Source organism: Rhinoraja longicauda, chromosome 12 (assembly GCF_053455715.1).
Source record: "Rhinoraja longicauda isolate Sanriku21f chromosome 12, sRhiLon1.1, whole genome shotgun sequence".
NCBI classification, from domain to species: Eukaryota; Metazoa; Chordata; class Chondrichthyes; order Rajiformes; family Arhynchobatidae; genus Rhinoraja; species Rhinoraja longicauda.
Genome location: NC_135964.1, coordinates 30,091,776 through 30,235,954, shown reverse-complemented (window position 1 = coordinate 30,235,954; position 144,179 = coordinate 30,091,776). Strand labels below are relative to the sequence as shown.

The window sequence follows — 144,179 nt, the reverse complement described above, 5'->3', positions numbered from 1 at the left end:
TCGCTGGGAAGTTAAGCGTCAAGCAAAACATCACCTGTAAAAAAGCCACGCCATCACATTGAGAATTTATAAAATTCACTCAAACTTATGAAGGATCCCTCTCACCATTTCTTTGACTTAATGGCTAATTTTGATAATCAGTAATGATCTTTATTCACATTATTTATTCACAAAATGCTGGAGTAACTCAGCAGGTCAGGCAGCATCTCAGGAGAGAAGAAATGGGTGAAGTTTCGGGTCGAGACCCTTCTTCAGACTGATGTCAGGGGGGCGGGACAAAGGAAGGATATAGGTAGAGACAGGAAGATAGAGGGAGAACTGGGAAGTGGGAGGGGAAGAGAGGGACAGAGGAACTATCTAAAGTTGGAGAAGTCAATGTTCATACCGCTGGGCTGCAAGCTGCCCAAGCGAAATATGAGGTGCTGTTCCTCCAATTTCCAGTGGGCCTCACTATGGCACTGGAGGAGGCCCATGACAGAAAGGTCAGACTGGGAGTGGGAGGGGGAGTTGAAGTGCTCAGCCACCGGGAGATCAGGTTGGTTAAGGCAGACTGAGCGAAGGTGGTGAGCGAAACGATCGCTGAGCCTGTGTTTGGTTTCGCCGATGTAAAGAAGTTGACATCTAGAGCAGCGGATACAATAGATGAGGTTGGAGGAGGTGCAGGTGAACCTCTGTCTCACCTGGAAAGACTGTTTGGGTCCTTGGATGGAGTTGAGGGGGGAGGTAAAGGGACAGGTGTTGCATCTCGTGCGGTTGCAGGGGAAAGTGCCCGGGGATGGGATGGTTTGGGTAGGAAGGGACGAGTGGACCAGGGAGTTACGGAGGGAACGGTCTCTGTGGAATGCAGAAAGGGGAGGGGATGGGAAGATGTGGCCAGTAGTCGGGTCCTGTTGGATGTTTAGATTTTTTAGATTTAGAGACACAGCGCAGAAACAGGCCCTTTGGCCCACCGGGTCCACGCCGCCCAGCGATCCTCGCACAGTAACACTATCCTACACCCACTAGGGACAATTTTTACATTTGCCCAGTCAATTAACCTACAAACCTGTACATCTTTGGAGTGTGGGAGGAAACCAAAGATCTCGGAGAAAAGCCACGCAGGTCAAAGGGAAAACGTACAAACTCTGTACAGTACAGCACCCGTAGTCAGGATCGAACCTGAGTCTCCGGCAGTGCATTCGCTGTAAGGCAGCAACTCTACCGCTGCGCCACCGTGCCGGTAAGTGACGGAAATGTTGGAGGATGATTTGTTGGATACGCTGGCTGATGGCGTGGAAGATAAGAATGGTGGGATTCTGTCCTTTTTACGAATGGGGGGAGGGGGAGCAAGAGCGGAGCTGCGGGATGCAGAAGAGACCCTAGTGCGAGCCTCATCTATAGTGGAAGAGGGGAAGCCCCGTTTCCTGAAGAATGAGGACATCTCCGATGCCCTAGTGTGAAACACCTCATCCCGGGGTATCCCCTACTCCCAATAAGAATAAAACCTTTGATTTGTACCAGCATCTGTCTTTATTCACATTATAATACTCTCATTATTTGGACAAAACACCTTACTTTTTGTACATCTTCTAACAATGAACGACAGTAAAAAAACATTTATTTTAAATATTAATTATTTTTTCATGTCAGTAGCAAGGCCAGCATTTAGTACCTAACCCTAAATACCCCAGAGAAGGTAAGGGTGAGCCGCCTTTTTGAACTGCTGCAGTCATCCTAGTGGTGCCCCATGTACTGTTGGGGAGGGAGCTCCAGGATTTAGACCCAGTGACGATGAAGGAACCGTGATATGTCCAAGTGAAGATTGGTTATGACTCAGAGAGGAGCCTGCAGGAGTTATATCCATGCACCTGCTGCACCTGTGGCACAGGTGTTAGGTTTGGTGAGGTGCTGTCAGAACAGCCTCAGTGAGTAACTGTAGTACATCTTGTAGATGGCACACTCTGCAACCACATGCACTGGTGGTGGTGGGAATTAATAGTTAGGGTGGTGAATGGGTGCCGATCAATAGAGTGCCTATTTTCTAGATGGCGTTGAGCTTCTTGAGAGTTGTTGAAGTTATTCATACTCATTCAGATAAGTGGAAATTGTTTTACCACACTCTTGACTTGTAACCTGTGTCTGGTGGAAAGTCCTTAATTTAATGATTCAATGACACTTCAAGATAATAATGATGGTTCAATGATTCAATGATTCAAGGGGATCAGGAGGTGAGGCACTCACCGGAGGATACCCTGCCACTGACTTGCTGGTCTAGCAACGTATTTATATGTCTTGTCCAGTTCAGTTCCTGGTCAATGATGACGATGGGTACTCAGCAATGGTCATGCCATTGAATGTCAAGGGTAGGTGGTTAGATTCTCATAGGAGATGCTCATGACCATGTACATATGAGGCGTGAATGATGCTTAGCACTTGTCATTCCATGTGTAGGAAGGAACTGCAGATGCTGGTTTAAATCGAAGATAGAAACAAAATGCTGGAGTAATTCAGCGGTACAGGCAGCATCTCTGGAGAGAAGGAATGGATGAGGTTCGGGTGGAGACCCATCTTCAGACTCTGGGTGATGTTTCGGGTCAAGACCATTCCATGCCTGTGTGTTGTCCATGCCTTTCTGCTTGCCTGTGCGGCTTCGTTTCTCTATGGTTGTGAATGGAATTGGAATTGCACATTTCCCACTCTGATTTTATAATGGATGGAAAACACTAATTGAACAGCTCTGCAGAGCTCTGATTTATACGCCAGGTTTAATAAAGGTCATATGAATAGTAAGGCCATTACATTCGTGGTCATTACATGCACAACTGCCATTCTAAGACACGAGTATCCAAATTATCTTTCGTTATGCACAGTACTACAGTGTACCTTATAGGGATGGACCACATGGATGTGCAACTTGTAGGTGCATAATGTTCACCACAATTGGTATATGGACCACTATAAAATTACTCCATAAACATGTGCAGCCTAGAACTGTACACTGTGCAGATATATAATATTCTGATGTGTAATAGATAGATGTTTATGAGTTCAAGAGTTTATGAGTTTAGTTTATTCTCACGTGTACTGAGGTACAGTGAAAAGCTTTTATTGCGTGCTAACCAGTCAGCGGAAAGAAAATACATGATTGCAATCAGGCCATCTACAGTGTACGGATACATTATAAAGGGAATAATGTGAATAGCGTTTAGTGCAAGATAAAGCCAATAAAATCTGATCAAAAATTGTGCGAGAATCTCCAACAAGGCAGATTGAAGTACAGGACTGCTCTCTAGTTGTGATAGGATGGTTCAGTTTTCTTTGTAGGGTGAGTTTTCTTTGTTTAATCATTTAAATACGTTCCATATTGCAAACACAGATGCACAGGTTGTTTGCATGTACGTGCGTACCTACAGCAGTCTGCCACATGGACTCTGAATCTCTGAGTCTGCTTTGTATTAATTAGCTTTCGACTGGTTACTGCTGCCTGTAAATCTTGACATCACAATTTGGGTAATATGACAGCTCAACAACAAACTTCTAACCAAACATCCACAGAACTGACACTGGGATGAGAGCAAGCACAGTGTGTAAGGGCTGAGCTGCCAGGGAGTGAATCTCTCCTGTACTCACGGCTTCCTGCGGAAACCTGTCAGCCGATGGATTCTCATTTGATCATCTATAAAATACCGAGATTTACAGAATTTTATTTCTACCCGTATTTTCATGTTCTCCTGTGTTCCTGATCCTCGCCTGAATGTGATTCTGTCACAATGACAGATACCAGCTAAAGAAAAGTTGACATTTATCAGAGAGCAATCCCAAACCTAATGGCAGTGCTGTCCAGTAACACTGACTCTGTTAAACAGAGAAGCACAGAGACATGGCAGTAAAACACATCCCAAATCCACATTGGGCTGTGTACGTCATCCTCCTGGAACATTTGGCTCCCCTACCCATCCACCCACCCCTTCCAGAACCCTTCCCTCTTCCCATATCACCCCCTTCCACTCCTCACCCCTCCCCTTGCCTCTATGTCTCCTCTCTCATCTCTCAATCCCTCCTCAACTCCCCTATAACTCCCTATCATATTCTTCAATCTCTTACCCACTCACCCCTTCCCTGCCCCCTATCTTCATGTCTGCCCAATACCATATCCACTAAACCTCTCCCCTTCCATCCCCTCTCCATCTCCCTCTCCTTCCTCCCTTTGCCAAGCCGCTACTCTTCTCAAGTCCCATCTACCCTCCCAAACTGTTATTCCTCTCTTCTACCCACCTCTTCCCCGTTCTGTTCCCTCTTCCTTTCCCCATCTTCCACTCCCATACTCACTGTCCCCCCCCCCCCCCCCCCCCCCCCGATTTTGTGAAACAAGCACTTTTGAATTTGAGTTTCTGGAAACTAAATGGAGTTTAAGTTGTTGTCAATCTACAGAAAAATAAGTCATGGTGCATCACCCTTGTACTCCACAGCCAATGGTTCTGATAAAAAATGGTTGCCCCAGTCCATATATAAATGTTCCTTGCCTCTCACTCCACTTCCTGAGAACATGTTCTGATAAGCACCCCGTATGCAAACACAGTTGAGCAGTTTTGCAGAACTATGGGTAAAACTGATTAAGTGGTTCCTTCACCAGTTTGAAGTTACTATTAAATCTAGTTGCAGATGTTGACAATATGCAGCACTCACTCTCCATTGAGCAGGGGTGTCCTTTTGTAGAGGCTCATTGTATTTTTATCTGATCTATTCCCAGTGGCGGATAATATCAAAACATCATGGTGTCTACTGCCTACTAATTGACAATAAATTAGATTAGCCGCTTTATTTCTGCAGCTCTGGACTCAAAAGAGATTAATTTCGTAAAAAGACACTTGGATTCGTGAGCAGGAAAGTGTATCTGGTCTAATCTTGATCTATTGAAATGTGGTTTACTGCAATTATGTTTAACAGGTTCAATACATTACAGTGAAAGGCACTGAGATGGTTGTTGCAAGATCGAACACACGACCATAAGAATAAATAGTTACTTTGTGGAAGAGATCAGGAGCATTCACTCAACCGTAAATTATAAGCAGATGCAAGCTGTATACACACAGATGTGTGTAAAACGCTGTACAACACCTAAAGAATGGCTACTTTGAAATTTTGGCACAATTATTTATACAAAAAGCATATAAATTATTTACAATAAAGAAACTCTGAGATTTAAAATTGACATGTTCTCTCATGCTTGTTATGCTGTATTTGCTAAACTCCAGTAAAGTCATTTGTAATACTGTAGCACTGTCAGATAACAGAGCAGTGAGAGCATTTATTACATGGTTGCAGAAACTGTAATTACAATTTTAAGCTTTTTATTTAATAAACGTTTGTTATTGTGCCAGGCCACCAAAATTAACTGTTGGAATAAAGGAATGCCTGTCACTTATGTTAGTAATCACAATGCAGCTCTAAAGATCTGCTCATGACAATTGTGTAGATAAATATCAATAATGGACGTGCGTGTGTCTGTGTGTGTCTATCAGTTGGTCTGCCTCTCGTTCACACATGTGTGTGTTTCTTTGTGTGTGTGTGTGTCTATCAGTTTGCCTTTCGTTCGCATGTGTGTGTGTCTGTCCATCTGTGTATGTCTGTCTATCTGTTTGCATGTGTTTTGTGTTTGTGTATGTGCCTGTCTATATGTGTTGCTACATGTGTGTGTGTGAATGTGTGTGTGTATGTTTGTGTGTGTGTTTGTGTGTTTACATGCATGTGTTTTTATTGGCGTCTATACGTATGTCTATGTGTGTGTGTGTGCATGTATGTGTGCATGTTTTTGTGTGTATGTGTGCAAGTGTGTCTGTCAGTGCGTATATTTGTGTGTGTGTGTGTGTGTGTGCGTGCGTGCGTGCGTGCGTGTGTGTGTGTGTGTGTGTGTGTGTGTGTGTGTGTGTGTATTGGCATGCATGTGTGTGCATGCATGTATGTGCATGTTCTTATTTCTAGCCTTGTGAAACTGAGATTGAGCTTGCTTGAGATAGAACAGATCCAAAGATGATAAAATAATATCACGACACTTAGCATGAAGCACAGATGTTGGATCCAGCAGAGAGTTAGCAGTGCTGGGCGGCTGACAATGCTCTGCGTCTGAGAAGTGCCCAGTCATCCTCTTTTAGCAACATTCACCATTCCCTCGTCCCTGACATGTCCACCATTTATTTGTTGGAGAAAATGTTGGCTTTGAAGAAGATGCTGTATTTGTGGTGAAATATTAGGCAAACCTTAATCCCTTGACAATGACAAATGCTGGGAACAGGTGCAAGTTATTTTGTAAAAGTGGCTTCCACGATAAATTGTATGAATTTCCCACTGCATGTCGATGTCAGAAGTGGTGGATACTCTAATGTTCTGTCCATTCATGCTAATACATTTGGAATATGAATTCCCTGAAAAAGCCATTGCCCACAATCTCTGTATGAAACATTTTGCGAGTTTCTAATGCACTCCCAGCTGGTAAGTTTCAGATTGCAAATACACATCTGCAAATTTGTCCCTAAATGCTATATGACGACAAGTTTAACTTATTTTATATCAAGAATTTTGTGGTTTTATAAAACGGAGCATTGCAATGAGTGTAATAAGACTACTGTATATCAGCATATGCAAAGCATTTGTTCGGCCAGAAGAATGCAGAGTCTGGGACCCACATGGCAGAAAGGCTTTCATTCACCAAGAAAGGGTATTTTTTAAGAAGGTGGAAAAATATACTTCAGATGAGAAACTTGAGCTGCTGAGACGATTTTTGTTGAGGTAGAGAGCCCAGAGAGAACTAGGTCTCCACACATCCCTCTGCAACTGGATCCTCAACTTCCTCATCAGCAGAACACAATCAGTACGAATTGGCAGCAACACTTCCTCCTCAATAACCATCAGCGCAGATGTTGTATATATGGATTAGACATTGTATATATGGATTTTCAGCAAGACATTTGACAAGGTTCCACATGATAGGTTGCACTGGAAATTTAGATTGCGTGGAGTCCAAGGAGAGATAGCTTAATTGATATAAAATTGGATTCACGAAAGTAAGAAGAGGGTGATGGTGGAAGGTTGTTTTTCAGACTTGAGGCCTGTGACTAGTGGTGTGCCTCAGGCTTTGAAGCAGGGCACATCACTGTTTGTCATCTATATCAATGATTTGGATGAGAATGTACGTGGCATAATTAGCAAATTTGCAGATGACACCAAAGTGTAGATAGTGAAGATGGCTGTGAAAAATTGCAGCAAGATCTTGATCGGTTGGGTAAGTGGGCTTTGGAATGGTTGATGGGATTTAACACAGAGAAATGTGAGGGGCTGCATTTTGGAATGTCTAACATGGGCAGGACCTACACAGTGAAGGATAGGGCTCTGCGAAGTATTGGAGTGTTGTAGAGCAGAGGAATCTAAGAGTGCAAGTACATAGTTCCTTGAAAGTGGCATCATGCGTAGATAGGTGGTCAAAGGGCTTTCGACACATTGGCCTTCATCAGTCAGAGTATTGAATATAGAAGTTTTGAGGTTGCCGTTATAAAAGATGTTGAGGCATAAATACTAGATCAATAACTATAGGAGTTCAATTTCGGGTGCTGCTTTTAACAAGCATCTGGCCTTGGAGAGAGTGAGAAAACATTCATTGGAGAGGTTCCAAAGTTAATGTTTGAACAGATTGGAGAAGCTGGGGTTGGCTTTCTCAAGAGTAAGAGAAGTGGTTGAGAGGTGAATCATTAAAAGTGAATAAAAATTGGCAGTAGGGTTTAGAGGGAACACATAGTCATGAGCAAAAAGCGAAGGTGAGTAGAGGAAGCGTGAATAATTGTGCCCTAGAACTCAATGCTGAGGGTGTGGTGGGAGCAGATCCAATCTTGGCTTTCAGAGAGGAATTAGTCAAAGGCTTGTAAAAAATAAAAGACAATGGGAAACGAGTCAAAATTATTGAACCAAAATAAAATTTAATAGGCTAAGTAATCTCCTCTTGTATTGTGACTATTCTACAATTTCAGCGTTGGTTCCGCAAGGGACATGGGAAGTGAACACAATGGCAGTGGTGAGAGTAGCTACACTTGGCATCAGCACGATATTAGAGGAGGAGAATGGCAGTGAGTGTCTTGAAAACTCTTGAAATACAGAACAAAAGGAAACTCAGAGGCAATGCCTGACAACAAGGATTATGGTCTTGCAGTCTGATCCCACCTTACAATTCTGCTATGGAAATAATGTCATCAGATCTACTACCTGCAGACACTTCACCAAACACTTCCCCTCTGTCCTAAAAGTAGTGGAGGTATTCACCAAATAACTTTGCTCTTTAATTCCACCCACAACATTTTTGAATGTGTACAAGCAATGCTGCTCTATGCATGGCCTGGTGTTGACACAAGGGCCTGCAGTCTTTGGAATCTGGAGCAAAAAGCAGACTGCTGGAGGAACTCATCTGGTCAGTGGCATCTGTGGAGGGTATGGACAGACAATGTTTTGGGTTGGGACCCTTCTTCTATCTGACATTACTATACTCGGCAGCACACTAATTACCTAGTACTTCTCTCTGATGCTAAGTGAGCAATGAAACAACAGCTCTCATCAGAGATGATTGGGTTCATTAAATATTATCATACAACACATTAATAGGGCCTTCAGCCCAAACAATCCATGCCAACCAAGTGCCCCTGTCCCCTTCACAAACATTGGCACAAACACTTGGATAAATCACTTGTTCTCTAAACAATTCCCAGCAATCCAGTTTATTTGGCTTTGTGGTAAATATGACAATTGATTATCAGTGTCCCCCTTCTGGCTCAGCTCTGATGCAACATGTTTTACTCCTCTGTAATCTCAGGAGTATGCACAGTTAACAAACCAGTCATTAACACGGTGCCTTTTGGGTTTACCTCCAACAATCCTACCAAATACTGGAGAGCTATCCTACCAACAACGAAAAAGCAGTCCTGAACTACTATCTACTCATTGAAGACTCTCGGACTATCTTTGATCGGACTTTACTGGTTTTGACTTGCACTAAATGTTATTCACGATATTGCCTTTATCATGTATCTGTACACTGTGGATGGCTCCATTGTAATCATGTATTGTCTTTCCGCTGACTGGTTAGCAAGCAACAAAAACTTTTCACTGTACCTTGATGCATGTGACAATAAACTAATGACTTACTGGATCCTTACATGGTGTTTCCAACCTTTTGGATTTAGTCCAGCCTCTGCCCTGTTTCTCCCAGTTTGTGGTTACACAACATTGCCTTCACATCAGTTGCAGTGCAGGCCTGGTGATGAACTATGGGCTTCAGGGTTTTCTGACCAGACGGTGCTTTAATTCCAACCAAACTAGTTCAACTTGGGAAGAGTAAAGTCTTGTTCCATCCTGTTGCACACTCGACCAGCACCAGCCTGCCTGCCCCAGTTCAGGTACATCCAAGCTAGTTGAAAGCAGGTTTTACACTGTTGCTCTGAGCTGCCTTCAAAACCCATCACACAGTACCAGCTGCAGACTGAGGGAGAACCCTGAAATCACAAAAGCTAAATAAATGCACGAGAAGAGAAGGTTGTTTTTCATTCAGAGATATTATAAATAGTGGAATACATTGCATCACAGGCTCCAGCTTCACTGATTTATAAACTCATAGAAATCTCAGCAGAAATGGACATCAATTGGCCCATAAAGCTGGTGCTAACATGTGAAAGAGAGGCTCCATTGCCAGCCCGTTTGCCTGTAACTCTACATGCTTACAACTCCAGCCAGCGATGTGAGATCCCCAAAATAGAATAAGTAACAAATAAAAACAAAGGCACCAACTGTAAGCCCAGAGCCCCTGCAAGCAATCCGCGCTGTCCCTATATGACTGAGATAGACAATAGACAATAGACAATAGGTGCAGGAGTAGGCCATTCAGCCCTTCGAGCCAGCACCGCCATTCAATGCGATCATGGCTGATCACTCTCAATCAGTACCCCGTTCCTGCCTTCTCCCCATACCCCCTCACTCCGCTATCCTTAAGAGCTCTATCCAGCTCTCTCTTGAAAGCATCCAACGAACTGGCCTCCACTGCCTTCTGAGGCAGAGAATTCCACACCTTCACCACCCTCTGACTGAAAAAGTTCTTCCTCATCTCCGTTCTAAATGGCCTACCCCTTATTCTCAAACTGTGGCCCATAGTTCTGGACTCCCCCAACATTGGGAACATGTTATCTGCCTCTAATGTGTCCAATCCCCTAATTATCTTATATGTTTCAATATGACGGTCCAATGCGCAATGCCATGCCACACAACACCATTGGCGGCCTCCCGCCTGCTAGTTAGTGAGACATTGGCTAATTGCACCTTCAGCTCCTCCATCACTTGTTGGGCTGAAGCTGACATCCACACAGGGCACCAAAGAAATACGATCCTGAACCATCAGAATCACAGATGAAAGTCCAAGAGGAAAGGGACAGACTTTCTACCACCACCCTGTCTCTGTGGCCTCGGTACACAGGCCAATTCATCAGCACAGACATTCCCATTGAGAGGTCCGGTGTCTATCTGTGCTACAGATATGGGCTGTGGGGTGTATTGGAGTTGCAGTGAGGGGTGTGATGTATATCAGAGTGTTATAGTGAGGAGTATAGGTGGTATCAGAATTTTACAGTGAGGGTTGTGGGGTGTATCAGAATTTTACAGTGAGGGTCGTGGGGTATATCAGAGTTACAGTGAGGTGTATGGAGTGTGTCAGTGTGCTACAGTGAGGATGCATCAGTGTTACAGTAAAGGGTGTGATGGGATATTCAGTGTTATGTGAATGGAGAGGGATGTTCAGTATCAGAGTCCAACAGTGAGGGTTGTGGGTGTATCACTGTAATGGTGAGGAAAGTGAAGTGTACCAGGATGTTACAGTGAGGGGTGGGATATGAATCAGTGTTACAGTGAAAGAATTGGTGGGTTTCTGAGTGCTATTGTTTTGGGTGAATATAAGAGTGTTCTAGGGAGCAGTGAGGGTGATATCAGTGTCACAATGAAGGTTGTTAGTGTTTCAGAGTGTTATGGTGAGGGGTGTGAGGTGCATCAGAGTGTCACAGTGAGGGGTGTGCTCTGAATAAGAGCGTTTACAGTGTGGTGTGAGATGTACCAGCGTTATAGTGAGAGGTGTGGGGTGTCTCGAGGTGTTAAGTGAACAGCTGGGGTGTATCGGAGTGTTACAATGAGGGTGTGTGTGTGTGTGTGTGTACCAGAGTGTTATGATAAGGTGTATGAGGTGTATGAGACTGTGAAAATGAGAGGTGTGGGATATATCTGGGTGCTAACATGAGAAATGTGGAGAGTATCAGAGTGTTACAGTAAGGACTGAAAGGGTTACAGTGAAGGGTGAAGGATGAATCAGTGTTACAGTGAGATTTGTGAGGTGTTTCTTGGTTACAGTGAGGGGCATGGGACGTATCTGTGTTACAGTGACAAGTGTGAGGTGTATCAGTGATACAGTGAAGCGTGTGAGATGTATCAGTGTTACAGTGAGAGGGTTGATTGTATCAAGTGTTGCAGTGAGGGTTCTGAAGTGTATCAATGTTACAGTGAGGTTTCTGAAGTGTATCAATGTTACAATGAGGGTGGTGAATTGCATTTGAGTGCCACAATTGTGGCATGGTGTATGTTAGTGTGTCGTAGTAAGGGTTAGGTGTGTTTCAGTGCCACAGTGAGATGAGTTGTGTTCTTCCAGTGTTACAGCAAGTCGCGTGTTCTGTGCAGTGTTACAGAGAGAGATGTGGGTGTCCCAGACTGTTACAATGATGGCTGTAGGTGTATGGATTATCTAGGTGCTATAAAATTTTGTGGAGGTAGCAGCCATTTATTCAAAACAAGAACCAGTGTTCAGAATATCCCTCCTAATGTTCATTGATAGCAGTAATCAGTTTGAAAAATTAAAAGGACAGCATTGCAAACAGACAAGCTATCTACCAAGATGATTGAATATGTGAAGTGGTCTACATCAAACCAGAAATCTTTTCACCATAAATTATTAAGATGAAGGAAGCGTCCAGACCAGATTTATTTTGTCACTTGGCACATAAAGAAGCATGGCTTCAGGCATATTTTGTCTGGCTAGTGATAATTGTGGCGTTTGTGTATTCAAGAGAGTCAACCCTCACATTAATAATGTTGGGTGATAGGCACAAAGTGCTGGAGTAACCCTGTGGGACTGGCAGGCAGTCTGAAGAAGGGTTTCACTCTTCAGCAGCTTTTAGACCATCAACATAAACGGCCTTGTCCCAGCATATGTGTTTATGTGTTCAAAGGTGCCTTGGCAGCTCCAATATGCTCCCATTGTAAATATGTAATTCTGCCAAGATGCTTGTCTATGCTCAAAATGTTAAAGCTTAGTAGATAATTATGCCCATCAAAACTGTAGTTAAGCATTTATTGTTGTCTTTGTGCTTAAAACATATATAACCCTGATGTACTTTGAGTTTTGAGATTCTACAGAGAGGGTCTCCAAGAGAATGCTTGTTTCTGTTGACAAAGACGTACAGGTATGTAGGTTAATTGACTGGGTAAATGTACAAATTGTCCCTAGTGGGTGTAGGATAGTGTTAATGTGCGGGGATCGCTGGGCGGTGCGGACTTGGTGGGCCGAAAAGGCCTGTTTCGACGCTGTATCTGAAATATGAAAATAAATAAATATGAAATACTTTTATATCAACCAGCTTCAGCCTCCAAGTGACTTAGTTCAAAACCTCACAAGAGTGCGTGTACCGTTGTGTTATTGTGAGGCGTGTAAGTGCATCCGTGTTACAGTGAGAGTTGCAGGGTTCATCTAAGTGTTACAATGAGGGTTGTGAGTGTGTCAGTCACAGGTGCAGTGTTGCCGGAGATCACCGGAGCACCGCTACGGCACCTCTGTAAAACAAGAAGCCAAAATAAACACCGGGGAATTTTAACTAGCGGGGAATTTAACAGCGGCCGCTCCGGCAACAGTGACAGCTCCGGCACCTAAAGAATTACCACTGCAACACTGGTGTCAGTGTGTTATGCTAAGGGGTGTGGGGTGTTCCAGAGTGTAACATTGAGGGGTGAGAGTCACATCAGTGTTACAATGAAGAGTAGGCACACAGAACTGCAGATTGAATCTCAGTGTGAGATTTTGATTGGTACAGGTGTCAGAGGTTATGGGGAGAAGGCAGGAGAATAGGGTTAGGAGGGAGAGATAGATCAGCCATGATAGAATAGCAAAGAAGACGTCATGCGTTGAATGGCCTAATTCTACTATCACTTATGACCTTATGACCTATGCTGGTTTACAAAAAGATGCAATGTGCAGGAGTAACTCAGCAGGTCAGGCAGCCTCTCTGGAGGACATGGATAAGTGGCCGTTTAGGTCAGGCCATTAGTCTTCCTACTAATGGTGGTGTCGGGGCAGGGGGGGAGAAAGCTGAAAGAGAATGGGATAGGACAAAGCTTGGTGAGTGATAGGTGGATGCAGATGGGGATCCAGAGAAGAAAAGACAAAAGGTGTGAGATGAGGGTAGAAGAGGTGAGAATTGTGAAGTCAGAGGAAGGGGAGGATGAAGGAGAGAAATGGGCGTGAGTCCAGTTTCACTGAACACTTGCACTCAGTCTGCTAAGGCCAGTCTCCCAGTTGCTAACAAATTTAGCTCCCTTTCCCTATGTCATGGTGAGTGGTGTATTTGAGTGTTACAGGTTTGGGGATTGGGGTGTATCAGAGTGTTACAGTCTGGTGTATGAATTGATGGAGCGTTACAGTGAGAGGTGTGAGATGTACCTGAGTGTTACAGTGAGGGTTGTGGGGTGTAAAAGAGTGTAACAGTGAAAGGTGTGGGTACATCTCAGTGTTACCATGAGAGGCTTGAGGTGCATCCCAGTGTTATATCTGGGGTTTGGAGTGTATCTGAGTATTAAAGTGAGGGGTGTGGTGTGTATCAGTGTTACAATGATGGGCCTGGATTGTATCAGTGTTACAGTGAGGAATGTGGGGTGTAACAGTGTTACAGTGAGAGATGTACGGTATACTGTATCTGAGTGTTACAGTCAGAGGTGTGGAATGTATTAGAGCATTGCAGTGAGGGGGATGGAAAATATCAGAGTGTTGGATGTGGTGAGAATAAGAATGTACAGTGAGGAATGTGGGGTGGAATCAGTGTTACTATGGCCAGTGTGGGTTTCATCAGAGTGCTATAGTGAGGGGCGTGGGGTATATTAGAGTGTTACAATGAGGGCTGTGGAGAATTTCAGCGGTGATATGAGGGTTGTGGAGTACATCAGAGTGTTACAGTGAGCAGTGCGGTGCGAACCAGAGTGTTTCAATGAGGTGTGTAGAAGTGTGTACCAGTGTGTAATGGTGAGGGTTGTGAGGTTTATCCATGTTACAATGAGAGGTTTGGTGTATTCAAGTGTTATCGTGAGGCGTATGATATGTATCACGTTGCGGCGAGAGGTGTGGGCGTATCAGCGTGTTGCAGCACAATACTATGGGATTTCTCAGCTGTCTTTACATCTCCTGATAACATTCTCACTTCACAATATCTGCATTGAGCACAAGCTAAATTATTCTGTGTATCTCACCATTATACACACAATGTTCCCCTCATCGCCTACCTGACCATTACAGCACCACTCATTTCATGATAGCCTGGAAACATAGTGGACTAGATCCCCCTGCAAAGTACCACTGCCCGAGGTCCTCTCACACACACAAATCCCATGCCCAACAGCATGGGTTCAGCAGAAACAATGCCTGCAGGGAGCTCTGCATCCCTCCAATTCCATGAAACATTTGACAGCTGGCAAAGCTGGGGGTTGGTTTTGCTGGGTTATGGAAACGTTATCATTGATTTCTAACAGTTGACAATGAGAAATTTAAAAATCATGAATATTAACCAATCATTAAAATGTTTAGTTCGAAACCTTATCACACCTAAAAAAAAATGTAAGTGATTTTAAGAAAGGAAATCGTATTTACATTCCGACCCATTCCCCTACAGTCCCGATTGGTATCAATGGGTTCAAATTTACAGAGGCATTTCTCCAGTGCAATGCTGGAGAATCATGGACCGTTTGGGCTCTGCGTGAAGTCCACATTTGAGAAGGTTTGGCCTTTCATATGCGTCAGTAAATCCCAGATGTCTGCTTTTGGCAAATGGCTGCCCGGGAATCAAGGACTCAATGCTGATACGGAGTCGAATTCTAACAGCTCCGATCAAAGCCTGTCAGCAGGATTCAGCACAACCAACTGGCAATGCACATCAAAGAGCCCTGCTTTCCCAAATCGGTCCATAATACGGTCGTTAAGTTTATATAATGTTGCTGCTCTATTTTATGTTACAAGCGTTGGAATTTGGCCACAAATTTGCTCTATTCACAAATGATAATTGACATCAATTTTCAGGGGGGTTGTGCATACAGGCAGGCAGTGGGGGTATTCACAGGTTGACCCAGAGGACAAGGGAGTGGGCACAAGGTTGGAGCACATCCCCGAGGGAGTCTGTTGATCTAATAATATACGGCATTTTCTGCAAAGACACTTTTGATTGAGTGAAGCTTTCTTTGCCCACAATGTCATGGAGATGAAAATTCATTTTGTTTGCAAGCATTTTTCCACATCTTTTCCACGCATTTACTCCTCTTATTTTTTAACCTATCGCACATAGTAAATCTCTTTCTTTTATATAACACCCCTCATTTTAGAACGGCTGTTTATGAAATGCTATTTTGATGTGATGGGAAATTTCTGACAGGGAGTAGAAGGCACACTACAATATCCCAAAGCTACATCGGAAAATCAAAGCAATGTCAACAGAGTGTCTGGCGTGCATCACTGTTGCTGCAAGGGTATTAATTGTGCTTTGCCTTTCAGTCATGAACAAACTACTAAGCAGCATTCCATTAGAGTGCCAGCTTTCACCGTGCATTTGAATATTGTCAGTCTGGCTTCTGTAAACAATATAAAGAATAAATATAATTAATATGTTAATTTGAGATATGAGAAATAGCTTCATTACACATCTGAAGCATTCACTTTATTCCAGGCATCAAACTAAAACATACCACATGATATGCTTGTTAGTGAGTCCAACCTGCATATGACGCACAGACTCCTGTGTTCTGATATAAACAGATAAAGAAATACTGTATGTACCACAGGGGATTTTTTTTTAAATGAAGACAAATCCTTTTGATTCTTCACTAACTATAGTTGGTGCATTTTATCACTAGGACTGTAATGCTTGTCCAAACCTGAAAAATATATCACTATCTTTGCTGATACTGTGACTTTCCACGAGTCAAAACCACTCCATTCAACTGAGATTTGGGACAGAATGAAGCAGTACAAAAATAGCTGCTTATTTAATGCTCCAGCTGGAAAACTCCTGACATCAGTCAAATTTAGCTTAACCTTTATCTGTAATGAAGGAAAGTGAGCAGAAACTTAGTTCTTCCCATTTTTCCGAAGGATTTTTGGAGGCTGTGTTTCACAAAACGTAGATGCCAGAAATGTATCCAATCCCAAATGGAGTCAGGCATTTTTCTGACGCCTGTGTGCCAGGTTCATGTAGGCCAAGGGTCTTCTCCTGGAACTAGTGTTATCCTGAATAAAGTCCACTTGAGCTTGTTCTCCTGATGGGCCCCTGCCATTGAGGTGACTAAACGAAAGATTCCCTGAAGAGCCATGGTTGTTCCCATCTGTTCATCATTGCAGGTTTACCACTGGTGGGAAAAGGAGCCACAACTGAATACTATGCCGGCTTAAGGTCTCTCCTGGATATTGACTCCAATAACCTTGATCAGTCGGAGGCCAAGTTCCAATAACTCCCCAGCCCACCAAAGACCGGCACAAGAGAAATCTCACCTCCACCCCACAACTATGGTTGTGAAGGAAAATAACAGCAGATGCTGGTAAAATCGAAGGTATCGCAAAATGCTGGAGGAACTCAACGGTTCAGGCAGCATCTCAGGAGAGAAGGAATGGGTGACATTTCGGGTCGAGACCCTTCTTCAGACTGATGTGAGGGGGGGGGGGGGGGACAAAGATATTCTAAGACTATGGCTGGTGAGTTCATCCCCGATGTACAGGAATAAAAGCAGCAGCAACCCAGCTCAAATATAGATTCCACTTTCTGTTTCTGACTTAAATGGCTGGCCTTTTATCTGTCTCACAGGGAGGACAATGGATCAAATTAAATGGTTTATTCTAAGAAGGGTGAGATTTAGGTTGGAATTTTCCAGTCAGTGGGCATTGTTAAACTGTGAGTGCAAACTAGGATTGGTCCCAGCCAAGGATTTTCCATTGGAATTGTCAGGATTGATCACAGTATCATAGCTCCACACACAACTGTGGCCCGATCCATGAGTATTTCTGGTATCTTTGTTTTTTTATTTTATACTATTCAGCTTCCACTTAAATACCAGCTGGAATTTTCTACTGGAATGTTAGAATATTTGTTCTGGATAACACAACACATAATACTAAGATTTATGTTTCAAACTATAAATATATCTGATTGCTTATGTTAGCCTACGCCATTTAGTTACCCACTAGACAGTGTCATTGGGAATCTGATGTTAAACTTCAGGAAGCTAGTTATCACAATCAAGGTCATGTCACGAGTAAATGTGTAGGTTTCAGATTTCTCAGGCATGTAAATGATTGAAAGAAATTGTTCCTGATAAAGGAGCTTTGGTTCAGCCTAACCTGACATATTGTGTTTTGGAACACAGGCCCAGCAGCACAAAAATAGATTAATATTTCTTTTTGCGGCATCTGAAATGCTGATGATGGTAAATTTAGCCAGGCCTCTGATTCAGAGATTGAACACTTAGAATATCTTTCCAATGAAATGAATTGTCCAAACTGCATTTGAATAAATTCCACTCAAGTGGAATACTCTTACTTTTAAACAAGTGCCAATTGGGGTAATTTCCTCTCCAACTGATGTTTCTTTTCTATTTGATTCTGTATTGTGCACTTCCTAATTTAAGCAGTGGGCGCAGGATCTGAAGTGTGGCAGAGAATATCTGAAAAGGCATAAAATTACGCTGGTATTAGGTCTGTGAAGCTGAATATTCATGAGGCAATGGTCGCAAGCATGTATTTATTCACTGCAAAGCCAACTTGCCGGAAGAGAGCATGGAAACCTGACCTGAGTCAAGCATGGTAACGTGACAAATATTGTTAGGAAGAGCTCGAATGTGAGGTGACCCTTTCCAGGGCATTTGGAGAAACTGTGGTTCTGTGCCAAACAATTGAATTCCAGGATGTCTCAAGGATCACAACTGGAATATTTTGGGAACACAGGGACAATGAGAGTCGCACACCCACATAATAATGGTTTCCAGATCCTTAGCTATGGTCAAGAGCAGGGGTGTCAAACTCATTTTAGATCAAGGGCCGGAATGGGCAAAATGCCACCGTGAGGGCCGGATGAGTTGTGCACGCACGAACGCACCCGCACGTGCACGTGCTCCACAGCTTTCGTTGCTTTCGTTTTTTCAACCTGCTCTCATGTGTCTCTGTCTCTATTTTGGCTAAGATTGTTTCGGGAGCAACACCCTTTCCATTAATAAACCATTTGAAATCGAACATTAGCAGACACAAATGTAGACCTAACGAAACAAATTGTAAATGTAGGCTACACAACTGCACCTAATTTTTATTAGCCTGCTTCCAGCAATCAAACTCTGACAATGAACACAGTTAGCCTCTAATTTTTATTGAAGTGATCACATTTACAATAATAGAATAGACAGAAAATGAATGAATCACTCATTTTTCACTTGCTGCTTTCAGACACCTGACATCTCTTGGCTTTAACCAGCCTGTCAACATCAGGGACCAGTTTCTGGGCAGTTGTGATTTTCATAATGTCATTTAGATGTCTGTATGTCAGCTGTGAGCGCAGTTTGGATTTGTTAATGTTCATTATGGAGAACACCTGCTCACAGAGATATGTTGTCCTGAACATGCAAAGGATCTTGAGGCAAACTCTGTCATCTTGGGGTACATCGGTCCCAGGTATTGATAGAATGAGTTCAGGCCCACAGTCTCAAATTCATATTTCAAAGCCGAGTTACACTGAACTTCAATTAGTTCCATTTGGAGTTCCTCGGCACATCTGATGCTGTGTTGACGGCAAACGGCGATCCAGAGCAAGCAAGATCATGAGGGACCCCTGCCACCCCAGTAACGGACAGTAACGGACTGTTCCAGATGCTACGATCAGGCAAACGCCTCCGCTGTCACGCTGTGAAAATGGAGAGGATGAGACGGAGTTTCTTCCCACAGGCCATCAGGACTGTCAACTTTTATAACTCCAGAGATTTTTGTCGACACTCTAGTAACTTATTAACTTTATTTATATGCTGTAACTGTAATTCTTTTTTGTGCACAATCCGCTGGCATTGCCACTTTCATTTCACTGCACATCGTGTATGTGTATGTGACAAATAAACTTGACTTGACTTGACTTGAAATGGTGAGAATTCCTTTTCGAGCTGAGTGAAGACTTGGAAACGATTCTGAAACTAACTTTTCAGCCGTGATATTTTGTCCTTGTACCTGTCCATGTTGTCATTATTCCCATGAGCGACGCGCACAGACTGCAAAGAGGGGACATGAGCTGGGTTGCTCCGGGATAGTTGCATCTCCCACAGGCAAAATTTCATTTCAAAGGCACGAATGCTGTCGCAGTATTCGGTAACAAGTTTGTTGCGGCCTTGCATGTTAACATTAAGCACATTTAAGTGCTCTGTTATATCCACCAAAAATGCAAGATCATGAAGCCAGTCTGGGTCATCCAACTCTGCCACTTTATCATTCATGAATAGTCCAATTTCCGCACGTAATTGAAAAAAATCGTTTGAGCACAACCCCTCTTCTCAACCAGCGGACTTCAGTGTGGTAGGGTAGGCCGTGTCCAATATTACTTTCGGACAAAAGAGTGTCAAATTGCCGATGGTTGAGTCCCTTGGCTCGAATAAAATTAACTGTTTTGATTACCACATCCATGACATTTTCCATTTTCAGGCTCCTGCTACAGAATGCCTCTTGGTGTATAATACAATGAAAATTCCAGAATTCCTGCTCTGGATTCTCCGGCTGAACTGTCTGTCTGAGTTTTGCAACAAAATGTTCCTTTTTCCCGACCATGGACCGTGCTCCACCTGTTGCCACGCTGACAGCGTGACTCCAGTCAACCCCCAGTCTGTCCAAGGCCTCAACAAGGCTGGAGAAAACGTTGTTCTCCGTTATGGTGTTTATCATGGGTACCATCTCCACAGACACCTCGGTTACGGTCAAAGACGCATCAACACCACAAATAAATATTCCCAATTGAGCTACATCAGTCACGTCGGCACTCTCATCAAGTGCAATAGAGAAGACAATAAATGTCTTCACTTTGTCTTTTAGTTGACTGTTCAAATCTCCTGCAAGGTCCCCAATTCTCTCTGCCACAGTATTTCTTGACAAGCTGATATTACCAAAAGCCTGTCTCTTCTCAGGGCACACCAGCTGAGCCGCCGACAGCAGGCATGCTTTGATGAATTCCCCCTCTGAGTGTGGCTTCCACGCAGCAGCTATTTTGTTGGCAATAATATAGCTGGCCTTGACAGCTCCATCATGAGTCTCTCGAATTATGGTGAAAACTGATTGCTGTTTTTTCAGTGTTGCTTCAAGCTCGTTTACCTTTTGCATTCTGAGTCGCCCTGTGTACTTGTCATATTTTTCTCCATGTGACGACTCATAGTGTCGTTTGATATTGTACTCTTTTGCCACTTGTTGCCAGCATATCAGACGCACAGGTTAGCCGTTGACCTCACAGAAGAAATAAATATCTTTCCAATTTTCGGTGAATATCCGACCTTCCATGTCAACTTTTCTTTTCTTCGAAAGCATTCTGAACCACAGCAGCAAACAGGATGTGGCAGCTGGCTGGGTCAGGTCACGTGGGGCACGGGGCGCGAGGCACAGGGCGGTGACATCACCTTGTCCTGTATTTGGGAGTGAAATAGTTGGCACCCCTAGCGGGTGGTCATGTGGAGTAGTATTGGTAGCGGTTGACAGTAGAGATCTGATGGAGTGTAATGCATCTGGTAGAACACATTCCCACTGCTGATCTGGTATGTCATTGACTTTAAAGCCAGTTTCACTGCTTTCCAAATGATCCCGTTATACCTCTCAACCTGACCATTTCCAATAGAATGATATGGTGTTGTTTTACTTGTTGCAATTCCTCTATTAGAAAGGTAGTCCTTTAAATCTTTTGACATGAATGACGTGCCCCTATCAGAATGTACGGGGGGGCTGTGCGTGTCGTTTGCCTCGGTAGGGGTCGAGCTGCCTGTCCGTGGGTGCGGGGGGAAGAGAGGGGAAGTTTTGTTGCCTCCATCACAGTGAGGGGGTGTTTGGAGTCACTGTGATGGATGTTTGTGTTGGGGTCGGGTGTCCTGTGTTCTTTTCTTTTTTGCTGTGTTTTGTGTGACTGCTGAAATTTCGTTCGGTGTAAAAAGCCGAGTGACAATAAAGTGTTGTTATGTTATGTTGGAAATCCACAGAATGAAAACAGTTGATCTAAACATTTGATAACCGTAGCAGCTGACATATTTGAACAAGGAAAGGCAAATGGAAACCTTGAATATTCATCAACTATGGTAAGTATATAAACATTTTGAGAGGAGGATGGTAAAGGCCCTTTGAATTCAATACTCAAACGTTCCATAGGTTGAGTTGCTTTGATCAATCTTCCTTCTTCAGGATGGAAAAACCTTGATTTTAATTCAGCACAGATTCTACATGAAGCACACGTCATCTTCACATCTTCTGTAGAGAAAGGTAAGTTTTTGGAACGAACATAGTGTAACATACAAGTGACTCCAGGATGACACAGCCCATTGTGAAGATCAGTGAGTGCAGAAGAATGAACAGAGGCACAAAATGCTCGAGTTAATGCATCCGGAGCAACATTATCCTTACCAGGGCGGTACTCAATTGAATAACTATATGCAGATAATTCAATCCTCCATTCATGAATTTTACTGTTTTTAATCTTCGTTCACTTCCGATTATCTAGCATAAAAGCTACTGAACGCTGATCTGTTATCAAAGTGAAGTGCTGGCGAGCAAGGAAATTACTCAATTTTCTCACTGCTTCAATAATTGTTGTAGCTTCCTTTTCGATGGGTGGGTAATGCAATTCACTACCTTGGAGAGTACGAGACATGAAAGCCACTGGTCGTCCTCCTTGATTTAATGTTGCTGATACTGCTAAATCAGAGGCATCACATTCAACAACAAAGGGGAGATCCTCATCGATGGCGTGTAATGTCGCAGATTCTAATTGTTTCTTTAAAGAACTAAAGGCACAAATTGCTGTAGAGTCAAGGGGGAAAGATTTTGCTCTAATCAAAGGTTGAATTTTGTCAGAGAAATTTGGTATCAGTTTAGCATAATATGCAAACATGCCAAGAACCCTTCGTAGAGAGTTTAATGTAGCTGGAACAGGTATCTCTTGGAGTGGGCGGAGCTTTCTGGATCAGGCTTGATCATATCATTTCCAACCCAATAACCAAGAATATTAATTGATGACACTGATATTATTGACTTAGCCTCATTTAATGTTAGATTTTTAGAATGTACAACTTCTAAAAACCATTTAACATTTTTGTCATGTTCAGCTTGGTCTTTTCCTGCAATAGTTATATTATCAAGATAAGGGAAAGTATCTTTAAGGTTTTCCTGTTCAACAAGTTTGTCCATCTCTCTCTGAAAAACTGCCACACCATTAATTACACCAAAAGGAACTCTGCAGTAGTGGTATAATTTTCCATTTGCTTCAAACACAGTGTATTTCTTTTCTGATTCTTTCAAAGGAATTTGGTAGTAAGCACCTTTTAGGTCAAAAGTAGAGAATACCTTATACTTAGCTAATGTATTGATAATATCTTCTATACGAGGTAATGGATATGCATCAAGCTCTGTGAACTGGTTTATAGTTTGAGAGTAATCAATGCAGAGTCTCGTTCTATGTCTCTCCAAGGGGTCCTTAACCACGACAACTTGTGCCCTCCAAGGGGAAGAGCTGGGCTCTATGATACCTTCTTGTAAAAGATTAGTTACTTCGGTGCTGATAAAGTTTTTGTCATCCTCACAAAAATGTCTTGATTTTGTAGCGTTTGGCTTGCACAGAGGTTAAATTAGTGAATAATGAAGGACATTCAACAGATGCAGCAGAATAAACACACAATACTGGTGGCTTTGACAATACAAGATCAGGCATAGTTCCTTCATACATTATTTGAAGTGATCTGTGCTGTTTCTGAAAATCCTGACCTAGAATTATATCGCTGCACAAATTTTCCAAAATACCAAGACATACAGATTTATAACTAGTTTTGTCCAGAATAAAGTCTACAATACAAGATCCAATAATTTGAGTATTGAGAGATGTCAGAGCCATTGAGATTTCTCTATTTGAAGGAATTATAGTTAGATTTAGTCGAGACACAACTTGTTCACTTATAAAACTTTCTGAACTGCCAGAATCAAATAGTACATTAAGTGTATGGCCATTGATGGATACCGTTGTAGCTGCGTGAGATAAGCTCAGAGGAAATGCAGGTGTAATTGCACATAAAGAAGGCATATACATGGCAGCAATCACACTTTTAGTAGTTGCTTTGGACTTGCATACTCTAGAATAATGTCCCTTCTTGCCACAACTATTACAGGTTGCCTCTTGCGCAGGACATATCTCTCTATTATGAATATTACCCCCGCAAAAGTAACACTTTCTTTTTGGATAAGTATATGCTGCAGCAAGGGCACATTTATCAGTAGAAATTGTTTCAACTTGCTCCATATTAGTACTTAGGTGAGATTCTTTTATAGTAGTTGCAGCACAATACACATTAGATGAGCCATAAGCATCTGAATTTCTCTGAGCCAAGTCTAATGAGTAAGCTTGATTGTAAGCTGTGTAAATCCAAGGTTTTGTTTTCTAATAGTCCCTGTCGTATTAAAGGCAATGCCAAACCATTGATAAATGAGTCTCGAATAAGTTTCTGTCGATATTGATCAGCTGTAACTGCTTTGAAGGCAGTCTTTACTAAGTCTTTGAAGTTCTTATAAAAACTCATCAAATGACTCACCAGGTTTTTGTTTACGAGTAGCAAGGAGGTGTCGAGCAAATATTACATTGGGTGTCTTAACGAAGAGTCCGCTTAGTACATCAATAGCAGAATCATAGGTTGTACATTCCTCTATGTAATCATATACATCATAAGAGACAGAGCATATTAATGTCCTGAATTTGTCTGGTGCATTGTCGCCACACTCATCAAAGAAGTTATTTAGTGTACGAAGCCAGTGCTTCCATTCCTTTGCTGCAGTAGGTGAATTGGGATCCAGATCCAAGCGTTGTGGTTTCAATAGTTTCTCCATCTCAATGTCACACTGCTTAACTTCTGAGATTGAGTTGCTTAAATTGTTGTGAGGCAAATGAGAATTCTAATTTAGTTAAACTTTATTTAAGCTTTAAGCAACTCATTTCTGTAATACACATCTTCAAAACATCTGGAAATTATCGCTGATTCTGCAGGCCTCGCACGCCCGAGAGTCCCGCACATGCACACACTTCAATCATCATAGAGGATGACCCCCGATACCCACTGATTGTGGTCTGTTGGTCAAGAAGTCGAGGATCCAGTTGCAGAGGTGAGTGCTGACTCCAAGTTCCATTAGGTTGGAGGTTAGTTTGGATGGGATTACAGTATTAATAGAGCTGTAGTCAATGAATAGAAGTGTGACTTAGGTGTCTCTCTTATCCAGGTGCTCTAGGGATGAGTGTTGGGCCAAGGAGATGGCATCAGCCGTGGACCCGTTGTAGTGGTACAGTGGATCAAGGTTGCTTGGGAGGCTGGATTTAATGAGTTCCACAACCAGCCTTTCAAAGCACTTCATGATGGTGGATGTCAATGCCACTGGATGGTAGTCATTAAGGTACGAGATCTTGCTTTTCTCCAGCACTGGGATGTTAGTAGTCTTCTTGAAGCAGGCGGGTACCTCAGAATGTAGAAAGAGGTTAAAGTTGTCCGTGAACACCTCCGCTAGTTGGTTTGCAAAGTTCCTAAGGACGCGGCCAGGGTCTCCGTCCGGATCAGTTACTTTCCGTGTGTTCACCCTCAGGAAGGCTGATCTAACCTCTGCAATCCTGGGGAAAGGCACACTCATGTCTGATGGGACGGATGCCCCATTGGCCTTCTGCTGAAAGAGAGCAAAGCACTTAGAATACATAGAAAGAAGCTTGAAAAGGGGACCTGCCCTATTTCCAGTGTAAATAGACTCAATTGAACTCTGCTGCTGACAATTAACCGCACAGCTTCCACAGAAGGGCTTTGCTCTTAAAGGCACATTCCCCATAGCAGACAGACTGCAGCAATCACATGACCTCCATCGAGGGGCGAGAGGGTCTGGGGAGATGAAGAGACTTACAGTGCTTACATTGTGTACAAGACCTGATACCATTGAACAAAACATTGGTGAGACCACACTTGGAGTACTGCTTGCATACCTGGAGTACTGGATGTAGGAAAGATCCTTAAGAATATTGCCAGCACTGGAGGGCTTGTGTTACAAGGAGAGAGAGGATAAATTGGGACTAGTTTCCCTGGGGCGAAGGAAGCTGAGGAGTGACCTTAGAGTTTTATAAAATGATGAGGGGCATAGTTTGGGTAGAGAGTCAGTGTCTTTGTACCATGGTAGGAGAGTGTAAAATAAAACAACCAACGCCTGTCTTTTCCATTTTGGTTTCATTCACATCCTAACAATTCAGCAGATTTTGCCCCCTTGTCTATCTAAGCGGCAACATCCTCATCCTGATGCCCCTACTTCGTGTCCTTATTCAGGATTTGATCAGAACGTGGATGCAAAGATCTGGGTGTGGACATCTCGACCTATTTCCTGAGCCACTTCAGATTACCCGGTCCTGAAGGAATCCCGCAGTCAGTTTCAGTTTCAGTGCAAAGGTTTCAGGGCATTATTGTTGCCTATGTTGTGATATTGCTGGGACTACTTTGTGTATCCAAGAACTACTTTGTATGGCTGTGTATATAAGTGATGGGTGTGATTAGGCAGTCACTCTGGATGCAGGTGGCCACGGAATAAACAGCCTGGAGTTGAGCTCCAGCAATGTAACCTTTTTATACACGTGTACTTGTGGTCCTTCCAGAGTCACTAAAGGTACAACAGGTACCGGACCACGAAGTACAACAGCCTACAGATGAACGTGGTGTAAAGTAACGCAGGATAAGCACCAATATTCTCGCCCCTTTAAGCACCAGGCCCATGCAGAACAAACGACACCCACCCATAGAAATCCCAGAAAAGCAATTGTGTGTGATTGGAATCCAAAACCTTATGAGCCAAAGATAGTTTAGAAGGCAAAGTGACAATCAAAACTGGTCTTCTAATTTTGTTTTTATACAAACCTTCTAAAATATAAGACACCGAATTCTAAAAAGATGGCGTTCAGGGTGAAGTCACCATGTGTTTATCTGTATAAGGTTCAGATAGGCCATTGTTAAGATTTGAAAACCTATCTGGTAGAACTGCCATAATTATACTCACAGCTTTAAACCAAAAACACAGCTTTAAAGCTGTGAGCAATCTCTCAAGGTTTAAAGCTGTGTTTTTAGACAATAGACAATAGACAATAGGTGCAGGAGTAGGCCATTCAGCCCTTCGAGCCAGCACCGCCATTCAATGCGATCATGGCTGATCACTCAATCAGTACCCCGTTCCTGCCTTCTCCCCATACCCCCTCACTCCGCTATCCTCAAGAGCTCTATCCAGCTCTCTCTTGAAAGCATCCAACGAACTGGCCTCCACTGCCTTCTGAGGCAGAGAATTCCACACCTTCACCACCCTCTGACTGAAAAAGTTCTTCCTCATCTCCGTTCTAAATGGCCTACCCCTTATTCTCAAACTGTGGCCCCTTGTTCTGGACTCCCCTAACATTGGGAACATGTTATCTGCCTCTAATGTGTCCAATCCCCTAATTATCTTATATGTTTCAATAAGATCCCCCCTCATCCTTCTAAATTCCAGTGTATACAAGCCCAATCGCTCCAGCCTTTCAACATACGACAGTCCCGCCATTCCGGGAATTAACCTAGTGAACCTACGCTGCACGCCCTCCATAGCAAGAATATCCTTCCTCAAATTTGGAGACCAAAACTGCACACAGTACTCCAGGTGCGGTCTCACCAGGGCCCGGTACAACTGTAGAAGGACCTCTTTGCTCCTATACTCAACTCCTCTTGTTACGAAGGCCAACATTCCATTGGCTTTCTTCACTGCCTGCTGTACCTGCATGCTTCCTTTCATTGACTGATGCACTAGGACACCCAGATCTCGTTGAACTCCCCCTCCTCCTAACTTGACACCATTCAGATAATAATCTGCCTTTCTATTCTTACTTCCAAAGTGAATAACCTCACACTTATCTACATTAAACTGCATCTGCCATGTATCCGCCCACTCACACAACCTGTCCAAGTCACCCTGCAGCCTTATTGCATCTTCCTCACAATTCACACTACCCCCCAACTTAGTATCATCTGCAAATTTGCTAATGGTACTTTTAATCCCTTCGTCTAAATCATTAATGTATATCGTAAATAGCTGGGGTCCCAGCACCGAACCTTGCGGTACCCCACTGGTCACTGCCTGCCATTCCGAAAGGGACCCATTTATCCCCACTCTTTGCTTTCTGTCTGTCAACCAATTTTCTATCCATGTCAGTACCCTACCCCCAATACCATGTGCCCTAATTTTGCCCACTAATCTCCTATGTGGGACCTTGTCGAAGGCTTTCTGAAAGTCGAGGTACACCACATCCACTGACTCTCCCTTGTCAATTTTCCTAGTTACATCCTCAAAAAATTCCAGTAGATTTGTCAAGCATGATTTCCCCTTCGTAAATCCATGCTGACTCGGAATGATCCCGTTACTGCTATCCAAATGCTCAGCAATTTCGTCTTTTATAATTGACTCCAGCATCTTCCCCACCACTGATGTCAGACTAACTGGTCTATAATTCCCCGTTTTCTCTCTCCCTCCTTTCTTAAAAAGTGGGATAACATTTGCTATCCTCCAATCCACAGGAACTGATCCTGAATCTATAGAACATTGAAAAATGATCTCCAATGCTTCCACTATTTCTAGAGCCACCTCCTTAAGTACTCTGGGATGCAGACCATCAGGCCCTGGGGATTTATCAGCCTTCAGTCCCATCAGTCTACCCAAAACCATTTCCTGCCTAATGTGGATTTCCTTCAGTTCCTCCATCACCCTAGGTTCTCCGGCCCCTAGAACATTTGGGAGATTGTGTGTATCTTCCTCAGTGAAGACAGATCCAAAGTAACGGTTTAACTCGTCTGCCATTTCTTTGTTCCCCATAATAAATTCCCCTGCTTCTGTCTTCAAGGGACCCACATTTGCCTTGACTATTTTTTTCCTCTTCACGTACCTAAAAAAACTTTTGCTATCTTCCTTTATATTATTGGCTAGTTTACCCTCGTACCTCATCTTTTCTCCCCGTATTGCCTTTTTAGTTAACTTTTGTTGCTCTTTAAAAGAGTCCCAATCCTCTGTCTTCCCACTCTTCTTTGCTATGTTATACTTCCTCTCCTTAATTTTTATGCTGTCCCTGACTTCCCTCGTCAGCCACAGGTGTCTCTTACTCCCCTTAGAGTCTTTCCACCTCTTTGGAATAAATTGATCCTGCAACCTCTGCATTATTCCCAGGAATACCTGCCATTGCTGTTCTACCGTCTTCCCTGCTAGGGCCTCCTTCCAATCAATTTTGGCCAGCTCCCGCCTCATGCCTCTGTAATCCCCTTTGCTATACTGTAATACCGACACTTCCGATTTTCCCTTCTGCCTTTCCATTTGCAGAGTAAAACTTATCATGTTGTGATCACTGCCTCCTAATGGCTCTTTTACCTCTAGTCCCCTTATCAGATCAGGATCATTACACAACACTAAATCCAGAATTGCCTTCTCCCTGGTAGGCTCCAGTACAAGCTGTTCTAAGAATCCATCTCGAAGGCACTCTACAAACTCTCTTTCCTGGGGTCCATTTCCAACCTGATTTTCCCAGTCTACCTGCATGTTGAAATCTCCCATAACCACAGTAGCATTACATTTTTGACACGCCAATTTTATCTCCTGATTCAACTTGCACCCTATGTCGAGGCTACTGTTTGGGGGCCTATAGATAACTCCCATTAGGGTCTTTTTACCCTTACAATTTCTCATTTCTATCCATACTGATTCAACATCTCCTGATTCTATGTCACCCCTTGCAAGGGAATGAATATCATTCCTTACCATCAGAGCAACCCCACCCCCTCTGCCCACCTGTCTGTCTTTTCTATACGTTGTGTACCCCTGGATATTCAGTTCCCAGCCCTGGTCCTCTTGTAACCATGTCTCAGTGATCCCTACAACATCATACTTGCCCATGACTAACTGAGCCTCAAGCTCATCCACTTTATTTTTTATACTACGCGCATTTAAGTACAACACTTTAACTTCTGTATTTACCTCCTCTCTCACATCGTTCACAATTGGCCCTGCCCTTAATTTCTTTTCCGCTCTAGAACTTCTGTTCCCATTCTTCCGAGAGTCTTTTGCAATATCTCCTGTATTCCCTTTTACCTCATCTTCATATTCACAATTTGTTAACCCCTCCCCCCCACTACTTAGTTTAAAGCCACAGGTGTCACACTAGCAAACCTGCCTGCCAGAATGTTTGTCCCCCTGCTGTTAAGATGCAACCCGTCCCTTTTGTACAAGTCACCCCTAGCCCAGAAGAGATCCCAGTGGTCCAGAAATCTAAATCCCTGCTCTCTGCACCAGCCCCTCAGCCATAAATTCATACCCTCTATCTCTCTGTTCCTGGCCTCACCAGCACGAGGTACCGGTAGCAGTCCAGAGATAACCACCTTCGACGTCCTACTTCTCAGTGCTTTTCCCAACTCTCTAAACTCCCGCTGTAGCACCTCCTTCCTCTTCCGCCCGACGTCATTCGTGCCCACGTGCACAACGACTTCAGGTTGATCGCCTTCCCTCACTAGGATTTTCTGAAGTCGGTCTGTGATGTGTTGAACCCTGGCACCAGGGAGGCAACAGACCATCCTCAAGTCCCTCCTGCTGCCACAGAATCTTCTGTCCGTCCCTCGGACTATGGAGTCACCGACCACTACGGCTCTTCCAGACTTCGGTCTCCCCTGTCGAGTATCCTTGCCAACAGGTCCGCCACTCGGACTGGAAACGTCTTCTGCCCCGACAGTTCCCAAGAGGGTATACCTATTTGCAATAGGCACAGCCACTGGGGTCTCCTGTAGTCCACGTCCACGTCCACTCCCCCCTGAAACAGTCTCCCACCTTCGCTCGACCTGGACCCTTGGCGTGACAGCCTCACAATAGGTCCTGTCGAGGAAACTCTCGCATTCTCGGATGGCCCTGAGGTCATCCAACTGCCTCTGCAACTCCACCACACGTCCCTTCAGGAGCTGCACCTGGACACAGTTCTTGCAGGTGTAGCTCCCAGAAGCTCCAGCGACGTCCCTGTCTTCCCACATCCTGCAGGAAACACACCGCACCAACTTTTCCGCCATCACCTTGTGCCTATAACCAGCTCTGGCTTAAAACAATCGTATCCTCCTCACCTCAGCCTCCTCGCCGAAGACTCGCAGCCAAAGACTCGCACTTTTCTCACTGGGCTGCACCTGAACAGGGCTGCACCCTTTTGCAAGTATTGCTTATATTACCAATTAAATTGCCTGATTGTCCAATTTACCTGACTTCTCACTTAAACTAGCACTTACTTTAGTGCTCAGCCAACGGGCGTCCTTGCTCTGCTCCCGGACTTTTGAAATTGACTACTAGCTTCCTTTTGGCGCTCTTTTTAAACTGCCTGCTCAACTGTGATTGGCACTTACTTTAGTGCTCAGCCAACGGGCGTCCTTGCTCTGCTCCCGGACTTTTGAAATTGACTACTAGCTTCCTTTTGGCGCTCTTTTTAAACTGCCTGCTCAACTGTGATTGGCACTTACTTTAGTGCTCAGCCAACGGGCGTCCTTGCTCTGCTCCCGGACTTTTGAAATTGACTACTAGCTTCCTTTTGGCGCTCTTTTTAAACTGCCTGCTCAACTGTGATTGGCACTTACTTTAGTGCTCAGCCAACGGGCGTCCTTGCTCTGCTCCCGGACTTTTGAAATTGACTACTAGCTTCCTTTTGGCGCTCTTTTTAAACTGCCTGCTCAACTGTGATTGGCACTTACTTTAGTGCTCAGCCAACGGGCGTCCTTGCTCTGCTCCCCGACTTTTGAAATTTTGGTTTAAAGCTGTGTTTTTCTTTTAAAGCATATCTGCATTGCAATCTTGAAAGAAGTATCTTACTAGGGACATCTGAAATGATATTATCTACCACCACAGTCGTGACTTCCATGGCACATTGTGAGATGGACCTGGGCAGATAATTGCTGAGATAATGTTCCTAATATCAGGTCTTGCCTCACCAAGATAAAGGATTCTGCAGCAAGTTGGTCCAACTGCTGAACTATCAGGGTCAGGTGATTTGGCAAGGACTGGGAAGTATGGAGCCTGGAATGGGTGTTTACAATAAAAAGGACACAATTTACATGCCAATCTATGGTCAGGAATGTACATTTAGAGGCATAGAGTCATTCAGCACAGAATTAAGCCCTTCGGCCCATTATATTATAGCAGAAATAATCAGAAGTACTCAGTATGCTAATTCCATTTCTCCATCCTTTTATGCCTTGGTGAATCGTGTTCATCTGGATACTTAAGTGCTGAATCTGTGTCCACAACTGATTCAGGCCTTGTTTTTCCGATTCCAACCACCGTCCTGGTGAAAAGATTCTTCCTCAGAACCCCTCGAATCCTCTTACTCCTCATCTGAAGTATACCCTCGTTTAAATGTCTCCATTACAAGGAAGGTTTCTCGGGTTTATGGCTTTCATAATTTTGTCTGTCCCCTCCCCCCCCCCCCCCCTCACTTATCCTAAACTTTTACTGAACGCAGTTAACCTACTCTGCATTGTACCCTAACAATTAATTATTCTGTACTGGTATGGATGTCATGACAGAGGGGGTAATTTCTCAGTGCTAACTGGCATAAGCCAAGTCACCCACTGCAGAAATTGGTATTGGCATTGATCCATGAGATAAAAAGTTGTTGCAAGTGACTGATTATACAGAGCTTGAAGCAATGCAATAAAGGTTACAATCTGTATATGAAATTAGATTTTAAAAATGATATGGTAGAAAAGAAAATGACACTGAAGATTCATGTTGACACAATTAAGCTCTTTATTACAAAGGCAAGATAAACATTATGCATAAAACCAATGTTCTCTTTCCCTTTCAAATCAATATTTTTATTGGTGCAATAACTACAAATATATACATAGATGTTTTCCATAGATTGCAATGTCTCAAGAATACTGATCAGCACAGCAACAACAGGTAAAATAATGATTAAAAAAACAGGCAATGGTTGTAATAGTGAATAATGTGTAATCTTTATTCTTCTGTTCAAAGACCTGCAGTTTGTAGCCTAGCGATGTTTGCATGGACCCAGTGCTGGCCAGACAGAGAGAGATCCTTACATTGGCTAACAATCCTAGGCACAGGAGAATCAGTGCTTATTGCAGAAACCCTAAAGATAAACGTGTGAGAACTTGGAACATAACACCATGAGAAAATGTTGCTATTATTGTACAAGTGCAATGATTTCAGCAATGAGTCAATTTGTTCAACCGTCGCAGCCTGTGAAAGGTTCAGCAACATGACAGTGTCGGTGCCACCAGACTGGGTACTGTGGCAGATGTTAGTTCAGTAGTACATTGAAGAAGGTGAATTTGGGGCTATTGTAATGTCACCAGCCCAGTACATGTAGAGCCACAAACTCTCAGTTTAGCAGCTTTCCTCCATTTGTCATCATCTGACCATGACCGGGAATTGAATAGAAACACAATCACTCTTAAGGTCACCTCCTGGATATAACATCCCTTCCCCCTAATTAGATAAAGTAGTCAATAGAACCATGCTACGGTAAAAGTGTATGGCCAACAGAGGTCACGGTGAGGTCGGGCTGGAGAAGTTGCTGTGGAATAGAGTCCAGGGTGCTCACATCAAGGACATAGACAAGTAACACTGACTATCTGGGCTCCATATATCCAACTTCACTCTTTCATTTCAGTAGGGTGGGACTTTGGGTACTTGGCTTGTTGAAGGTCTTGAGATCGCTGAAGAATTGGCCGAGACATGGCCGACTGCAAGCTGCTGAACATCTTGCCCTCTTTCCATCTATCTTCACTGTTGGATCTCAGTGTTGGATCTCAGTATTCAGGTGCATGCAGATGTATTTCTTATTTCTTGAAGCACGATGGAGCTTCCAATTCAAGAGTGCCTTCGGTTTGTGCTTCGTTTAGTTCCTTTATCTCTTGGTCATTCTGATCAAATCAGCTCTGATGTTTCCTGTGGTGACGCTAAGAGCCCATTCCCCAGTGCTAACTTTGGTGGGCATTAGGTCAGTCTAGAACCTGTGGACAATCTGCAGCGTTGTTTTTGCTGGGATTGTCAGTCTGTGAAGAACTATCTTAGTGGGATCCTTGAGAATCTGCTCAATGATTTTCCTATGGCCAGAATCTGTGAGTCATGGATTGAACACATAATTGGAACGCTTGAGTGGGTGACTAATGGTCAGTGCAGACTCAATGGGCTGTAGGGCAGGTGACGATTCAGTGCTGTATGAGTATGACTCTTCAACATAAAGGATGGAGCATCGTTAGAGAAGGGAAAATTTGTTTGTGTCTGAAGATTCTCAGAGATGCAAGTTGGAGCAAACGTTGCTGGCTCCAGGAAGCGTGAGTAATGTGGGTGAACAGCAGACTGTCCCACCCCAAGTCGCTTAGTGCAATGGTGCAAACGTAACAGCTGGAATCATCAACCAGATGTGGTGTCTGAGCACAGCATGTATAATCTGGCTCTGAAGGAGACGTTCAGGGGTTTATGGGGTGGCTCCATGTTGTGGCTGCTGAAAGAAGGCTGCTGAGCTCGGAGGAGCTGAATCCTGAGCAAGCATTCAATAACAGACGGGCAATGGGGGCAACTTCTCCAGAACGGGACCTACTTGTCTCCTTGCAGGAGTGGAGTTAGGTATGTCTGCGCTAAAGGGATAACATACTGGCAAAGATGGTGGAATTCTAACATCACTGTTGGAATACTCCAGGACTAAAAGCCACCATGTTGCTGATGGGCAGAAGTGCAAGAAAGCACTTGGATCAGACATTGTTGCTGAGTGTACAGACAGGCAGAGTGGAAGGAGCAGCACAGTGACTGGGCTGGTAATGTTTCCTAACCAGAGTTAATGGATGTATAGCACTGCATTGCAGTGTGCTGGAAGCGGGTCACTGTATTATAAGGACTTTAAGCGCGATTTTAAATGCACAGTTGTATTGACTTGCTGCTGCAACATGCATTTTCTGTTTTAACTTCGCTATCAGGGTCATGGAATGATTCTTGAGCAAAAACCAAACAGCTGGAGGAATTCAGCAGATCAGGCGGCATCTGTGGAAGAAATTGAATGATGTTTTGGTTCAGAACCCTTCTTCAGATTGATAGAGGGGAGAAAGATGTTCGAGAGAGGTGAGGGGAAGGGGTAGGGGCAAGATCTGGCAAGTGATAGGTAGATCCAGGTAAGTAGGGGTTAGATGAGTCAGGTGGGAGAGAAGGGTGGAGATAGTAGCCAAGGCTGGAGGTGATAAGTGGAGAAGACAAAAGGGTGCGAATGGTGGAATCTGATAAGAACGGGAGGTTGGAGTAAAATGTAAAACTGGAGGGAAGGATAGCGGGTAACTGGATGATGGGAGCGGGGCGAGTTTTAAAGTTGGGTAGATGAATATAAAGAATATACAAGAAAATGACAGGGAATATAAGATGCTGTTCTTCCAGCATCCAGCACCCCATGTTCATTTCCCTCTACAGATGCTGTTTTACCCACTGGGTTCCTCCAGCATTTATTTTTGCTCCTGTGTAAGAGCAATTTGCCAACCTTCCACATAGAGTAAAAAAAGTTCACTGTGGTTTGGAGATAGCTTACAGTAACTTAGCACTGGATACGCAACACATCCCCTTCGCGTTCAGCATCCTGCAAGGAGTGCAGGCTTTAAGAAACTTAATCTACACTTTAGTGAATAGTAACACTGAATTTAATCTCACAGCAATCTCTGAAATCAAAGTCTGGATTGTCGCCTGGCAACTGAATGTCGCAAATGAAAACCACAGGCTATCAATTTACCACAGCAATCTGCATTATCCAAATGTTACTGGGTGGTATTTCACTTCTGACATTCCAACGGCCCTAAAACTAAAACCGTTGCAAACCGAAGAGGAATACATCACCTCCCTGGAAATAAAAGGTGCTGTTTCACCAAAAACAATATCGCAAGTTATAATTGTCATTATTTTTTTAAATGTTCACTGTGTGGCAATTTAGCATTTTGACATTGTTGTGATACCTGCAAATGGTTATTTATTGTGTAGCTTAATTACTGTCAACTTTACATTAATATACAAAATTGCAAATATAATTAAAATGTACTTTATAACCGCCATCCCTTGCAGCGATTGCTCATGTTGACTTCTCGGAGCTAGTAGATATATAGAACAGCACTGTATTATGTTGGAAGGGTTTGCTGTATTCTAAACACTTATGATATGCGCTGTCACATGCACAGTTATATTGCACTGTTAACTGCAAACTGCATTCTGCTGTGTAATATTTCTGTGTGTGATTTCATCAGCTGAAGTACACCATTTTTCATTTTTTAATATTAACTGCGCACTTTGCCGATGTGATTTATTATTTGATTTTAATGAATGGAATTAAAATAACGACAACCTTCACAACAAGCTCATGGATGCAAGAGTCTGGAATTGAATCATTTTGCCTCTGACGGGTTCATGCAAAAAATACAGATGAAGGCGAGTATTCAGCTTTCCTAAAATTGAAGCTCCTTACTCACATCCACTCCACATGTGATTCAATGTGGATCGCAAAGTCAGTATGAGGCACTGCAGCAGGATCAGCAGCCCTTTCACAATGAACGAGTGGCACTGTGCTACATCTAGTCGCCACTGCCTCACTCTGTCAGAGACTTAGGTTTGACCTCCAATCATGTCTGCATGGAGTTTGCACTTTCTCCCTTACGTTTCTTCCAGGTGCTTCAGGTTTCCTTCCACATCTTAAGATATGCAGATTGGGATGTTAACAGGCCACAGTAAATAATCCCTCCTCTAGGTGCATAGTTAAATCTGAGGCAAAATTGGTGGGAATGTAGGTAGAATTTTAAAAAATGATTTATTGAGGAGTAGTGCAAATGGGTGGTTGATGGTCTATGTGGAGAGAGGGCCAAATGGTTCATTCCATGCTGTATCTCTCTATGGTTCTGAAAGGAACTTGCATGCAGTTACCAGAATTCTTTGTCGTACGGCTGAAATCTGAGGGCCATCACTATGATTTCCTTCCTTTTGCCTGCATTGGGATCATTTCCAGGAATAAAAACAGAGAATGGTGAAAATACCCAGTAGCTGAAGTGGCCTCTGTGGAGAGCGAAACAAGAGATCATAGGACTCAATAACATTCTGTCACGTATCAGGGGTTCATAATTGGATTTGAACATCTTCGCCACAGAGAAATCTGAAAAGGAAGCAGAACCTTGAAACATGAGGTCGACATGACAGATGACTTGGATAGATTAGGCGAGTGGGCAAATGCATGGCAGATGCAATATAATGTGGATAAATGTGAGGTTATCCACTTTGGCGGCAAGAACAGGAAAGCAGAGTATTACCTGAATGGTGACCGATTGGGAGAAGGGGAGATGCAACGTGACCTGGGTGTCATGGTGCACCAGTCATTGAAAGCAAGCATGCAGGTGCAGCAGGCAGTGAAGAAAGCGAATGGTATGTTGGCATTCATAGCAAGAGGATTTGAGTTTAGGAGCAGGGAGGTTCTGCTGCAGTTGTACAGGGCCTTGGTGAGACCGCACCTGGAGTATTGTGTGCAGTTTTGGTCTCCTAACCTGAGGAAAGACGTTCTTGCCTTAGAGGGAGTACAGAGAAGGTTCACCAGATTGATCCCTGGGATGGCGGGACTTTCATATGAGGAAAGACTGGATAGACTGGGCTTGTACTCGCTGGAATTTAGAAGACTGAGGGGGGATCTTATAGAAACATATAAAATTCTTAAGGGGTTGGAGAGGCTAGATGCGGGAAGATTGTTCCCAATGTTGGGGGAGTCCAGAACCAGGGGTCACAGCTTAAGGATAAGGGGGAAGTCTTTTAGGACCGAGATGAGAAAACATTTCTTCACACAGAGAGTGGTGAGTCTGTGGAATTCTCTGCCACAGAAGGTAGTTGAGGCCAGTTCATTGGCTATATTTAAGAGGGAGTTAGATGTGGCCCTTTTTGCTAAAGGGATCAGGGGGTATGGAGAGAAGGCAGGTACAGGCTACTGAGCTGGATGATCAGCCATGATCATATTGAATGGCGGTGCAGGCTCGAAGGGCCGAATGGCCTACTCCTGCACCTATTTTCTATGTTTCTATGTTTCTATGACAAGATACAAATTAGGGGCAGGAGAAGAACATAAAGTGCAGAAGTTACTCAACGGATCAGGTGGCATCTCTGGAGGACATGGATAGGCAACGTTTCAGGTCGGGCCCCTTCTTCAGACTCAATGGGTTTAGGAGCAGGATTCTTAGATTGCGATTGGATTCCTTCAACCTGTACGACGAAAATGCTGAGGTTATGAAATAGATTATCGCTGGGATCTTCCCTGATTGGCATCTGTAAATTCTATGGCTAGATGGTGGCACCTCCCAGGAACCAACGATCTGTCCATCAAAGTTACTGCTTAGGAAACATTCCGTGCTTGAAATGGAGATGTGAGGAGAGGAGGAAATAAGAATCATTACATGTCCAGCTTGGCTCGCTTGAATAATATTTCTAATTCCAGGTCTGAAGGATGGTGGCTCCTTATGCCCTCCTCAGCTCCTGCAATCAGAAGGTCCCAAATCCCAAAAGTCATGTGGGTTGGTGGGTTAATTGACTGCAATAAATTACCTCTCATGTGCAGGTGTGGGGTGGAATCTGTGGAAAGTTGGTGGGAATCTGGCGACATGATCTAACTTCTGGGGATGACATATAAATTAAGTTGTCTTGCAACCAAACTGTTGTGAAGCTGCAGTAATCTCATTCACTGAGGTGTAGCTTGATGGGTCTTACTCTTACAGCCTTGGTGGATCTTGATAAATCCCTTTTAGACCCTTGGTGGGTCTTACGCTTACTCGAGCAGCAATGTTTCTGCATTCAAAATCCACTAGATCCAAGCTAATGCTCCAGAAAAGTGCATAGGAAAGATGTGCACTATCAGACTCACATTCATACATTGCAAGAGGAGGCCATTTTGCCCATCCATTTGGAGCTGGCTCCTTCCAGGACAAACCCATCAGCACCATTTCCCCCTCTCTTTCCCCACAGAAAATGATTCTTTCTCAAGCACCTCGGGGTATGCATGAATAGTTGCTGGATGATCAGCAGGGATTCGATGGGCGAAGGGCCTGTTTCAGTGCTGTATTACCAGTAGGTTTACCCACACAACTTCCTTTTGATGATTCTGATTGTGATGGAAGTTTCACCATCCAGAGGCTATAAAAGTCGGAGCGGATTCAAAGATAAGCAGAGATGCTCTTTTCAACATCCTGCCAATATTTATCCTTCAGCAGAATCTCTGTTCCCTAAGCAAATCACTGCCTACAAACTGACTGCCATATTCCCCTCACTACAAACGTAATAACATCTGAAAAATTCTTCCCTGAGTGAGAGAGTTAGTGCCTTTCTTTCCTTTTTTAATTTAAAAATATACATTTTATCTGGACATCTGGAAATAGTTCTTTCATGGTTAATCCATTAAGTCAGAATTCAATCTTTTAATATTTTACACGAAGCCCTAGAGGCGGCTGCACAGAGAGTGGATGGATTGGTGATAATATTCTGACACGACAGGAATGCTGCAGGGATATTATGACTGTGAAATGCGGTGGCAGATTATTCACCAGCATAACTGGGGGGCGCTGCTGTTTTGCAGTGGCGAGAGGCTGTGGACCGAGGATGGTGGAAGGGGCAAGGAGGTCTGGAGGAGAGGGCTCACAAGGCCCTCGAGAGGCAGCCTCTGGTCTCACAGCTCACACCAGTCACAAGTCAAGTACGGCAGCCTCATGGCCCAGACACGTCTCTGAGTCTTGCCAGCTGACATCCTTCATGCTTGCAGGACCTGATACTCCACAGAAGGCAGCATACAAAATGGCAGAAGGTTACGAGTTTCAATCCCATTTTGGGGCCATTATTTTAAAAAATAAACGTTATTCAGAATAAAAACTACAGGCAATAAAACCCTGCAAAACTCTTCATATCTTCTCAATGTCATATCCAATAATGTTTGCACCCACGTTTAAAGTAAGAATATGTAAGGAGGAACTGCCGGTGTTGGTTTACACCGAAGATAGACACTAAATGCTGGAATAACTCTGCAGGACAGGCAGGATCTCTGGAGAGAAGGAAAGGGTGACATTTCGGGTCGAGAGTCTTCTTTAGACACTCTCTCAGTCTGAAGAAGGGTCTCGACGCAAACCATCACCCATTCCTTCTAACCAGAGATGCTGCCTGTCCCGCTGAGCTACTCCAGCATTTTGTATTTAATTAAAGTAAAACCCTTGCCACTCATGTGGTATCCCTATTGTTTGAGGGGCGTCCCCACCAGACTCTGCCCCTCAATGTCCAGCGGTGGAAAGATCTTGTAATGTGGTCCTCCCTTACAGAGCTTTCGCATTGGCTGCACTAAGCTTCAACGAGTCCCTCAGCACCTACTCCTGCAGTCTGGAATCAGCCAGTCCGCAACATTCACTGATGGACATCTCGCTCTGCTGGGAGAACAAATTTCGGGCAGACCAAAGTGCATCTTTCACCAGGCTGATGGTCTTCCTCAAGTGCTTGAAGTTCGTATCCAAATTTTGAGGCCATGATGGGAAATACGTGGTTATCGGGAGGGGTGGCAGATGTCCACACACCTAAGCCTCCTTTCCTCATCCCACTCCTCTCCATTATACAATAGACTCACAGAGAATCGCAGAGTTGTAGAAAACAGACCCTTCAGCCTACTGTTTACACGCTGACCCTTGTACTTATCAAAACCAGTTCTACTGAACTGCGCTGTGCTTATCAAAACAAGTTCTACTTAACTGCACAGGGTCCATAGCCTTCAATGCTTTAGCGACCTTCACAGGCTCAAGATGCAAGTACACGTTCCTTGCTTTCTGCGCTTCCCTCACTACAACTCAATCGAGTTCCCTTTTTATTCCAGATGTCAAAATGTTAGAATGTCGAAGGGGGTTGAGTATGAAGAAACACCAACTCACGGTGTTTCCCACTCTCATTGCCACCTGTCATGGCACTAACACTGCAAGGGCAGAAAGATCAGCATTTACTGATATCCTGGGCCTATGGTGGGAGGGGTGGCATGGGCTGGGGTGTGCTTCTGATCTTGGGGATCGGTGAAACCCTTGGTGCCTGCCATTTTGCAGCTGGTGGAGTGCTGGCGGGAATCTACAACCCTTTAATAACCTGAGCCTTTGCCAAACACAGGCCTCAAAATTAAAGGTAATTCATCACCCTTTGTTGCGGAATAAAATAATCAAAGTGCCAAATCAAGTATCTTTCCTGCATCTTTTGCTGTGCAGGAGTGGCTGGAAACAGCTTATGTGGTGACATTCTTTTACCTACAGTATATATGGAGGAAGGAACTGCAGATGCTGGTTTAATCAAAGATAGACACAAAATGCTGGAGTAACCCAACGGGACAGGCAACATGTCTGGAGAGAAGGAATGGGTGACGTTTCAGGTAGAGACCCTTCTTCAGACTTTTACCTATATGCTCTTTCCTTTGGTGCACTGGATTATTTTTCCCTCCATTCATTTGGGACTTCTTGAGTACAGTTTACACTTGCAGGAATTTGATCGGGATACTCTGTCAGGAAGCAGAGGCTGAGGCATCCAACCCTGTGTAGCACATCTATTGACATCATTTGCACAGATCTCTGCTGCGTGTAGGCAGTTCACTAGTTAAAACAAGGGTTCCCTTCTTGGGAACCGCCTGCAAGCGCATTTCTCTACAAGTCAGAAACGTCTCGTTTCTACGGTAACCTATCTTTCATTGCTCTACATACACTTCCTACAATTCTTCCATTTTGTTGATTATTCACCCGAACACGACACATAATAAAACATATAGAATATATATTCTCTATCCAGTTATTAATGAATACCATGAGATTGTTTGGTAAAGATGGTAAATTGTCCCTAGTGTTAGTGTACTGTAGAACGCTGGTCAGCACAGACTCGGTGGGCCGAAAGGCCCGTTTCCGCGCTGTATCTCTAAACTAAACTGAAACAATGTTTTGTTCCCCTGTACTTCATGACTGTGTGCAGCACAGTGAATCGAGCCCAAGGAGAATCCTCACTGGGTGATGGGAACAATCTTTCTCTGATCCCTTGCTGTGGCCCAAGGCATTGGTCATCTTATCATAAGATCATAAAGCATAGGGGAAGAATTAAGCCATTCGGCCCATCATTGCTCTTCTGCCATTTAATCATGGCTGATCTATTTTTCTCTCGCAACCCCATTTTTCTGCCTTCTTTGACACCCCCAACCAAGAACCTATCAATCTCTGCTTTAAAAATACCCCATGACATGGCCTCCACCACTGTCTCTGGCGATGAATTCCACAGATTCAACACCCTTTGGCTAAAGAAATTCCTCTAGAAGGATAGCATTGTACACATCCAGCAAGTCCAAGCCCACCCAGTCCCACAGAGCCGAGTAAAACTCAGCTGGGAACTCGCTTCTGGGAGGTTCATTCAAGTCAAAGCACCCTCCCGCTTGCTGTCCGAGACCTCTGTGATGGAGAACAGGAAGTTCTGGGAGGCTGTGCTGTAAGTGGTCTTTGTCATACAGACTAGCATAGAAGGATCTGCAGATCCTCTGTGTGTTTGTCTGTGAAGATGTTACTGTGATATCCTCTTCCTTAAGGCTGTGAATCTCAGAGCCCCTCCTGTGAACCTTTTGAAGGAGAAGCGCGAGCACAACTCATCCTGCTTCACGGAGCAGACTCTGGATTGGAACATGACCTTGGAGGATTCTGAGGCAAAGAGCACGGCTTTCTGGATCTTCACCTATCAGATTTCCTCCCATAACAAGATGTCCATTAGGGAATGCTGCCGACTGACCTATTCCAGACCACAGGAGGATGTGGTGAGAGACTCACTGTAGCTTGGTGCAGCCAATGCCAAGGCTCTGTGGGGAAGGACTGCAGTCTAAGGTCCTTCTGCTACTGAACATTGAGGGGTGGAGTCCTATGAGGACATCCCTCAAACAAGGGAATGGATATCAACCCAGGGGGACATGAGTAGCAAGAGTGTTTTGTTTAAAGATAGGTGTGAACACTGAATATGACACTATTGGATGTATAGACACTGAGAAGGTGTGAAGAATTTTTGCACAGTTTTTGTTTTTCAAATTTTTTATTCTGAATAAAGTTTACATTTGGAAACTAGAATGGGCGACAGATAAGCCTTCTGTTACACATGATAATGAATTAACATGAAATGTCATTCTTATTTGTTGAAATTATATTTAAAAGGTTAATTTCCTCAATTAGATTTTGATGGGAGTCATTTTATCAATTATATTTAACCTTATCTGTGATGTTATAGCATTATTGTTAACATTTAAAGAAGAAAGGAACCATCTGCGTTGCTCTTGCAGCTGTTGCCTCTCTAATAGGATATTCCAAAGCACTTTATGGCCAAAAAGCTAAAATGTAATCTCCACTCAGAGGAGGAACTACAGTGCAGATAAGAATTTACGGGACCATAGAGTTATACAAAGCAAAGAATGCCATTCGGCCCACAGAGCCTATGCTGACCATCAACCATTACTTTAGAGCAGTCCAACACTAATTCCACTTCATTCTTCTCAAGTCTCCATTGATTCCCCTCCCACCTCTCCACCCTCCCTCTGCCCCACCCCGCAATCCACCACTCACACCAGGGGTGATTTACACGGCCAAATATCCCATCTACCAATACATCTTTGGGATGTGGGAGGAAGCTGGAGCACCCGGAAGAGACCACCCCATGGAATCACAAAAAAACGTTCATACTCCACAAAGGCAGCACTTGATATCAGGATTGAATCGGTGCTGCTGGAGCTGTGAAGCAGTGGCTCTACCTGCAGTGCTGATGCACTGTCCTGATTCAAGAATAGAATGAACTAATTAAATCAAGCCAATTAACAGTAGGCAGAGGGTGGCAGTGTTTGGACACATTTAATTATATTGCAATGATGAATGTTATCATAATTCACCCGAAATGTTCTCAATGTGTCATTGGCCTTTTTTCAAAGAACTAAGCTCTTCCTGCAACAAAAGCCTGCCGTGTTTGCAGTGAGACGATGCCTGGATATTTTTAGCTTAATGAAAGGTGAGAGATCACCGATAAATTCTGTTTTGTCATGTACAGCGTTTCTAATACCAAGGAGGGAGGATTGTACATTCTTGGGGTGCTGAGACCATTTCTGGGGAACGTTAGCCAAGCTTTCCCTCAGCTGTGGGCTGGGTTGCCAGTCCTGGTGAAAGATGGTTTAACTGAACTTGGCAGGGCCACAGGAAACAGAGCAGAGATTTTTAAGGGAATCTTAGGGGATCTGAAAATGGTAGATAAGAATCGAATGAGAGTGAGAATGAGAGTGGCAGAGCAAACAAAGATTAGAAACTAGATACAAAAGGCTGTACTAATTGTTTATACGGAAAAGCAAGGAATTTATTGAACGAGGCAGATGAGCTGAGGGCAATAAGAGGCATGTGGGGTATCACACATTAGCAGTCATTGAAACGGGGCAGGGCTGGCTGCTTACCAATTCTGGTTCAAGGGTTTTCGGATGAGGTAGAAGGACACTAAGTTAGAGGTGAGGTAGCAATATTTGTCAAAGAAACATTACCCTCACATTTTGCAGGTGCAAATGAATTACTTTGATTTCAATGCGGAGGCTCGATCACAACCTTGTGCAACGTGCAACACTATTAAACACTATTCTGCGACAACCGGGAGAAGAAAATGGGCTATTGGTGCCACAAATAGGGGGACAGCAGCGAGTTGAAGGGAATCTGTTGTGGGAGCTCGCTGGAGGGAGGGAGGGAGGGTCCACAATAGTCAGACGACTCAGATGAAGGCAGAGACAAGAAGACATCCCTGGTGCAGAATCAGAGTCTCGCCTGCAGAGGCTGCAGTGCATGCACTCCATTGTAGGAAGGAACCGCAGATGCTGGTTTAAACTGAAGGTAGACACAAAATGCTGGACTATCTTAGCGGGACAGGCAGCATCTCTGGACTGTGATACTCAGTCTGAAGAAGGGTCTTGGCCCGAAACGCCACCCCTTCCTTCTCTCCACAGATGCTGCTTGTCCTGCATTTTGTATCTATCTTCGGTGCAAGCCCTCCATGGCAGGCTGCTGGAGGCGTGCCACCCCAAGCAGAGCACAGTGCAGCAGAACAAAACAGAGCCACTCTCCTCTGATTGATGAAGCTTTTCTGCTGAGTGTCAACAAAGTAGGTGGGTGGTGACAAAGTGAACATGGTTATAGAGTGACAAATTCCTGTGAGGCAAACCATCTGTCACCACAGGGAGAAACATGAAGCAACGATTTCTCATGTTCTCCAATTCACAAGGAAGGTCAGTGCATCTGCTGATAATTAAATGCACGACACCTTTTTAGACTGGCAAGCTGTAACTGGCAAGGCACCAAAAGCATATGTGCTGGGGCTTCAATAAGTCAGTTGACAGTCAACACGTCGCGGACGGGTCCGAGCAGGCTGGCTTGTTAAAGACACAAGGATAGGTGGGAAAACCAAGTTTTGAGGAGATTGCAAAGAATTTTCAAAGGCGTGTAGGTGTATAAAGTGGGCAGGTATACATGAAGTGGTATAACATCAGAGGCCTGAGGTTGTTCACTTTGGTGGGAAGAACAAAAAATAGAACATAGAGCATTGCTCTTCTGGAGAGTGACTGCAGAATGGAGACACAAGAAATGGAGAATGCTGGAATCTTGAGCAAAACAGAAAGCGCTACGGAATGTTTTTGATGCAGAGACATCTAGATTGTTGAAGAAGAAATGCAGAAGGTTAGCATGCAAGAACCGCATGTAACTAGGAGGTCAAACAATATTGGCATTCATTGCAAAGAGGATGGAGCATAAAAGCAGTGAAGCAAGTCTTGCTACAACTGCAATTGCATGGGACGCTGGGGAGAGCACACTTGGTGTACTGCATGCACTTTTGCTCTCCATAGTTAACAATGGATATACTTGCCTTGAAGGCAGTCCAGAGAAGATTCAGAAGTATCTCTAAACTAAACTAAACTAAACTAAACTAAACTAAACTAAACTAAACTAAACTAAACTAAACTAAACTAAACTAAACTAAACTAAACTAAACTAAACTAAACTAAAGATAAAGATTAATTCTGGGAATGAAGAGATTGATTTATGAAGAAAGGGCCTATACATTGGAATTCAGACGAATTTAAGGTCATCCTATCAAAACACATAAAGCTGTGAGGAGGCTTGAAAGAATAAATGCCATGATGATACTTCCCCTTATGGGAAATTCCATAATGAAGAAGTATGATTTGACAATGAAGGGTTGGTGGTATTAGATGAAAATGAGGTAGAATTCCTTCTCCCAGGGCAGGGGTTCTTGAAACTTTGGAATACTCTGCTACGGAAAGATGTGAAGTTGCAACATTGGACATATTCAAGGTCAAGGTGGAGGGCGTGTTGGCTCATTCCCACATACGGAATTAAGTTCTGCTTTTTAATGTTGCCGTGTAAACATCACAAACATCCGAAGGTTCTTCCACTGTGTTCTGCATCGTAAACCAGCTTTTCCTTTCGATTTATCCTTTCACGGAAAGCAAATTTTGGGCAGCCAGCCCTTTCAGAAGCAGCTGGGAATGGCTGCCAGCGGAGATGGTGTAATGCTGCACCACTGAGACTTGCTCCATTACTCGCGTGGGGCCAGACCCGATGCTGAGTACCTGGCGGCTGTGGGAAGCAGGTCGGAAAATGGAGCTGAGGCCAAGATCAGATCAGCTGTGATCAGCAGGCTCCAGGGCCCTTCCCCCTGCTTTTAATTCTTATGTTATACCGTGGCCCTGCAGGCAGTGAGTGCAGATAAGCCCGGCAAACATTTTACAATCCTAACCGCAGGCAGTAAAATAAAATTATTTCTCCCTTGGAGCAGCGGGTAGATGAGGAGGCATGGGAAGGCTATCCTGTACCTGCAGACGTGCAGCATGTGACAACACAACAATGCAGGGATCAAAACCTTCACCGTTTCAGCATTTAGAGTGTGCCTTTGGTGACTCATTTACTCTATCCCTTGCAGAATGTCAGCTAAGGTGACCATTCACGTTGCACTTCATTTACAGCATTATTTGAATTGTGGGGTTTTTTTCTGCTGCTGTGTGCAGCTGGCAATGAGCCCGTTTTAAACTGGGAAATAAACCAGGTGCTCAGCACCAAAGCTTGTCCCATGTGGATAACGGAGCAAATCTCAGTGGCACAACATTTCGACATCTCCGCTGGCAGCCACTCCCGGCTGCTGCTGAAAGGGCTGACTGCCCAAAAATTGTTTTCTTAGAAAGGATAAACCGAAAAGAAAAACTGAGTTGTGATGCAGAACACAGAGGAGCCTTTGGATGTTTCTGATATTTATGTTTTGCTGCAGCAGCTGCCTTAGGAGAAAAAAAAAGCAACTAGACTATTTTAAATTATTAAAGCGAACTTGTGAGCTTCAGTATGTGAGCACAGGGATATGCCATCATATTCCAGGCAACGGGCCAAATGTCAAAATCAACACAGAAACTCTGGAGCACATTCATTAACTGCTCTGAATATTATTGCAAATTTACAGCAGAAAGGCCAGAAATGCACAAGCGGAGCTTTTTCAATCTAACTGTTCAAACCAGGGTAGCAGCAAATTAACTATTTGCAATGACAACATCATTAGCGGTGAGAATGGTCAAGTAATTTACTGCTCTGGATTGATTAAATAATCCATTTAGCCCTAGGTATGACAGAGGCACATAATAATTTTGGTTCTGAATAAAATTAATCCATTGTGAATAACCATCCAATAGTCAAATACTAAGGAACAAACAAGAAAGTGTTTAGTAAAATACAGGAAGCGGTTTCTGTACAGCTAAAGTCCTTCACCCAAACCAGGCTTTAGCACAGAGGGATTATGCAGTGATCACTGTGTCTATTCTAATTGATCAATAATGACTTCCATAGTAATCATCGATAGAAGAAAGACAAATGACAAGATAATGAGATAATTGTGAGTATCAAGGAAGGAATATATTGTGGATACTGCATTTGATTCATGTATACCGCACTGATATATCAACTCCTTAATCTCTTCATTTACAAGCTGAATTCTTTCCTTCACCAGAAAAGGATAAGTAATATTAATGAATAGCTGCCGTTTCGTAAGTGCACTGAAATCTCCAAATCTGCACAAACATATTTGATTTAAACCAAGTTTAGCAGAGCATTTTGCAAGAAAGGTACAGTCAGGTCCCAAAGGAATTTCTAATGAAAAGAACATAAAAACTGTAAACAAGCATTGAAGGGAAGTGCATGAACTGTAACACAAGAGGATTCAGTTAAATGTGGGGAGAGTCGAAGCCATTAAAGTGCCAGACTACATGGCTGCTCGAAAGGGAAGGGTCAGCAAGGTGACAGGAGGAATACATTATTACTGCGCTGATGATTAAGAATCCAGGAGCAATAATTCATAAACTAATGTTCAAATCCCACCGCAGCGCTGTGTGAATTTGAAATCATTCACCCAGGTACCAGAAGAATCCAGCTGCTTTACTTATGATCGTAACAGGAAGAAACCTGGCATCTATCCTTGGTCAAGCCCAAATGCAAGCAATGTAATGGAGTGTGGGTCGGCATTCCTGGCCTCCCTGTCTCCTTTCCACCCTAGTGTTTCCTTGACTACCAAAGTAGAAGGACATCCAAAGAAACCAGAAACTGAGATTTATGCCAGGCAATATCAATGCTTTCCAATAGAACCTCGGGAGCCCAATGCCAACGCCCCAGAGCATTGATCAGGATTACAGTGCTCTAGTTCCACCTTTAGTTCCCAGAACAAGGCCATACGATGGCAAAGGACTACTACAGGACTGTGTCAGAACAGCGAACATCACTCTCCTTGCAGGGGGGACAGTTTTCAGCTGTGCTGCATCTATTGAGTGCCCAAAGATGAGCATTAAAACACCTTCAGCAACTCCATCTTCCCTCTATCTCAAGGTTGTCTGCAGAAAATTGCAGTGTCAGTTTCATTTGCAACTGCTCAGACATTGAAGATATCTATGCTTGTGTACAGCAAAAGCCGCACAACATCCAAGGCATTACGTGATGAGTGCTAATTATTGCACCACAAAAGTGTGAAGTACTGACCATCACCAACACGAGAGGGTATTATTATCAGCCTTTGACATTCAATAGAATTAAACCAAACCAGTCCACTACCATCAATATCCTGCAGTCAACAGTGGCCAGGAATTATACTGGGTCAGGCATATATTTGCCAAAGGGCAAAGAGCCTGTCAGAATCTGTATATTCTGCAAAATGTGCCCAGGCAGTAGCTTTCCACCACCACCACCAAGCACAAGCAAAGGATTCAATTGTCCCTGGGAAGACAATTCCAGAAACACTCAAGACCTTTAGTTTAGTTTAGTTTATTATAGTGAAATGCTTTTTGTTGCGTGCTATCCAGTCAAAGAAAATACTATACGTGATTACAATCAAGATTTCCACAGTGTACAGTTAAAGGATAAAGGGTACAACAATTAAAGGATAAAGGGTGCAGAATAAAGTCCGATAAAGTCCGATCAAAGATATGTCAAAGTTCTCTTTTGAGGTAGATGGGAGGTCAGGACTGCACTCTCGCTGACGAGAGGACAGTACAGTTGCCCGATAACAGCTGGGAAGAAACTGTCCCTGAAGGTGGAGATATGCATTTGCACACTTCTGTACCTCTTGCCTGATGGGAGAGGGGAGAAGTGGGAGTGACCGGGGTGAGACGGGTCCTTGATTATGCTGGTAGCTTTGCCCAGGCATCATGAAAATTGAATAGAGATCATGGAAGGGAGGTTGATTTGCGTGTTGGTCTGGGCTGCATCCACAATACCCCACCATTTCTTGCGGTCTTGGATAGAGCTGTTTCCAAACCATGCTATGATGCATCCCGATAAAATGCTTTCTACGCCACATCCATAGAAGTTGGTGAGAGTTGTTGGGGACATGCCAAACTTCCTCAGGAAGTAAAGGCGTCAGTGTGCTTTCTTGGCCATTGCTTCAATATGGCTGGTCCTAGTCAAATTGCTGTTAATATTTATTCCTAAGAACTTGAAGCTTTTCGCCATTTCTACTTCGATGCCATCAAAGTAGTCAGTCACAATCTCCTTTGTGTTCTGACATTGAGGGGGGTTGTTGTCCTGCCATCAGGTTTCGAGAATCTCAATCTCCTTCCTGTACTCTGTCTCGTCATTAGTTGACATTCGGCCCACTACGGTGGTGTCGTCTGCATACTTGTAAACTGAGTAGGGAGAACTTCGGATGCTGGTTTAAACCGAATGTAGACACATAAAGCTGGAGTAACTCAGCGGGACAGGCAGCATCTCTGGAGAGAAGGTGTGATCCTTACTAGAGTCCAGGTCGATGAGGAACCGTTTGTTGAAGGCATGGATCTGCGTAGAATGAAGTAAAGGTGGAGTAACGAAGAGTCTCGACCTGAAACATCACCCATTCCTCTTCTCCAGAGACGCTGCTTGTCCCACTGAGTTACTTCAGCTTTTTGTGTCTATACTTGTAAACTGAGTTGGATTGGTATTTGGCTACACAGTCATAAGTGTATAAGGAGTATAGAAGGGGGCTGAGAATGCGGGGCAAGAGCGCTGAGGATTATTGCAGAGGGTGATTTGGCACCTATCCTCACTGATGGTGGCCTGTTGGAGGAGAAAACGCACCGGCATCCCAGCCCCCTGCCTTAAACACTCCCTTTCAAGAACACATGGCAATGTGCCTACAGTGTGTAATAATTACAGGACTATTTTGGCAGCTCCTCCTAAACCGATAAACATCCTCTCAAGTCTATAAACCACCTCCCAGAAAGAGAAATACATGGAACGCCATCTGTAGCAGTGCTGCCTCCAAATCCCACACTATTTGCACTTAGAAATACATTCCCAATTGTTGGTCAAATTTCTGAAACTTCCAACCTAATTGTAATGCCTTGACTGGAAGCCCCAGAGCACTTTTAAGAAAGCCATGACCCCCCACCTTCCCAAGTGCTGGACTTCTCAAATCTGAGAATAAATATCTCAAACCAATCTCAATGGTATTGTTGCTGTAGGTTTGCGAAACATGAGAAAGCAATCTTTGGATTGAAAAGTGCCCAGGAGACCAGGTTGGAGCGGATGACACTGGACCAGCCCCACAACTTATGGTTGTCCCCTGTGGGAGCCCCATGGCCACTAAGCCCTCGGTGGCCCAAAGCTCAGTTTCTGTAGCTGTGAACAGGTCCTGTGAGGATTAGTCCTGAATGCCCTAACGGCCTTGTGTGATCAAAGACCTTTCATTATCTCCAAATATTTCTGAAGATTACAGCCACAGATACTCTACCACCCTGTCCCCACTGTACTACACCTAACTCCAATGAGAAAGGTTCCTGGGGAAACCCATAGAAAATTTGAACAACTTTCCCAACCTTGGTAGGCACCTCTCAGCAAAGGCAAGCATCAGCAATGAAATTCACCATCACCTGCAATGCACCAGCACAGCCTTTGGTCTATTGACAAAAAGAGTATTTGAAGATCTAGATCTAGATGTCAAGCCAGGCACTAAACTCACTGTTTATCAGTCAGTAGTGATTCATGTTCTCCCCTCCCAAATGTCCCTGAGACATGGACTACCTAAGCAGGCAATGGAAAAATAACAGCACAAATTCCTCCAAATCCAATGGAATGAAGAGCAAATCAACATCAGCATCCTTTCCCAGTCCAACATCCTCATCATTGGGTTCATATTTGCATTCAGTTAGATCTGGGTAGGTCTACTGGACAGGCATATGTTGTATATATTTACAACAGCAGATTCCCGAAGCAACATGCTCCATTTCCAGCTCTGACAGTAAGAGATCACCAGAAGGACAAAGGGAAAGATTTAAGAATGTGTTCAGAGGTTCCTTGAAGAAAAGCAACATCCCCACTGACTCCTGGGAATCTCTGACTTTGGACAATGCATAGTTGGGAAGGAGCTGCAGGCTGGATATTGAGAACCACCTGTTGCACATCGGGTGCACCGCCATAAGTGGTGGGAGAGCATCATCTCACTAAAGAACCCATCACCCCATCCACCGCCTCCTGCCCTTTCTCCGTTAGTTTAGTTCATTGTCACGTGTACGGATGCACAGTAAAAAGCTATCTATAGAAACGTCTGGGACTGGGACTTGAAAATGGCGCCGAATCCGGCAACTGTGTATATCGTCTCAGTGCAGTATTGCTATACACTTGTACTGAATCTGAGATACTTATCTAAGATAGACAATAGACAATAGGCAATAGGTGCAGGAGTAGGCCATTCGGCCCTTTGAGCCAGCACCACCATTCAATGTGATCATTGCTGATCATTCTCAATCAGTACCCCGTTCCTGCCTTCTCCCCATAGCCCCTGACTCCGCTATCCTTAAGAGCTCTATCTAGCTCTCTCTTGAATGCATTCAGAGAATTGGCCTCCACTGCCTTCTGAGGCAGTGAATTCCACAGATTTACAACTCTCTGACTGAAAAAGTTTTTCCTCATCCCCATTCTAAATGGCCTACCCCTTATTCTTAAACTGTGACCCCTGGTTCTGGACTCCCCCAACATTGGGAACATGTTTCCTGCCTCTAACATGTCCAACTGCTTAATAATCTTATATGTTTCGATAAGATCCCCTCTCTTCCTTCTAAATTCCAGCGTATACAAGCCTAGCCGCTCCAGTCTTTCAACATATGACAGTCCTGCCATTGTGGGAATTAACCTAGTAAACCTACGCTGTATGCCCTCAATAGCAAGAATATCCTTCCTCAAATTTGGAGACCAAAACTGCACGCAGTACTCCAGGTGCGGTCTCACTCCAGATGCATCTAAATGCTTATGTATAGTGATACTTATACTGAACTGTATACAAAAACTAATTTCACTGTAGCTCGTTACATGTGATGAATAAAGTACCATTGTACCATTGTAGTCTGCTGTTCCCACGTTAGACGTATCAGCCACGGAATCAAAGGGGAAGCAAGTCATCCTTGATCCCAAGGGACTGCCTCAGAATAAAATGCCATCTAATATTGAATATCTGCGCTTACAGGGCCATTACTGGAGGTGGTCCCAGTCAGCCTTAATCATAATGCAGTTGCCAACAATCAGCAGGGCACATGCAATGTACACCATGGCAGATCAGCCTGTGATACTTTCCCATGTCTGGTGCTCTAAACATTGGAGGGAAAATTGTCCTTTGCCACTAGAATGGAGCTGGTGAGACGTCGCTCAGGAATTAAGGCTTGAAATCTCTGCCCGTGAGCACATTAAATAATATTTTTACGAAGCAAAGCTGCTCGTGTGCTTCCTCGGTATTCATTGCACTTAAATTATTTAAATGAAGCAGATTACAATTCACTGTTCACTTTGGGAAGCTTAATTAAAGTTCTGATTTTGAATTTTACTTTCAAAGATAAGATATGTTGTAGGAACCTGCCACATTGCAAGAGTGCTAATTGCTGCATAACCCATATGTTGAAACCACTTTTAACTATTGATTAAAGTGCCAGCTTTCTCCTGGACATGAGGCTGGGGTTTTTTTCTCTCTCTCACAGGAGCTGTATTCAGCAGTTTGGCTGTTGAACCAATAACTCAATGATGAAGGAACCGAGTTGTGCGGCAGGAATTGGCAAGCAGTGAGCCAAGGTGAAGCAGATTGGGAACGAGGGGTCGTGCTCGCTCCGGATGCTGAGCAAGAACATGGTCATTGGATGGGAGGTGCTCTCAGTGTTGTACATGATGCAGATGGAGCCTGACACCCTGCTCCTGAATTGCAGCAGTCATCTGAGCTATCTGCCCTTCCATCTCATGACCCGAATGGACGGTGTCTATCTGGTCAAGATATAAGGGGTTCCAGAGAAAGGGGGCAGAAACGTACACAGCATAACCCTCATTCCGATGGCCAACTTTGTGTGTGACTGTTTAAACGGTGCATAGAACCAGACCACACAAACACCAGGTCACCACGAGCTGAGGTACAACCTGTCCTTGGTGTCATGAAGGAAGGGCCTGGCCTTGTAGTCGTGTAATGTTCCATTCAGTTGGACCATGCCACACTCATTATCTGTCCTTCGTAAGAACGTTACTGCAGAAAAAAAACACCGCTGGCCACGTCTATCAGATAATGGCCGGCACAAAAGGCCCTGGAGGCTGAGCTGGAAACGACGGATCCCATGGGATGGTTTCCCAAGCAGACTGTCAAAGACATTTGACAGAATGTCTCAGTACCAGGACTCACCAATAACCATCAGGATCTGGCAGTGAAAGGGTCCCTGTCTGCCCAACCAGCATCTTATTTCCAACACACACTGCACTTGAGACAGCTGTGAAGTGATTGGGATGATCATCCAACTCTTTTTGGACTGTGTATTTGCCAAGAAGATTCTCAAAAAAGATGCAATGCCCTTGTTGAGGATTGCCATGAGCAGTTCTAAAATACTGGACTAGCTGTTCCCAGGGACATACACTGAGACAATACTAATTGATGCTGGAAGATCATCAATTTGGTGTAAGGTAAACTTAGGTCACTCTGAAGCCTGTAGATCTTCCTGTGTAAGAAGATGTCTACAAGCAAATACTGCGGACTGGCACATTCCAACATTCCAAGTACGCACTGAAACTCAATGCAGTCGCCACAAAGGTTTTGTGGGGAAGAATTGTGATCCAGGGTCCTGCAGCCACTTGGCGCTGAGGGGCTAGGTCCTGTGCAACATCTTCTCCAAAGTTTGGATGTAATAATTAAGGAAGAGATACGAGTGGCATTGACACATTGTAAGAGAATGCATTGAAATTATGTTATAATCAACAGAGAGGGTTGTGCACCAATTGTATTTACCGTATATATTATTGATAAAGAATACTTTTGAAACAAAATGTTTCGATAGCAAAGCCATAAGATCCAGGACTGCATGCTGTGGACCAGACTGAACCTTGGTGCAACCATTGCAAAGGCTTTGTGGGGAAAGACCATCATTTAAGGGCCTCCTGGATTGCAACTATGTGGCTGAAAACTGTGTTAAAACCCTTGCTTGAGGGTAGTACATAAATAATAACTGATGATCAGATAACATTAAATAACAGCAATTTTGGTCCGATGCTGAAAATGTTGACTTGAGTGTTCTTTCTTATCTACACGTGAACTTTTATGTATAACATGTTTTGTGAAATAAAAAAGTTACACTGAACAGCTGGACCTGGAACTTGATTCAACTATTTGATAATTATTGTTTATATGAAGTAATTCTGATAAAGACATAATTATCAGCTTCAAGTAGAAGTCCATGTGTCGTTTTACAATATAATAAAAATGAGTTACAAATTCTAGAGCTAATAAAGATAAATTACATTTATTTGGACGCCAATAAACATTTAAAAGCTTTATTGCTGAGGCAGTTTATATAATCTGTAAAATGTCCTTCCTGCCCACATAAATAGATTTGTACATCATGAATTTGCTTTTCCAGAGATGTCAAATTCATTATCAAATATCTTAATTAGTTTTTATTAACGATGGAAAAATCAAACAGGAGGATTAATGAAAAAAATGTAATTGTAATTGCTATCATCAGTCTCTGTGAACCATGTTAATTAAGCAGTATTTTCAATAGCCATGTGGTCTTGGCAATTACTGCAGAATATGGATAGCATATTTATTTTTTCAGCCAGGTACATCATCTCACATTTTCTGGTATTAAATTTCACCTGAAATGTCTTGCAGTATTACATCAAAATCCAGAAAAATACATTTAAACAGCAATGATCCTCAAACAGACCATTGGAAGGTACTGCTGTGCGTGGTACATCAGCCTTGGGCCACAGCTATTTGCTTGCTGGAAACAAAGCAAATGGGCAATTAATGTCACCCCTGGGAATTCTCTGTTGATGTCCCATTAGAAACTGATTTTTAACCTAAGATCACCAGGGTTCCTGTTTAAAATGCTGATTGGTTAATATCATTGGGCCCAAGGACTAATTTAACCAGATGTCATCAAGTAGATCTCTATGTTTTCCATTGGACCAATGTAGTTGAATGAGCAGGACCAAGCATGGACTCGATGAACGTTTGCCGAACACTTAGGCTTGGTTCGCCAAGGCTTACTGGATATCTCAGTCGCCAAGCACTTTAACTCCCCTTCCCATTCCCCTACTGAACTTTCTGTCCTGGGCCTCCTCCATTGCCAGGGTGAGGTCGCACAACAAACTGGAGGAACAGCACCTATCATTCCGCTTGCGCAGCTTACAAACAAACAGTATGAACATTGAATTCTCAAAATTTAAGCAACTTCTCACAACCCACTGCCCTCTTCCTGTTCTCCCCCCCCCCCCCCCCCCCATTTTCCCCCTCCATCGTCTGTGCCCATCCTAGACTTGCACCTATTTCTACCCTCCCCTCCCCATTCGTCACCATTCCTTGCTCTGGTTTCACAATTCACAACTCCTTAATCCCCTTATCTCACACCATTTTTTACCTCTGGCCTTCGTCCAACTATCTGGCTACCACAAAAAAAACCCTTGCCTGTGTTCATCCATTCCTTGTCATGCTTTGTTCTGTCCTTCCCCCTCCACCCCACCTCCCTACAATGAGTCTGAAGAAAGGTCCTGACCCGGAACGTCATCTATCTATGTTCTCCAGGGATGCTGCCTGGATTACTCCAGCATTTTGGCCCTTTTTTTTAGTCAAAAGAGCCAATACGACCAGAAAGGATCCATTTGCGATTGCTTTACTGTGTGTTTTACTTTACCATTGGAATCAGGATAACCAGGATTATTTCATGTTCCAACTCCTCTTTTCACTCTGTGAATACTTTCAGAATCATCATATATATACAGCCGGAAACAGGCCTTTTCGGCTCTCCAAGTCCGTGCCGCCCAGTGATCCCTGCCCAGTGATCTCACACAACTTACCAGAGTCAACCATTCTCAAACAATGTCCATCAAAGTAAGATGGAGACACAAGAGACTGCAGATACTGGAAACTTGAGCAGGAAACTAAAGTGCTGGAGGAAGGTCCAGCATTTGGATTTTGCTTTATCAAAGTAATGCTAGGCTGTCCGTTGGGAACGAGCCCAGGCAGCAGAACACGAGTACAGAGAGGATGGATGCATTAGTTATCAATCATTTCAAAATTCCCTTGATTTTCAAAAGGCTCCAGTGGATTAAAACAACAGCAATATGCATTTCTATTTAAGAAAGAAAGACAGAAATAGTGAACTGCAGGCCAATTAGCTTAACTTCTGAGAAAATGCAGGAATCTATTATTAAGGAAATGATAACTAAACACTTAGGAATGCATAAAATAATTAGGCTGAGTCAACACCACTTTATGAAAGGGAAATCGCTTTTTAACAAACTTATTTGAGTTCTTTGAGGATGCAATTAGCAGAATAGATTGAAAAAAGGAGGGAACACTAGTACTGTATTTGCATTTGCATTTCCAAACGGCATTCAATATGGTGCTACATTTGGTTACCAAATCAGATGAATGCATGGGATTGAGGTACCATGAAAAGCACTACTGCTGTGATAATAGCCAACATTGAGACCCTGCCTGTGGTAACTGGCTTCACAATGTAGGAGTAAAACATCTTGCTTAATTAACCCCCGTTGGGTAATGGGCCAATTCCATGCTATTCCATAGGAACAATAGCAGTCATCTAAGTGGACCTTGATAAATCTAGATGGTCGGACCAAATCTGGCCAGCACTTTACACAGGTATCAAAGGGTCAGTCAAATCAGCAAATGTCGCTCCTGATTTTTAACTTGGATTTGATGGACAATGTCGATTACACCATGGGATGATTTGAAAATGCACTGAGAATCCTGTAAGATTGCCACAGTGAAGTAAAAGAATCTTCACAGCACAGATTACATGAATCGCACCCTCCAAACCCTCAACCTCAAGCACCTAGGAGCTGCATGGGAACACCACCACCCGCAGGTTCCCCTCCAAGTCATACCCCATCCTGATTTGTGAAATATATCAGCAATCTTGCATTGTCACTGGGTCCCAATCCCACCCTCTCAAACTGCACTTTTGGAGCAACTTCACCAGAAGGATTGCAGCAGTTCAAGAAGGCCCCAAGTGGTCAAGATGGGGAGACATACATCTAACCCCCTCACCCTGAACACAGGATCCCCCCAGGGCTGCGTCCTTAGCCCCCTACTGTACTCCCTGTACACACATGACTGTGTGGCCAGGTTCAGCTCCAACTCCATCATCAAGTTTGCTGATGACACTGTGGTGGTGGGCCTGATCTACGATAACGAGGAGAAGGCCTACCGGGAGGAGGTCGCTGATCTGGCACTCTGGTGTCAGGACAATAGCCTCCTCTTGAATGTCACAAATACTAAAGAGCTGATTGTAAACTTTAGAAGGGCTCAACATCCGAGGACGTACACGCCACTGGAGATAAATGGGATTACTGTGGATAGGGTGAGCAGCTTTAAATACCTGGGAGTCCACATCACAGAGGATCTGACATGGCCAACCCACATTGCCGCACTGGTGAGTAAGGCTAGGCAGCGCCTTTACCACCTCAGACAGTTGAGTAAATTCAGAGTCTCTCTGAGAATCCTTCAGTGCTTCTAATCTGGGGCTGTAGAAAGCATCTTGTCCGGAAACATCACAATCTGGTTTGGGAACAGCTCTGCCCAGGACAGGAAGGCTCTGCGGAGAGTAGTACGTTCGGCTGAACGCACTATGGGAACTACACTCGCCCCCCTGCAGGACCTATACATCAGGAGGTGCAGATCCAGAGCCAGCAACATTATGGGGGACCCCTACCACCCCAGCAACGGACTGTTCCAGCTGCTACAGTCAGGCAAACGCCTCCGCTGTCACGCTGTGAAAACAGAGAGGATGAGACGGAGTTTCTTCCCACAGGCCATCAGGACTGTTAACTCTCATATCACCAGGGACTAATTTAATTTACTGTATTAATTTATTTTTTGTGAAAAAAATTCTTTTCTATTCTGTTTTATAGTTTTAGCACAATCCGCAGGTGTTGCCACTTTCATTTCACTGCACATCTTGTATACGTATGTGACAAATAAAGTTGACTTGACTTGGCTTGACTTGACTCATCACACCTTGTCAAGAGCAATTAGAGATGGGCAATACATGTTGTCCTAGGTGGTGACTCACATTTTGCGGAGAATAAAGAGAATAGTCACAGATTAAGACTTTTTCTGCTACAGAGAAGCAAAGCACTGTTGCGATAATTTCAGACTCTGACTCATCACCTTTCTCAAACAATATATCACATTTAAAGAATATCACATTTAAATATATCACATTTAAAGAAAGGGCTGGTGGAGAGAGCATCTTTACTCCAAACTTGTAGCTGATGTGCCAGACCACCTGCTCCTGACCCTCATGGTTCTTGGTTTGCACCATGTCTGGCTTTACTCATTCAGAGCTGCAGTGTGATTCTCTTTGAGATTTTTTAGCAGTGGATTCCATTGTAGCATCAGTCACAGCTGGGACTGTCAGGAGGAACCCAAGACGTAACATCCAAATGGCTTTGATGACCTCTTTGCTTGAGGAGCATTGACTCGTCTTTTGCTCTAAGTGGTGAGTGAGCACAAGAGGGGCGTGTTGCTGCCTTGCAGAGAGAAAATAGAGTGGCTGCCTTACAGCTCTTGCAGCGCCGCAAACCCAGGTTTGATCCTGACTACGGGTGCTGTCTGTACGGAATTCGTACGTTCTCCCCGTGACCGCGTGGGTTTCCTCCGAGATCTTTGGTTTCCTCCCACACTCCAAAGGCATACAGGTTTGCCAAAATAGGAGTTTATTCATTTTGGAAAGACGAATAAAAAAGCAAATTAATATTTAAGTGAGTGAGATAACAAAATGTTGCTGTAGCAATGGAATCTAGGGCTCCAAACACAAAAGGTCAGCAGGCAATTACAGCAAGCAGTTCAATGGTTCTTTATTATCGCTTATGCACAGCACGGTGACATTTTCTTTGCACAATCACAACTGCACAGTTGCCACAAATTTGTCGCCGTTTATCATATCATCATATCATATATATACAGCCGGAAACAGGCCTTCTCGGCCCTCCAAGTCCGTGCCGCCCAGTGATCCCCGTACATTAACACTATCCTACACCCACTAGGGACAATTTTTACATTTACATTTACCCAGCCAATTAACCTACATACCTGTATGTCTTTGGAGTGTGGGAGGAAACCGAAGATCTCGGAGAAAACCCACGCAGGTCACGGGGAGAACGTACAAAAACTCCTTACAGTGCAGCACCCGTAGTCAGGATCGAACCTGAGTCTCCGGCGCTGCATTCGCTGTAAAGCAGCAACTCTACCGCTGCGCTACCGCAAAAGGAAAAGAAAAAAACCCAGAAAACACAAACAGTCCAAAGTGCAAAGTCCAATTCCACGAGTCCTGCAGCGCCCCCAATCCAGGTAAGCCCAGGTAAACTCGACCCGGCGTCCCCCTCCTCTGCTGAACACCTGAGTCCCAGGGGGCACTTCCAGTAGGCGAACTTGAGGGTGCTGGAGGTAATACCTTGGTCCCTCTGCTGCCAGCCCACCCCTCACGTCCGTCACCACCAGCGGCTCCCTCCTTAACTCTCCAGTCTCTGGAGCTCCGAGCTTCCCTGCATGTGACCGATGGGCTTTTGTTCTTGTCCCTTGTTCTCGGCGCCCCTTGACAATCCTCGTTCTCGGCATTCGCTTCAGCTATCGGGCTTGTCCTCATTGGTCACTCCAGTCGCCGGGCTTGTCCTTGTTCGTGGCCACTGCCGGCCAAGTCCGGTCTCCATCGGCTCTGCGCCGGTAGCCAGGTCCGCTCCAGCAAGGCCGTGCAGCGCTCACCGGGTGCTTCACCTCTGCGCTGGCACTGCACTCACCGGGAGCTTCCCCTCTCAATTCAGAAGGATAATGAGGTGTAGACCTAAAGGCTATGGAATATTAAAGCAGGGAAGTTGTCATGCAACTTCACAGGGTATCGAGGAGACCATTACTGGGTGCAATTTTGGCCTCCATCTTTAAGGAAGGATGTGCTTGCATTGGCGGCTGTGTGGAGAGGTTTACCAGGTTATTCCTGGGACGATCTGATTGAACAATATTGATAGGATGGATGCGAAGGTGTCACATTTGCAGAAAAAGGGCTCAACTATTTAAGATGGAGTTGAGGAGGAATTTCTTCTCTCATGTAATTATATAATTCTACTCCAGAGAGCAGTGGAGGCAGAGTTAGGTCACAAGGCCATAAGTGATTGGAGTAGAATCAGGCCATTCGGCCCATCAAGTCTATACCGCCATTCAATCATGGCTGATCTATCTCTCCCACCTAACCCCATTCTCCGGCCTTCTCCCCATAACCTCTCACACTAATCAAGCTATGAAATATATTCAAGCTGAGGACTGTCAATTTGTTATTCCACAAGAATATTAGTGGAGTGCGAAGGAAAGTGGCATTGAGGTCAAGACTGGATCAGTCATCGATTGGGGAAACAGGTTAGGGAAACATGGCTGCCCCAACACCTGATCCTGCAGCGCAGGTTCCAATCATCTTATTTCAGATTCCAATTGAGTTGGGTTCTACATTATGCTCAAAATGTTTTCACAATGTTTTCTGAAGGTAATGTAAAGCACACGTTACATTTCAACTCTGCTCAGATTTATTAGGGTGCATTTCAATCACTCGTTGTCTTATATGTCAGTTAGTTCACACAGCAAGCTGAAATATAAAGCTACATTTCAAGTGCATAAGTTGGAGTTTCAAATAGGGCATGTCAGCACTATTGCAAATGTACAATTTCAGCATTAGACACCAGGGAATTATTTGCACTAGAACTTGTTTAATCAGAGCAATGTGATTTATGTGCACCTGGAACATGTTTTATGAAGTATGGAGTCTTGTCTGTGGAGTTGCGAATATAACACCACATTTTTATAGATCAATGGAGGTGTTTTATATTCCCCACAGTAATATTATAGGGTCAAATCAGAATTGATTACATTGAAAGGTGCTAATGCAAAAGTAATATTCCTTGTAATGTTCCCCAGTTTTTTTAAACTTCTGCTGTGAATTATAGAATAGATACCAACCCTGGATAAATTGCTTTACTGCTGAGTATAAATATTAATTTTCCTTTTCTCAAGTAGGTTTATCAAATGAGAATAATTTAGAAATACAATGAAATTGCTAATTCACCCTTTCACGTTCTCATATTGATGATGATCCAGAAATTAGATTTTGCTATATTAGGTACATCTAATATGGCTGAGATTTGCATGATAACAAATCATGTTTCCTCAAAACAAAAAACAAAAAATCACTTAAAAAGACATTTGAGGCAGTATTAGGATGGTTTACATGCAGGCATAAGCATTAAAATGGAACCAGCATGCTCGATTCAGCACAATCGGACACATCTAGCAGCACAGCAGTCAAAGGCCATCACCCTTTAAAGTCACATCCTTGGTGGCCGCCCAATGCAATGTGGATAAACACATACAGCACTGCCAAAAGGGGATGTCATGGCAATTCTAGAAACATAAGCAATGACCTTTTCACTTTGTGGTGGAACAGAACTGCAGATGCTGGTTTATACCAAGGATAGACATAAAGTGCTGGAGTAACTCAGCAGATCAGGCCACAGCTCAGGAGAAAAAGGATTGGTGACATTTCGGGTCGGGTCTCTTTGTCAGACTGAAGACAGAAGAAAGGTCCTGACCCGAAACGTCACCCAACCTTTTTCTCCTGAGATGCTGCCTGACCCGCTGAGTTATTCCAGCACTTTGTGTCTATCTTCAACCTTTTCACTTTGGTATCACTTAACCTGAAACATCTTTCCTTGAAACATGATGTTAATACATGCCCATCCCGGGTTACAAAGGCCCAATAATACCCTGTACAATAATACCCTCCTTGAGGGAGGAGGTACGGTGATCTCAGACCTGTCCCTACAGTTCACCCTGTACACAGGAGCAATGTTTGGGAGACTGATGAATGAGGGTGGATTTGCCGGCTGCTGCAGGGTGGCAGGCATCTGCTTCCAGATGGGAACAAGGCATTCAACTTGTCTGCTCTCCTCTTCACACACCCCACCCTCCCCCACCCCCGCGGCCTACCCCCCCACCCCTTCCCCACGACAATCGGGGGCTGGGTCAAGCACTGAGTGAGTGAGGCTGGTGGGTGCCACTCTTCCCATGCCTGCTTGCTATCCCATCACCGCTGTTTCTGTGATCCTCTTTAACACATAGAAACATAGAAAATAGATGCAGGAGTAGGCCATTCGGCCAGCCAACACCGCCATTCAATATGATCATAGATACATAGATACATAGACAATACATGCAGGAGTAGGCCATTCGGCCCTTCGAGCCAGCACTGCCATTCATTGTGATCATGGCTGATCATCCACAATCAATACCCCGTTCCTGCCTTCTCCCCATACCCTTGATTCCGCTAGCCCCAAGAGCTCTATCTAACTCTCTTTTGAATGCATCCTGTGAATCAGCCTCCACTGCCTTCTGAGGCAGAGATTTCCATAAATTCACAACTCTCTGGGTGAAATTTATTTCCTCATCTCAGTTCTAAATGGCCTATCCCTTATCCGGGAGGCGGGGAGGCGGGGCGGCGGTGCAGCGGGGAGGTGGGGCGGTGGGGTGGGCGGGGCGGTGGGGCGGCGGGGGGGCGGTGCGGCGGGGCGGCGGGGAGGCGTGGTGGCGGGGAGGCGGGGAGGCGGGGAGGCGGGGAGGCGGAGAGGCGGGGCGGCGATGCGGCGGGGCGGTGGGGGGGCAGTGCGGCGGGGCAGCGGGGCAGCGGGGCGGCGGGATGGCGGGGGGGCGGTGGGGCGGCTGGGGGGACGGGGCGGCTGGACGGCAGGGCGGTGAGGCGGCGGGGCAGCGGGGCGGCGGGGGGGCGGTGCGGCGAGGTGGCAAGATGGCGGGGGGGACGGTGCAGCGGGGCGGTGGGGCGGCGGGGGGGACGGGGCGGCTGGACGGCGGGGCGGTGGGGCGGCGGGGCGGCAGGGTAAGGAAACCCGCTCTAAGTGAGACTCCTTCGACCAACTGCCTGACCGGCGATCAGGCTGAAAGAACATTGACCTTAAATGTCAACTCTGTTTCTCCTTCCAAAGATGCTGCCCAACTTGCTGAGTGCACAAAATTCTTTTTAATGGCTCAAAATGTATTTTTGTTACTGCAAGCTAAAAATGGCCGTTTGTTACATTGTTACATTGTTTAATAGAATATCAGAGACTATCATTACACCGATGTTGATCGAAGCAATTGCTTGTTAATTTCCATAGCCTCCTGCAGTGTAACTAACTGCGGTGTAAAACAGAGCCTGTTTTCCTAAAGAGACAGTGGTGTCTGATTACTGTGGAGAAACTCCATCTGGTACACTCCATACATGATAAAGAGGTCCATAATAATGTGGGTAGACTGTATATTTATAATGCTTATTTCAGTTTATGTCAACCACAAACTCCATTGTTTTCTCATGGTATTCACAAAATATAAAAACACAGAGAGCATTTGTGTGCCTTCCCTTCTGATTTAAGACCAACCTACTGCACAGGTAAAGTAATACCATGGCAAGATAAAGTTGATACAGGAAAGCTATCAGTAAAGGTTCAATTGCAATCCTTTTGCCCTTAACAGTAAAATCACACAGAAAATGGCCTAGAAATTAAAGCATGGGATACTAAAATTAACATTTCCCCCTGAATGTTTCATTATTTTATTTGGAACAATAATGTATTTCTCATCAGGGTAAATGTATTTCACCAGGGTAGAATATTAAGTCAGTTTGCAATGCGAGGGAGGCATTGCATGTTCAGTTGTTTGGGACTGTTGCACCAAACAGAGGAACTGGACTCCCTATAAGACAGATGGAGAACAACAGACACATCCATTGCTTACGCACAGGGCAGAACAGCTTGGGATTTGGATGTTACATTTCCTCTATCAAATAAAAGTCACACTCTCACTTTTGTACGACACATCACACACTTTTCTATGACAAATTTTGCTTTACATAACCTACTAAATGTTGCAATTTAACTCTCCATGTGATTTGCATCTTCATTCATTTAATGCAGAATAAACACCAGAAATGTCGATGCAAGGGTGTAGTCCCTCGTCGTCAATGTGCATGAGAAGAGGGTATGGCGATCTTGGGCTAATACCGGCAGCTCAGTCCTGACCTCGAGGGAGGAGGTACAGTGATCTCAGGCTTGTCCCCACAGTTCACTCTTGCCTCGCGAGGGGAACTGCCAATCGAGCTTATCCCAGCAGCTCAGTCTTGGCCTTAAAGAGGAGGCGATGGCAGTCTCGGGCTTAGCCTGATGGCTCAATCTTTGTCTCAAAGAGTAGATGCTGGCAGCCGCAGGCTTGTCCTGGCAACTCAGTCTTTGCCTCAAAGAGGAGGCTCTGGCAGCTTAAGGCTTATCCTGGCGGCTCACTCTTTGCACTCCACATGCAGCCATGCTCCGTAGTTGGCTGTGGGCGGGTGAGGAGGTGCTGGCGGTCTCAGGCTTGTCCCAGCAGCTCAGTCTTCCTCCAAGCCTGCAAAAGGGAAACACAGCTAGTAGGGCAGTGCCCTGATTTTTCTTGCTTTCCTCTCTTCCTCTCTTCCTTCCTTCCTTCCTATTTTCCTTCTTCTGTCTCACCTGCTTCCTCTTTCACAGCTTCCCTTTCCCTCTATTTGGCTGAATTTGCCTGGTTTCTAAGGAGGTGGGTGGTGAGGTGAGGGTGGGCCAATGCAATAGCAGCTAATTGCACACAGCAGTTGCTCCTCTGCCTGTGGCCTCAGCTCAGTGGGGAGCCTTGGTGTTTTCCAGCAGCCAGGAGCTGTCTGTGGTGCTGAGTGTTGACTTTACCTGGCCTTTCTACCGATGACGGGGATCGGAGTGGCACATGAGGGAGGAGGCACTGTCACAACTGCTATTAGTTTTATTATTCAATGATTATTTTATTGTATTATCACAATTCATTACCACAGCTGCCGTGGTGGGATTTGGTCCCAAGGTCATTTGTTCTATCCTCTGGATGACTAATCCTGCAGCATTCTGCTAGATGAGAGTGGTGTGGGGCTCCCACCCAACCGGCCTCCAGCCCTACCGTCTCACTGGATATGATTGGAGAAACTGCACAAAAAATCAAGTCACCTTCAATTTACGGCAGCAGAAAATTCACCAAGTCTGAACTGTTGGATATCCCAGGCCTCAAAAGGGGCAGCTACTCCCTATTTGGCTGCAAGCTAATTCCCAGTCCTGATTACCTTCTCTGGTACCTGCTCCACGACTATGCAACCGATCGTAGAACAAAGAACAAGAAACAGTACAGCGGGGCAACAGGCACCTTCTGCCTAATCCATAGATGCCGATCAAGATAACCTACTCCCATTTTGTGTTTGGCTCATATCCCTCGAAACCTTTCCTATCCATGCACTTGTCAAATGTCTTTTAAATGATATTAATGTACCTGCCTCATTTGCTTCCTCTGGCAGTTTGTTCCATACACCACCACCCTCTGTGGGAAAAAGTTGCCTCCCAGGTTCCTACTAAATCTTTCCTCTCTTGCTTTAAACCTATGGCCTATCATTCTTGATTTACCTAAGTTGGAGAAAATACCCTGTGTTTTATTCACCCTGCGGTTCCGCACATAGATGAGCACGTTGGTTTCTAAAGCTATACAATCCAATATTTGCCATTTTCATCCTGAGAAAAAGACTGACCATTCACTCTATTAATGCCTGACATAATTTTAAATACTTCTATCAGGCCACCCCCTCAGCTTCTGATGCTCTACAGAAAACAATCGAAGTATGTTCAACCATTCCTTATAGCTAATATCCTTTAATCCATTCAGCATCTTGGTAAGCCTCTTCCGCACCCTCTCCAAAGCCTCCACATCCTTCCTAAGTTTGGCAAATAGAACTGCACACAATACACCATATGTGGCCTGACAAAAGTTTTATACAGCTGCAGCATGACTTTACAACTAAAATAAACATAATTTATATCAATATACAATTGCCATTCATTTGATGTTTTACTTCAACAATTGCTAATTTGATTAATCACATAAAACATTCCACAGCACACATAAAACTAAGCCAACTAATTAAATGTTATAACGATTTCTCCAGTGGAACTGCAATTGTATACGGTAATTGTTTTCACTTAATTTATGCTGTTTTGTGAAATATTTCCTTGAACTTAATATTTAATAGGAAAAACTTAAAAGCTTCTATGATTTATGATTTCAAGAGTCCGTGGTAGAAATGAGCTTTTATTGACACAGTTTTTACAATGGGTAAGGGGTGCAAAAGGGACCAATTTCGGGACAGTCTTCAACAAATCAATCTGGCACAACTCCAGACCTCCTGGACAGGGCATATGTGAGGGGGCAAACACCTAAATGTGCACCCATGCAGAAATTGAACTGCAGCATGGTTTTGTGGTCCCTATGCTGCCACCATTGCCCATCCCATGCCCCCCTCGCCTCCTGTCAACCCACTACCTCCCCGTCCTGAGAATCCTCTATGAATAATGCTACCTTAATTGGTGCATGTGACAATAAACTGACCTTTGAACCTTTGACATAGTTCTAAGAACAATGCATACGTTACATCTGAAGGTGCAAAGACCAGCCATTCACATTAAAAATGGCAAGGAGACCCACTGTCCAATTTTGGACCTGCTTCAAGTTGGTATGTGTGGTTCCAGGCCCACTGCTACAGGGTAGGGCAAGCTTAGTCTATTTAGTTTACAGATACAGCGTGGAAACAGGCCCTTTGGCCCACCGAGTATACGCTGACCAGCGATCCCCATAAACTAACACTATCCTATACACACTAGGGGCAGTTTACAATTTTACCAGGTCAATTAACCCACAAACCTGTACGTCTTTGTAGTGTGGGAGGAAACTGGAGATCTCGGAGAAAACCCACACAGGTCACGGGGACAATGTGCAAACTCCATACAGACAGCACCCGGAGTCAGGATCGAACCTGGGTCACTGGCGCTGTAAGGCAGCAGCTCTACTGCTTCGCGACCATACTGTGATGGTAAAATGCATTTGTTTTCATATTTCTCATTTATAAATTGGAATTAATATAAATGACACATCCAATTTTTATTAGTAGCTTAAAGCTAATTGTAAATTCAGTACTTAATATAAATCCTGGCACATCTGCCTAATGACGCAGGATTCACCAGTGACAGTGGTTACTTCATGTGGCTGGCACACCAGCTCACCACGACATTACAAAGCTCTCTCACCGCCTCCGGTCAACCCACTCAGCAGCAGACCACAATTTCATGTTTCTTTTTTCAGTCAATACCTAAGGGGTAGCTGTTCCCAGAGCTGAGATGCACAGGACTTGGGTCAATTCATTCTCATGCGGTGCGTTTGACCTGCATTTGGCCTGCCATTCTTACTGACAGCTTGCAAACTGGAACCAATCTGATATTTCCACAGACATACATTCTAGTGTTTGACATTCCCATCTCGAAAAGAAAACTCTTACCATTTACCCTCTTTATACCTCTCATAATGTTAGACATTTCTATCACGTCAGCCCTCCTATTTGCCCATGTTTGCCCCATGTCCCTCGAAACCTTTCCTATCCATACATTGTCCAAATGTCTTTTAGATGATGTTAAAATCATAGAAGTTTTTGAGTTGTTCCTATTTTAGGTCCTGATGCAGCAGAGAGACAGTCGAGCCCAGAAACTAGATGACATAAAGCTTTATCCAAGACCAGCTTGGTGCCCCAGTGACACTGCCTCAATATAGATGCAGGTCATGTGTGTGAAATGTCCACATGGACACATGCTAGTAGGCATTCACACTTACAGCATAGTGTGTGCAAGGTATATTTTAACATCATGTGTGGGAAACTGTTCCATAGTTATAAGTCCTGATTGTGGCCAGCCTCACTTACTGAACATGTCCTTAACTAGAAGGATGGGACCTTATAGATCATTACCTTACCCCAAGTCTGAGTGTTCATCATTATCCAGGTCTTTTCTTCTTTACGTGGGACTCCATACAATCGCCACCAGCACCCTCGCCCCTCATCTCTTTGCTCAAAACTCCCGATCACCTCTCCGCCTTGCCACAATCCTCAGCACCCAGCACTTGATTGTTCTCTGAATGACCCTTCCCAGACCATTTGACTCTTCTATAGATCCGAAAGACCCATCGACTCATCTCCTCTCTACTGATGTCACGCCATTGATTGCATCTCTGCCCATTCCTCTTTGACTGTACCATTCCATGGACATTCTCATCTGGCTACCTTTGGAAAGAAGGTACTGGAGTCTGAGAACCGTTAGCCCTTCAGATTTAAGACCAGCCTCCTCCCATCAACTAACAGGCTCATAAACCACCCTGCACAATCCTATCTCAACACCAAACTACTGTGGACTGTGTATATTTTGCATTACATACTGTAGCTTGCACGATTATGTTCCAATTACTTTGCAGAAAATATTGTAATATTGTCTAATGTATATTTATTTGTTGTGTTGTGGTGTTCATGTGCCTGTCATACTACACCAAGTAAGAGTTCCATGGTTCCGGACCTGGTGCATATGACAATCACACACTCTGGACTTGAATCTCGACTCATCTCTCTGACCTCCCGCCATCTAAACACCAGCCACCCAACCCCCAATCCAACGTATGACTGACCCCTTACCCTGGTCTGATCCTCTCAACAGCCTCCAAATTCTCTCCCCACAAAACCTCAGGAGCTGTACGGCATTGAGCCTGGCGAGTGCTGGGAGGACTGGGCACAAAACTAGTATAAAACTCAGAAAGGCTCACTTTAATTCACGTGTCCAGACACCAGGGTTCAAACAGCGAGCACCAAGGGAGCTGTAAACATCTGCTCTTTGTGGACGGGGCGAGAGAGGGAGGGGGGGACGGACGGTTGGGGTGGGGAGGGGATAAGGGGCTGGAGGAGAGGGGCTGGGGGGGGGGGCGGTTGGGGTGGGGAGGGGATAAGGGGCTGGAGGAGAGGACCACAAGTAGCACCTATATTGATATTCATTGCAGGAAAATATATGGTGATGTATATCTTGATGTAACGAATGACGGGAACTGCTAAATATTGCAAAGTCAGCGAGGATGCAGGCAGGGGGAAAAATCAGCGCTTTGTGCCTAGATATTTTTAAATGGCCCGATAATTATCAAATCAGTTAGCAATGCTGGTATTATGTGTCTCTGGCTGTAGTCTGACCTCACTAGATGCCATCCCAACAGTTATGGTAGGGAATAACCTCTGCCTCAAATATTTCCTTACTAATTCCCATATTAAACAAAATCCAAGGGAAAGACAAAATAAAAGAGCACGTCCTTGTAACCAGAGTGTGTGTACTCAGCAATTGCCCCCTTCTGTGTCACTGAGCGCATGATGTCTGCTGTATTCTATTCCATATAAAATGTTAAAAGATTCCATTAATCCTCTATTATTCTGTTACTCTATTACCCCTCTTGGGTCTTATTTCAAAGATACTCTGTGCACACACAAACAAATGAGTGCACTGCCACACAGTCTCCCAAATGAGTCGACACACACCCCTCTGGTGTCCTGAACAAACCTTTTGCAGTTGGCAGCCCTATCTCATCAACCTACCCTTTGCTGTCTGGTACCTGGTCCCTTACGCAAACACACACACACTTTTATATTTACTTCTTCAGTTCTAAGGATGGGCTGCTACACTTAAAAATACTAACCCCCTTAGACTTCAGAGGCCACTAGCCATGTCACAGGTCATGAACATATCCTGGACAAGCCCCAAATGATGTGACCTCTGAACTGAGTCACATGGTGGCTGAGGCTGGTTAATATAAAAGTAATTCTATATCCAGAGAAACTGACATTCTCTTGCAAACACTCTCGGTAGAATCTCCAAACTCAAAGTACATAGAGTTTGTGTATGTTTTAAACACAAAGACAACAATAAACGCTTAACTACAGTTTCATTGGCACACAAAGACCCCAATAAACAATTAATTGCAGTTTTGATGGCTGTAATTATCTACTAAGCATTAACATTTTGAGTAAAGACATGTAACTTTGCAATATACTTTGCAACTTCACAAATGTAGCTGCCAAGGCACCTCTGAATTTTCAACCAGCTTTGTTGGGACAAGGTAATTCAAATGGATGGACGGAGAGGACGCTGGCGTTGTTTGTTCGCCGCTTCTCACCATTTCTCTTTTTGTATTAATTTTGCCGTTTTTGAAAAGATTTTCTCAGCTTGCAAAAATCCCTCTGCTTAAACTAATCCTTCTGCTTGACCTGGTATCATCTGCCCAGCTCTTCCACCGCTGCCTCCGCACCCTTGGACTCCGCACCCTTGGACCTCTCACTCCTGTCTGTGCTCCTGCCTCTGCTGGCTTGGACTGCTCCCCTGTGGGTTACCTGACAGCTAGCGCTGCAGTCATCAACTCGCTAACGCTACCGCTAACGCTAACAGCTGCCTGGCTGCCTGCTTGCCTGCTTGCCTGGCTACCTCCTCAGCCTGCACGTCCTCAGCTCCCTATTAACCCTTAGGCTGCTCAGCTTCCTCGATCCTCATAGGCCTTGCTCTGGATCAGCCTGTTGTGCCTGCTGTGACGTTTTGATCTCTCTGGGCTCTATGCTCCTTCGCTCCTGCCTGGCATGGCACTGAAGTACTTCGCTGCGAGGCTGCTCCAGCTCAACAACCACTCCACTCCGTCATGCATCTCTGCCATCATCAACCACGGACTTCTACGACGACCCAAATACATCCACAGAGGCTCCGGTCACAAGTTTGTCTACTCCCAGACCGGTCACTCCATCCCTGCACTCTGGTCAGCTGATCGGACTTCCACTCGTCCATTACATCATCATAACAACGCACACGAGCGTGCCCCCTGTCTACAAGCCCTGGCTAAATCACCCGTGTCCATCCACACCACACAAAGCAACATGAAGCTCACTCTGCTCAACATCCGGTCCCTCAACAATAAAAGCCTCATTCTGAATGACTTCATCCTGGAAAATAAACTGGACTTCCTCTGTCTGACAGAAACCTGGCAACAACCTCTGGATTACCTCCCACTCAACCTCACTACACCCAACGGATACTCCTACATCAATAAACCACGCTCGGAAGACCGAGGTGGTGGGATTGCCGTAATTCACTGACAGGACTTCAAGATCAACCTCATCTCCATTTCATCTGCTCCTTCATTTAAACACCTGGCTTTCAAACTCTCTGGCCACACAAAATTAGTCATGGCAGTTGTCTACCGCCCTCCCAAACCACACCCATCATTCCTTTCTGACTTCTCTGACTTTCTGACCCAGCTCTGTTCTCTCTCCCCCTCAATCCTCCTCCTCGGTGATTTCAACATCCATATGGACTCCACTGACTCCACAATAACCGCTGACTTCACTGAAATACTCAACTGCTTTAACCTCACTCAACACGTCAATTTTCCCACCCATAACCGTGGGCACATTCTGGACCTTGTCTGCTCCACTGGACTAAATCTACATCACCTCTCTGGCTCCGACCCCACCCTCTCTGATCACTTAGCCATCACCATGTCTGTCAACATTCCCACCCCAGCTCCAAGGCAAAAACGCAAAATCAACTTCCGCAAGCTGAACTCTGTTTCACCTACCTCGCTCTCATCCTCCCTCTCTGAAATAATGTCCGCCTCTCCCTTCGTTGACCTCCACAGCCCCTCTGACCTCACTGACTACTACAACCGCACTCTCTCCTCCTGCCTCGACCAGCTTGCACCTATAAAAACCAAAACAGTTTCCTTCACCCACTCTGCTCCCTGGTTTACCCCTGAACTCCGCGTGATGAAAACTCATGCCCGCCAACTTGAAAGACTCCGCAACAAAACAGGTCTCACAATTCACTCCCAAGCCTACAAAGACCACATACAGCACTATAAAGATGCCCTCTCCCTTGCCCACTCCACCTACTACTCTCAAATAATTCACTCTGGCTCCGGAAACCCAAAAACACTCTTCTCTACAATAAACAAACTCCTCAGCCCCCTGGACACCATCTCCCAATCATTCACAGTTGACAAATGCACCACTTTCCTTTCATTCTTCCAAAGCAAAATAGACAACATCTACAGCACCTTAACCACCAACGCACCTGCTCCCCATCAAACCACCTGCCCCCCCTTATCCTGTCAGCCCCTGCCTCAGTTCTCCCCAGTCTCCACCACCGACCTCTCTGACCTCTTCACAGGAATAAAAACTGCCACCTGCTCTCTGGACCCCATCCCCTCCAGCTTTGTCAAGGCCTGCCTTCCTGCTCTCTCTCCACTTATCACTGCAACAATAAACTCCTCCCTGTCCACTGGCATCGTCCCGCCATCCCTCAAAATCGCTGCTGTCACCCCCATTCTGAAAAAACCTGGCCTAAACCCTGACACCCCAAACAACTTCAGACCAATCTCCAACCTACCCTTTCTGTCCAAAGTTTTGGAACGTGCTGTAGCTTCCCAACTCAAATACCACCTCTCTACCAATAACCTGTATGAAACTTTCCAATCCGCATTCCGCTCAAACCACTGTACTGAAACTGCGCTCCTCAAAATCACAAACGACATTCTCCTCTCCTCCGACGCTGGCAACCTCAACATCCTCATCCTACTTGACCTCAGCGCCGCCTTTGACACCATAAATCACTCCATTCTCCTCACCCGACTTGAAACCTCCCTTAACATCACCGGCACAGCCCTATCCTGGTTCAAATCTTACCTCTCTGACAGACACCAGTTCATCTCCATTAACAACTGTAAATCCCCCACCGCTCCCCTCCCCCAAGGTGTCCCCCAAGACTCAGTCCTTGGCCCCCTCCTCTTCATCCTCTACCTGTTCCCCCTTGGTCAATTAATCCGCCGTCATGGTCTCAACTTCCACTGCTTCGCCGATGATATCCAGCTCCTCATCTCCACCAAGTCAATCTCCCTCACCACACACTCTACACTGACAAACTGCATCACTGAAATAAAATCTTGGCTTCAATCAAACATCCTCAAACTCAATTGCAACAAATCTGAAATCATCATCATTGGTCCAAAAACGCTCACCAAATCCACCCAAAACTTCATCCTCAACATTGATGGTCTCCCAGTATCCACCTCACCTCACATCCGGAATCTTGGAATCATCCTTGATCAAACCCTCTCCTTCGACAAACACATCAAACACATTGCCCGTCTCCGTCCATCCCTCTCCTCCACAGCTGCAGAAACCCTCATCCACGCCTTCATCACCTCCCGTCTGGACTACTGCAACAGCCTCCTCTATGGCGCACCCTCAAAAATCATCAATAAACTTCAATACATTCAAAACTCCGCTGCCCGTCTACTCACACACACCTCGATCCGTGACCATATCACCCCCGTCCTTTATAAACTCCACTGGCTCCCCATCCCCCAGAGAATCCAGTACAAAATCCTCCTCATAACCTACAAAACCCTCCATAACCTGGCCCCATCCTACCTGACCGACCTCCTCCACAGGCACACTCCCACCTGCACCCTCCGCTCTGCCGCTGCCAATCTCCTATCCCCCCACATCCGGACCAAACTCAGATCCTGGGGGGACAGGGCTTTCTCCATCGCTGCTCCCACCCTATGGAACTCACTACCCCAAACCGTTAGAGACTCCTCCACACTCACCACATTCAAAACATCGCTGAAGTCTCACCTGTTCAGTACTGCCTTCAACCACTGAAAGTCACCTCACCTTCTGTCTCCTTTCTCTGTTCATTTATTTATTTACTTATTTATCTATTTATTCATTTCCCTATGTTCTCAAAATCTCTGTAAAGCGTCTTTGAGTATATGAAAAGCGCTATATAAATAAAATGCATTATTATTATTATTATTATTAAAAGATTATGAGGATAGAAAACCCACACCCACCCAAAATGAGCATTGTGATATTGTTACGTACATAAATATCCCAATCATTGATCTACAAACGTGCCTATTGCCGCGTTTGATGTACCAAGTGACATAATAAAAGTCTGATCTGGCCGCTTTCTCCATCTCTAAAACAATAATGTGAAATAACTAAAGGTGAAGAATCTGGTTTGATGCAGGCCAATTAACATGCTCTATTGTTGTACATTCGGCTGATGCATACGAGAACAGACAGCCTGTGTGCAATGTACATGAGAACACATATTCTGAAGACTGCTTCTTGTTTTGAAATAATGGCTGCTAGTTCCACATAATGTTATAACCCTTGAATAATCCCGAACACCTTTATCCAAGTTATTTAAATAAATTGTAAAAGGTTGAGTTTCCTGCACTGAGCCCTGTGACAGCATTTGTTACACTTTGCCAACCAGAACCCATTGATGCTACTCATTTCCTGTTTGTCATTATTCACATTATTGATTCTTTTCCTTCTTAAATATCTATGTCAACTCTATCTGTGCTTTATATTTCTGGCTATATTCTAAAGCCTTCCTTTTTAATCCTTTAGTCATTCTTTGCTTGTTTATTATATCTGTCCAATCTGCTGACGTGGCACCTGTCTGTGCTCTCTTATCTTTGCTAAGTTACCATCTTTAATTATTCAGTTGCTGTGCCTCATCTTGGTATTTTTATTCCTTGCTGGGGAATATCTGTTCTGTGTATTCCAAAAGATCCCGTTGAATGTCTACATCTAGACGTACTAAAGTAATCCCTAACACCTTCGCCCAAGTAAGACAGTACGTCTACATCCAGACGCACTGAGCATTCGACGGCACTGGGCCTGTACTCGCTGGAGTTTAGAAGAATGAGGGGGGACCTCATTGAAACGTACAGAATAGTGAAAGGCTTGGATAGAGTGGATGTGGAGAGGATGTTTCCACTTGTGGGAGAGTCTAGGATTAGAGGTCATAGCCTCAGAATTAAAGGATGTTCTTTTAGGAAGGAGATGAGGAGGAATTTCTTTAGTCTGAGAGTGGTGAATCTGTGGATTTCTTTGCCACAGAAGGCAGTGGAGGCCAAATCAGTGGATATATTTAAAGCAGAGGTAAATCAATTCTTGATTAGTACAGGTGCCAGAGGTTATGGGGACAAGGCAGGAGATGGGGTCTGGAGAAAGAGATAGATCAGCCATGATTGAATGGCGGATAGACTTGATGGGCCAAATTGACTAATTCTGCTCCTATCACTTATGATCTTATGAAAGTTTAAAATACTGGTCTTGGATCTTTCTCTTGTATGAAATTGGCGCTATTATTAAATACACTACTAATAATCGACAAATGTTATACTTAACTCTATTCAAGTGCTCTGTTCTTGGTACTCTGTGTTTTTCCAGGTTTCGGTAAGGATTTGAATGAGGCATGCTCATTTGGGTTCAGATCGGGTGATTGAATTGGCCACTCAAGCATTGACCATTTTTTAGTTTTGAAAAACTCCTTTGTTGTTTTAGCAGTATGTTTGGGATCATTGTCTTGCTGTAGAATGAACTGCCAGCCAATGAGTTTTGAGGCATTTGTTTGAACTTGAGCAGACAGGATGTGTCTATACACTTCAGAATTCATTATGCTACTACCATCAGCAGTTGTATCATCAATGAAGATAAGTGAGCCAGTACCTTCAGCAGCCATACATGCCCAGGCCACAACACCCCCAGCACCGTGTTTCACAGATGAGGTGGATCTTGGGCAGTTCCTTCTCTCCTCCATACTTTGCTCTTGCCATCATTCCTTACATAAGTTAATCTTCGTCTCATCTGTCCACAAGACCCTTTTCCAGAACTGTGGTTGCTCTTTTAAGTACTTCTTGGCAAACTGTAACCTGGCCATCCTATTTTTGCGGCTAACCAGTGGTTTGCTTCTTGCAGTGTAGCCACTGTATTTATGTTCATGAAGTCTTCTTTGGACAGTGGTCATTGACAAATCCACACCTGACTCCTGAAGAGTGTCTCTAATCTGTCGGACAGGTGTTTGGGGATTTTTCTTTATTATAGAGAATTCTTCTGTCATCAGCTGTGGAGGTCTTCCTTGGCCTGCCAGTCCCTTTGCGATTAGTAAGCTCACCAGTGCATTCTTTCTTCTTAATGATGTTTCAAACAGTTGATTTTGGTAAGCCTGATGTCTCTAACAGTTTTATTCTTGTTTCTCATTCTCATAATGGTTTCTTTGACTTTCATTGGCACAACTTTGGTCCTCATGTTGATAAACAGCACTAAAAGCTTCCAAAGGTGATGGAAATAAATTGTCCATTAAAAAAATCCAGTGGGAAGCATAAATATGTAGATAAACCATGGATCTTGCTGCAGAATGCATGCAAGAAGAAAAATGTACTCGACAGGAAATTCCTAAAATGTAGAACAAAAGAAAATGAAAATAAATATAAGAGATATAAAAATAAATTGATAAGCATTATGAGATGTAACAAGAAGGAGTACTATATCAAATTGTTGGAAAAAAATAGAAGTAATATTCAGGGAACATGGAAAGTGATTAACAACATAATTAAAACAGGTATTGGGAAAGCAGATTACACTAGCTACCTTGTTAAAAATCATAATATAACCATAAATAACATAAAAGAGGTTGTTGATGAATTTAATGACTACTTTGTAAAAGTTGGGCCTACCTTAGCAAATGAGATTACTAAACCGAGTAGCAAGGACGGTCTAGAACATGAGAGCTCTGATAGAAATGCTCACTTCATGTTCCTCAGTGGAGTACACGAAAATGAAGTCATTGATATTATTTAAAAATACAGTAACAAAAAGTCTACTGATTACAATTCCATTGATATGACACTAGTCAAAAATATTATTGAATGTATAGTAAAACCGTTGACACATATAAGTAATCAATCCTTCCTCACAGGCACATTTCCCAACAAAATTAACATAGCAACAAGTCATTCCTGTCTACAAGAATGGAGACAGACATTTATTTTCAAATTACAGGCCGATATCTCTGCTTCCTCAATTCTTAAAAATATAAGAAAAATTATTTGCACAAAGACTTGAAAACTTTATTGATAAACATAATATACTAAGTGATCACCAGTATGGATTTCGAGCTAAAAGGTCTACCTCACTAGCGCTAATGGAACTAGTAGAGAATATTTCAACTGCAATTGATAATAAAGAATATAATGTAGGAGTATTTATAGATCTCAAAAAAGCATTTGATTCCATAGATCATGGTTTACTGATGAATGAGCTAGAAAGATATGGTATTGGAGGAATAACATACTCCTGGTTAAGAAGCTACCTTGAAAACAGATATCAGTATGTTCAAGTAAATAATTTTGATTCAGAACATATGAAGGTTACGTGTGGGGTTCCGCAAGGCTCGGTGCAGGGTCCACAGTATGGAAGTATGGGGAAACACCTACAAAACTAGCACTATCATATATCATATCATATCATATCATATATATACAGCCGGAAACAGGCCTTTTCGGCCCTCCAAGTCCGTGCCGCCCAGTGATCCCCGTACATTAACACTATCCTACACCCACTAGGGACAATTTTTACATTTACCCAGCCAATTAACCTACATACCTGTACGTCTTTGGAGTGTGGGAGGAAACCGAAGACCTCGGAGAAAACCCACGCAGGTCACGGGGAGAAGGTACAAACTCCTTACAGTGCAGCACCCGTAGTCAGGATCGAACCTGAGTCTCCGGCGCTGCATTCACTGTAAAGCAGCAACTCTACCGCTGCGCTACCGCTGCGCAATCTTTATATCGCAAAAAAGAGTGATAAGAATTGTCAATAAGGCTGGTTATAGACCCAACCAACCCATTATTTATGAAATCATATGCCCTAAAATTTATGGACCTAGTAGACTTTAAAACTCTACAAATAATGTTTAGAGCAAAAGAAAAAACACTTCCTGATTGTATCCAAGGTTTGTTTTCAGTGAGGGAGAGCAGGTATCCACTCAGGGGTAATTATATATTTGAAAAAATGAGGGTAAGGACAAATGTGAAAAATAGATGTGTGACTGTTAAAGGGGTCAATTTATGGAATAGTTGCAACAATGAATTAAAAACGTGTAGTAATATGTGTAAATTCAAGAAAATGTTCAAAAATATTATATTTGAAAGATACAAAATATGTGATCAACACTGAGAAATGAATGACGACAGGAATGGTAGGGTAGGCACAATAAGCTTGGGCTTATTCTGCCTACACCTTTTGTTTCGGTCAGAAAATATCATTTTTGATACAATGATTTCGTACTATTTAACTTTTACAATTGTATGGTCAAACTGTTGTATTGTATTGACTGGAAAATAAATTAATTAATTTTTTTAAAAAAAGACTGGAGGAAAGACTGGGTGCTGAGAGCTCTCTTGTACCTGCATTAAGGAGGCAGTTAAACACACCTGAGCAATTACAAACACCCGTGAAGCCATGTGTCCCAAACATTATGGTGCCATGAAATTGGGGGTATATATGTATAAACACAGCTGTAATTTCTACATGATGAAACCAAAATGTATAAAAATGGCCTTTATTAAAATCTGACAATGTGCACTGCAACCAGATGTGATTTTTTTCTATTACAAATCTCAAATTGAGGAGTACAGAGGCAAATAAATAAATGATGATTCTTTGTCCCAAACATTATGGAGGGCACTGTAGTTACTTTACTGTCTTAATCGAGGCATCTAGTTTTCTCCTATTACCATAGTAACAAGATCTTCCACCCACTGTTAATGCCATGGGCAATGTTTCAAACTGGACCCATTATTTCTTGTCTCACTACAACCAGGTGGCCATTGTCTTGTCTTCAATGTATTAGGCCTCTGAGCTCCAGTGAAGCCAGGCAACTCCCTGGGTGAATAATAGTGTTACTTTGCAACACTGTTCCTTTATCTCATGGAGGTCATGTGTTAGTCTGTAGTTATAACTATTTCACAGTTTAATTGGCACCAATTGCTTTTCAAAACAATTTCTGAAATTGATTCCGTGATCAATCACTCAATACATGGTGAATTACTCTTGCAATTAAGTCATTAACAATCTCAGAGAACATCACACACTATTAACCACACTCATGCACAGGAAGCTCCAAATGTTTGTTCAAACTGAAACCTTAGGCTATTCTTCTGTTCTGGGATGGTGGCTTTTAACCCTTGTGTAGGAAGGAACTGCAGATGCTGGTTTAAACCGAAGATAGACACAAAAAGCTGGAGTAACTCAGTGGGACAGGCAGCATCTCTGGAGAGAAGGAATGGGTGACATTTCGGGTCGAGACCCTTCTTCAGACAGTCTCCCATTCCTTCTCTCCAGAGATGCTGCCTGTCCCGCTGAGGTACTCCAGCATTTTGTGTCTATCTTTCACTTTTAACCCTATGTCTTGATTAAATTGTTAACACATTCTTCTCTCCATTAAAAAGGAATGTCATTTTTGTAGTGCTGTTGCTACATAGAGACATTTATCAATATCTGATTGAGCAACAGTATGGCCTGGAATTCAATAGGCCCCAGTATGTAGACAAAAGGAACTGCAGATGCTGCGTTACAAAAAAAGACACAAAGTGCTGGAGTAAGGGGTCAAGCAGCTTCTCTGGGGAACATGGATCGGCGATATTTTGGGCCAAGACCCATTTTCAGATCGATTGTAGTAGGGGGAGAGAAAGCTGGATTAGAGGTGGGTGTGGGACAAAACCCGGCAAGTGATTGGTGAAATCACAGGGAACTGGTTTAAAAAGTTAGACACAAGATGCTGGAGTAAATCAGAATGAAGTAGGAAAAAAGAAACACAAGGCGCTAGAGTAACTCAGCAGACCAGACAGCATCCCTGGAGAACATGGATAGGTGATGTTTCAGGTCAGGACCCTTCTTAGGACTCGAAGACTAAAGTTGGGTCCTGACGCCTGTCCATGTTTTGCACTGGTGCTGCCTGACACAGCTAGGGGGAGAGGTGGAATGTGGAGAGGGGACAGTGTGGAACGGTGCGGAGGGGGAGAGGATGACCGGGCAATGGGAGAGTGGGATGGGGCAGAGTAGGAGAGTGCGGGACAGTGGATGGGGAGAGTAGGATGCAGTAGAGAGAGGGAGAGAGACAGAACAGATATGGAGAGTAGGACGGGATGGAGAGGGGGAGTGGGATGGGGCTGAGACAGGGAGATGGATGGGATAATGTGGGAGATTGGAATAGGGCAGAGTAGTAGAGTGGGACAGAGCGGAGGGGGAGAGTAGGACAGGACAGAGAGGGGAGAGGGACAGAGTGGATGAGGAGAGTGTGATGGGACAGAGAGTGGGAGAGTGGGACAGGGCGGAGACGGGGAGAGGGACAGGGTGGTTGTCACCCATTAGACCCTCACCACTAGCTACTCTATGTGTGTTCAATGGTTGGGGCAGAGAATCATAGAGGGGACAAGACCTTGCCCCAATGGCAATAGTTTCTACAGTTTGGACAGAAGAAATTTTGGGTCAGGTCTTGACTTCAGAAGTAGGGGAATTGCTACAATTAGTAAAGAAATGGTAACAACACACTTGTGATTGAGCAGAGTCAGCCTAGATATATGAATGGAAAATTATGCATGATAAACCTATAGAAGGGTTTTTTGTGGTTGTATGAAGCAAAATAGATAAAGCAAAAACTAGTGTGTGGTGTGTTTGGTCTGTCAATAGATTTTCAATAAGGTGCCACGCAAGAGATTACTTTACAAAATACGAATGCGTCAGATTGGGGAATAAGGGAGATAAAGTGGGGCACCTCCCTGCTTGCTGTGTTCCCCTGTCGCAGTTAGAAGGAAGACTGAGCCACTGGGACAAACCCGAGACCACCAGCTTCACTGTGTGGTCAAGACTGGGCTGCCGGGAAGAAGCCCTAGACAGGCAGTGCCTCGACTGAGTGGCTGGGCAAGCCTGAAATGCCAATGCCTTGCTGCCCAGAGACAACGAGAGACTGAACCCACACACAGAGGCAAAGACTGAGCTGCCAGGTTAATCCAGAAACTGGCAGCGTCGCCTCTTCAAGCCCAAAGCTGAGCCGCCAGGATAAAACTGATACTGTCAGCACTCTCTCTTGAGACAAGGGTGAACTGCAGGGAGAAGCCTCAGATCGCCATACCTCCTCCTGCAACACCAGGACTGAGCTGCCGGGACAATCCCGATCTCACCAGAGCCCTGATGGCGAGGGACAGTGCCCCATGCGGTCCTGGACATTCTTGTCCCTGTAAATAAAACATATCACGTGAGTTCACCCTACTGCAAGTGTCTGCGTGGTCACTGCCAAACCTGGTGTCATCCCTGATGCCACACAGGTGGATGCTGGGGTAATGCTTTCCCAGGCTGGGATGCTGAGACACAAAGGGTCACATTCTCAAAATACGTGGACATTAATATTTTAATTTATTAAGGGAATCAAGGAATATACTAGGTTTGTGTGGGAAAGCGACACTTAGGTAAAGCCATCATGATCTCACTAAATAGTTTAGCAGGTGGATGGTCTACACCAGCTTCTATTCTGTGTGTGTTTATACAAGCTATTTAGATTTTTGATTCAGAATGTCGAAGAAAATACTCATAAAAAGTTCTCCTAACTGAGTGTTAAACCTATTTAATTAAAGTGATGCCTCAAGAGGCTATCTACAAGTAAGCAAGTCTTTCCCTACCCCTGTGGCAAAGTATCATTGCTGACATGGAAAGATATATTTTAATCTGGCACCCATGAGACAAAAAAAACTAGATTTTTCCATTAAGTAAATAAATTTTATAATAACACATACAGAAGTGTTTATTTCACCAATTTGTGTCACCTTTCATGCATGTAATTTTTCATTGTCATGGCTATTTAATATTGCAGTGAAATGTAATCTACATTAACAGCTGCCAAGCAGTGCAGTGTTTCAGGAGCTATAAGCCCATTTCTGTTCTTAAAGTGCTTACACGTGTCACTCGACAAGTGTGAACCATTTAGACACTTCTATCCGCACCTTTTCTTCAAGCAGGCATGAAATTAACATTGGGATAATTTTCTGTAAATGGTGCAACACATTTTATGCAGTTATAAAGACCAGAAATGTTCTAAGTTAAGTTTGCAGTCCTTCCTGGTTCTTCGTGGTAAAGTTGCTCAATTAATCGTTGGTGTGGTTTTCCATCGTTGGCCAGCTCCTGCATGGATGTGGATAGCAGCTTCCTCAGCCCTCCTTACTAGTACTTAGAGATGGAGACGGGGAACAGAGGAATGGAGAGCAACTCCCAGCTTTGACCGGTGTTCCAGAAAGCACTCAATCACCTGCAAGAAAGAAAGTGGACCATGAATGGGCACCATGTACAAAATAAAGGGAAACACTCCAGATAGTACACAGTATTACAGATATACTTGCTCAAAATGTAAAGTAAATCCAAGCCAGCCACAAATATCAAATAATAACACTGAAGAAAACCATTGCAGATACTTTCTAATGAATGAATGCTATTACAATCCTCAGTGGGTTATACGAAGCTTCCAAAAAGAGAATTAGACAACCTGTTCCAAAATGCAGTGATTCCCTTCAAAAATACAAGGGATGTTTAACACTTTTTAAAAATCATAACATGTACTCACAGGCACAGTCATTCAAGTCATAATTTATTTTGCCAACTGAATTAGTTAAGGATTTTTGTTATCTTTTACATTACACTGAAGCCCATTTATAAAATAGCCGACAGACTAACAGCCGATGAATTCTATGAAGCAGGGTCCCTGCACAAGATTATTTTCTTGTAAATCCAAGCTACAGCTCGAATGTTTAAAGAGAGCAGCTCACTTGGAGGGAAAGCCTTTGCTTTCCCTGCTAATGTCGGTTTCCTATTCATTTCCAGCTCTCATCAGTCAGGTGAGCTGTGAGGAATCCTTGCGATGTTCACCCGATTGTGCAATCAAGGCACTCAGCGATAAGATTCACTGGGAGGAAATGACAACAGCAACAGGGAAATCATCCAGTGAAGTAGTCCATTTATGTTCACAAATCGCTCAACGAGTTGAAAGGAATGCATTTTGTTGGCAAATGGATTATTTATTTAAACTTACTTCGCTCCATTCCCATCAGAGATTCTGATATGGCTGCTTTTAAGCACAAGTCAGTGATTCCTGGTGTGTGGGACCCAGAATATAGATGTTAAAGGAAGCATGGAAGGGTTGAAGGAAGGCAGCACAAGGACAACTACAAGTGTAACAGGGATTCACTGAAGCTCGATGCTATGCATTAGTTAGCCTGCCTGGATGACCCCTGGAAGCCCCAAATTAACAAGCATTGCTTTAAGGCATGTGTGACTTCAGAATACAACCCCAGTCCCCCATCAGTTGTATGGCAATTCAATTCTCAGCACTCTCAGAAATATACTGATCGACAGCTCATTATCACAATGTATACTTTGGTTTTATTTTAGGAAATGCTTGTTATTTGCAAATGCAGAATATTGCAGATGCTGGAAGTAATATCTTTAAAAATACACGGGAAATGGAGAAACATTCAACAGGTCAGGCAGCATCTTAGTAGAAAGAAACAGTTAACACTTCAGGTCGATGACCTTAGATCGCAACTTAATATTCCTCAGCAGTAAGACCTATTTTTCTTTTTCATTTTGTCTTGCCTCCAGTCTTATTGAGAGTGGTAGGAAATGACCACTGATGAAGCAAATCATGTCTCAGCAGCAATTGTTTACTTCCATTGTACCAGGCCAGATGCAAACCAGTAAGCCAGCTTGTCATCTTAACTGCACACACATTTGTATTCTGTTTAGTGATTCATCCTATTCTGTACAATTATCGAGTTACCACAATGCTGGCTCTCAGTTGTTTTCCATGGAGCTTTAACATTTTTGCAGATTTAGAAGAGACATTTGGAAAATGCTGCTGTGTTAGAGAAGTAACTTGGACCTCAAATTTTATTTCTATTAATATAAAACTGTTCAAAAGTTACCTTCACCACTTTTACTTTTAAATCTGTTTATAGTTCGTCGGTAATTTGTTCCGTTATCTTTGAAAAACAATGAAAGACACAGGCAGTTGTCCTCCAAAATGGTCGCGCACTCCTTATTTCCCACACTGCAATGTCATTTAAAAAATACCTTTCATTCATTTGTTCTATATCTCTCTATGTCACCGTCTATATCTCTCGTTTCCCTTTCTGCTGACTCTCAGTCTGAAGAAGGGTGTCGATCCGAAACGTCACCTATTCCTTTTCTCCAGAGATGTGGTCTTACCCGCTGAGTAACTGCAGCGTTTTGTGTCTGTCTTCGGTTTAAACCAGCATCTGCAGTTCCTTCCTACACAATGTCATTTCCTTGTTCTGCAGCTCTTTGTGCATTGGATCAGCAGTGAGGAGAGTGGAGGAAGGAGCTGGCTACAGAATGATTCTTGTGGCAAGAGAAGGTATGTTGTCCCTGGTCTCTGTGTGAATGAGAATGATTCAAATATCGCAATCAGCTCTGCAAGGGAATGTGGGGAAATGCTTTTAAGTATGAAAATAGGCACCAAACCAGCTACATGGCTGTAAAATATGTATTAAAGAAACGCAAAGCTGTAAAATCTGAAATAAAAGCGGAAAATTCAGATACTCAACAGGTCAGGCAGCACCAGTGGAGAGGAAACAGTGAATGCTTCCGGTCAGTGAGTTACAATAAGCTACATTTTCATAGAAAAAGCTATGAATAATTATAAACTAACCACTTCTACAAGGAAGCAGCAGGCAGACACGATCAGTTCCATTGTGCTAAATTAGCCCTAATGCACTGCAGAGATGAGACAAATTTGATCTTGATGTTTATAAGTTAGTTTTTTTTTTGACACAGCCTGTTGAATTTCCATTATCTGCATTTTTTTTCTTGTCAATAAACGTTCAGTTAAATTTCCATTGCAGTCAATGCTAATTTAGAGTGGTATTTAACCTGGAATTAATCAACCGCTCTCCTGCCAGAAATAGTTATTTGTTCTTCCAGTGAGGCCAATATCTAATTTTAAAACGTACTATTCGTAAGGCTGGATTTGAGCCATTATCACATGTGTTTGAAGATATGCGGCAAAAATTGTCCTGGATTTAATATCATTCTATGAAGTATCCCAGTGAAGGAAAAGAACTGACCTCAATAGAAGCTCCAGCAAAAAAAAACACACCATTTTTTATGTTGTTTTGAGGAAGTTGAAGATTACTTTATAGGTTGCTTGAGAAATTTAAAGGAAAAGTTATCTCGCCAGAGGTTTATTGTTCCCAATGATGCCACCTCTGCAAATTTTCCTGCATGAAGCTTACATTCCCAGTGGAATGAATATTGACTTCTCTAACTTCAAGTAACCCTGGCTTTCCCCCTCTCTCCATCCCCTCCCCCCCCTTCCCGGTACTCCGACCAGTCTGACTGTCCCCGATTACATTTTATCTCTGTTTGCTTTGTTGTCACCTTCTCCTTGCTAACAATGATCTATTCCACATTTTCCTTGACCGTCATCCCCTTTGATGTCTCGTTCGCACACCTTGCACTTCCTCGACTCTGTGTCTCCCTCTCCCCTGACTTTCAGTCTGAAGAAGTGTCTCGACCCAAAACTGTGGGGTGAAGGAGGGAGGAGTGAGGGGGAGGGGGGAGGGGAGGAGGGAAGGGGAGGAGGGAGGGAGGGGAGGGGAAGGGGGAGAGGGAGGGGGCAGGAGGCGGGGGGATGGGGGAGGGGAAGGGGAGGAGGGAGGGAGAGGGAGGAGGAGGGGGGAAGGGAGGGGGGAGTGGGAGGGGGTGGGGGGAGGGGAGGGGAGCGGAGGAGGTGGGGAGTCGGGGGGAGTGGGGGGAGGAAGGGAGGAGTGGGGGAGTGGAGAGGGTGCTGCACCAATGCAGGAGATGTTTGGGCCCAATGGGTTCACTTGGACTAGTAACTGTGAAATCACTGCAGATTTGCTTCGAAATGGAAATTAATACAACCTTTAATAATATTAAAACGCACTCACATGGTTTAAATATAATTTTCAAACCAACACATCCTGGATTTTAAAATGCAGATTCAAGTCCCTGAAATTGTAGATCTCTTATCTGCCAGAACAGTCTAAAATAACTGTTCTCTCATGCTTCACACATCCACTGCCTTAAAGTACCGCGAAGCAATCAGAAAATGAAAATTATATTTTTGTGCTATGAAATCTGTTTTGTCACAACAAATTGTAAGATGCTGCTAAATGTTCTGTCAAGATGAAGGAAGATAAACAGCAACAATCTTAAATTCAGCTACACTCAGTCTACATTGACTGCATTCTCAGCAATGACTCATAAAAGATGAGCAACTACTCTTCCATCTTATTTGTTTTCCAAAGCCCCGTGTGTTAACTAGTCTTCCAGATTAATACCTTTGGCTTACAATGTGTTTATTTCTCCTGCTACAGGGCATGGGTTTGACTGAATGTATATTCAAACCACGGTATAATCACAGCTAATAATAGTTTTCCATTTATTCATAGACATCTCTTCTTAAAGTCTTTCTTTCCGAGTTTTACTTGGATAATCTATTTTAATTTATTTTAAACTTATCTTAAACTCTATCTCCAATCTCAGTGAGTTGGCAGCTGGAACTAATTCTCTGTGATGAGTGGGTACGTGGGCTTGAGTCACAATCCACTGCATATCGCTCAGGGAAGTGGAGGATATCAGAGATGCCACAATCATGGAGATCTTCATGAAAAGAGGCATGTCCAATTGCAGAGGGATCTCCCTGCCATCTGTCACAAGGAAACTCATCATTCTGATCCTCCATAGACACAGTGATCTTAGCACAGTTGCAGCACAGCACAGTAGAGCTGCTGCCTTACAGTGCCAGAGACCTGGGTTCGATCCTGTCTAGGGGTGCTGTCTATACGGAGTTTGTACGTTTTTCCTGTGACCACATAAGCATTTCCAGGTGCTCCTCCCACACCCAAAGATGTGCAGGTTTGTAGATTAATCGGCTTCTGTAAATTGACCCTAGTGAGTAGGATGGAACTAGTATAGGGGTGATTGCTGGTCGGTGTGGACACGGTTAGCTGAAGGGCCTATTTGCACACTATTTCTCTAAACTAAACTAAGGCAATGCAGGGGCAACACCAGCCATTACAAAGTGCCTTTGGTGACTGTAAAATGTATTTTATTGTTTTTAGTTTAGTTTAGTTAGAGATACTGGTTAAGAGGGGCTATGGAAGACCTTCATCAAATGTGTCTACCCACAAAAAGCAGTCTCCATCTTAAACTTGCTCGATGACAACACACAAGCCAGGATGTTAACTAAGCAAGGGTGCGATCTTGCTGTAACATTTTTCCCAATTCCCAAACCTCAATTGTCAATTTATCACATGAAGGCAGTGCTTGTGATGCTCACAGCCAGAGGTCAAACCAAGCCACTTTGGATGACTTCACTGAAGTATACAACAGGACGGGCCATCTACTCAATATATACAAACAAAGATCCTCTCTCAACTTCTCTTTACTGCACCACATTGCCCTCCAATAATAAAGATTCACAGCCACACCTGAGAAAACATGGAGCACTTCCCACATCACGGGGCTACTTGGTGTGTTAAATGTTGATCAACAATGAAGATTTCTTGTCAAGCTTTTCCATTTCAAAGCCCATTTCTGTATTGCTCGTTGAAAGCTATGGCCTCTGTCAATTGCTTTCACAGTGGGAGTTGTGTCGTGCTCCCTTTTGTTACATTATTAATTATATCACTTTTAAATCCCTAAGACATACTGCTGTCCATCGGATTTCTATTTCAACAGAATGGGGTTCACCCAGTATGTCAGCTTAGTGACAAATGACAATGGGTATAGTCATCCCTGCTCCATTCTTTGTTCCTTTGCAAGCATTCACTCAGATGGTAGCTTATGCAGAGGATATATACCTCGTCGAGGTTAGGTAATAACGTGGCATCCAAACGTTTTATCAAAAAGTTCAGAGACGTTTGGATTAGGCCCTTGTTACTTCTTACCGCAGATTGGCTTTCAGTTGGAATGTTGCTTTCAGTTTCTTTGTTGTCTTTCTCAGCTGGTAGTTCGCAAAGATTATCTGTAGTTCTTTCAACTTCGACGATGGAGCAGAGAGGACTGTACCTAAAGTCACTTGTCACTAAGGTGACATACTGGGTGAACCTCATTGGGATGAAATAGAAACCTAATGAACAACTGTATGTTCTACGGACTCAAATCTAGCATCAAAAGAGAGCACCACGCATCTCCCACCATGGAAGTAATTGGCAAAGGCCATAACGTTCAACAAACATACAGAAATGTGTTATTCTGCAACACAGAACATGCAGTAAACCTCTTTCCTTTTGGTGTAAATCTGATTTAAATCAGGGTAGAGTTTTAACACCTCCATACAGTCTGCCAAAGTTGAAGCAAGTCCAGTGAATGTTTGGCGATTGGTGCAGGACGAGTGCAAATGTTTGTGTGATAATTGTTTGAACATCTGTGGGATAAAAGGCTTGTTTGCATGCTTTATGATCTCAAAAGACTGTTGAAAGGGGAAAAAGAAATATTGTTGAAAGGAATTTTGAAATTGGTATTGGTTTATTATTGTCACATGTCATATACAGTGAAAACCCTTTGTTTGCGTGCGATTCAGTCAAATCATGAGTACAATTAAACCATACACAAGTACAACAGTACTGTAGCGATAAATACCAGAGTGGAGAATATAATGTGACAGTATTATAGCTTTACAGTTACAGAGAAAGTACAGATAACAAAAGTTTGATGTCCACAATGAGGAAGGTTGGGAGATCAGGGATAGACCCTGAGTTTATGAGAGGACTGTCTGATAATTGCAGGGAAGAAGCTGATCTTGAATCTGGTGGTACGTGCTTTCAAGATTTTGTAGCTTCTGCCCAACAGGAGAAGGGAGAAGAGGGAATAACCAGGGTAGAAATGATTTTTGATTATGCTTTTATGCTGGCTGTTTTCCTGAAGCAGCGTGAAGTGCAGTTGGAATCGATGGGGGGTGGCTGATTTGTGTGATGGACTGGGCTACACCACAGCTCTCTGCAGTTTTTCTTGGACAGAGCTGTTGGTAAACCAAGCTGTGATGCATTGCGACCGGCTGCTTTCTACGGTGCATTTGTAGAAGTTGGTCAGTGACGTTGGCGATATGCCAAACTTCCTAAGTCTTCTGAAGAAGTAGAAGCATTAGTGTGCTTTCTTGTAGAAGCAAGGAACTGCAGATGCTGGTTTAAAAACAAAGAAACCAAGTGCTAGAGTAACTCAGCAGTTCAGGCAGCTTCTCTGGTGAACATGGATGGGTGACACTTCAGGTCAGGACCTTGTTTCAGACTGACCATAGTGGAGGTGTGGAGGAAGCTGGACGAGAGAAGAGGCAGGACAATACCTGGCAACTTTTAGATGGTTACAAGTGAGGGGTGGGGGTTTGATAGGCAGGTGGTTGGACAAAGGCCAGAGATGAAAAGACAGAAGGTGTGAGGCAAAGGTTTGAAGAATTGAGAATTGTCAAGCCAGAAGAAGACATGTAGGTGGAAGAGGAGGGGGAAGAGGTGAAATAGGTGTGAGCCCAGGTGGCCGTTCACCATTCAACACCAGCATCCCCTCCAAAGTTGTTACCAAGTAAGTTGTGTCCCTCTGTAAGTGGATCCTCAACCTCCTCATCAACAGAACACAATCGATACAAATTGGCAACAACAATTCCTCATTCATAACCATCTGCAAAGGGGCCCGTCAGAATATAGGATGGGAGATCGATCATCTGTTTGAATGGTGCCAGAACACCAACCATGCTCTCAACATCAGCAAAACCAAGGAACTGATTGTTGATTTTAGAATAGGGAGGCTGAGTATCCACAAACCTGTCTTCATCAATGAGTTGGTGGTGGAGAGAATCAACAACTTGCATATGTTGGCAGTCCTGGGCTTGCATATCTCTGCAGATCCGTCCTGGACCCAGCACATAGATGCAATCATAAAGAAATCCCATCACCACCTCTACTTCCTTAGAATATTGATGAGATTTGTTACGTCAACGAATACTCTCTTGAACTTGGACAGCTGTACGGTAGAGAGCATAGTAATAGGTTGCATCTTGCTTCAACCATTATTTGAATAAACGGCCTGGTTCGGCAAATCAAATATCTAGGAATGATGGCGATTATGAAAAGTGGTTAACACTGCCTGGTCCATCACCAGAACTGACCTCTCTAACATTGAAGGAATCTACAAGATGCATTGTCCCAAAGAGGCAGCCAGCTTCATCAAGAACCCTCACCACCCTGGCAACACTCTCATTTCACTCCTGCCATCAAGAAGTAGATGCAGGAGTCTGAAAACAGTTATGCCCAGGTTCAGGAACAGCTTCTTCCCAACAACCATCAGGCTCTTGAACATTACGAACTTCAACTAAACTCCAATAAGGACTTTACGATTTGCAATAAGGACTTTACGATTTGTTTTGATTTTTTGTACTGTATTGGAATTTTTTTATCAATTGAACTTCTATTTGTTTGTTTGTTTATTATATTATCTGTTGAGTACTGTGTTTACAAACCTGTTATCCTGCTGCTACAGGATAGAATTTCATTGTTCCGTTTCGGGACAAAAAAAACACTCATGACTCTTGACTCTTAATGTGATATAATGAGGTCGAAACAGAGGTGCACTTCCTCTTAAAAATGTAAAAAATTCGATAAAATAAGGAAAATATATCTTGAAAAACTCAGTCTGGCGACCCCAGATTTTAAAGAACTAAATGATATATCAAAACTAAGAATAATCCTTGGCGAAGGAAATACCTGGCGCACAATACGTAACAGCATGCTACAACCTGAGAGACAGTGAATGACCAACATGTACACATACACGCATACATAAATTGACACTAATTGACACTAAGGAAATTAATATTGACCTGCTAAACTTGCTACCTTGCTGTACTGTTTACAACTGCAAGAACGAGTAGCAATCAATAAAAGGCTATAAATGTATTGCGTGAATATATATATATATGTCTAAGGTGGTAAAGGTGCTGCTTTGCCTTACCCACCAGTACGGCAATGTGCGTTGCCCACGTCAGATCCTCTGTGATGCGGACTCCCAAGTATTTAAAACTGCTCACTGTGGTGGTGACACTGTGGTGGTGGGCCGGATCTCCAACAACGATGAGAAGGCCTACCGGGAGGAGGTGGCTGATCTGGCACTCTGGTGTCAGGACAATAGCCTCCTCTTGAATGTCACTAAAATGAAGGAGCTGATTGTGGACTTCAGAAGGGCTAAACATCCAAGGACGTACACGCCACTGGAGATAAATGGGTCTACTGTGGATAGGGTGAGCAGTTTTAAATACTTGGGAGTCCGCATCACAGAGGATCTGACGTGGGCAATGCACATTGCCGCACTGGTGGGTAAGGCAAAGCAGCGCCTTTACCACCTTAGACAGCTGAGGAAATTCAGAGTGCCTCTGAGGATCCTTCATTGCTTCTACTCTGGGCCTGTGGAGAGCATCCTGTCCGGCAACATTACAGTCTGGTTTGGGAACAGCTCTGCCCAGGACAGGATGGCCCTGCAGAGAGTAGTGCGTTCGTCAGAACGCACCATGGGAACTACACTCGTCCCCCTGCAAGACCTATACATCAGGAGGTGCAGATCCAGAGCAAGCAAGATCATGAGGGACCCCTGCCACCCCAGTAACGGACTGTTCCAGATGCTACGGTCAGGCAAACGCCTCCGCAGTCACGCTGTGAAAACGGAGAGGATGAGACGGAGTTTCTTCCCACAGGCCATCAGGACTGTCAAACTTTTATAACTCCAGAGACTAAATTTTTGTCTAAACTATAGTAACTTATTAACTTTATTTATATGCTGTAACTATAATTCTTTTTTGTGCACAATCCGCAGGCATTGCCACTTTCATTTCACTGCACATCGTGTATGTGTATGTGACAAATAAATTTGACTTGACTTGACTTGATATGTACAGGGGCATATCGACCCAAGCATTGTATACTTGTTTTTATATTCATGCATTTTAAATATGTATGTTATGTTCTATACTTTGACAATATAATGATGTATCTTATCATGCCAATAAAGTTTTTTTAATTGAAATTGAAAATTGATATAATGCATATCCATTTCAGAAAGTGTATCCATGAGTGACACAAGACAAGTCACAAAGTCAGGCTAACAATATAGTTCTTGAAAAACCAAACAAATTGCATTTGCTGGAAACCTGAAATAAAAAGATAAAATGTTTGAAATACACTGGAAAGGAAAAGTTTTAAAAAAACGTTTCAGCCCATTGGTGTGAAATATTAACTCTTTCTCCTTCTGCAGCACCCGCTTGCCCTGCTGAGTATATCCAACATTTTCTTTGTTTATTTAATATAGTTCTCTATTTATTCTTGCAATATCTAACAATAGTATTCTCTGCTTTTCACCGGAGCCAGAGCTGAAGTTGGCAATTGTCACACGAGACTGAAGAGCTCTGCGAATCATGGGATTAAAGTAATGAATGCACAGGAAGAAGAAATGCTTTGGCTCTACCCAGCAGCATCCGTTTATTTACGAGGCTCTTGAACGGAATAAATAGTGAAAGGTTAGATTCTCTACAAGTGGGTAATAATTTTAAGTAACAAAATAGAACGTTACATCCATTTACAGATTATGGTTTTGAGCATTGTAATTTAAGATCTTCCAAAACCTATTAACCAGCATTTTTACTGAATAACCTATTGCCTTTGTTTGTGTTTTTTTCTTATCTTTTAGGATCCCAGTTCTGTTCTTAGATTCGAAGGGGAGATTGTCGTTTTGCTCATAATCTGCTTGATGGACTATATTGTCCAAAGGAACAATGGAACTATAGTGCTGAAGGAGTTCAGCATATCAGAAAGCATCTGTGAAGGATAATGGACATATACGTTCCGGGTAAGGAACATTCTTCAGTCTGAAAGGGAGTTTGGGATGGGATTGAGAACCTCAAGTTCTTGTTTCAGGGGCCTTGCCATAGGTGGCAGAAGCAATGGACCTATCAATCCAGCTCTCCTCTCCCCCTCCCTGGAAGACTCTGTGGTTCCCACATTGGCCTCATTGCTCAACTTAAAACTCATAAAATTGGAGTGGAAACTAATTGTCCTCGACCCTGAGAGACTGCGGAAGAAAAAGCAGATTCTGCCTTCAAATATTTTCTTGATCCTCACTTTAGTACTTCACAGCACAATGGGTTCAATGGCTTTACATTACACAGAACCATTCAAGGAGATTAGTTCCATTGCGTTATTTCGCCACAAGATGTAACTCAAAGACAGCAAAAAAATCATTCAAGTAGGGATTCTCAACAATTGCAATATAATAAAAATCTGCAAGAAAGTAGAAGCCAGTATTGATTTTCTTGCACTTGTGAGGCAATGGCATAATCTAGGCATTAGGATGCAAGAGGTGTAATGAAACTACATAAATATCCTCATGTCCTGACACCACCATCATCTGCCACGTTTCACTCACGGCCGAAACTGACTGTGAGAAGCTCATAGTGTCCCCTTTCATGCCAAACATTTATTTTTACCCGAGAAACCTTCAAATAAACATTTAATTTAGTTCATGGATCAGATGTTTGAAATGAACCATCGCATTCAAGTTTTTAGATTAAGTTAAAGATCCAAGACAGGTCTTGGTTCATTAAAACTTGCATTTTGGAAAGATAATGTAAAAAGCAGCAGAGTTCTTGGAGGGACTCCAGCATTTAAATTCCGATATTGCTGATTTGGGGGTTTTTTTTGGAAACTGATGTTGGTAGAACAGAACATAAAAGATGTGGAGGAGACTGGTGCTGGCTAAAAAATCCTGCAACAGTCAGACATCAGAGCAAAGCCTCATTTAAACAAATCACTGCAGGATTTAGCCTGACAGTCAAACAGTATAATTGGCAAGCGACAAGCAGGGGTGGAAAATTAGCAGCAGAAGGAGAGGGCCGAGGATCACTGAAAAGACGAGAACGTTAGAAATATGCTGAGGGTTATTTACTGGGACAATCAAAGCGTATGGTTTTATACCTACTGAATAGCTCCATAACAGGAGAAATTGTTAACGATTTTTTGGTAAAATAAAGAGATCAGGCTTCAATTGTTTTCTGAATGAACATGCTGTATATTTTTAGTTTGTAATCATATCGGTCCAGCCTCACCAATCAATACTGCAGCTACACCATGCAGCTAAACAAACTTGCAATGCAGTTATCAAACACAATAGTTTCAGTCATATAAACCCATTAAGGTGACAGGTGCACGTTCTGTTTGTTACGCTTGTCATAAAGCAGAGAGTGGAAGCAAAGGTTTGCAAGGGATTAGTGCTGGATCAATGGTGGAGCACATGAAAAGCACCAAGACACTGCCATCAAGTGGTGAGATGAGGCATTATGCCAGTTATCACTCACCAGTTGGCAGGCCGACTCCAGTTGTTCACTGTGGGAGTGGCAGAAGGTGCCAACCCTCAGTGGAAGTGACGCAATCTCCCACGTGATCCAGTGGGAGTGACACACGGTCTCCCACATGGTCCAGTGACGGTGACACACAGTCTCCCACCGGGTCCAGTGGAAGAGGCACAATCTCTTACCTGGTCCACTGGGAATGACACACAGTGTCCCACCTGGTGCAGTGGGAGTAACACACAGTGTCCCAACTGGTCCAGTAGGAGTAACGGGCAGCTTCCTATCTGATGCAGGAGAGGTGACAGGAATTCGTCCACTTGGTGCTGAAGGAGTGATAGGTAGACTCCAGCCTTGTCAGAGTAGGGTTGGTACACCAAATGGAAGCATAGGTTATACGCCTTTGTTGAAGGATGTAAAATTCTTGTCCAAGCTGTTGACAGATGAAAATATATGACTATTAAATTAAAGCCTTAGAATTTCAAACTAACTGAGGAGGAGACGGTACATTTGGATCTATCCCACGTTCAACAGGGAAAGGCCTAGCAGCGATAAACTGATACAAAGGAAATGTAATTCCACTCCTTGAAATGCGAGAAGCAATTCAAATATTATAGCCCAATTAGTGTTTGCAAAAGCTAAGAAGGTGAACCTCCAGAAATGGGGCTATACATTAAAATTGACTGCAATTATTTTCTGAATAGATAGATATATTTTTATAACCAAACAGATTTCTTTGAAGATGTCACAGTCAAATTCTGTAAGAAGAATCCCTTGAATGTGGGATTTCAAACGGTTTGATAATATGTCACATAAAAGAGCACAGTGAATGAAGTCATTTCAAAGAGAGTTTGGTCGAGATTATGGCTCAGCACAGAAGGTAAAACTCAGAAAAAGATGCAGCATTAAGAATCATTCCTACAATCAAACATTTGCTGGTGCTTTCAAGTTGGTACTGTTCCCTTTATTTTTTTGACAGAGAAGACAAACATTTCATCATTAGGCATTTAACCAATTGCTTTTGGTTGAATCTATTTCCACACATTTCAGAATATACCAACTCTCAAAGTGAAACAATATCTGCTCATCTTGCCTCAGGTTCCTTTGCCAAATCCCCTGAGTCTACATCTTCTGATTGCTGGCTGTTCTGCCACTGAAAATAGATTTTCTTTATTTATTCCAGCAAAAAACTTGGATTGTTTCTGACAAAACGTGCACAGTCCTGGTAATGTAGCGAAATTCCTGTGAAGTCTTGACGCCCTTCTGAAAGAGCAGTAGCAAAACTGGAAATATTATACCAACTGTTCCCCGATTTAAAATTGCATCCTTCAGTTCATACTATCTCTCCTCATTCTTCCAGCCATAATGCATTGCATTACTTCTCTTATCACCCTTTTTGTCCGTCCATCAGTATACTCCTGCTTAATATATTCCAACATTCCTGTCATCCAGTTTGAAATGATACATCGTATGCTCGAGTCCAGGTCTTTGAAATACATCCTAAGCAGCAGTGATCCTCACACCAACTCCTGAAGGACATTGGTGTTTACATCCTCTATTCTGAACAGCAGGTGTTCAACATCACACCCTACTTTCTGTTCCCATTTAAATTTGTATCCTTGAAGCACTGCCAATTAATCTATTGCCCTTTAATTTTCTTATCACATCCAATAAATATTACTTTATTAAACTCCTATACACAAAATCAACTTTGTTATTTTAATTAACATTCCCTAAACACAATTTCTCTTCCTTATTAAACCTGTTTAAAAAAAAAAAATGCCTTGGAACACTGTCCCTAAGAGTTTTCTCATCACTGACATAACATAACATAACATAACATAACATAACAACACACTTTATTGTCATTCGGCACAAACACCAAACGAAATTTCAGCAGTCACAAGACACAGCAAAAAAGAAAAGAACACAGGACACCCGACCCCAACACAAACATCCATCACAGTGACTCCAAACACCCCCTCACTGTGATGGAGGCAACAAAACTTCCCCTCTCTTCCCCCCGCACCCACGGACAGGCAGCTCGACCCCTACCGAGGCAACCGACACGCACAGCGGCCAAGCCGCGCCGGGCACTGAAACGTCCCGCGGCCGCACCGGGCGATGTTAAGTCCAGCGGCCGAGCCGCACCGGGCACTGAAACGTCCCGCGGCCGAGCCGCGCCGGCGATGTTAAGTCCCGCAGCCGAGCCGCGCCGGGCGATGGAAGGCCCCGCGGGCGAGCTGCGCCCCGGGGAAGAGACCTAATAAAAGAAAGGTTTCCCCCCGCCCCACCCCACCCCCCCACACCCCACACCCCACACCCCCACCACACATACACAGCCAAAAACAGAAACAAAAACCATCCCAACACCGACACAAACAAAAAAAAAGAAAAAAAGACAACAGACTGCCAGAGAGCCGCAGCCGTTAGATGTCTGGGCTGTAGATGGTGACTTGATTCCTCGTCTCTTTTTAAAGCAGGGGTGCAATATCTGCCTTTGTCCACTCCTCAATGGAGGATGGGTAAATTGTGGCCAGAGTCTTGGCCATGTTTCTCTCAGTAACCCAGCTCACATCTCTCTCAGATCAGTGATGTTACTGCTTTGTGTGCTACTGACATTTTCAATATCTCCTCTTTTATCCTGTTCAATGGCTTTACTCTTTCCACTTCCAATGCCACCATTTTCAGCATTCTCCTCTCAATGAAGACAAGTGCAAACCATGCGTTTAGCAGTCGTGCCCTCTGCCGCTGAAAAGATCAATTTTTGATTCCTAATCCTTTGACTTTTTAATATCCGTTTACTGATAAACAGATGTCTCGGTTCACTTTTATGTTACTATTAAATTTATTCTCATAAACTCCCTTTAAGCCTATTTTCCTTTTCATCTCTTCTCCCTTTCTTGTCTATGAACCCTCAAGTGCGACCTTCCTTTTCGGTTCTATAATGGTATCTTTGCCACTTCCTTTTCATCCCTAAATTGCTTGAAGTTGTGACTTGGAGCCTGCTTTCTCATGCAAATGTTGGCGGTTTCACAGGAGTTGTCAGCGTTCTCGTAGGTAGGTGGAGGTAGTGATTGTGCTGACATCAGTTTCCCAGAGTTGTGCCGGGATTATGCTTCTCACGGGATCCCCTGGCAAAATTTGAAGTCGCAGCAATTCATCATCATCATCATCATCATATACATACAGCCGGAAACAGGCCTTTTCGGCCCTCCAAGTCCGTGCCGCCCAGTGATCCCCGTACATTAACACTACACCCACTAGGGACAATTTTGTCACTAGGGACAATTTTTACATTTACCCAGCCAATTAACCTACATACATCCCAGCACTTGTTCCAGAGAATCAGCTCCAACAACCTGTGGCAGTTTCTCCTCTACAATACGATACAATAGAACGTTATTTATCCCAGGAGGGAAATTTATCTACCAAGAGTAAAAACACAAAATACATGAAACATGAAATTAAAGTGATGAGTGGAAAGGATTGGGGATGTGCAAAGATTGGGGGGGGGGGGGGGGGAGGGGGGGGGCTGTAGAGGGGAGTCAGTCTACCCCATGACAGAAGGGGGAGGAGTTGTACAGTTTGATAGCCACAGGGAAGAAGGATCTCCTGTGGCGTTCTGAACTGCATCTTGGTGGAACCAGTCTGTTGCTGAAGGTCTTCCTCAGGTTGACCAGTGTGTCATGGAAGGGGTGAGCTGTATTGTCCAAGTCTGACTCCACAGTTTGAGGAGCATCCTCCCCTCCAAGACCACATCCCAGGACGGAGCCAGCTTTCTTGATAAGTTTGTTAATCCTATTGGCGTCCGCGATCATCTACTGCTTTCTATGATGGAGAGGCAGTAATTAAGCCAACATTAAGCCAATCTCATTTTTAAAAATTGTTTGTTCATTTGAATATTTTTTGAAATGATTGTGTTTATCAAAATTACTTCAACTGTAAGCGTTTTTCCAGTGTTTCATTATAATCACATTTCAAATTTCTAACTGTTTAATTGATTCTTAATAGTTTAAACTGCTTTCATTGTTTTTGACGGCTACAACAGCCTGCCAGGCTGAGAGGCTTGGAGTGCTAAATTGTTTGCACATTCACCACCACCACCTGATCCAGCCCACAATGCGATGGGGTTTTCAGTGGGAAAGTGCTGAAGTGTGCTCACTATTGAGGATCAGACTGGCTGACTACTGGTTGAAATACACAGGGTACGCACGATTTCCCTTCAGCTTCTGGCTCCTTAAAGGCCTGTTCTTCCCATTGTTTGTGTCAGGTCTCGGTAAATTTCCACCAAAGCATTATCTCAAGTGAAGGTCAGAAGGATTATTTACCACACTATAGAGGAGGCCGAGGATGTACAGACCATTCTTCAGCAACACGACGTTGGTGGAGAGAGTCAAAAAGATTAAATTCCCGAGCGTGCATATCTCTGAAGATTTGTCCTGGGCCCAGCACATTGATACAAATCATAAAGAAAGCCCATCAATGCCTCAACTTCCTCAGCTGACTGAGGAGATTCGCATGTTGACAAATACTTTCTTGAACATCTACAGGTGTACAGTAGAGACCAATTGATTGGTTGCATCAAGGCCTAGTTTAGCAACTCAAATGCCCAGGAATGAGAAAGATTGCAAAACATAGTGAACACTGCCCAGTCCATCATGGATACTGACCTCCTCACTATCGAAGGGATCTACAGCAGTTACTGCCTCAAAAAGCTAGCCAGCATCATCAGAGACATATACCATCCTGGCTACACTCGCATTTCACTCATGTAATCGGGAAGATGGCAGAGGAGCTTGGTATAGGTATAGGAGCTTGAAAACTGTAACATCCAGGTTCAGGAGCAGCTTCACCCCAACAACCATCAGGCTTTTAAATATTACAACCTAAAAGGTCAAAACTACATGTTTTTTGTCTTTGCACTATTACTGTTTGTTTGTCTTTTATCCTTCCCACAACACTGGTTAATTTCCCTGCTATGATATTGGACCTAGTCCTTTTGAAAGCAGTTCACTACTTTGCTCAGGTCCAAATGAATTTAATTCAGAGAAAGGTAAAGTGATGGTTTTGGAAAGTTGAACCAGGGCAGTGTGTGCACAGTGGATAGCAGGGCGCTGGAGAGTGTTGTTGAACAGATAAACTTTGGGGTATAAGTACATAGTTCCTGAAAATAGGAACATATGTAGTGAGGAAGGAAAGTGACATGCTTGCCTTCATTGGGGAGGTATTGAGTAGAACAATTGGGGCAATATAAAAAGTGTTGTACACAATGCTATTTAGGCCAGACTTGAAGTATTTGTGCAATTCTAGTCACCACACTTTGGGATGAATATGCCTACCTTAGAGAGGATGCAGAAAGATTCACAAGGTGTTGTTGAATTGGAGGGCTTCGGTTATCAGGCGAGACTGTATAGGCCAGGTCTGCTTTCCCTCGAGTAAAGCAGACTGAGGCATGACATGACAATGACAATAGGTATCGATCGAGTTGATCATATTTTTCATCACAAACCTTTCATCTGGAATGAGCTGCTGGAGATATGAACAGTAACAACAAATAAGAGGCAACTGGGCAGGTACTTGAATGAACAGAGCACAGAGGGACATGAAATTAATACAAGTCAGTGACATTAGTATAGATAAGCATGATGGTGATCAGAGATGCAGTAGGGCGAATTGCCTATTTCTACGCTCTACGCTAAATGATTCTGTCTCAAAACTGATCTCGATAATCATCCCTCCAATGATATCTTACTACTGACAAAGGATATTCGACCTGTCGTGTTAACTGTGATTCCCCTTCCACAGATGTCGCCTGACCTGCCAAATATTTACGGTGGCCATCTTGTTTTTATTCTGCATTTTGCATTCTGTTTTTATTTAAAAGTTCCCACATCTGCTGTCTTTTATTTTCATTGTCATATGATTCAATTGTTCCTTTGAGGGACCGACTTCCTCCCTAGCTTCATGAATTCTTCCTCCCTAGCTTCATCAATTCTTCCTCCCTTATTTCATGAATTCTGACTGCAGGACCTTTAAATCTTTCCTTCCCATGTCATTGACTGCAACATGGACAATGGTTTATGCTACTACTCCACAAAATGTTCTGTGCTGCTCCTCACTGCACAAGAGAAGCAACATACCCTTGAGGCTTACATCAATGGACTTGTCTACTCTATGAATCATTGCCTCTTCTGTGGATGTAACTTCTAGCCGTTACTGGCTTCTTCTGTGCAGCCCTTTGCCCCATTTTGCTGTCCTTTTGCCCAGATACTGCAGACAGTGGGGATACATTTGTGAGGGAAAATGAACAAAGAGAGTCTGAAGCAAGATGAAATGCAATTAGAAATGGGAATAATCTTGCATGGAGCACAAACACTGACATGCGCCATTTGGTCAAATGGCTGCTCCAGTTCTCTGGATTCTGTCTAATTTAATGTTCAACTGGGAACAGGCCACAGAGCTATTCCCTCAGACTTGAGAAGCTGGCAGACAAAGAACAGTGAGGAGAAGTGATTTCCTAGACTGGCAAGGTACATTTATTTCTTTTCTGGTCTGTAATGTTGCATAAAAGCAATGGGGAAGAATAAGTACTTCTGGATTTCCATAATTTAGTCATTCTGTTTTTGCAGAGAACAATTGTTTCATGACCCAGTCCAGCATTGTTATCATTCTCAGACTAATGCAATAATGGAACTCAAACTATGTACTGTTGCGAGGGATGATATCAAAGCAGCCATTTGCTCACTTAGATTCCAACATCTGCAGTCTCTTGCACTTTAATGTTTTGCATGTTGATTTCTTGGTCTGTGAAGCTCAGTTTTATTCACAAGAGCCCAAAATGTGATCTGAATTATTAGTCTTGATATTATTCTGTGAATGACAGGCAAGGGTTGATGAGATCTCTCCCATCCAATCGCCCAAAGATTCTTCTTCCTTCCATACATAGGCACAATAGTCTCTTAATAGAAAGCCAACGTGAGGTTAGACTTCTGTTCGATGGGGTTTGCATTATATCATACAATCTTAGAATGTATGTAACACAGGAGGCCAATTGGCCCATTGTATCTGTGCTAGTCTAACTGAATCACACAGCCTAATTGCACCTCCCAATACCCGCTCCACAAGTTCCCTAAGTATTGTACACACTCAGATGCTGCTTAAGTGTGATGGGGGTTTCTGCCTCTAGATCCCCAATACTCTATGGCTAAAGAAGTTTTCTTCATGTCCTCACTAATCCTTCAACCAATTATTTAAGGTATATGCCTCCTGACCTTTGACACCTCAGCTAACAGAAATGTCCTTCCTTGATACTCTGTCGAGGCTACCATCGATTTACACATCTCAATTACATCTCCCCTCAGCCTCCACTAATCAAAAAAGAACAACTCCAGTTTATCTCATCAGTACTCACAGTAATAATTTTCTAGCCCTGGCAATTTCTTCATGCGGCACAGTGGTGCAGCTGGTAGACCCGCTGCCTCACTGCGCCGGAGTCCCGGGTTCGATCCTGACCTTGGGTGCTGGCTGTGTGGAATTTACACGTTCTCCCTGTGACCTCATAGGTTTCCTCTGGGTGATCTGGGTTCCTCCCACATTCCAAAGATGGGTGATTTTGTAGTTTAATTGCCCTCTGTAAAAATTGCCCTGTGTGTGGAGGAAGTGCATTGGAAAGTAGGATAACATAGAACTAGTGTGAATGGGGGGGGGGGGGGAGATGATCGATGGTTGGCATGGACTCAATGGCCGATGGGCCTGTTTCCATGCTGTACAGTGCATTCAGAAAGTATTCAGACCCAGTCTGAAGATCAGTCTGAAGAAGGGTCTCGACCCAAAACGTCACCCATTCCTTCTCACCTGAGATGCTGCCTGACCTGCTGAGTTAGTCCAGCATTTTGTGATACCTTCAGTAATACTTAGCAGGTCATTAAGCTGAAATTGTAACTGTGCTTCTCTCTCTGCAGATGCTGTCTGACGTGCCGGAGTATCGCTGGCATTTTCTGTTTTTTGTTTCAGGTTTCCAGCATCTGCAGTTCTTTGCTCTTCGATCACACCTTCGCTGTAAAGTGGAGGCCACAACTGTACACATCTCTCAAGCTGCAGCCTAACTCATGTTGTTTAGTGTAAGCACTCTGCTCTGAAGGCATCTCACGTGCTTTTTGAATGACCTGATGGACATGTCATGTTATCTCTAAGGATCCATGAACGTACGCTCACATTCATTTGTTTCTCCACACCATCAATATCTCCCCACTTACTGTATTGTTTTGTTGCTCCTCCATAAATGCATCACCTCACACTTTCTTACATTTAATGTAATTTGCCAATATTCTGCTGATCAAGCTATTTGCAATGTAATGTTTTTTATCCCCACCATCAATCAAACACATGGATAACTTTTTGTACTACATATTAACCTCTATTATGGTCTCTTATTTAGATCCAAATAATTGTTATACATCACTAAAGGCTGGGGACCATGTATTAATCCCTGCAGAACTCTTCTGGGAAGGACCTTCCAGTCACAAAAACACCAGCCACACTTTGGTTCCTCCCAACAGGACGGGTTTATACGTACACACACAAAGCGCTGGGGTAATTCAGAGGGTCAGGCAGCATCTCTGGAGAAAATGGTTAGGTGATGGTTTGGGTCAAAACTCTTCTTCAGACGGATTGTGGAGGGGGTGGTGGGAAGAAAGGTGGAAGAGGGGAGAGGGGAGAGGGGGTTTGTAAAAGATTACCCAAAAACCAGAGAATTAGATGTTCATACCGTTGGGTTGTAAGGTACCCTAGTGGAATATGAAGTGCAGTTCCTCCTGTTTGCAGATAGCCCCACACTTGTCTAAACCAGCATCTGCAGTCCCTTGTTTCTACAGTTTTAGGTATAACTAGACCAAGTGGACCCGTTGGGCCCAAACCTCTCCTGCATTGGTGCAGCACCCTGTCCTCCCCACCTCCCCTCTCTCCTCAACCGCCCACTCTCCCTTCTCCCCCACTCCCCCCTCCTTCCCTCCTCCCCTCCCCCTCCCCTCCTTTTAAACTTAAAAATGTGAATAACTTTAAAAATATAACACCGATTTCAATAAAACTACTTGCATTATCCCTAAAGTGACAATGGTGAGTAAGGTGGGCCTAAAATTGCAGCGCTATCGTGTACCGTTTTGGCTGAAGTTCAGTCACAAACAAGATAACAAACGAGAGTTTTAGTATATAGATTTGGCATTTCCATTGGATCTCACAGACTTTTATTTTTTTGACCAGCCTAATTTGTGGGATTCATGAAAGCCTTGTGGGCGACACATCTACACATCTATACTGCCCTCTCTGTTACCTCTGTTAAAAACTTCAAACGTGATCTTCCTTTAGCAATCCATCCCTGATTAATCTGTGTCTTTCCAAATTAAGATTTATACTCTTTTTTAAAAATGGATTTCAATAAATTGCCCACCATTAATTATAAACCCAGTAGTTTACAATTACCACCCATTCTTAAAACAATAGCAGAATGACAGCACTGTTTCAATCCACTGTCACTCCTCTTTAACCAAGGAGGTTTGTAAAATTGTGGTCAATACCTCCTCTATTTTCATTTGTTAACAGCATGGAAATTATCCTTTGTTGCAAATATTTCAAATATTAATATCTGTCAACAAGCTTATAATGGAGCTGAAAATGAATGAAGTAAAGGAAGGGAACAAATGCTTTGGGGAGAATGCAAGGCTACCAAGATTGGATTAATCACTGGAACAATAACAAGCCAACAAGGTGTTGAAATATACATCTGAGGAAATAATATTTAAATTAGCTCAGTAGGTTATGAACATTAAAGGAATGCTAATTGTTTAACGTAAGAATTTGGCATATATAAATCATTAAATTATAACCACATAGAAATCGGGTTGCATAGTGCTCTGATTTTCAACACTGCAAATTAAATGTTGATGTTTTTATGCATAAATCATGAAAGTGTGGGCGTTTCAAGTGAATCCCACAGTTTGCAACATTGGACCCAGCATCTCCAGTGGCTGTGGGGACGACACTTCCTAATACTTGCTGCATTGGTCACATATGGTGACACTTCCGTCAAACGATGTTTCTTTAAGGTGCTGTCAGCTCTATCTGGGTCACGTTTTCGTGCTTTTGAAAAATCATTGCCATTCATAGTAAGCATAAAAAACAGGAGCAGGAGTGGACCATCCAGTCCTTTGAATCTATTCTCTGTCATTTGTCAAGATCGCGGTTGATCTGTACTGACCGAGACGTTTGTGCTTGTGTACGGGGATAGTCTTGTTGAGCTGCATGCAAAAAATGTATTTCACTGTACCTGGGACATGTGGCAATAAAGAAATCATTGAACCGTTGAACTTCTACCTCAACTACGTTTTCCAGTGCTATCTCCAGATTTCTCGATTCACCTCATATTCAGAAATCAATCGATCTCTGTTTTGGATCAGCTCAAAGGTGGAATCTCCACAGCTGTCCTGGATGGAGAGTTCCAAAGGTTCACAACCCTCTCAGAGAAGAATTTTCTCCTCACCTCAATTCTAAGTAGCTCCTCAATTCCCTGGTCCTGGAGTCCTCAGTCAGAAGAAACATTGTTCCCACAACCATTTAGTAACAACCTTGCATTTTGCAATGTATAATTAGTGTATAATTTATTCTTGTGCATTTGTCTAAGTGCCTGTGATACTGCTGCAAGTAAGAAGGATTCCGACCCAAGACATGATCTGTGGATTTCCTCCAGAGATGATGCCTGACCTGCTGAGTTACTCCAGTACTCAGTGTTTCACTCAAGATTCCAGCATCTGAAGTTTCTTGTGTCCCTCAACATTTTTCATTAAATATATTCCTCACCATACTTGTGCATGGGATAATAAACTCAACTTACTTGACTTAGCCATTTAATGAACTGTCTTCTTCTCTGTAATGTTCACCAAAGTGCATGGCCTCACATTTCTCCACATTATATTCCATTCTCCATATTCTCGCCCGCTCACTCAGTGGTCCATATTGCCTGGAAGCCAAACTTGAAATATGATTTTTCATCTTCTCTGCCAAATCATTGGTATAAATTGTGAACAGCTGGGATTCAGGCATCCTTGCAGTGCCTCACTAGTCACAGCTTGCCAATCTCAGAAAGATCCATTTATTCCCACTTCAGACTCCTCCATTCTCAATCCATGTCGAATTCTGTGTGCTCTAACTTTCTTGGTCAACCTCCTGTGTGGACCTTTGTCAGACGCTTTCTGAAAATCCAAATACTCCGCATTCAGTTCTCAATTTTCCTTTCCTAAATCCATATTGGCTTTACACAATCCTATTATTCTTTACAAGATATTATGTTATTACAACCTTTCTTATAAATTCCATTGTTTTTCCTGCCACGAACACTAGGCTAACAAGTTGGTAGTTCTCCATTCTCTCTCTCCTGAATACTGTTGAACTTTTTGACGGTTTTTTGACGATGTTGGAGCTGCACTCATCCATTGAGTAGAGACAATTCCATCATGCTCCTGACTTATGCTTCACAGATAGTGGAAAAAACAGGGTGTTAGGAGCTGAGTCACTTGCCTTGGTAGACCCAGCATCTAATCTCATATTCATATTGTGCTCCAAACATACTTGGTCAACCAGGATATTGATGGGGATGGGTAGAAATTCAGCATTTCCACTGCCATTGAATGTCCAGGGCACGTATTAGATTCTCTGTTGTAAGTGTTCTTTGCCCAGCTCTTTTGTAATATGAATATTACTTACCACTTCCATTCCTGAATATGTCAGTGAGCAGCTAGGTCATATGCTACTTTCTGTGAAGTGGAATTGCAAGTGGAATACAACATTGTTTAATTATCAGAGAACATCCCCACTCTGACCTGGTGATGGAACACAATGCATCAATGAGTCAGTCATCAACACACATCAATTTCCCACCATCTAAAAAAATAGTCTATTTTTCTGTCTAAGTTGGTGACTCCAGATCTGTCCATTCACTCAGTCTGTTTATATCTCCCCCCTCCACCCCTTAGCCCTTCTGTTTCCTCACTGCTCACGTTGCTACTTAATTTTGTACCATTTAGAAACCTGAAGAGGTTACATTTGATCCCTTCATCCAAATCATTGGTGGAGTCTGTGAACACAGATCCCAGTAACATCTCACTAGACATAGCCTACCCCCCAAAATATCCCTCTTTCATTTCTTTGTCTATATTAACTAATCCTCAATCCGTATCATTTTATAACCCCTAATATTGTAAATGGTAATTGTGTTTTATAATCTCTCATGCAGCACTTTATAAAGGCCTTTTGAAAGCTGCATGAACTTTCTCATCCACATCATAGGCCTTCAGATGTCTCCATAAACTATACTTCCAGCCATTAATCGAGCATGTCTTTTTATTTACCAATGTAAAGAAGCAGAGGCGCAGCATTGACAGACTAATTGCCATGAATAACCAGACACAGAATAACAGTCAGTTCATGTTTAAATCTCCTATTAAGAAGCTTCAAAATCAGATTTAGATTACTGTCAAGTTACAACAATAAATGCAACAATGCAATCCACACAATTGTACAAAGATTGTTGAGCAATGTGAAGCAAAACAAAACTAAAAAAATTGCAAGAGCTTAATAACTGAATGAGGTAGAGTTCAGAGCAAGAGTATGTTGAAACATATTGAAACATATAAGATAATTAGGGGATTGGACACATTAGAGGCAGGAAACATGTTCCCAATGTTGGGGGAGTCCAGAACAAGGGGCCACAGTTTAAGAATAAGGGGTAGGCCATTTAGAACGGATATGAGGAAGAACTTTTTCAGTCAGAGAGTGGTGAAGGTGTGGAATTCTCTGCCTCAGAAGGCAGTGGAGGCCAGTTCGTTGTATGGCGAGTCCGAAAACTTGTTGGTTGTAGAAGTTTATTGCAGCCGCAATATTCGAATACAGAGTTAAACAACAAGGTAAAGGACAACCATCAAAAACTTACTGTCTTCTTCGAAGACTTCGCCGAACTGAACATTTCGGGCGCCAAAAGCGCACATGACCACGCTGGCCAATCAGCGATGTCGCTCCCTGGACCAATCCCCATGGTCGCGTTCCCACGTGACCTCGCTGGCCAATCTGAGGGTTCGACGACCTGGACCATTCTCTATGGTCGCTACATGACCCCCCCCAGAACCCGAGGTGCGGAACCTAGCAGGGAGCCGGATTTCGCGACCATAACGAGTATGGAGAGGGACAGCCTGAACCACAGGAGCCGGGGGTTCCGGACTTGGCGGAACAGCCGGAACGGGAGGTCCTGGAGGAACTACTGGGACGGGGGGTCCTGGAGGAGCTGTCGGAACGGGGGGTCCTGGAGGAACTGTCGGAACAGGGGGTCCTGGACTGAGCGGAACTAACGGAGGTCGGCCTCTCCTAGGGGTTTGACCGACCAGGACTGGTTGATCCGGATCCAAATGTGCAGGTTTGAGCCGGGACACCGAGACGAGCTCACTCTTGCCGCACATGTCTAAGGTGAAGGTAGCCGTTCCCTTACGCAAAACCCGGAACGGCCCTTGATAGACCCTCTGCAACGGGGCGCGATGGGAATCTTTTCGCAGAAAAACAAACTCACAGTCCTTCAGGGAAGGCGGTTCATGTACCATGGGACACCCATGACGTGAAGTCGGAACTGGAGCCAGGGAGCCCACCCGTTCCCGGAGAGATGCTAACACTGATGGGACTATAGGCAGCTGGTCTGAAAGGTCCGGAAACAAATCTCCGGGTACTCGAAGTGTCGAGCCATATACTAGCTCCGCGGACGACGCACCGAGATCTAGCTTAGGAGCAGTCCGGATGCCCAAAAGAACCCAAGGGAGCTGGTCTATCCAGTCCGGGCCTTCAAGCCTTGCACTGAGGGACGCCTTAAGTTGACGGTGGAACCTTTCTACGAGTCCATTTGCCTGGGGGTGATATGCAGTAGTGGGTTGTAACTTGGAACCGTACAGTTCTGCGAGCGCGGCCCAGAGGGACGAAGTGAACTGTGGCCCTCTGTCAGTGGTAATAACTGCCGGGACCCCGAAACGAGCTACCCAATGAAGGGCCAAAGTCCTAGCACAAGACACTGACGAAATATCAGACAATGGGAAAGCCTCTGGCCACCGGGTGAACCGATCCACCACCGTGAGGAGGTGGGTGTAGCCCCGGGAGGAAGGCAAAGGCCCGACCAAATCCACGTGGATGTGAAAAAAACGAACTGCTGGGACCTCGAAATCCTGTACGGGGGGCTGGACATGGCGCTGGACTTTAGCGGTCTGACAGGGAATGCAGGAACGCGCCCAACCCGCTACCTGTTTCCGTAGGCCATGCCAGACAAACCGAGCTGCTACCAAGGCAGAGGTGGAGCGGATGGACGGGTGCGCCAGCCCATGAATGGCATCGAAAACCCGGCGCTGAAGGGAGGGCGGTACTACCGGCCTGGGACGGGGAAGAGAAACATCACACCAGACTTTTGTGCCTTCCGACCCACAAGCTACCTGGGCCAACTTCAATCCCGAAGTGGTGGACTGGTATGTCGAAACGGTATCTGCTAGAAGCTGTGCCTCCGCAAGCTCCTGGGGATCCACTTCGCAGTCCACCGCCGAAACAGGGGGAAAAGCAGGTCTAGACAGGGCGTCAGCAACGGCATTAAGCTTACCCGCGACATGACGGACATCGGTGGTGAATTCGGAGATAGCAGTCAGGTGCCGCTGCTGGCGGGCCGACCATGGGTCAGACAATTTAGAAAAAGCAAATGTTAAGGGTTTATGGCCCGTAAAGGCCACAAATGGGCGGCCCTCAAGGAAGTACCTGAAATGACGAACAGCTAAATAGAGAGCCAGAAGCTCTCGGTCAAATGCGCTATACTTCAGCTCGGCCGAATTTAGTTGCCGGCTGAAAAACGCCAAAGGCTGCCAACGGCCACCGACCTGCTGCTCCAGAACCCCGCCCACCGCCACGTCAGAGGCGTCAACCGTCAGGGCCGTGGGGGCGGAGGGGCTCGGGTGGACCAACATGGTGGCTTCTGCCAAGGCTGCCTTAGCTGCTGTAAAAGCCGACTCTGCGGCCGGGGACCATATCAACTCTACCGGTTTTCCTGCAAGGCATTGGAAAAGCGGGCGCATGACTCGCGCAGCTGCCGGAACGAACCTATGGTAGAAATTAACCATGCCTACGAACTCCTGTAGCCCTTTTACTGTGGTGGGCCTGGGAAATGCCCGGATAGCCTCCACCTTCTCGGGCAAAGGGGAGGCGCCGGCAGGGGTAATTCTGTGCCCTAGAAAATCAAGGGCAGGGAGGCCGAATTGACACTTGGAGGGTTGGATAATGAGCCCGTGGTCCTGGAGCCGCTGGAACACGGTCCGCAAGTGGGCCTGGTGTTCCTGCACTGAGGGGCTGGCGACCAGGATGTCGTCTAAATAAATAAACAAAAAGGGTAAACCCCGGCCCACGCGGTCCATCAGTCGTTGGAAAGCCTGTGCCGCGTTCTTTAAACCGAAAGGCATACGCAACCATTCAAACAACCCGAACGGAGTAATCGTTGCAGTTTTCTGTATGTCCTCCGGTCGCACCGGGATCTGGTGGTATCCTCGCACCAAATCGATTTTGGAGAACACCACCGCTCCTTCCAGCCCAGATGAAAAGTCCTGTAGGTGCGGTATGGGGTAGCGATCAGCCGTGGTGACAGCATTGAGACGCCAATAATCGCCACATGGTCTCCACCCCCCAGATGCCTTGGAGACCATATGTAACGGCGAGGCCCACGGGCTGTCAGACTGACGGACAATTCCCATTTCCTCCATCTTCCTGAACTCCGCCCGTGCCACCACCAGTTTGTCTGGCGGTAGTCTCCTGGCCCGAGCGAAAACGGGAGGGCCTTCGGTGCGGATGTGATGGACCACGCCGTGCTTGGCCGAAGACGTGTCAAAACGTTGAATGAGCAGCTCTGGAAACTCCGCCAGGATCTCAGCATACGAGTCAGGGGCCTCGACGACGGCCTGGACAGTAGGGCTGGGCGGGGAGGCGATTGTCGGAGCGACGTGCTCATCTCCGGCGGAGGGTCGGAGGTCGTTACCGCGGACATCAGGGACCAGTGAAAAAGCCCAGAGAAAATCTGCGCCCAGGATCGCTTGTCTGACTTCGGCTATGATGAATGGCCATTCGTACGTGCGGAGGCCTAACACAAGGGACATCTTCCGTATACCGAAAGTGCGAATTGGGCTGCCGTTAACCGCGATGAGGGTGGGACCTGTCTTACCCGATCTGGTTTCGAGGTCGGTCGGTGGCACTATACTGACGATGGCTCCCGTGTCCACCAAAAATTCTGTGTCCGTGAATCGATCATGGACATAGAGGCGCCGGTTCTGGCCAATCGTAACTGCCCCTATGTACGATCGGCCGAGGCATTTCCCGCGAAGGTACAAGGCGAGCGGCAGTTGCGGGATTCGCTACCCCATCGTAGGTGATAATAGCACCAGCCGCGCTTGTGTGGATCTTTTTGGCGGGCTTTCGGAGAATTGGCGGGAGACGTGGCGCCATCTTGACGTCGCTGTGGCGTGGTCACTGATGTCACTGATGTCGAGACCTTGTTGATCGAACCGCTTGCCTTGTTTTTAGCCGCTAAAAGAACAATCCGTGAGCAGCATTCGGACATCCTCAGGAAGCTTCTCGCGGAATGCCTGTTCGAACATAGGGCAATCCTTATGCTCACCGGCTAGCATCATCATTTCGGCCATGAGGACGGAAGGCAGTCGGTCTCCAAGATCCGGTAGGTGCAGGAGTCTTGCAGCACCACCCTGCTTATTAAACCCGAAGATTCGCAGTAACACTTTCTTCATGGCCTCGTACTTGCTTTCCGCAGGTGGATTAACGATGAACCGCATCACGTGCGTTGTCGTCTCCGACGATAGAGCGCTGACGAGGTAGTAGTACATCGTGGAGTCGTCCGATATCTTCTTTATATGAAACTGAGCTTCGGTGTGGATAAACCAAGATTGCGGTGCGTGCGTCCAAAACAACGGAAGGTGAACGCTGGACGCGCTTAACTCCGGTGTGCCCGGCGCGGCCATCGACAACGAGGCGTCGGGTCCCTGCATAGTCGGTGATTGTCCAGATCACGTCGGGTTCACCAATATGGCGAGTCCGAAAACTTGTTGGTTGTAGAAGAAGTTTATTGCAGCCGCAATATTCGAATACAGAGTTAAACAACAAGGTAAAGGACAACCATCAAAAACTTACTGTCTTCTTCGAAGACTTCGCCGAACTGAACATTTCGGGCGCCAAAAGCGCACATGACCACGCTGGCCAATCAGCGATGTCGCTCCCTGGACCAATCCCCATGGTCGCGTTCCCACGTGACCTCGCTGGCCAATCCGAGGGTTCGACGACCTGGACCATTCTCTATGGTCGCTACAGTTGGATGCTTTCAAGAGAGAGCTGGATAGAGCTCTTAAGGATAACAGAGTGAGGGGGTATGGGGAGAAGGCAGGAACGGGGTACTGATTGAGAGTGATCAGCCATGATCGCATTGAATGGCGGTGCTGGCTCGAAGGGCTGAATGGCCTACTCCTGCACCTATTGTCTATTGTCTATTGTCTATTGTCTATGTGGCAGGATCTCTGGAAGGAGGGTGCAATAGAGAAGATTGGTTCAGGAGTCTGATAGCAGTGGGGAAGAAGCTGTTCTTATGTCTGAACATCCAAACTTTGAACCTCCTGCATCTTCTCTTAGAAAATAGATGAGGGAAAAGAAAATTGCCAGGGTAGCAGGCATCCTTGATGATACTTCCAGCCTTCCTGATACAACACACCATGACTATGGGCTGGATAGATGGAAGTGGTGAGTCTGTGATGGACTGGGCTGTGTTCACCAGGTAGATATAATCAAGAGCAGAGCTGTTGCAAACTTGGCCTAGAGTTATCCATCAGAATACTTTCTGCAGAAGTTAAAGTCAATCTTCATGGACATGCCAAATCTTCTCAGATGCCTAAGAAAGTAAATAGCCTGATGTGCTTTCTTGATCACTGCATCAGTGTGAAGGGACCAGGTAATTTGGATGCATGGGAACTTGAAGCTTTTGACTATCTCCTTTGCAAAGGACTGGGTTGTGTTCATCTCCTCGCTTTCTTAGGTCAACAGCCAACTCTTTCGTCTTGCTGACATTAAAGGCCAGCTGGTTGTCCTGACACCATGACACAAGGTTCATGATCTCTTTCCTGTAATCTATCTCATCATTGGTGTTAATCTGATGAGAACAGTGGTATCATCGGAACAGTTAAATGTCAAGTTGGTGCTGCCCCTAGTCAGTCATGGCTGTTCAGGGAGATGAGCAAGGGGTTGGAATACATCACCTTTTGGGATTCGTACAATTACAACATTTGCATGTAATGAATCTCAGTTGCCCTATCATTCTGCTCAAGGGTCAAATGTATGGCCCATGGTTAGAATAGCATATAATACATTCTGCTAAAATGGGAAACATAAATAACATAACAATGTGTTAGATCCTACTTACTGCCATGTGTGAATTATTACTGAAGATCTCACCTGATGGCGGGTGAGCCCAAACACAGGCCTGACTATTGCTTTGCCGAGCACACTCTGTTTGCAATGGCCATGAGGCCATCTGTACTTCCCGGTTGGGAGCCATTTTAATTTCTCTTCCTATTGCCACACTGACTTCCCCGTCCTCGTCTTCCTCCACTGACAGACTGAGGCCAAACACAAACTCGGTAAACAATACCTCTTACACCACCTGCGCAGTCCATAAACCCACAGCAGGACCATTGAATTCTCCAATTTTAGATACCCCACAATTTCTCTATCCCTTTCTCTCTCCTGTTGATCTACCCAGGCCCTCACACACAAAGCCTTGGTTCCAACTAACCCCATCACCCTTTTCTTTTACTTCCCTCCTACCCCATCCACCCATCACCCACACGATCCTCCCATTGGGTCCTCTATTCCCTTTAGTTTAGTATAATTTAGTTTTTTAGTTGAGAGATACAGCTCAGAAATAGGCCATTCGGCGCAACAGGTCCGCACCAACCAGCGATCCCTGCACATTAACACTATCCCACACATATTAGGGCCAATTTACACTTATACCAAGGTAATTAACCTACAAACCTCTACATCTTTGGAGTGTGGAATGAAATTGAAGATCTCGGAGAAAGCCCACGCTGTTAAGGGGAGAACGTACAAACTCCGTACAGACAGCACCCGTAGTCAGGATCGAACATGGGTCTCTGGCGCTGTAAGGCAGTAACCCTACCGCTGCGCCACCGTGCCACCACATTCCCTCACTGTTCCCATCTGCCAACCAACCTTCCCTTATTTACTTCCTGCCCTATCAGATTCCACAACCTGCAGCCTTTTGTTCTCCACTTATCACCCTACCCTGCCTCACCTGACTTGATCTGCCAATCAATTCCTCTTTACCTGTATCCATCTATTTGCTTGCCAACTCTTACTCCAACCCATGCCTTCACCTCTTTATACTGGCTATCTCCCCTCTATCCTTTTAGTTCAGATTAAGGGTCTCGATCCAACACGTCAAGCATTCATTTCTCCGTACAGGTGCTGCCTGACCTGCTGAGTTTCTGTGGCAGTTTGCCAACAAGTTCCAGCCTTCTGCCGACTCCAGAATCTTCATCCTTATAAACGGGACCTTGGGCCGAATCCACTAAGCCACAGTAGAACACCAAATGCAGTGCAAACTGGGATTGACTCTGCTCATACCAAGTCCAAAATCAGAGAGCACTGGGTATCAGAACCAAACCCAGCAAACAGGCATTTTGCAAGGATTTATTTGCAAACAGGAGAAATCTAGGGAGAAGCCTTTATATAAATGTTACAAGGCAGGTTATAAAGAGCACATTTAGATCTTATATATATGGAGCACAGAATATATTAATTAAGTCAAATTTTTGACCGGAGGTATTATTGTACCCCAAATGTGGATTTAACTAATATTAAAACCACAACTGGAGTGCAAGTCTACCACACATCATTATAGCAAAGCCCATTTTGGAGCCTCCTTTCCCTCTTATTGATAGAAACCAAAAATAGTGAAAAGAAATCTATATTCAGTTCGAAAGTTACAAGCATAAACATATCACTAAATGTTAAAATCAATGTTTGTTCATATTTTGCAAGAACCAATCAGTGAAGTACCCGATTAATCTCTTTTCACCTGCCACCGCTTGACATATTATGTTTCTGTGCTTTTATTTAATTGCCTTCCATCACAAACTTTCATGTAACAAAGTGGTGTCGAGGAACAGATGACCTTTGCAATGTGAGATGTCGCTGTGCACAGAGGCAGTTGTGGTGTAAAGGCAAGGAAGGAACATACGCGGATTGTTTAGCAGCAGGGATGCACAGTCTCAATGTCATCACCAGAAGGACGAAGGGGGGTGATAGTTGTGTGTTCCGCACACAGAGGATTATTAGAAAATAGGATTTGACAAATGTCTATCCAGGCAGGAATAAGAGTGTCTTTTACAAACAAATTGGGTACATTTTTGAAAGGAGAAATATCAATGGATATTATAATGGACAGGGCAATACATTTAGAATCGGCTCCTCTTGAAAAGACATCATCGGCATGTGTAGAGGACTCATTTGTTTCCCCCCCCATTTTACAATTTCAGTGCTTCTTTGAAACAATGTATACCAGATAACCCTTTATTGTTTACTGGAAAGGTTTGCACTTTAGATAATGATTGTAATTAAAGGAAGTGGGTAGAATTTATTGAATATTTCCCTCAGCTGCAGCCAACATTGCATTAACACATGAGCTGTATTAGATTGCAGGTGAAAAGCTCACTCCATGGTAATAGTATACAATTAATGCACTAATCTAAGGCGCTGCCTTGTAGCCTCGCCTTGTCAAGAAGTTAATTGAAATAATTTAAAAATTGTCAGCCCAACAGATAGAAAAAAGAGCTACCAAGAAAATAGAATGCAAAGCAAAGTGCTCTTGGATCAAAGGTGGAAGTGATGACTGAAAGGAAGATGCAACATAGGCACAATTGTGTGTGTAATTTGAAGTGGGAATAAAAAAGAAAGGAACATTTGTTTGCAGCTAAGAAGACAAAATGATTACAGGGTGCTTGTTGGATGTGGACCGTTTTCCATATTTTTCCACTGTCCACCCAAGTGAGTAGAATTAAAGCTGCTCTCCGCTTGAATGCAGCAAATTGACAATGCTTCATTTTACGATTCATCAGCATTATACCAAGGAAGCAAGAAAATGAAATAGTAAACAGAATCGGATGATTTGATACCAAGAAATGAATCGACCGTTGTATGGAGTCGCAGGTTTGATTAAATTATCATATCATATCATATATATACAGCCGGAAACAGGCCTTTTCGGCCCTCCAAGTCCGTGCCGCCCAGCGATCCCCGCACATTAACACTATCCTACACCCACTAGGGACAATTTTTACATTTACCCAGCCAATTAACCTACAAACCTGTACGTCTTTGGAGTGTGGGAGGAAACCGAAGATCTCGGAGAAAACCCACGCAGGTCACGGGGAGAACGTACAAACTCCTTACAGTGCAGCACCCGTAGTCAGGATCGAACCTGAGTCTCCGGCGCTGCATTCACTGTAAAGCAGCAACTCTACCGCTGCGCTACCGTGCCGCCCTAAATTGAATTGAATGGTAAGTTTACATCTCAGTGAGAAAGAATAGATATTGGTCTTAGAAACCAGGAATAGAAATGTTTGTTACAAATCGATTGGTCTCTGTGGCATTAGTTCAGCAATGTTTGTATATCAGGAATGTCGTGTGCATTCCTGTTTGTACATCGGAATGTCTCCTTTTAATGAAGGCACTTCTGATGGTGCATCACTCCGTCCAGTCTTATGCTAGATTATCAGATGTCATCTTATACGTAACTCCTTGGAGTAGGATCCAATGGCAGTGTACCAGGATGTGCCAACTACATACCACAATTATAGGGTGGCACATCAATTGAATTTAGTTTATTGTCATGTGTACTAAGGTACAGTGAAAAACTTTTGTTGCATGCTAACCAGTCAGCAGAAGGACAATACATGATTACATTCAAGTCATCCACAGTGTACAGGAATAATGTTTAGTGCACGATAATGTCCAGTAAAGTCCGATCAAAGATAGTCCGAGCATCTCCAATGAGGTAGATAGTAGCTCAGGACTGTTCTCTAGCTGTTGGTAGGATGGCTCAGTTCACATGATAACAGTGTACAACAGCATACAAAAGCATGCCCCTTGTGACTGATATTCTTCAAATAGATTATGGCTAATTTAGGCATTACAAATGCAATTTTTCAGTTGTCATTGCAGGAGCAGTAAATTAAAAATTGTGGATTGACCCTTTGATTTTCTAATATTTCCTCGGCCTCAAGGGGTTTGAAGAGGGCAGCTGAATCATATCTGCAATTGACCAGAGATGTAATGATCCCCTCTTGCTCATTTCATCAATGTCTACTTGTCATTCCCTCAGCAAGTTCTCCAGCTTTGACCGAGTTTTCTCCCACTCTCGGGTTGGTTGTAACCTGGTAGTGGAGCGCAAAGCCTGGCTGCTGGTCCGAACTTCAGCTGTTCTAGCTCTGAGGTCTCATTTAAATTTAACAAGCCTGCCTGCCCATTTTCAGTACATGATTTCTGGGGGCCTAATACCAATAGCAATAAAAACATTACACCAGGAGCAGTTAACTCCTCAACCTCTGCACACACGTGCAACAACACAGCAATGCAGTTACTGCCCTGAGCTGTGTTGTCACAGCCCAGGTGGTGCCACCAATCTTCAACACAGCTCTGACTATGGCTCTTAGAGACACCCCAGCCGTTATTTTCCCAATTTTATAATAATCGCTCCTTTCATGCTGCTACAGTTTAATGGGAATAAACCCTACCTTAGCACAAAAGGGTATCCAACAATGTTATAGAGACTCAATGTGCCTAAAATGTATGTTATGATGGACTGGGATATCTCCCTCATTTCAGATGAGGGGGAACACTTGCAATGCTCAGCATTTGCTGCAGAATTCTCATGCGTGGTATGGAAACACATGAGGAGAGACAACATTGAAGATCAAATTTTCATACATCCACTCAGTGGTAAGCCAGTGTTAGTGGGCCAGTTCTGACTCAGGTGGGACCACCTCACTATATGTCATTCCTTGGCCCACTTCCTCAGTTCATCCAGATCCCATTGTAATCTAACAGTGAAGTCCATGCAAAAAGCAGAGTGAATAACAAACAATGTTTAGACCTTGTAATAACTATTCCATTGGCTGGCACATTGTGTGGCAGGGAATCTTGCAGTAAGGCATTGCAGATTGTTAGTGTGATATTGTGCTCTGTGTTTCATAACATTTATGAACGCCAATAATACACAAGAGAGCTGTGTACTTACATTTTTCAGATGTTACCTAGCAAAACCAGTGCTCAAAGCCATGTGACTTCACAAATAAGGCTGGGTGAACTTACCCGATGCCCTTCAGGTGAAATCATATTCTTCAAATAAGAAAAGATTATTCTTTCATCTTTTCCCCCTTGAAAAATGGAGGGAAAATGAATGGATTAGTTCATTCCTACGAACAAAATTTCTCAATCAAAATTCAAAAAGCATGCTTTGTGAAGGAGTGTAAGAAAGAGCTGCAGCTGCTGGTTTACACCAAAGTTACACACAAAATGCTGGTGTAACTTAGCATCCCTGGAGAAAAGGACTAGGTAACTCTTCAGGATGAGACCCTTCATCAGACCCATCCATGAAGGCGCAATGATTTTACTCCTTTCCCTCAGACTCCAGTTCCAAGAGTCATGAACCCTACGCTGGACCATGTTGATTTGGCACAGTCTCATGGGTCTGGATCACCTGCTACACATTGAAACACCCGAGCAATCTGACTGTGATGTAGCTGGAAATATGAAATGATATTCAACATTGTGTGATATTTTAAGTTGTAATATTTCTCATATACGCAACATGGAAGATTATTCAGCCCTGTGTTCCTATACCAGATCTAAGAGCATTCTCATCAGTCCAATTTCCCCACCTACGTTCCTGTAACTATTCTCTCAGTTGACCTTGAGTTACCTCCTCATCCTCCTACAACCACCTCCATTAGGGATATTTTACAGCAAACAACTGACCTGCCAACCTGTATACCTTTGGGATGGGAAGGAAATCGTAGGAATCTGGAGGAAACCCAGATAGACAGACCCAACATCAGGATCAAACAGGGGTCACGAGAACATCACCACTAACCTGCTGCAGCACTGTGCTACCTTACCGAGCAGCGAAGTGCTATTCCAATATATTGATGTCCATGTCAGTAAGCAATATAAATTTCATTGGAGCATATTTTCTGCTTTCTTTTAACCCCAGAGTCAAGAAGATTAGGTCAGAGAAGAATGTGTTGGAGAATACATATTAGATCAGTGGTAGGAGTATTTAAAAGTGTAATTTGTAACCATCAAATGGAATAAGACAATTAAAATGATGTTGAAACAGTTGGGGATATAATAAGGCAGCATGCCAGATTTCATATAAAACTGTGCTTCACAGATCCAGGCCTTTTGGTCCACAATACTTGGTGCTGAACATTTTGCCAAATTAAACTAATCCTTTCTGCCTGCACATGATCCATACCGCTCCATTCCCTGCATATCAATGTGTCTATCTAAAATCTCTTAAATACCACTGTTGTATCTGCTTCCACCACCACCCCTGGCAATACATTCCAGGCAGCCACCACTCTGTGAAAAAATTTGTCCTGTTCATCTCCTTAAAACTTTCCTCCTCGTTTGTCACCTTAAAGCTATGTGCTCGAGTATATGACATAAATAATAGCAGAGAACAGCAATGCCTTGCTTAACAATAGGATGCCTTGTCTCACAGCTTACTGTGTGAGTCAGATAGACTTGTCAATAAACTGCACACCATGTTATTTTGTCATTGCTTTATAATTTCTAATACTTTGCCCTTCAAGTGCCAGAGGAAATTGAGCCGGGCAGAATTCTGACACCTTCAACTCAATAATTTCTAATACATTTGAAAGGTAATATTTCAAAGGTTCAAAAGGTTCAAAGGTCAGTTTATTGTCACGTGTACCAATTAAGGTACAGTGAAACTCGAATTACCGACATTTATGATTAACTTGAGCTTTTTGTCAGCCATTTGACATGTTCAGATGTTTTTGAGGGCAAGATCTTCACCAATTCTGGAAACTGTTTCAATTGAAAAAAGGATGGAGCAGAAATCCGATCTAAAAGTGAGATGATTCAGGAATTAAAAGTGACCTGGGGTGTAACTGAGGGGTGAGCTGATGAGTGAGTCTGTAACTTTCACTAATGGCATGCTTACAAATTGGATGGTCACCATTGTGATCTTTTTATACATATGTGTTTCAGATTTACTTTGCAATCTTCTGGATATGATGTCATAGGAAAAAGTTATAGATTTCCTTTCTCAGTGCTATTTTCTGACAGAAACCCATTGGAAGTTAAAACCAAGCAATATGGTTGTTGACAGTCTTTGTCATTTTAGTTACGTTTAGGAACTACCGACCATTCATAACGGCAAGCTATTTGCAGAAGTTCCGCCACTTCTTTGTCCAGTTGCCATGTCAGCTAACCAACTAATCAATGGCAGAGCTCCCCTGAAGTCAACACAACCACACAGTTATTCTTTTTACCAGCCATCATGACAAAGGTTGCAGAGGATGGGATGATGTTTTCTATTTAACACAAAGCAGAAGTGCGAAAGCCATTATTATATATCAGATTGTAATTGAAACTTGCTGCTTTCTACACTTGGATACTTATCAGATTTGGTTTAATCACTCCAACCTGGTCCCATCTTACTTTGTCCCTTGGGTTGATGCAATATTAAGGCAAATGGAAATGGATTAGGTAATATGGTAAATATAACACACAACTGGTTTCATTTTCCTACTCTATCAATATCAAAGGTACCTAGACAAGGGATGATTTAGTTGTCTCATTTGTTGCCATGTCCTAATCTCAGTTCAAAAATGCCATGTTGTCATAGATACTAAGCAGAGTATTAGTTTCTGGAGATGCAATTTGTGTAAGTGTAAAATAAATTTCCATTAACAGGGCAGTTAAGTGAATAGTAAGGTTACATTTCAAAGAAAATAAACTAAAAGGACCAAATGTGTTCGGGGTAATGTTCCCAAACATTTGATTTGTTTATAAAAAATGTAGATGATTCATATTGGCTGCCTATATGCAATTCAGGCACCAGGTACATCCAATACATTTCAGTGAAGTAGTTGTGATGCTGCAAACCATGTCATTAGAGACTGATGATTCACAATCTTCAAAATGCACCATTTAAAATAGTTCCAGCATTCAAGGTTAGCAGCTTTGAAAATTAATCTCTCTGTTATTTTTTCTTTCATGCATTATGTATTTTTTATTTAATAATTTAGACATCCGAATAAAAGGAAATTCATTCATCTGACAGGTTCTTAGACTTCAGTCAAAGGCCAGTTTTCATGCAGAGAAAGACCATTAAATTAATTCCAGTAAGTTTTAAAGCCTTATTCAAAACATTGAACTGTTTTGAAAAATAACCTTTGATGCTTCTGGGAGGTTTCAAATATTGGTAGTGGCTGAAAATGTGAGAAATTATACTTTTTTACATTTTTTTCTCTCTCAACTGCTTTCTTGAGTATTCTCTTCACTTGCATGGCCTGGCAGAAATAATAGAATTTAGTGTGGAGGTAAATTCTACAGATAGACACAAAAAGGGGGTGGAGATCAAGGAAAATGTAGAATAGATCATTGTTAGCTAGGAGAAGGTCACAACAAAGCAAACAGAGATAAAATGTAATCAGCGACAGTCAGACTCGTCGGAGAACTGGGAAGGGGGAGGATGGAGAGAGAGAGAAAGTAAGGGTTACTTGAAGTTAGAGAAGTCAATATTCATACCGCTGGGGTGTAAGCTGCCCAAGCGAAATATGAGGTGTTGTTACTCCAATTTGCGCTGGGCCTTCCTCTGACAATGGAAGAGGCCCAGGACAGAAAGGTCAATCTGGGAATGGGAGGGGAAGCTATAGTGCTTAGAAACCGGGAGATCAGGTAAGTTTAGATGGATTGAGCGATGTTCAGTGAAACGATCGCCAAGCCTGCGCTTGGTCTCACCAATATATAGGAGTCCACACCTGGAACAGCGGATACTGTCGATGAGGTTGGAGGAGGTGCAAGTGAAACTTTGCCTCATCTAAAAAGACTGTCAGGGTCCTTGGATGGAGTCGAGGGAGGAGGTATAGGGACAGGTGTTGCATCTCCTGCGATTGCAGGAGAAAGTACCTGGGGAGGGAGTGGTTTGGGTAGGAAGGGACGAGTTAACCAGGGAGTTGCGGAGGGAACAGTCTCCACGGAAAGCGTGGAGATTGGAAGGTGTGGCTAGTGGTGGGATCCCGTTGGAGACGGCAAAGGATTATGTGCTGTATGCGACGGGCTGATAGGTTGAAAAGTGAGGACTAGGGGGACTCTGTCCCTATTGCGACTGGGGGGAGGGGGAGCACGAGCGGAGTTGCGGGATATCGAGAAGACCCTAGTGAGAGCCTCATCTATGATGGAAGAAGGGAACCCCCATTCTCTAAAGAATGAGGGCATCTCCGATGTCCTGTTATGGAACACCTCATCTTGGGCGCAGAATTGGGAGTAAGGGATAGAGTCTTTACAGGAAGCAGGGTGGGAAGAAGTGTAGCCTAGGTAGCTGTGGGAGTCAGTAGGTTTATGATGGATGTCAGTCGATAGTCTGTCTCCTGTGATGGAGTCGGTGAGATCAAGAAGCATCACTGCTCAATCCACCTCAACCTACCTGATCTCCCGGTTGCTAAACACTTTAACTCCCCCTCCCATTCCTACAATGATCTTTCTGTCCTGGGCCTCCTCCATTGTCAGAGTGAGGCCCAGCGCAAATTTGAGGAACAGCACCTCATATTTTGCTTGGCCACTTAAGCCCCAGCAGGATGAACATTAACTTCTCAAACCAAGTAACCCTTGCTTTCCCTCACACTCCATTCCTCCCCTTTCCCAGTTCTCTGACCAGTCTGACTGTCCCTGATTACATTTTATCTGTTTGCTTTGTTGTCACCTTCTCCTAGCTAACAATGATCTATTCTACATTTTCCTTGAGCTCCGCCCCTTTAATGTCTCTTTCTTACACCTTACACTTCCTTATCTCTGTATTTCCCCCTCCCCTGACTCAGTCTGAAGAAGGGTCTTGACTTGAAACGTCACCCACTCCTTCTCTCCACAGATTGAGTTACTCCGCATTTTGTGTCAATCTTTGGTTTAAACTAGCATCTGCAGTTCCTTCCCACATAAATTCTGCAGAATTAGGCAGGGGGTTAATGGGGGGTGGGGGTGAGATGCCTGAGGCATAAAATGATAGGAGGCCAAGGAGAATGCCTGGCCCAGATGGTTTGCAGAATTCAACTGCAAGGATTTTTTCACCAGGGTACTTGCTTAATTGGTTGCCCAAAACATGGCTCAAGAAGGAAGCTCAGAGTCATAACAATGGTTATGTAGGTGACAGTAAAAGAGATTGAGAATTCGTATTGGAGGGCTGTGGAGAGTGGCGAGCTCTGACTACATGGATAACAGTTTAGTGCAGATGACCGATCGCAAGTGGGGGCAGGGTAGAGGGGACTACAGCAACTTTAAAGAATCCAACTTGCAGTGGTCGCAATGGTCTTCGGGAGTGGAGTCGTGAGGGATGACATGGCGATTAGGTGGGGGAGCCAGAATCAGCGGGTAGTCAGAGGTAGAGTGTGGAAAAGAAAGCAGCAGAGAGCACGATGATTTACTTGGATATTTCACCAACCTAACCATTAACTCTGCTTTTTTCTCCACTGCTTCTGTTTGGCCCAATGGCTATATCCATCAAGTTCTATTTGAAACCGAATGTTGAGTTGTGAGGAGAAGTGATGATCCCTTCTTCCATATTCTTATAACAACTCCACATTCAGTTTGGTAAAGTCCAAAAACATTTGTTTTCATCGTTGGCTGGTCTGAAGCAGTTGTGCGCATTCAGTTCCAGTTCATGGCTCTGGGCAGGAAGCCTCGGACATGTGGCATTGTGGTAGAGTTGCTGCCTTACAGCGCCAGAGATCCGTGTTTGATCCTGACTATGGGTGCTGTCTATACGGAGTTTATACGTTCTCCTTGTGATTGTGTGTGTTTTCTCTGGGTGCTCGTTTCCTCCCACATGCCAAGGACGTGCAGGTTTGTCGGTTAATTGGCTTCTGTAAATTGCCCCTCTCGTGGGATAACATAGAACTAGTGTACGGGTGATCATTGGTCAGCGCGAACTCGGTGGGCCGAAGAGCCCGTTTCCACACTGTATCTCTAAACTAAACTAAAACTAAAGTATTAGGCTATTTGTTTGTCAGGCAAAGCACTGCACTTCATATTATTCTCAATACAGACCTGTCAACCCTTTCTGAGCCCAATTTGCATTTTTCAAACACGGGTTTGAAGTTTTCAAACCCTTTCAGGTAAACCTACACCCCATGGCAATTCACTGTGTGTCAGAAATGAAATTTTAAACGATTACCAAACCGAGATATCATTGTATAAAAATGATTGAATAATGTACAGAACGTCAAAGTTTAGACAATAAACAATAGACACAGGAGTAGGCCATTCGGCCCTTCGGGCCAGTACCGCCATTCACCGTGATCATGGCTGATCATGCACAATCAGTACCCCGTTCCTGCCTTCTCCCTATATCCCCTGACTCTGCTATCATTAAAAGCTCCACCTAACTCTCTCTTGAAAGCATCCAGAGAATTTGCTATCCACTTTGCTGCTGTAACACTGTAAATTTCCCCGGTGTGGGACGAATAAAGGAATATATTATTATTATTATTATTATTAATTGGCCTCCACTGCCTTCTGAGGTAGAGAATTCCACAGATTCACAACTCTCTGAGTGAAAACTTTCTTCCTCATCTCCGTTCTAAATGGCCTACCCCTTATTCTTAAACTGTGGGCCCTGGTTCGGGACTCCCCCAACATCGGGAAGATGTTTCCTGCCTCTAGCGTGTCCAATCCCTTAATAATCTTATATGTTTCAATAAGATCCCCTCTCATCCTTCTAAATTCCAGAGTATACAAGCCAAGTCGCTCCAGTCTTTCAACGTACGACAGTCCCGCCATTTCGGGAATTAACCTCGTGAACCTACACTGCACTCCTTCAATAGCAAGAATGTCCTTCCTCAAGTTTGGAGACCAAAACTGCACACAATACTCCAGGTGTGGTCTCACTAGGGCCCTGTACAACTGCAGAAGGACCTCTTTGCTTCTATACTCAACTCCCCTTGTTATGAAGGCTTCCATTGGCTTTCTTCACTGCCTGCTGTACCTGCACGTTTCCTTTCAGTGACTGATGCACCAGGACATCCAGATCTCATTGTACTTCCCCTTTTCCGAACTTGACACCATTCAGATAATAATCTGCGTTCCTGTTCTTACCACCAAAGTGGATAACCTCACATTTATCCACATTAAACTGTATATGCCATGCATCCGCCCACTCACACAACCTGTCCAAGTCACCCTGCAACCTCAGAGCATCTTCCTCACAGTTCACACTGCCACCCAGCTTTGTGCCATCTGACAATTTGCTAATGTTACTTTTAATCACTTCATCCAAGTCATTAATGTATATTGTAAATAGCTGCGGTTCCAGCACCAAGCCTTGGTACCCCACTAGTCACTGACTGCCATTCTGAAAGGGACCCATTTATCCCCACTCTTTGCTTTCTGTCTGCCAACCAATTTTCTATCCATGTCAGTACCCTCCCCCCAGTATCATGTGCTCTAATTTTGCCTACTAATCTCCTATGTGGGACCTTGTTGAAGGCTTTCTGAAAGTCCAGGTACACTACATCCATTGGCTCTCCCCAGTCAATTTTCCTAGTTACATCCTCAAAAAATTCCAGAACCTTAGTCAAGCATGATTTCCCTTTCGTAAATCCATGCTGACTCGGAACGATCCTGTTACTGCTATCCAAATGCTCCGCAATTTCTTCTTTTATAATTGACTCCAGCATCTTCCCCGCCACCGATGTCAGACTAACTGGTCTATAATTTTTCTCTCTCCCCCTTTCTGAAAAAGTGGGATAACATTAGCTCCCCTCCAATCCACAGGAACTGATCCTGAATCTATACAACATTGGAAAATGATCACCAATGCGTCCATGATTTCTAGAGCCACTTCCTTAAGTACCCTGGGATGCAGACCATCAGGCCCTGGGGATTTATCAGCCTTCAGTTCTAACACCATTTCCTGCCTAAAGTGAATTTCCTTCAGTTCCTCCGTCACCCTAGGATTTCTGGCCACTAGAACATCTGGGAGATTGTTTATGTCTTCCTTAGTGAAGACAGATCCAAAGTTCAACTCGTCTGCCATTTCCTTGTTCCTTGTTTACTAACGATTTCTACAAGAAATAATTGTAATCACTTTATTCTTAAGATTACAACATATGATCATATCATTTAGTGGTTTGCGTGACTTGTGTAGAGTTTGGACTAGCCTCACTTGCCCACAGATGATGAGGGACTGCACTCCCACACCGACCCAGACCTTCTCATTACTATTGTCCTTCACTATAAATAAACCTTATCAGTTATCACATCCGTTCACCTTACCACGAGTGTGTTGACCCGGCATCACCCCCAACGTTACAAGCCTCGGTCAGTCTGAGGTCTCCAGTCACTCGACAGGCCAGGTTCGCAACAGGAAAGTAGCATGTGGTGGATGGTTATGTGTGTCCGTGTGAGAGCCTGGTGGAGGAAGGGGAACTGCTCCATAAGCTCTGAATTCGCAATTCCAGTTATGACTGAGATAACACAAAGCAGCTTACCACTATTTATTAAACTGTTTATATTCCTTCAGAAATATTTGCATGACATAAGTTTATTCTAGTTAAATTATTTCTTGGGGAAATCCTAATAAAGATTATGTTCCTGTTTATAAAAATATATCTAAGTAAAGTAAACCAATATTACCAGAATGCTGCCTGGATTAGAGGCTATTAGCTAGAAGGAGAGGTTGGACAGAATCGGATTGTTTTCTCTGGAACATCGGAGGTTGCGGGAAGACCTGATAGAAGTACATAAAATTATGAGAGGTATAGATACTGTAGACAGTCGGAACCTTTTCTTTCCAGGGTAGTAAATGTCAAAGACCAGAGGGCAGAGCTTTAAGGTGAAAAGAGCAAAGTTTAAAGGAAATGTGCGGGGCAAGATTTTGATACTTAGGGTGGTGGGTACCTGGAACTCCGTGCCAGGGTCGGTGGTGGAAGCATTTAAGCGGCTTCTAGTTAGGCACCTGGATATGCAGGTAATGGAGGGACATGGATCATGTGCATGCAGAAGGGGCTAATGTATCTTGGTATCATGTTCAGCACAGACATATCATATCATATCATATATATACAGCCGGAAACAGGCCTTTTCGGCCCTCCAAGTCCGTGCCGCCCAGCGATCCCCGTATATTAACACTATCCTACACCCACTAGGGACAATTTTTACATTTACCCAGCCAATTATCCTACATACCTGTACGTCTGAACAAAATGAGATTCCACTGAAAAACGAAGTGAGCATTCTATTTCTTCAACGGGGAAGCCTGCAGTTCATCGCTCTCTTGCTGGCATTTGTCTTGATTACCTTCAAGAACTGTAGAGGGGAATAGTGGTTGAATATGCCAACTACTAGAATTCTATATCCCAGCCACATTGCCTTCTCTCACGTTGAGTAGCAAAGATTTCTTGAAATAATATTACCAGTAATATTACCCTGTTTATAAACTGTCTATTACACTGTGGCTGAGATTTTATATTACTATTATACACTGTAGATTATTTCAATACAATTACATTGTATGGTCTGTGGTATACATTATTTATACAGCTTTCCCAGTATCGTACAACATTCCCCTTCTACATGGATGGCCACACAACTTAGTAAAGTGAAACCAAATATTGTATTGGAAATAGCCTAAACTAATTATTCCTTTCACAAAAGTGCTGGAGGGACTGCATAGACAGCATCTGCAGAGGGAGTGAATAAGCGATGTTTCGGGTCAGGACCATTCTTCAGTTCCTCCGGCACTTTGTATTTTGCTTACGATTCCAGCTACTGCATTTTGCTGTAACTGTTTGATTGTTTCATTTGATGTATTCCGATCCTTTTGCTTGGAGGGATGTGCCAATCTCTCCTTGATACCTCACGCTGTCAAGAGTCAAGTTTATTTATTTGTCATATGTACCAAAATGGAGCAATGACATTCTTACTTGCAGCAGCACATTAGATCTGTAAAGACAGTACTCAAAAGATAGTATAATAAAAAAGCTTACAAAAAAGAGTTCAATGAACAATAAATAACAATGCAAAACAAAACCAAAGCCTGAAGTCTCCAGTGCAACCAAGACAGTTCGTAGATAAAAGTTTAGTTGGTATTTGTAGCATTCAATAGCCTGAAGGTTGTTGGGAAGAAGCTGTTTCTGAGCCTGGAGCTCATGGTTATCAGACTCTTATACCTTCTTCCCGATGGCAGGAGTAAAATGAGAGTGTGGCCAGGGTGATGTGGGTCCTTGATGATACGGACTGCCTTTTTGAGGAAGCAACTCCTCTAGATCTCTTCGATGGTGGGGAAATCAGTACCTGTAATAGGCCGGGCAGTGTTCACCACTTCGTTCCTGGGCTTTTGAATTGCCGAACAAGGTTGTGATGCCATCCAGTCAATATTCTCACCACTGTGCACCTGTAGAAATTCAAGAGAGTATTCATTGACATTCCAAATCTCAATCGGCTGAGAAAGTAGAGGCATTGATGGGTTTTCCTTATGATTGCATCAAAGTGCTGGGTCCAGGACATTTCTTCAGAGATACTGTATGTTCCTGTACACCAGGAACTTGAAACATACCGACATTTGTGGAGACACAACAGCAAAGAAAGGGTGATCCTTTGTAGATCAAATTGTTGATAAACATGCCGGGCACTAGAAGTCCATGAGCCTCTCTGACTATAAGAGGGAAGCGATCTCCTTCAGGCTGGTAAGGCTATGAGCTCTAGAATACCCGCTAACTAATGCCGAGCTCTTCCCATCAAAGAAAACATCTGTATGACTGGGATCAATTTGTCAACAGAAAGACATTTCCCCAGCGACCATGAACTGGTTAGCTGAGGAATTGCAACAAGCTAAGCATAATGGTTCAATCAAAGGAAGGGAGGTGAGAGAAAGTGGTGAAATTGTGTTCTCCCTGAAATGCAACTGAACTGTTGAAGTGTAATATACTGAAATTCTGGCAATGGCAAATGTGAGGTCGACAGACAACGACAACGTTGTTCCAGCTGAATTCCCGCATTTTCATGGCTAATGGAGCAGAGTCTGTGAACACTAAATGAAAAGCATAGAGGAACCTGTTGAAAGAGGTGATAATGGCCAGCAGTCTTACCACAAGCTCACTGCAGCCAGGAAGGATGACCTGGTCTGTCACCAGAAGTCATGTCTCATCGGACCAGCAGCAGACCCCCGAGACAGCTGTGAGAAGGCTGGGTTCAGCTTGGAATACAGAGAAGGGGGAGAGGGAGAGGGAGAGAGAATGCCTATTACCTTAAAGTTCCTGTCATTTCTCAAATTCATGTAAACATAAGATCACTGTTGCCATTTATTAAATCACTAAGTCGGACACTTGCACTATTCATTCTCATCCTGTTTTATACATTGGTCAGCACAGACAAAATGCTCATCCTACACCCAGTCATGTGTGGAATGACTATGCCTCCTCCCCCACCTCCTCCCCTTCCACCTGTTGATTTAGCTGAATGGTGGAAATGGAGGGCACTGAGCATGATCCTACATTGTGAGAGATAAAATATGTGTAGGTGAGCTGTACTCCACCAAAAATGATGCTTTTTTACATTGATTAATTGATCCACATGCATTACCACATACTCAACCTCACAATGATACCCACCCACACGGACTATTATAATATTCACCTACCCTCATCCCATTGCTGATATTTTATTTCTTTAACCCTCATTATCTCACATTTTCAATATCTTCTAACATTTGGTGCTTGACCATGAACAGAAAGCTGGGAGACGGGAGGGGCAGGACAAAGCCTGGCAGGTAACAGCGGTGAGCGGGGGTCAATATGCAGATAGTGAATGAATGGCAGAGGTAAAAAGACAGCAGGTGTGAGATTAAAGGATTGAAGAGTTGCGAGTTGCAACAGTAGATGAAAGAATGTAGGGGGAAAGGAAGGAAAGAAATCCAAAGAAATGGCATATAAATTGGCCAAAGGACGCAGCAAACCAGAGGACTTGGAGAAATTTAGAACAACAGATTCAAGGGGTTAATTAAGTGGGGGGGGAAAGAGCATAAAAGAAAGCTTACGGGGAATATAAAAGGGCCCTGGTGAGACCGCACCTGGAGTATTGTGTGCAATTTTGGTGTCCTCATTTGAGAAAGGACATTATTGCTATTGAGGGAGTGCAGAGTAGGTTCACCAGGTTAATTCCCGGGATGGTGGGACTGACATATGATGAATGGGTGGACTGGGCTTGTATTCACTGGAATTCAGAGGGATGGGAGAAGATCTCATAGAAATATATAAAATTCTTAAAGGATTGGACAGGCTAGATGCAGGAAAAATGGTCCAGATGTTGGGGAGTCCAGAACGGTACGGGCGGCATGGTAGCGCAGCGGTAGAGTTGCTGCTTTACAGCGAATGCAGCGCCGGAGACTCAGGTTCGATCCTGACTACGGGTGCTGCACTGTAAGGAGTTTGTATGTTCTCCCCGTGACCTGCGTGGGTTTTCTCCGAGATCTTCGGTTTCCTCCCACACTCCAAAGACGTACAGGTATGTAGGTTAATTGGTTGGGTAAATGTAAAAATTGTCCCTAGTGGGTGTAGGATAGTGTTAATGTGCGGGGATCGCTGGGCGGCACGGACTAGGTGGGCCGAAAAGGCCTGTTTCCGGCTGTATATATATGATATATGATAACATGGGATCACAGTTTAAGAATAAGGATTAGGCTATTTAAAACTGAGATGAGGAAAAACTTTCTCACCCAGAGAGTTGTGAATATGGGGAATTCTCTGCCACAGAAAGCAGTGGAGGTCAATTCACGGGATGTTTTCAAGAGAGAGTTAGATTTAGCTGATAGGGCTAAAGGAATCAAAAGATATGGGGAAAAAGCAGAAATGGGGTACTGATTTTAAATGATCAGCCATTGGCTTGTCGGGCCGAATGGCCTACTCCTGCACCTATTTTCTAAGTCTAATGAGGCACGGGGAGATGGGGTTGTGGGACGGGGGTGGCGGTGGGGTTTAGGGGGGAAGAAGGGGAAGGGTTATGTATCTAAAAATGGAGAATTCAATGTTCGCACCATTGGGTTGTAAGCTACAGAAGTGTAAAATGAGGTGTTTCTCCAGTGTGTGTGTGGCCTCACTCTGGCAATGGAGAAGGTCCAGGACAGAAAGGCCAGCATTGGAATGGGAAGAGGAGTTAAAATGGTTAGCAACCGGGAGATCCTATAGGCCTTGGTGGACTGAGTGCAAGTGTTTAGTGAACCTGGACTCACACCCATTTCTCTCCTTCATCCTCCCCTTCCTCTGACTACACAATTCTCACCTCTTTTACCCTTATCTCACACCTTTTGTCTTTTCTTCACTGGTCTTTGTCCAACAATCTGCCTATCCATATCACCCCTCACCTGTATCCACCTGTCACTCACCAGGCTCTGTCCTGTCCCATTCTCTTTCATCTTTCTCCTCCCCCCCACCCCCCCGACACCAGTGTTTGGCGAAATGGATGCCTAGCCGATCCATTTTCTCCAGAGATGCTGCCTGACCCACTGAGTGACTCCAGCATTTGTATTGATCACAGGCTGATGAATCCTCCCTCACATATTCGTTCAACCTGTGAATGTGTAAATATGTTTTCTTAATTTGATCAAATTCATGATGAAATAAATAACTATGCTCCAGATGTATGTTTTATTTTATATTCAATTGATTATACTGTGAAATATACAATACAATACAATATATCTTTATTGTCATTGCCAGGGGTACAACGAGATTGGGAATGCGCCTCCCATACGATGCAATAAATTAAGTAAGTAAGTATTAACCTGTTGATTTCCTTGTGCACTGATTCACTGGCAAGGCCCAGGGTGTCCCTTGGCTGTCGATCCTTTTCCAGCTTAACTTAGTTCCAAGAGTTTTCAAACCCTTGAGGAACGTTTCCAGTATTATTAAATTCAGCTCCGTCTGAGCAAATTTGAAATATAACAACATTATGGTATAAAATATGAATGAAAAATACAGAATAATAATATAGCTTACAAATGAAAATGTTTTCCAGTTCCTGTATTCATTATAGACAGCACAACAATGTATATTTAAAGAAGCAACATTTTTACCTGCCACAGTTGAATTGTTAAAAGATTAATCAAGCATTTAAAAAATATTGTGAGCTAAATGGAGTTTTAATTGCCTTGTAAAATAATGACATAATACCCAACATTTTTGTAAAGTCTGAAAGGGAAATGATTGGCCTTTTTGACGGATGAGGGGGAGGGAAGAGCATAAGAGAGAGAGTAAAAGAGTGCTCGAGGAAGAGGGTGCACTAGGTAAAGAAAGACATACGCGGGAGCATCCATGATAACAGCTGACTGGCGTGCGGAAACGACCGAATGCGATGGCAGTAATGCACTGCTGCTGAGACTACTGCGACGTGCAACTCTGAAATAAATTAGTGGCCTTAAAGAAATGACTACATAAGTGTGAGTTCACGAAAGTTGCCAATTACGTACCTGTAGTAGATTCTGCACTCTGATTCCATTTTCTTTGCTCTACTTGTACATTTGTATGGTCTGCTTGTACTCATGTATGGTATAATTTGCCTGGATGGCACGTTGTTTTTCACGGTACACTACAACAAACCAACACCAATACCATTTAATGTCCTCCTGAAGTAATTCATTATTCTTGAGGTTGTGCACTAAAACCTACAGGATTACACAGAAGCTGGTTGGGACCTCCTCTCTGAACTCAAAAGAATTACAAGAGTTATCATGTAGAGTTCATTACAATATTCCACAAACAGGTCATACCACATTTGGAAGTAGGACTGATAAAGTATACCGTGAGAAAAACCATGGCAATTGTAAACATTTACCACCACTCGAGTCAGAGACTCATTAAATGATGAAGGTAGACACAGAATGCTGGAGTAACCCAGCAGGTCAGGCAACATCTCGGGATAGAAGGAATAGGTGACGTTTCGGGTCGAGACCTTCAGACTGAAGAAGGGTTTTGACCCGAAATGTCACCCATTCCTTCTCTCCCGAGATGCTGCCTGACCCGCTGAGTTACTCCAGCATTATGTGTCTACCTTTGATTAAAACCAGCATCTGCAGTTTTTTCTTTCCATTAAATGACGAAGATCCAACCAACACCAGTTGTGGCAGAAGGCCATGGTGATTTGACAGAGACAATGGTGAAAGATACATGAAAGTGGAGTCTCCACTGGAGATGCTTCTATTTTTCACCCAGTTCAATCAATCTGTGACATGCATGAAGCAGTGGATTAAGCTCCAGGGTTCGTCTGTCCCTGGACACTTACTGGTGGAACAGACTTTGCCACAGACCACAGCTCCAGAACCTCTTGACTCTGCAGTCGGAACAGGGACCTCAGCTGCCTTACTCTTATGCCCTTTGCTGCTGTAGAGGTGATGGAGGAATGGAGTTTTATAAGTGCACATGCATCAATGTTTTACAAAGTGCTAGTCTCAATTTCATTTATGAACTACAGTACTTAAACAATATTTCTGACTACCACTTTTCTGAAACTCATTTCCAGGAGAGTTATCAGATAATGCATGGAAAAACATGAATTGATGTCGAGCAATAGAAGAGTGCGGAAGATGCTGAGCTGTTGAGCATTTCTCGAGCTTTCTCTTTTTACTGTCACTGGATAAACTTGCTGAGCTGGGAGAAACTTCCATATAAAACAGCATTGGCATATTTTGGACAGCATCTTGCAGCTCAGTTGAAATACATTGAATAGATGCTTTTATTTTACATGTAGATGTTATTCTGTAAACATGAACACATTGCACTGAACCAATTTATTTCTGCCTCACACCGCTAAAGGAACTTATAAAGACAAGCATTTGTGATAGGGAAGGCTAAAACTATTCACATCCTCGGCGAAGCTATTTAAAACTCTCAGACAATAGAAACATGTTTTTCAATTTAATCCTTCCTTTTCCTGCCTTCGCCTTGGCCATAAGTAGCTATAGAGGATTTTTAGATATCTGTGTAATGAAAGTGCTGTTCTGCCATCTCAACAGTACAGAAAAATATATATATTTTGTATATACATTTAATAAGATTACATGATTCTACTTAAAAAGCACAAATTCCATAGGGTAAGATGGCTGTGGAGCTTACAATATCTATAAACTTGGATGCACAGAAAATGTGCCCGCAATAATAAATGCTCTTAGATCAAAAACGAATTTTGCAGAATCATTTTGTGTGACTAGCCAGTTTCAGTAAAACGTGAGGGACTTGGTGGCACATTTGCCATGTCAATAAAGCAGCCTTGTAGTGCAGTCCGCCAGGTAGGCTATACTCCCCAACAACACCTAAACAGGAGTAAATGGCATGGGTTTTTTATCCGGTTTTTCGCCTCTCCCAGGAGATCACTCAGTTCTTTTGGGTGGGCGGTTGGAGCAGGTGGAGCAGCGGCCGGGCGGTAGGTTTAGTAACCGAGCACGGGGCTTTGTTTGGAGAGTATGAGTGCCAGGGCAGTTTATTGTTCTGGGTGTCGGATGTGGGGAATCTGGGAGTCTGATAGTCTTCCAGACATCCACATCTGCGCCAGGTGCGACGAGATGGGGCTCCTAAGGGACCGTATTAGGAACCTGGAGCGGCAGATTGATGACCTCCGTCTGGTTAGGGAGAGTGAGGAGGTTATAGAGAGGAGTTACAGAGAGGTGGTCACTCCAAGACCACGGGAGGTAGACAAGTGGGTCACGGTTAGGGGGGGCAAGGAGCAGAGGCAGGGACGAGAGAGTACCCCAGTGGATGTACCCCTTGTACCCCTTGGCAATAAATACTCCTGTTTAGGTGTTGTTGGGGAGTATAGCCTACCTGGGGGCAGCGACGGCGCCCGGGCCTCTGGCACGGAGTCCGGCCCTGTTGCTCAGAAGGGTAGGGAAAGGAAGAGGAGAGCGATAGTGATAGGGGACTCTATAGTGAGGGGGTCAGATAGGCGATTCTGTGGACGCAGTCGGGAGACCCGGATGGTGGTTTGCCTCCCTGGTGCCGGTGTCCGGGATGTGTCTGAGCGTGTCCAGGATATCCTGAAAGGGGAGGGAGAGGAGCCAGAGGTCGTGGTACATATAGGTACCAACAATATAGGTAGGATAAGGGAAGAGATCCTGAAAGGAGAATTTAGGGGGCTAGGAAGAGAGTTAAAAAAACGACTAGGTAGAGGATTGAAGTGTAGGACATCTAAGGTTGTAATCTCTGGATTATTCCCTGTGCCACTAGCTAGTGAGTATAGAAATAGGAGGATAGAGCAGTTTAATGTGTGGCTCAGGAGTTGGAGCAGGGGGGAGGGATTCGTTTTTCTGGATAATTGGGCCTGTTTCTGGGAAAGGTGGGAACTGTATAGGCCGGACGATCTCCACCTTAACCAGAGGGGGACCAATATCCTGGCGGGGAGGTTTGCTAGCACTGTTGGGGAGGGTTTAAACTAATTTGGCAGGGGGTTGGGATACAGCATGGAGCTAGTATAGGGGGTGAGGAGAAGGAAAATATAGAGGAAAAAACTGGTCAGATTGGGAGGCAGAACAAGAATGCCCCAGCACAATGGGGTAGGGCAAGTCTGAATGGCATTTATTTTAATGCAAGGAGTATTGGAAGCAAGGGGGATGAATTGAAGGTGTTACTGAACACATGGGAGTATGACATTGTTGCCATTACGGAAACATGGTTGAAGGAAGGGCAGGACTGGCAGCTCAATATTCCAGGATATAGAATCTTCAGGAGAGACAGAGAGCAGGGAAAAAGGGGAGGGGGTGTTGCAGTATTAATCAAAGAATCTATTTCTGCTGTAAGAAGGGATGACATATTAGCGTGTTCCTCAAATGAGGCTATTTGGGTGGAATTGAGAAATAGAAAAGGGGCATGCACCTTACTGGGTGTATACTACAGACCCCCAAACAGTCAGAGGGAAATAGAAGAACATATTTGTAGGCAAATCTCGGGGGTGTGTGAAAACAACAGGGTAGTAATAGTAGGGGATTTCAACTTCCCGAATATTGATTGGGATAGCCAAAGTGTCAAGGGCCCTGAGGGTGCAGAGTTCCTAACGGTCATCCAGGAGGGCTTTTTGAGCCAATATGTTGAAAGTCCAACAAAGGAGGGGGCAGTATTGGACTTAATCTTGGGAAATGAGGCCGGACAGGTGGCTAAAGTGTCAGTGGCAGAGCATTTTGGTGACAGTGATCACAATTCAGTGATATTTAAGGTGGTAATGGAAAAGGATAAAGAGGGACCAGAGGAAAGAGGAAAATTTCTAAATTGGGGCAAGGCCGATTTTAATCTGATAAGGCAGAAGTTGGCCCTGGTGGACTGGGATCAGCTTCTCGTGGGGAGGACCGCATCAGAACAGTGGGAGTCATTCAAAGGAACAATTGAAAAAGTACAGAGGAAGCATGTTCCCCTAAAGTTCAAGGGTGGGACAAACAAGTCCAAAGAACCTTGGATGTCGAACGATATAGTAGGATTGATTCGGAAAAAAAGGGGGGTTTTTGGAAGGCATAAAGAACTTAAGGCACAGACATCATTAGAGGAATACAGAAGGTGTAGGGCGGTTCTTAAAAAAGAAATTAGGAGAGCAAAAAGGGGCCATGAGATAGCACTAGCGGGCAAAATAAAAGAAAATCCCAAAGTGTTCTATGTATATTAAGGGTAAGAGGATAACGAGGGAAAGAGTGGGGCCCATCAGGGACCATAATGGAAAGCTGTGTGTGGAGCCAGAGGATGTAGGAGATGTTTTAAATGATTTTTTTGCATCTGTTTTTACAAGGGAGGAGGGCGATGCGGACTTAGAAATGGAGCAGGAGGGTTGTGATGTTCTTGAGCATATTGCTATTGACAGGGAGGCGGTGCTGGAGGCTCTGGCAGGCTTAAAAGTGGATAAGTCTCCGGGCCCTGACGAGATGTATCCCAGGATGCTGAGAGAGGCAAGGGAGGAGATTGCGGAGCCTCTCTTGCAACAGGGGATGTACCGGAGGACTGGAGGATAGCTAATGTGGTGCCATTATTTAAAAAGGGCAGTAGGGATAAACCTGGGAACTACAGGCCGGTGAGTCTGACATCGGTGGTGGGGAAGCTGCTAGAAAAGATTCTGAGGGACAGAATCAGTCTTCACTTGGAGGATCAAGGGTTAATTAAGGATAGTCAACATGGCTTTGTTAAGGGAAGGTCGTGTCTGACTAATTTGATTTAATTTTTTGAAGGGGTGACCAAGGAGGTAGATGGGGGTAGTGCAGTGGATGTGGTATACATGGATTTCAGTAAGACTTTTGACAAGGTCCCACACAGGAGACTAGTCAAGAAGGTAAGAGCCCATGGGATCCAGGGCACCTTGGCAAAATGGATAAAAAACTGGCTTAGTGACAGAAGGCAGGTGATGGTAGAAGGGTGCTTCTGTGACTGGAGGCCGGTGTCCAGTGGGGTGCCGCAAGGAGCGGTGTTGGGTCCCTTACTGTTTGTAATCTACATAAATGATCTGGATGTCAACGTACAGGGCATGATCAGCAAGTTTTCAGATGACACAAAGGTAGGGGGGGTGGTGAATAGCGAAGAAGGGATCTGCAAGCTGCAGGAAGATATAGATGAGATGGTCAGATGGGCGGAGCAGTGGCAGATGGAATTTAATCCTGAAAAGTGCGAGGTGATGCACTTTGTCAGAAATAACTTGGAGAGGGAGTACACCATGAATGGAAGGACCCTAGGGAAGACAGGGGTACAGAGGGACCTTGGAGTACAGGTACACAAGTCCTTGAAGGCAGCAGGACAAGTGGACAGGGTGGTTAAAAAGGCATATGGGTTACTGGGCTTCATTAGCCGGGGCATCGAATATAAAAGTAGGGGGGTAATGATGGAATTGTACAGAACACTGGTGAGGCCACAGCTGGAGTATTGTGTACAGTTCTGGTCACCACATTATAGAAAGGATGTGATAGCTTTGGAGAGGGTGCAGAGGAGATTCACCAGGATGCTGCCAGGGATGAAGGGCCTCGGCTATGAGGGGAGACTGGGCAGACTGGGGTTGTTTTCCCTGGAGCAGAGAAGGCTGAGAGGGGACATGATCGAGGTGTACAAGATCATGAGGGGCATAGATAAGGTAGATGGCGGGGAACTTCTTCCACTGGTGGAAGGTTCAACAACGAGGGGACATAGATACAGGGTAAGGGGAGGGAGGTTTCGGGGGGATGTGAGAAAGAACTTTTTCACCCAGAGGGTGGTTGGAGTCTGGAACTCACTGCCTGGGGTGGTGGTGGAGGCGGGAACACTCACAACGTTTAAGAGGCATTTGGATGGGCACTTGAAATGCTACAACATTCAGGGCTACAGTCCAAATGCGGGAGAATGGGATTAAAATTAGACTGTGTTTGGTAACGGGCGGCGCGGACACGATGGGCCAAAGGGCCTCTTTCTGTGCTGTAGGACTCTATGACTCTATGACTCTATGACTATGCACAGACTAAAGCCAACAAAACTAGCCTCTTATAATGCAATCATACACTCCTGAAAGTCTACACTAAAATCAAAAGAGTTTATTACTATTAAATGAAAGGAACATGGAGCTAAGCTGATACGGAGAATTGCAGAAACAAATTCAATAAAATATTAACAAAAGACAAAAAATAATCAAAAATTTATTCCGAGGCATTCGAGATTGACAAAAATGAAGGAAACCTTACTGCATTGAAAGTAGGGCTGAGCTGAAGTAGTAACTAATTAGCTAATGAGCAAATGGACTACCTTTGATGCCACTATCCCCAATCTTGAAATCCCTATCACAGGGGACAGTATCCACAGAGATCACTCATCCCTTCCTAACCAAACTACCCCTTCGTCAGGTACCTACCCCTGCAACTGCAGAAGATGAATAAATGAATGAATGAATAAATGAAAACGTTATTGTCACATGTGGCAAGTCACAGAGAGATTCTTTGCTTGCATACCTTGCCAGGGTATGCAATAGTCGCCCATGAAAGCCGCTTACAAAGTAACAAATCCCTCCCCCTCCCCCCCTTGCGCCAGTTCCCCCTTTGTTCTTCCCACCTCCCCCCTCCTTCATGGCGGACCACCCAAGCCGGGTCCTCCATTGTCCATTGTTCCTGTTACACCTGTTCCTATACTTCCTCCTTCACATCCATCCAGGAACCCCAGTGGTGCTGCCAGGTGAGGCAGAGGTTAACGTCATCTATTCCATTTGGCGTTCCCAATGTGGCCTTGTTTACATCGGCCAGACCAAGCATAGACATTGTGACGGTTTTGCAGAACACGTACGCTGGGTCCACCAAGACATGCTGGATAGCCCGTTTGCTCAGCATTTTATCACCCCTTCCCATTCCCATAATGACCTTTCTGTCCTGGACCTTCTGTCCTGGTCACAGGGGAATAGTTTAACATCGCACAGGCATTGTAGGCTAAAATGCCTGTTACTGGGCTGTATTGAACCCAGAACTATGTTCTAGGTTCTAAGTTTCATATTTGAACAAAGGAGTGTTTCAGGTGCATGTTTCTCTCCTAGTTCAACCCTAACTTGCTAATGCATAGCTTAGCCTTGTTGATGCTGCATGAGCTAAGCTACGTTGATGTGGAATTTCCTTGTTTTTTAAAATATAAGTGGTTATATATTAGCATTGCTTTTGGTCATGCCATGTTCCACAGGTTTGTTTCCAGACTCCTTATTCCAGGCATCGATATAAATTGGACAGAATCTCACTCTTGATAACATGGGATAAATGTAATGAAAATCCTGAAACTATTCAGACCCACTGCTGTAATAATAGCCCTGAAATTATATCTGGCTATGTTTCATTGTGGAACTTTGGTTCAATTTTCAGGTAGATTTTAGAGCTCATCTAACCTGTATTCCATTTTTTTTTTAATGTTGCTTGTGACGTTGGACTCTAATTTTTCACCTTGAAAACTTTCTTCATAAATTTGACAAAATCAACCTTCCCATGAAGAAAAATGGTTAAATTCAGTTTTCTAAATTCCAATTGATCTTTCCACATTCATGCAATCTGATTTAGTGGCGTAAATTTGGGAAGGACCTCACTGCTATCACAGACATTGATTGGCAAAAGTACTTTGAGGCACAACAAACTAATTAAGTCCTGTATTGTGCTAACTTGCTAAGATAGTGTTATGCAGTTACAAAAAAAAACTAGCACAAATATAAACAGCAAATACAGGTCGAGAAGCATCTGTGGAATAGAAAACTGAACTAATGTCTCAGATTGATGTTAGCACCCCACCTGAAAGCAGAGTGGATTACGTGCTGTGGGAAGCCTGGTTCGACTCCTTATCACAGATTTTTTCTTTTTCATTTGTGAATTCCTTTGCAACAAATTTCCCACTGTTCCCCCGTATTCCCCTTAGATTTGACATACAGTGAAGATCATCTGTACTGTGCTTCTCCATGCCCAGAATCCATGTTGCGATTCAAGGAACAGATCTGTGGTCACTGGGAGAGGAGACTCGGGCTTCTCTGAGCACCTTCAGAATACAGTATGCTCCTCCTCCTCCACATGGGGGTTGGCATTGGGAATGTATGGCAAGTTCTTTTCTGCCATATTTTAGAACTTGAGCAGGGAAACCATCTGCTCCCAATAGTTTCTTGTTTATCAGTTAACATAAGATCTATTCCACTTTTGGCGAGTTTAAGTTGGATGACAAGCTGGATCAGTGACAGAGTGCACTTTAGGACACTCACGGCATGCATAGCAGCAGAGTTGAAAGGTTCCTTGAAAGGTTCCTTCCAACCAAACTTTGAGGTTTTGTTACTATTTCTTTAATAATAATACACAAAGTATTTTGTTTTTGTTCCCTGCTTTTCTTCTCCCTCCTACCTTGACTAGAGGCGTTACATTTGTAGTTTCTCAATCCACTGTGACCTTTCCAGAACCTCAGGAACATCAGATTACAACCTTTCCTCTGTCTCCCCCTCCAGGATAATGACATATCTGCAGTTGTGATGCAAGTGCTGAGATGGGGGTAGTCAGATTCTCTGGATTGCCCCTCATTGCTATCAGCTAACAGAGACAAGGCTCAGCTTGGTGCCAAAATATCATTGCAAAATGCACCAATCAGCACTGAAGCTTGCAGCAATTTTCAAGCTCAAAAGCACACATTCATTTTGTTAACACATGGCTTATTCTGGAGAGCGTGGAGAACATTTGTGAACATTAATTCTCTTTTTTCCATTAGTTTGTTTTTAATGGGAGTCTTTCGATTGCTAATTATTCCCCCAGGCTTTCCAGCAATGTATTTGGAAAGCTGCTAAGTTAGCCACTTAGCCAATTTGTTAATACCAGAAATAATGTTAAATAATAATTTTAAAGAAGTCACCGTACTCAAAGTCAACAATTTCAAAAACAATTAAATATTGAAGCATTATGATTACCACTTCAGCCTGCGTTTTGAATTAATACTTTTTAAAAAAGCTCTCTTTCCCCACCAATATAATGATCCATGGTCTGCACACCCTGCGGGAATCATCTGTTTTAATCCTATTTAAATCCTGTTTTTTTTAATGACCTCTGTTGTATGAGTGCACAGAAGAAAAATGGCTTCTTACACAGAACAAGCTATGTCACCATGAAATTAGATTCATTGGTGCCTGGTCTTTCATACGCAAATCACAAAGAATGTTGATTTGATCCAGGATTGATTTTGGAAATGATTATTTCCAGGTGATATTGCCCTGATCGGGAAACCAGCCTAGGCACTTACCCGTGCAATTCACTTTGACCCTTCTGACATTTTCCCAAGGTCAGTCATTTAAAATGTAATAAGTCAGTCCAAATTCTCTCAATAAATAACCTATTAATTCCAGTCTAGTCAATCTTCTCCGAGTTGCTTCCAATGTAATTATTGGTGGACCTGAGGGGCAACCTTTTCACACAGAGGTGGTGTGTATATGGAAGGGGCTGCCAGAGGAAGTGGTAGTGGCAGGTACAATTGTGTCATTTAAAAGGCACTTAGGCAGGTGCATGGATAGGAATGGTTTTGAGGTATATATGCCAAATGCAAGGATGTGGGACCTGCTGAGGGATAAAGCAAATGGTTGTCATGGACGTTGGGCTGATGGGCCTTTTTGACTACAGCATACCTCTATGACACTATGATGCTGAGATAAACTAGAATATTGGGTTATGTGGTTAAAGACAGAAAAGTAAGACAAAGATCAAATCATCCACGAATTAGCGGAACAGATATTAGGGGCCATTTGCCTATTCCTGTTTGTATGTTAGATTTTGACAAAACAGAGTTAGGAGAAAGGCAATGGAAGAACAATTCCACCATCATGCTCTGAAACCGCAACCACAATTATCTACCCAGATTATGATGGATAATTTATGCTGCTCGGTCATTTCAGGCAGCCTTGGGGATTTCTCCATCAATGGCCCTGGAATAAGCACATTTGTCAAGTGACTGGTGCATTTTTCAGCAGGATTAGCAAATTTATTGATTGGTGCATTGCAGAAAGTGAACAGGAAATCAAACTGTGCTAGTTCATAGACTTACTGTGTTTCAAAGTGTGGGATGCAATAGATGACACAAATATTTATTTGTGAGATGTCTTTTTTGACCACCTCTGCAGACTTCTACTCTGTGAATATATGCAATAGGTACACCAACATATTCAACATGACATCTAAATATTACTAAAACTCTCTGGCCGTGTGTATGTGTATTTGTGCAAAGCATAACTTTTATGGTTTGCACAGCCAAAACAGTACACCATAGCGCCACCATTTTTGCACCACCTTATTCAGCACTATCCTGGGCATAATATATTACAACTCTCATTCAAATTGTACCAACATTTTTAAAGCTAGAGAGATTTTAAAGTTAAAAAATTCACTTTCTTACCCATTTCCTGAAACTCCTCAGTGTATGACGTCACAATGCTCCACGTTCCACTTCATTTGCTCCTCATTCGCCAAAACAAGATGGCTGCCAGCAGCGCCGCCGCCCGCCCGCGCTCAGTCCTTCCCTCTCCCCTCGTCTAGCCCCGGCCTCGGCCTCTCGCCCGGCCTCAGTCCTTCCCTCCCCCCTCTCACGGCCTCAGTCGTTCCCTCGCCCCTCTCACCTCGCTTCTCACTCGGCCCCGGCCTCGGCCCCTCGCCTCTCGCCCGGCCTCAGTCGTTCCCTCGCCCGTCTCACCTCTCCCCTCGCCCGGCCCCGCCCCGGCGGGGACTCGCACGTCGGCAGTCAGCGTTGAACGGATGGGCACTGGTAAGTGCTTTTCGCAGCCAATGGCTCCACGGGGGGAGAGTGGGCGTGGCAGATGAGTGGGTGGAGGGGTGGGGGTAGGGAGTGGGGCTGGGGGGAGGAGGGGGAGAGTGGGGGTGGAGGGGAGGGTGGGGGGAGTGGGGGGAGGAGGGGGAGAGTGGGGGTGGGGGAGGAGGGGGAGCGTGGGGGTGGGGGAGGAGGGGGTGGGGGCAGGGGGGAGAAGGGGGTGGTGGGAAAAGTCGGGGTGGGGGAAGGGGGACAGTGGGGGGCAGGAGAGAGTGGGGGTGGGGAGGAGGGGGAAATGGGGGTGGGGGACGGAGGGGAAAGTGGGGGTGGGGGGAGGGTGGAAGGTGGGGGTCAGGAGAGGGGAAGGGGGGAATAGGGCTCACTCAGTGACGACACCCTCTCCCCTTCCCTGTCCCCCTCTAGGAGGAATGGGCCCAACGGGTCCACTTGGTCTAGTTATATATAAAGAATGCCTGTGGTGTTACAAAGTGTCTCAGGTTTCTTCAGAGCAGTATTATCAAATCAAATCCAAAACTGAGCTGGGATAAAGGTGGG

The 144,179-nt window shown here is 44.0% G+C and overlaps 1 long non-coding RNA gene across 1 annotated transcript; it reads left to right on the top strand.

Moving 5' to 3' along the window:
- The first annotated feature begins 35,417 nt into the window (after nt 1-35,417).
- LOC144598547 (uncharacterized) lies at nt 35,418-93,879 on the top strand. Its single transcript, XR_013547874.1, has 5 exons — nt 35,418-35,502; nt 43,605-43,681; nt 84,911-84,987; nt 93,005-93,153; nt 93,324-93,879. It is a non-coding gene; the product is annotated as an uncharacterized LOC144598547 (long non-coding RNA).
- Nucleotides 93,880-144,179: the final 50,300 nt, after the last annotated feature.